This window comes from Zingiber officinale, chromosome 9B (genome assembly GCF_018446385.1).
Source record: "Zingiber officinale cultivar Zhangliang chromosome 9B, Zo_v1.1, whole genome shotgun sequence".
Lineage (NCBI taxonomy): Eukaryota > Viridiplantae > Streptophyta > Magnoliopsida > Zingiberales > Zingiberaceae > Zingiber > Zingiber officinale.
Window position 1 is genome coordinate 34,660,759 of NC_056003.1, and position 144,179 is coordinate 34,804,937.

The window sequence follows — 144,179 nt, forward strand, 5'->3', positions numbered from 1 at the left end:
TCTATTTGTACTCAATTATTCATGGTTCAATTCATGAAAATTTTTCTTTCAAATAGAATACACAACCAATGGATGATGAAAATTTCAGTAGGATCAGATAAAATTGGATGATACCTACCCTATTAATTTTTTTTTTATATAAAGTGAAATACTTAAAGCATTTATTTTAAAAATAAACAATTAACATTATTTCATTGAATTCCAAGCAAATAAACGAAGAGGAGAAATACAATAAAAAAAAATCATAATTCATTTAATTAAAAAGTCTATTTAAGTTTTAAAATCCCCAATTCACTAACTAGATTAAAAAAATAAAAATAAAAATAAAATGAATAAAATAAATAAATAAATAAATAAGAAGAAAATATATAATGATCATCCTGCAATATGAGCATGGCCGTCGACGCCGTCCTGCTCCCTCTTGAGGTTGGCCGGCGGGAGGAAGCAGTCGTTGGAGAGGCCGGAGAGATTGAAGTCGATCTCCTCGATGGTCCACGACTCCTCCATCTTTCTCTTGTGGTTGACGGAGCCCTCGCCGTAGCGGAAGAGCGTGACGGCGGTTTGGCCGCCGTGGGAGATGTTGACGCCGTTGACGTAGCGGTAGTCCTCGATCACCGACTCCATGCTGGTCTCCCAGAAGATGCTCTCGCCGCGACGTCCGGCCTTCATGCGGAGCAGGTGGGTGTCCTCCAGCTGCATCAGCAGGCCCGTGCGCTGGCTGAAGTACCCCCAAATCTTATGGTGGATGATGTCGAAGGTGGCGGAGCTCCGGGCCTTCAGGTTTGCCGCGTTTGTCTCCAACTTCAGGATGAAGCACTCCTCGCCGTTGATGATCTTCTCGCCGATGCACACCGCGTCGGAGAAGAGGTTCGCCGTCGCGCGAGGATCCAATCCCTGCTTTGCTCTCCAATTTTTAACATCGTAAAATCTCATTTTGCATTTCTCCCCTACTATTTATAACATTTCACATTTTACCACCATTTATAGTTTATAAATTTTTGCCTATTTTTTTATTTTAGTACGTCTGGTTTAAAATCAAAAGAAGTAAAACTATTGGAGGAGTAAAATGATATATTTCGGCGATCGGACCTGGAATGTTCGACGAAGGGGACGCGGCGGGCCGCGGAAGGGGCGCGACTGCTCGGAGGCGGACTGGCGCCAGGCGATCTGGCCATCGCTGCCAGCGCTCATCTTGGATCCGGCCATGATGAGCTCGAAGTACCACACCTCGGGGCTCTTCTGCCACAGCACGTAGCCGCCGATCTCGCCGTTGCCCTTCGCCGCCACGCTCTGGTCACCGATGTGGAACTCCGACGCCGTCATCCGAACCTTACCCACCGCGTACATGCTGTTCACGGACGTCAGCGCCGCCTGTCCTCCCGTCGCCGCGATGTACTGCGTGATGATGTACTTCGCCGTCGACGCTTGCTTTCACCCAATCAAATTTAACCCCCCAAATCACAGAAATCATAAGATGAATTAGTTGATAACCTGAAAAGATGGAGTTTTGCTTACGATGGAGGTGTCGCGGATGGAGCGGCTGAAGGCGCGATCGACAGGGACGGGGCAGGGGATAAGGGGGGAGCCGACGACGTTGAGGAGCAGCTGAAGGGCGACGTTGGCCCCGCCGGCGAAGAGGTGAGGAACGGCGGAGGCAGCGGCAGCAGCATCGGCGGCGGCGGAGACCTTGTCGAAGGCCTGGGCCTTGAGCCAGGTACTCATGTTCTGCCACCGAGATCCGCCGGTGCCTTGCACGTTCCCGAACATCTCCTCCGGGATGGGGACCTCCAGGACCGTGTCCAGGCCATCCTCCCGGTCGAAATTAGGGCACAACTTTCTCATCAGGTACGATTCCAAAACGATCGATCAAAAGAAAGCGATTTGCTGATCAGGGGAACTGGAGAGAAGCGGACGAAACCATCACTTGCTCAATCGAAGCTCTTCTTCTTCGTGCTTCCTCTTTTGGCAATGAGAGGGAGAGAAGAGTAAGAAGGGAAATGGACGTGGAAGGGTCGACCATGGTTTTAGAGGTCTCCTCCTACTTTTACGGCAGGACGAACGAGGGCATAAATTTAAGAGAATTTTTCATTCTGCTCCTAAAAGTTTGCTTTACTTATTCTGTCTAAAAAATTTAATTAATTATTATTTTTATCATTTCATAACTAATTCGGCAAGTAAAAATTTTACTGGATTATTTAAATTGAACCAAACAATCAATGGTTATGTTTCATTCCCTATAATCTTGATTCTGTGATTACTTGATAATCACATAACTAAGATTATATGTCATAACTTGAACCAAACGTGTCCTTATAATCGTTGGTCATCCCACTTAATTGCACAAGAGCATGAAATTGTTAGGAACGACCTAGAAAGAAAAATTTCTATTGTCATCCAAATTAATCGATCAGATAGGATGGAATTAGACCCGACCTCAGGTGGAGTCCAAATCAGATCCGGCTCATACCCGAAACTGGGTCAATGGGCCGGATGTCCATTGACCCAGTTTCAATTTAAAAATTTGACTCGGCCTCACAAAGTACCATGCAGGTTTCGATTTAGCCTCTCTAAAAATCACCCACAACAACCGTTGGCTTATAGTCATCCCAATTAATTGCACAAGAGCATATAACTACTAGGAAAGATTGAGAAAGGAAAATTTCTCTTATCATCCAAAATAGTCGATCAAATCGGATGGAATTAGGCCCGATCCCAGGTCGTGCCCGCCTCAGACCAAAACCGGCTCAAGGGTCGGGTACCCGTTGACCCAGTTCCAGTTAAAAAACTTGAACCGGTTCGACGGGGTGTTAGGTCGGTTCCGGTTCAGCCCCTCTAAAAATCACCCATTGGCGGTTCATTTTTATTTTGTTTTGGACCATTAGAACCACCGACGGTTCACAACCGTCGACAGTTCTAACTGTTAGAATGAAACAATTTTTTTTCAACGGTTGAGATATGATCTTGTTCGAAAATTGAGAAGTTGGCTAGTTGGGCACTCCGCTCTAACGTTGACCAGATGGAGACTGCTCGTTGTCCTGCGTGTCACAAAAAATGTTAGTGCCGGGTTAGGGAAGAGGTCTTTGGTATTAATCCTCCGACGCTCAAGTCAGTAATCGAATTTTGAAAATGAATAGTGAAGAAATAGTAGTAATGTGCATGCAGAAAAATATAGCATCACATAGCTCCGCCTGTGGGTGAAGACACCCTTTTATAATGCCACTGTTGTGTCTATGCATTAGGGATGCAATCGAGCTGAGCTGAGCCGAGCCGAACTCTTGAATGTTTGAGCTTGGCTCGTTTATAATCGAGCCGAGCTCGAGCTTTATTTAACGAATATATTCATGGCTCACGAGCTTATTCGAACTTTTATCGAGTCTAAACGAGCTTAATAAATATAAATCATAAATTTAAATATTCATTAAAAACTAAATTATATATTTAGAGAAAATTATAATATTATTATTAAAATTTATAATTTTATTCTAATAAATAAATTTAATATATTTGTCTATATTTTTCATAAATAGAGTATAAAATTTATAAATTCAATATCGAAATTATTATTATTTTTATTTAAAAGTTAATGAGTTTAACAAACGTGTTCACGAGTTAACGAGCCGAATATTGCGAAACTTGAGCTTGATTTGTTTATCTTAATGAGCCTCATTAAACGAGCTCAAACGAGCTTTTATCGAATCGAGCTTCGAATAGCTCGCGAGCGGCTTGGTTCATTTACATCCCTACTATGCATGAATTATGAAGCATTTCCAAAAAAGGGTAGACTATAAAGTGACCATGACACCTTTCCTAAATTGAGCCTTCAAATCCTTGTGATTGGATAGGTTGGAAGCTTCTAAAGTGCGATTTGCCTACAAGATATCCCCTGTCTTCTATGGCACAAAAGACCAAAAAATTGTAATAGTTTGTTGGGCTATGGGGTCCACCATAGACTACTTTGACCAACTGATTGAAATATTGATATAGTTCGACTGGTTGTAACTTCTGAGGAATCACTACAAGAAAATTGGTATTTAGCGATGAAATATTTCGTCGCTAACATATTAATGTTCGTCACTAACCAATATTTACGACGATAACTTTTCATCACTAGAATCGTCGTTATAAGCTTGTCGTAAATAATTATTAGCGATGATTTTTTTTATGTTTCGTCGCTAATAAATTAACGACATGATTAAATCCTCGCTAAAGAATTTTAATCGACGTTAATCTTTTAGCGACGAATGAAAATTACTCGTCGCTAAGAAATTTATTTGCGACGAATCCAAATATTTCATCGGCAACAAGTTAGCTACGATTTCCCTTATTTCGTCGCTAATGCCATCGTAATGCGTCGCAAACACATTTCATTTCACCACAAATGCCTACGATAAGTATTGATATGTTTAAGTTATTAGCAACGAATTTGAACCTTTTCGTCGCTAACAAGTTAGCAACGATTTTTTAAATTTCGTCGCTAACAAACTGACTCGTCGCTAAACCCGTTTCATTTCACCGCAAACGTTTACGATAAGGTTCGATATGTTCGAGTTGTTAGCGACGATTTTGGATATTTCGTCGCTAACCTTTGTTTTTTTAAAAAAAAATGTTTTAAAAAAATTTATACACATTTACAAATTCATACAATCATCACAACTCTAACAACAATATTCACAATAATCATAACTCTAACAACAATATTCACAAACTTATACAAATACTAACTCTAACAACAAATTCACAAATAAACTCACAAACAACTCATACTTCATCAAAGTATAAGTTCACAAATCTAGTAACATTCACAAACAAGAGATGCAAGTACTCAACATCAATGTCTAACATCAAGTAACACAACAAATAAAGTACACAAGTAACAATCCAAATAAAGACAAACAAGTAACTAGTTCAAAACATCAAGTTCACATCCAGAAATCCACAACATCATAGTCTACAAGAAATAAACTTCGCAACATCATGTTCATATCCAAAAATCCACAACATCAAAGTCTAAGAATGAGGAGGAGGAGGTGGAACCGAAGATGAATCATGGATCAAGGAATCTAATGCTGCAGGTGCCAATCGGTTAAGAATTTGTTCAAACATATCTTGTCTTGATTTCATTGATGCTAATTCATCTTGGGTGTTTGCTAATTGAACTTTGATGTTTGCTAACTCTTCTTGAGTGGATTAAGTTTTTCACGTAATGCGGTATTAGTTGATCTGATTGAGGAGGTGACATTTGAAGAAGTGGACCTAACTGGCTTTGGCCCACTTCCAAGTCCTCTAATGTATCCCGGACAAGTACCGAGGACCTAATACAAGTCTCAACATATTTAAAAATAGCACATGACTGTTTAATAATTAGTAATTGTGAAAATCCTAGAAGAGAGTAACAAATAGATTCAACATGTCATATCTGATGTTTCCTCAGAATCTTAACAGAAAAGTAATTCAACATTGAGTGATGCCCACAGGTGAAAACCTTTACCTCTTCAATGCATAACAACATTCTGAATTAACCCACTCAAATATTGAGGCATTAACATCTAAAGATATGACTAAAAAGAAAGATCATATAATATATTTTGGATGTAAGGAAAAGAGACATTATAAAAGTCAGTGTACATTTGCAAAGAAAGAAAAGATAACACACAAGATGAAAAGAAGGCAAGACACAGAACTAATACATTATTAAGCACCCTTGAAAAAAATCAAAGAGAAAAGCACAAACATTGATGTCTCAAACTGTATCTGCAGTTTTAGTATGTGAATAAATTTTATGTGAATAAAAATTTTAGTATGGCAGGAAAGTTTAAGAATGAGTATCGCGGACCTGATCACAAATTGTATCTGCAATTTCGACTACATTGATTGCCTCTTTTGGATTTTGTGTTTGAATACACTCATCACGTAGTCTCACCATATCATCCTAAAAAAAAAATAAACATGTTAAAAATATCATAAAAACATAATTATACACAATTAAGAACATATTCACTAAATAAGGGCATAACATACATATGCAGTTTTGGCCATCTCATCAATTCACCCTTTTAACGAGCTATAATGAGTTTCATTAAAAACAATAATCCGATCTTTTCTTTGTAACTGATCGGTCTAGAAAAAAAATAATTTGTTAATTTTTAATCAACATACAATATATGAAAACTATAAAAGTAGCATTTACACCATCGTAACTATATTGAATGAATGATTTAGAACCTCCACGATGGTTATATGGGAGTTTCCCTTGATTTTCAGCATTTATGGTAGATCGTTTCTACAACACAAAATTTTGTATAAATAAAATAATAGTTATAGAACAAATAATTAAATTTTTATATAGTTACCTAAAATGTCTCAAATTCAAACAAAGCACACATATAGTCCCAATCATCTTGAGTCTCACAAAACTCGATCAGAATATATTGTCGGTGCTCAGCAGGAGGAAGGTGTGATAACTTCTTATAATGGTTATGCATTTTGGTTCTATTATCTCTATACCGTGAACTCATTAATCGGTCAGTCTCTTTTATGACTGACGATGCACCCTCCTGAAAATTGATATCAAAAGCAGCCTGAAAAAAAATAAATTTATTTCGCATATGGTTAGTAATAAAGAAGTGGTTATAAATATGTTGAATTACTTGTACTTACTGATAATCGATCATATATCATCCTTTTGTTATCAGCAGGAACATGCTTCCAGCTCTTAACTTGTAAGGGAGCAAACTTCTTTACCAAGAGACCTAACTCGGTCATAAATGAAGCTGCGTTTGGACCAATTGGATGTCCATCGCTCTAACGAAAAGTAATAGATAATCTACCCTGGGCAGAGATCTGGCGTCGCAGCCGATCAGAATGTGTACCACGTGTCTCCCTACGTAGCGGTGGGCCTGTAGATGCAAAAGTGTTAACAATTAACAAATTAAATACCAAAATAAAAATTTTGTAATTTAAATATAAAGCAACTAACCACTAGAAGAACTATCATCAGACGGTGTCTGCATAATTGATAGATGCTCAATCCTCTTGGGCAGCATGACTGTCACATAATCATCATGTATAAATCAACAAACAAATATCCATCAACGTATATATGTATCTACAAATAATGAAACTTTATCTTATATAAATGAATTAAAAATGAAGAAAAACATACATACCATGTAAATAAAAATTAATCACTATCATCATCTGAAAGAGATATTTGATCATATGCTTCACTATCATTTCAGTATCTTCATCTTCAGCATTAAGAAAACTTTGAGCATCCCTAGTCGGCTCAACTTGTACATTTGACATATTTATATGTTGATCCTCAACATCTAATCTACAAAGTTGGGTTATTTCTAAGTCGTCACCAACTACTAAAGTTGCTTCATTAAAAGAAATATCTTAGTTAGTCTCAATATTGAAATTATTTCCGAATTCAATTTCTTTAGATGCTTCATCAATTTCAATTACTTCGTATATTTTTCGATGTTGAACCTTTTATACTACCTTCCAATGACCTCCATGCTTTATATCATTTAAATAGTAAACTTGATTTGTTTGATTGGCCAAAATGAATGGGTCATCAGTGTACCATGTTTTAGAAGTGTCAATAATACATAAGAGACCAAACTCTTCAACCATTGATTTTTTTTTTGGATTACATTGTAACCATTCACACCAAAATAATTGTACTTTATACTTGAAAGAGTAAAATAGTTGAACGACATCCTTCAACACTCCAAAAAAAATCCAAATTGGCACCATCATCAGATGATGGTACGCTAACCCCACCATTCTGAGTAGTTCTACGAGAATCACGGGACCTTGTATGATATCGAATACCATTTACAATGCAGGCGTCATAGAGTTGAACTTCAACATCAAGTCCAATTGCTAAATAATACAACTTGTTTGTGATTTCTGAATTTGTTAAATTCTTTAGCTTTATCATTCTTTCCCTAAACCATTGTGGAAAATGTTGGGGCAATTTTCCTAGGTCAAGGTTGACCAGTTTGACTAAGCTTGAGTTGAGTCAAGCTTGAGTCAGGATTTGAGTTTTGATATTTGACAATGTAAGGAAATTGCTGGAGCAATCGTTCGGTTATGGAGATGGTCAAAGGGTTGACCAGGTTGATCATGGATATGGTCAAAGGGTTGACCAGGTTGATGAGAATACAAGTCAAGTAGGTCAAGGGTGACAGGAGACTTGACTGGGAAAGTACTAACTGCATGATAGACATTTGGAAAGTCCTAGTGAGGAGCTATCCAGGAAGTTGAAAAGTCCAAGTGTGATCTTGGCAAAGGAGAAAGTCCTGGTGAGGAGCCAAGCAATTGGAAAGTCCAAGTGTGATCTTGGCAAAGGAGAAAGTCCTGGTGAGGAGCCAAGCAATTGGAAAGTCCAAGTGTGATCTTGACAAAGGGTGTAAGTCCAAGCATGTGATCTTGGTAAGGTAAGTCCTAGTGTGACTTGGCAAGGAGAACTCGACAACTAGGATGAGGCCGAAGGAAGCTCCTGAAGGCAAGGCGTGAAGGATGGGAGATATTCGAGGGACGCAAGGCTGATGGAGGGAGGCTAGAAGGCTAGTTCGAGGTTAGTCGGGTGTGGCCAAATGCTAGGCATGGAGACCCAACAGGTTACGGTTGACCAAGAGTTGGGTTGGAAATTTTGGACTTGAGTTTGAGTCAAGTCCAGGCTGGTCAATCGATCGGGCGATCGATTGAACCAGGATCCAATCGATCAGTTGATCGATTGGGGTGTGTTGCGATTATGGGAAGGCCCAATCGATCGGTCGATCGATTGGGATGTGGAATCACGAGCACAGATGCTTTCCCAATCGATCGGGCGATCGATTGGGAGCTACCGATCGATCGGTCGATCGATTGGGCAGCAGAAGCTCTCGCGCAATCGCGAGAGCACAGAAAGGCTCTGAATCGATCGGCCGATCGATTCAGACAGTCCCAATCGATCGGTCGATCGATTGGGAAGTGACCGTTGCACAGGAAACGAATAATGGACGGCTGGGATGGGGCGGTGCTGATGTGGCAATCGATTGGGAATGAATTGGATCGATTGGGAGCACTGTTTAAAGCTTGGGCGGAGCGTTTTCTCCGCAGAACTTTACGTTCTTCTCCTGTGATTTCTCTCTGACTTTCACAGCGATTTCTCCAGAGATTCTTTCCAGTTCTTGAAGGCTCTTGGGAGTGTTCTCTCAAGGTTTAAGAGGAAACAACAAGCAACAAGTAAGCAAGAAGAAGTAGTGTTTTCATTTATATCTTGTACTCTCTTCTTGTATTTTTGGTTGTGTTGTTGTGTGAGTTTGTACGAGGCTTCTCCTCCTCCGGCTGCGACCGAGAAGGAGTGTTTCATAGTAGAGGAGTGAGTCGGTGTGTGGATCCTTGTATTAGTCACTTCTTCTTGAAGTGGATACCAAGTAAATCTACTTGTTAGCATTGTGTGAGTCTTGTATTTCATTTTCGCTGCATATCATCATCAAGACGAAGCAAACCGACGAACGCGCGATGAAACACTATTCACCCCCCTCTAGCAGGCATATTGGTCCCAACAGAAAATCTATCTCATGATATTGGAGAAGTTGATTTGAATGAACTTTATGTGACAGAAGTTGTAGATGTTCACTGCATAAATAAATATTTAATTTATAATTTTATAATGAAATATAAATAATAAAATTACATAATGTAAAAACTTACTTTCTATATTCGGCAACTTCTTTACAATTATTGAGAATATACCAATGTGCTTTCTTATACAAAGCCAAAGGTAATTTTAGATTATGTTGGTTGCCAAACACTCTTACTTGTTGTGAGAAAACACTTAAATTGCATGCTACTGGTTGAACATTTTTGTTTCGTTCTGGCCTACTAAATCTTGTCTCAATTTGACTCATATACAAGGAACTGAAAGTCAATGCCACATTTATAATATACCCCTCTGCAATAGATCCTTCAAGTCTTGCTTTATTCTAAACATATTTTTTTAATCTTCCTAAATATCGTTCAAAGGGATACATCCATCGTGACGAAACGTGTCCAGCTAACATGGCTTCACGGGGTAAATGAACTGCCAAATGAACCATAATATCAAAAAATGCTGGAGGAAATATTCTTTCCATCTTACACAATATGAAGACTATTTCCTCCTCCATTTTATATAAATCTGCTATGTGTAAAGATCTTGCAGTTATCTTTTTGAAAAAAATCACATAACTCAATTAGTGTGCCACATATATCTTTTGGGAAGAATTTATGTACATCAGCTAAAAGTATTCTTTGAACAAGACATGACAATCATGTGATTTTAGTCCATGTAACTTTCCATCATCTACGTTCACATTTCTAGATATATTAGCAGCATATCGATCAAAAAACTTCACGGATTTTAAAAATTGACAAAATGCACGTCTTTCGTCCAATGTCATCAACATGTAACTTGCATATGGTTTACTGAATTTGTTTCCAACTCTCTTTAAATGCAATTCGCTTCTAATCCCCATATCTTGCAAGTCTAACCTTGCTTTAAATGTATCCTTTGACTTTCCATCTATATTAAATAATGTGTCAAACAAAGCATCACAAATATTTTTTTCAATGTGCATCACATCTAAATTGTGTCTCAACTTTAAATCTGGCCAATACTTTAACTCAAAAAATATAGACTTCTTTACTCAATTTGTATCATCCAAATATCGCTGACATTTTTTACTTAATGCAGGATGCTTACTAAATGTCACATGGGGTAATGTATCTAATTGTGTGAAAATCTCATAACCACTAAATCTTCGTGGTGGTCCTTCTTGTTCAACATTTCCATTGAAATTCTTATTTTTATGCCATGGGTGTTGCACATTCAAAAATCGACGGTGGCATGTATATCATATTTTTACTCTGTAATCTTTGAGATTTAGTTTCAACTGCACATACTGGACATGCTTTATAACCCTTTGTGCTCCATCCAGATATTGTTATATATGCTGGAAAGTCATGAATAGACCACATCACAGCAACATGCAATCGAAATACTTGTTCAGTCGATGTATCATATGCTTCCACCCCATCATCCCATATCTCCTTTAGTTCGTTGATCAAAGGTCGTAAGTATACATCTATCTCTTTCCCAGGTTATTTAGGCTCAGGAATTAAAAGAGACATAATCAAATATGATGGCTTCATTATTTTCCATGGTGGCAAATTATAATTCACAAGTATAACAGGTCATATACTATAAGCATTTGACATATTTCCAAATGGATTAAAATCGTCTGTAGCCAACCCTAAGCGAATATTTCGTGGATCACTAGCAAATATTTCATGTGATGTGTCAAATTCTTTCCATGATTCACTATCTCTGGATGCCTTAATACACTATCTGTTTCAATCCGTTTTTCTTTATGTCATCTCATATCTTTTGTTGTATGTTTCATAATAAACAACCGCTTAAGTTTGGGCTTCAAAGGAAAATATCAAAGAATTTTTTGAGCATTCTTTTTATTATTCATCCCATCATACTTGTATCTAGGCTCCTTGTACACCGGACATGTATTCTTATTCTCATGCTCACCCCAATATAATATACAATCATTCTTATATGCATGTATCTTCTCATATGTCAATCCTAACTCTTTTAACATTTTCTTTGCTTCATAATGAGAGTTTGGAATCACATTCGGTTTGGGAAATGCCTCTTGCAATAACTGAAGTAACATATCAAAAGATTTATTGCTCCAGCCATTTAACACCTTCACATGCATTAACTTAACCAAAAAACTGAATACAGAAAAATTAGTACAAGTGTGATACAACTCTTTTTGTGGTTCTTCAAACATTGAGCTATAACTTCCTCTAATATCTTCTACATTCATGTTTTCATTAATATCATCTAATTGAGGCCCAATGGTATTGATATTTTCTGCATTTCTTAAATCAGTAAACATGTCTTGAAAATCATCTTCTTCAAAATCACAATCAAGTCCCTCTTCATTAACAATATTTATAACATATGATGTAGAAGCTTCACCATGAAAATTCCAGACTTTGTATAATTTGTCAAATCCCCTATCTATAAAGATGTCCTCGAACATAATCCAACTCATATTTAAAGAAATTACCACACCTTCGACATGGACAACGAATATTAGATAAATTTAAATTTATCATATAATTCTCTGCCACCTTTAAAAACTGATTTAACCCATTTATATATTCAGGGCTAATCCGATTCTCAAGCATTATCCAACTTTTATCCATATTTATAAAACCTGATTAAACATATAAAAAAATCATATTATTTAATAAATAAGTTTGATGATAAGATTCAATGAAATTAATAAGCAACTTATATTAAATAACTTAAATTAATTAATGACATCAAAATAACTAAAAAATTATCAACTACATAGCTTCCAAAAGAAGTTCAAGAGTAATTTGGTTAAACATGATCCATCGAGGCAAAATAAGTACATATCTTTTGTTCTTCAAAATAAATACATATCTCAACTCGAAACATGAATTTGTGATAGATACTTTAGAGATTGAGACTCAGTTTACTTTAGTGGAGAGTTTTGAGGGAGAGTATGAGAGATCATGTTGAAGTTATCATTAACAACACAAACAATAAAAATGAAACAATAAGTACGAAGAGAATTACTGATCCTTGCACATTGCAGCATGCACCTATAGCTAAAATGAAATTTTATAAAATGCTTGATATGTACTCTTATAGCATGTTGAAGTTATTTTGATGCTTGATATGTACTCTTATAGAATTTACTATAAGTACTTAAGAGATATTCATTATCTTTGATTCAAAATTTAAGAGCAAGATAATTTCGGTAAAATGAATAACAAGATCATATAAATGCAATCAAATGGAGAGAAAAAATTGATATTTTGGCAGTACCTTAATTTTCTCAGAGCGAGAAAGAAGCAGAGGAGGAAAACCTGAGCTGGGTCAAAACAGAAGTCACCGGAGCTGGAGCAGGAAAGAAGGAGGATTCATCAAACAAAGAAGATTCACGGCGGCGTCGGAGGAGAAGAAGAGATCGCTCACCCGAACCCTAAAACCTTATCGTGGCAGCATCGGAGGAGAAGAAGAGAGCGCACACGGAGAAGAAGCAGCGAGCGGACGGAGAAGAAGAGAGCGCGGAGGAGAAGAGAGCACGCGGAGTAGAAGAAGAGGATCGCGACGCGGAGGAGAAGAAGAGATCGTGGCGAATTTGGGGAAATGCCGATTCGGGGGGAAATAAGGGCAGGATTAGCGACGAAACTATATGATTTGCCGCTAATTCTTAATATTAGCGGCGAAAATAGAAAATCCGCCATTAATATATTAACAACGAATATTCCGATTTGAGATTTTGCCGCTAATAATACAAATTAGTGACGAATTATAGAATTTCGTCGCTAATATAAAGGTTTAGCGATGAAATTTCTGATTCGTCGGTAATCCTTATTTATTAACGAATCCACATAATTACATATTAACGACGCTTAACATAATTCGTTGCTAATACTAAAATTTTAGCGGCGAGAATGCTAAATTCGTCGCAAATATAATGACCTTACAAAAAAATTAATTTTTTAATATTATTATTTGCGACAAAATTGTGTTCCGCCGCTAATAGTCTATTTTTGCTACAAATGACTATTTCATCACTAATATTTCGTCGCTATTTTATTGTTTTCTTGTAGTGAATACCCGATCAATGTTTGAGTGCGGCTCGCGACTCGGCTTTCACTCGGCTTCTTTACTTGAACTATTCATAACCAGATGTCTAATATGTTCGATCGGGCCATACGTCTGATCGGCTGGGGCACTTGGTCAGGATAATTGATAGTTGACTTCATACTCCATCGTACTTCATTGTTGATTGCGATATCAAATTTGGAGTTCAACCCGACCGGAGGGCCCACTCGGGTGAGCCTTTGGTTTAACACTCACGGTTCGTTCGACCTGGAGGTCCGTCTAGACCTTCTCTTGTTCTAAATGATGTTGACCACCTCTTGATTTTGACTTTGATTTCCACGCCAGCCGACCTCCTAGATTTTAACCCCCTCAAAGGGGCCCACCTTAAACACCGTATCACAAGCCTCCCCTTCAAGTCTAGTCAAAGGAGGCTGTCAGTCCGATTAACTATACCCTGATATTTGTTTGAGCCTCTTATCCTCTGATCGAGCATTTTTGTGTTGTACCCCCGATCGCTAGAACAAATATTATACTTAACCATTCTTACCTATGATATCCCTGATGTCCGATCGGTTAATCCAGCATCATCAAGCGACTTAGTCTGATGAAATACCTCCAGTTGGACATTCGCTGATAAAATTTACTTGGATTAAGTTGGCATCATCTTGACTCCTTGGAAATCGAGCAAATCACCAACCATTAATAAAGCATGTCAAGGACAACTTTTCATCATAAGCTTGCTTATTGCCTCTCATCCCTCATTAATGCATCTTGTAGTACACTAACACGTGTCGCACGCTTGCATAGAAGAATATTCGATGTGACAAATAATTGTTGTGATTTGATGTGATTGTTGGTGCAGGAAGCACCAGACGATTAAACTTAAGTTTTGATTATGGAAAAATGTTCAAAGTTAAGATGTATTGTTATCTAACAAGTCTGAATAAGCTTGTAGGAAAGTTCTAAGTGTTCTTAAACAAAAGTCCTAGTGGATTCTAGGCAGGTGGAAACCCCTAGGGGGAGGTAACCTTAGGTCTGAGGGGTGGTAATCCTAGGTGATAGAAAGTCCTAACTGCGGTTAGGCAAGGCGAAGTCTTGGAGGGTAGAGCACTTTGGGCGAAATCCTAGAGTCCGGAACTCTAGGTGAAAATCTTGGTGGTCGCGAACCAAGTGAAAGTATGGATGAGTCGTGGAGCGGACGTCTAGCATGAAGACCTGAAGTCTCGGGCACTAAGCAAAAGTTCAGTCGGTCTGGAGGACCAGTCTGACAATAGGTAACTTCTCCTGAGAGGAGTAGGTGAGGGCACGTTCTCCTTGAGGAAACAATAGGCATTGGTTCGACCTAGAGTTTCAGCAAAACTCAAAGTGTCAGACAATCCGAAGGCTATCAAAAGTCATGTATTGCTTTAATTTATTATTATTTGTTATTTGTCTAACTCTGTTTTGTAGGAAACTAACACTTTTTGCAAGGTTAGATTCGGCCTTGATCGGTCTACTGAACGTCTGGATCGGTCTACCGAACACTCAAATAGAAGGATCAGATTTCCAACGAACTAATTGGATTTGATCATATTTATAGCTCGATGTTGACTTGACTGTCAGAGTCACGCTAGAGCCGCTAACGTTACATGCAGGGTTGTAGGTTTTATCGGGAGGCAGCCGAACGAGCAATAAGGAAGGAAGAAAGGGGAGGTGAGGTCCAGGTGCAAAAAAGAGGACCATCAACAATGTCAGAGCCACATTCAAACCTACCTTGACGGTAGCCCGAGGGCCCGATGGAGTTTAGAAAAAGATAAGATCAAATTTACCATGGAAAAAGAAAAAAAAATGAAAATGCAGTCCAAGGGTGACGGTGTCAATGTCGACGTTGATAGTCCACTGTGAGGGATCAGCCCGGATAGATTACTCGGACTAGCTCCGCCATTGACCATCAAACCAAAGGAAACTTAGTTTGCTACATGCAGAATGAACTTGGCCTTCAACTGTGAGTTCACTGGACTTACGGGAGTTCCAACCTATTGGATGATAGGGTGATATGTTGGCTTGATTCCATGTATCAGTCTTTAGCTCAACTTTTTGGACTCGATTCTACCTAGAGCTAGAATCTAGCAATCAAACCTAATGCCTAAACATTTTACTGGAGCTTCGTTGCTCAATTTTTTCAATGATCATTTGACAAATTTTTATTTTTTTTAAAATCTAAGTATCCAACTTTTATAATCAATCAATGGACTGGTCAGTAAATCCAGAAACACAAATGGCTATCTACCCGACCATCAAAGTCCTAGATTTTTATCTGAAGGAAAATATCCTACACTACATCGATCCTAATTGAGATTCAAACAGTGAATGCCTTACAATTGCTTCTGATCTTATGGTAGGAGAAGATACACTGAGAGAGAGTTTTCCTCTCAGAATCTGCTTCCCTATAGGTTATGTAAAAAAACATAATTGAACACAAGTTGCAACAGCGAATATTGAAGTGTCAGAATTGTGTTTTGTCCATGCCGTGCTTTTACACGGAATCGAGCTACGAGGGCCATAAAAACATGATCAGTTCCACAATGAGAATATATTTATGGACAACAAATCTTATCCAAATCTTGTTCTTCCCCCCACACATTTCATCATCTCACCTTTCCATCCTTTCTTGCTTGCATATTGGAGTTCAAACATGAGAGAGAGAGAGAGATTGGCAAATTAATGATAATTAATACATCATTAACTAGTTATAATCATGCAAAAATTACATATCATGAAAAAAGAAATTAAAAATCTATCCTCCACTATTATGGGGTCAACTTGTGAGTTGGATTTATTTAGCAGTGTGTGCGTAGATTCACATCTTAAAACAAACAAATTTTCTATTTCTCAACGATTCATAGCTAATAGAGTTAAATGTAGTCACTTCACTAAGTACTAATTAGTGATCAACTCAAAAATTGATAGAAAACACTTCAATAATATTGAGGGGTCTCAATTACGAGCTGAATCAATCTATACTTCATCATGCCATTTTTTAGCTAGATGTTTTTTTTTTACAAGTTGATAGTTTAGACTATCTTTTTTCTATTTATCCCTTCCTTGTTGGCTTACCATATTTGAACTAACACTTCTTGACGCTGTAAAGTAAGAAATTAATACAGTCATGTAGAAGAACAATAATATCTATCAACTTTTATCAAAAATCTATTTGTCCACCGCGCAACTCGTGAGTTGTTTCACGCATAAAGACATTTATTTTGATCGCGATTTGTAGCTAAAGGCGGGTCTATAGCTCATGTCCACAAAGGATGATGCTTATAAAAACATAACGAATTCAAAAGTGCTTCAAGGCTTTGTACTTTCTTCAACATGCATGTTACACTTGTTAACAAAGTTATTATTTTTTACCACAATTAAAGCAGTTAATAGTAAAGTAATTCAATGTCGATCTCACTAAGGGGTAATAACCTAAATTACAGGGTGATAAATAGAAATTTCCCCCACGGCCCGGGGGAGCGAGGCGTAGGTAAACCCGAATGGCGTATGAATAAATAAATAATATTTGTTAAAAAAAAATAATATTAATTAATAAGAGTAAAGTAGAGAAAAATCCTCAATTACAACTTGAATTTTGCATGCAATCCCTACTCATAAAAAACTTTATTTCCACTCCCTGCATGCAAAGTTTTATTTGCTTCAACTCCTTCATGCAAATATTGTAACCTAATTGTCCCTTAAATTTTTTAGGTACAAAAAGTCCAAAAATGAGTATAATTTAAAGAAAATTTAGTATATTTTCTATCCAATTGAGTATCATTTAAAAAAAATCTAGTATATTCGAGTATATTTTTAATTAAAATTGTCCTTCATATATTTTAGGTATAAATAGTCTAAAAATGAGTATAATTCTTATTAAATTCAGCATTTTAAACTAGAATCGAGTATATTTTCTATTAAATTGAGTACGACTTTTTTCAAATTTAATATAATTCTTTATAAATTCAGTACCATTTGGAAAAAAATCTAGTATATTTTTTATCCAATTGAGTATCATTTAAAGAAAATCTAGTATATTTTACATCTAATTAAGTACTATTTAAAGAAAATCTAATATATTTTCCATCTAATTGAGGTGAAAAAAGTATCGTACTCAATTTAATAGAAAATATACTATATTCTAGTTTAATGTACTAAATTTAAGAGGATTTATATTCATTTTTAAATTTTTTATACTTAAAATATTATGGACAATTAGATAAGTATATTAAATTAGAGAGTGGAAAGAAAGATTTTCCTAATGGAGAATGCATGCAAAATTATGTTTAGAAATGAGGGAGGCAAATTTCCTGTTAATAAGAGACAGCGACAGCAGAAAGTGATTAGCGTGCCCATTTAAATAAATTTTGAAAACCTCGTCTTCGACCCGTACGATGTCTCCTCCCATTCCCCACCAATAACCGCTCGACAACGCGGTCGTCCTCGAATCCATTACCGCCCTGGTTTCTATAAAACCACCGATGCCGCTCCCTCTCCTCCACTCGACGCCGCCGCCGATCGCTTCGCTCTTCTTCTGGCTCCTGATCGACTTCCGCGGTGGCCGAGTAGAAGAAAGGAAGGAGAGGCGAGAGGAGGGGGACGGGATGGGGAGGGGAAGGGTGCAGCTGAAGCGGATCGAGAACAAGATCAGCCGGCAAGTGACCTTCTCCAAGCGACGCTCCGGGCTGCTCAAGAAGGCGCACGAGATCTCCGTCCTCTGCGACGCGGAGGTCGCGGTCATCGTCTTCTCCTCCAAAGGCAGGCTCTACGAGTACTCCACCAACTCCAGGTGCGTCGCGTCGTGTTCCTCCATTCGCTGCTTCGGTTTCTTTCGTTTTGACTTGTTATTTCACGCTCATTTGTGCTGTTTCATCTACGAAATAAAAATTGAGCTTTCCGGCTGGCTTTTTCCCGTCGCTTCTTTATGTTTGAAATACCAAAAGAGTTTTTTTTTTTTCCTGATCTGAGGGGCTGGATGCTTCTCCTATTCGGAGTTTTAACTTCTAGCCAAAAGGAGATGCATGATCAGGGATGTAGTTAAGAATGCATATTGATACCAGACAAGAAAAAGTTCTTTGTCATCGAGTTAAATCTAGGGTTTTAGTGGCTTTCATGAATTTCACTTTTTAGGTTAATTAATTTGCAGAAGTGAAAGTTAACCATTTCCAAGGTGCAAGCAACCACAAAATTTGAAATTGCTTCTCGCCGATCTTTCCCGTTCATTTTGACACTTCTTCTTCACGTTACGGCAAATCGTTCCATGTTTCTCCTTTTCCTGGATGATAATCTAATCATCTTAATTTGTTTTCTCTCTTTATTCATCCTGCATTAGATGAGCTGGGTTCAACAAACTTTAGTACCTGAAGTTTATAATCCATTCGACTTCAAGATTGCGTTTCTCGCTGAAATGATCAGCGAAGCTTTCAAATAATATCATTATCTCATTTGCTAAATACTCTCAATTTTATAATCTAAATGTTTTCCTCTGAATTAAGTACTTTAATTATTTATTATTATTATCAATAAGCAATCTTTAATTCTCAAAAGGCAGGCATCGTCTTTACTCAATATCGTACTATAAAAGTCCCAACGGGCCTAGTGTCTTTCTCATTTGTCTTTTGTCATAGAAAAATTAATTTAGAATCTGTATTTAATCCTTAATTTGTTCTCTACTTACATAATTCTCTGATTTAGTATCTGCAACCTCGTTGACCTTAGTCTGAGATTTCTCTTGTTTATATAATCTTTTACAACGACTAATCAATATTAGTTCATAATTCAAGAGTTCTTAATAATTAATATTAGATTCATTTTATGGTTGTTCTTAGGACAATTCAGGTTTGTTGGCTTTGTTATCTGTTTTTAGCTTAGGTTGGTAAGCTTGATCATAAATTTAACTTTTAAAATGGGCAACTTGAAATAATTGTCAGACACAAAAACATGATAACAATGATTCTGATGAATTGTAGCTTTTGTTAACATTTGTAGCCTACTTGGAATATTTATATTTATTAATAATATATATAGGTAGAGAAGATTACTAGAAAATAAATTAGAATTACCATGCTTAATTATAACCTCCAATCTAGTATTCCATGAGAAAACCAAAATATAGAGTTGATTATCACTTCATCAAAGAGATATATATCCAATGAAATTGTCATTTAAAACAAATATGCTACATAGTTAGAGCCTAACATAACAAGATAAGCATAAAGCATATTACAAGAATTGGACAACAGTATAATGATGCACCACCAGAGTGAATAATCTCTCACAGACAGTAAATCTCATGATTCCAAAATTAAAATATTTCTATATAAAAGATGATTAAACAAGAAAGGAACTCAAAGATTAAAATATTATTACTAAGCAAAAGATGATTCAATTGATGTCCTTTTTAAAGGTCTAACTATGACTCAAATCTTCTAATTTTACATATAATTAATTAATTCCTAAACAACTTTACTTACTAAAACAAAATATAAATTTCTCTAGTAGGGTGAACTAAATAATGTTTGAGCGACAACAAAGCCATAACGCTAAAAAGAAAGCAACATGAGTGGTCTTTTCACTAAAAAAGTTCATGTAACATTTAGAAAAGGGAAAATTTTCAATGCAATATTTGCAAGCAATTTAATTATTAGACAAATAATTCAGATATAATAACAATTATCTTCTTAAAAATGGTTTTAGGTGTTCTGTGCATGTGACATCTGTAGAAACAAAACAATGGTCTACTTCTGAAGTCAGGGTGAATATAGTTATGAGGCCTAAGAAAATATATCATTATTATTGAAGCTAAGTAGCCTATATGTAGTTCACAATTTACTGTGGGATAATTAGTACGTCGATCGTGGACATTTAGAAAGTAGTCCTTTGCAGGGATGAATATCTCAAGCTTTAAATTCCAAATTTTAATTACCATTAGATTAATCAAAGTTATGAAAGGTACTTGGTTATAACATATTATTTCATCCCAAATTCAAAGCTTTACAGCTATTGAATACAAGAGGCACGGTAGTTAGTAGCTGTTAACATAGGAACTATACAGTATAATTTCCCGTAACAAGTGCACAGAGAATTAAAGCACCAATGTACACATTCCCTTGATGGGAAAAGTTACTTCACCACTACGTTTTTTATTTCTCTAGAATGATAAGTATTTGGTAAGATAATAGGTAAACTTGAGAGAGGAACGTGGATATATTAATATTCTTGTCTTATGCATACTCGATGTTTAGCGTACGGTCCATAAAAATCAACACTCTATGTTTATATTTCACAAGACATCTTGCCACAAAGGTCGATGAGTTTGAGTTAGCGATGATCTTGTTCGAATTATAAATAGATTGACCTGTAAAACTTTGCTTGAAGCAGGAAACAAAGCAAGAAAGTCAATAGGAAAAACTGAATATATAGGAACATATTAATCATGATATATAATGCGCATTGTAAAGTTGTTCATCAACTAAATACAACAGCATCTTATACCACTTGAACAATGATGCAACTCGCTCTAATCCACTAGTGATGTCAGTACATACATATAACAAAATGCAACTGTGTACCAGTGGATCACCAACTCATGCTTCGATGATAGTCTATGTTAGCTAATCAATCAATCGGTCGGTTTCAGTGTGACTATTTTGAGTTCCGTTGCTAAATTTAGCGACAAAAATTAAAGTGTTATCGCTAAAGTTAGCAGAGGAAATAAAAATCCGTCGCTGATTGAGAGACAGAAATTAATTCACATCACTAAATTAACTACATAAATAAATTTCTATCACTAATTTAGAGACAAATACATTTTTGTTATTAAATTTAACAACGGAACTCAAAATGCCGTCGCTAAATTAGCGACGAATTTTCATCGTTAATTTTAACAAAATTTTTAGCATAAATCACCTTCAAATTAATTCAAATAATGTAATATATTAATCACAACATTCAATATTATTTATCACAAGCACATTTATTCAACATTCAACGAAGCAAACTAACATCCAACATCTACAACATTCAGTATCCACAATATTCAACTTGCATTCAACAAAAAAATAACATTCAAATACACTTATCCATGCAACAAGTTTAATAGGATGAATATAACAAAAACAAGCACATGCATTATTCAAATTCAGTTAAACAAAAACAATGCGATAGGTTTAACACTAACCTACATATTAGTTGGATAACATGGATCACACAAGGCCAAAATTACTTATCAAAAAAATATACAAACTAAATACAAGTTTAACATGTTTTTAAAAAATATATCTTAATGCGAGTTTGTATATCTACTAATGGTGTGATAGAATCCAGGTTTTCAAGTGTTGGCATTTCTATATAATTCCTAAAAAGATGTAATATAATTAGAAAGATGTATATGGTATCAAAATTAACATAACCATTTTACATGTTTTATGAGTGACAAATAAAAAAACTAAGTTGAAAGTCAACCCACCGTACCTCAGAAGAAATGTTGTTATTATAAGCTACTTATCAATAACGTTCGGGTCTTAAGTCTCCTGTGAGTCAAAATCATGAAACGTTGGAAAAACAGTAGAACTCATTAATGGAAAGCGAGATACAAATTCTTACATTTGTCACTCTACTATTATATTGACCCCGATCTTTAATTGATTGCTCACTAATTCAAGACTTCTCTAATGTTGTGACATGATTCCTCAATTCTTGATTTTCTAGTATTAACATTTGCACTTGAGTAGTTGAAGAACTAGGACGACCCCTGAGCCTAAGGGTGTGTTTGGTTCAAGTTATCGTGTATAACCTTAGTTATGTGATTACCAGATAATTACATAACCAAGGTTATGAGGAATAAAACATAACCAAATGTTATTTGATTCAACGTAGGTAATGCAATAAAAACTTGTTTATTTTAAGGTCTTAATGAATAGCCTAGTTTAATCGATGATATAGCGGAAAGTAATGTTCTCTTCTTCTGTTTCACAAGCTTAGTTCCGAGGAGGATATTAAGTTTGTGTTCCATGATATGTTGTGATACTCCCTTTACCTCTCAAGTCTACCAAGCAAAAATGTATCGATTTTGAGTAAGATAGCTTTTCAACTCTTGCTTCACTCCCTTCGGAAGGTCAACCGCCACACGAGTGGTCTTCTTCGATTGACCTGGGGCAATTGGCACCTCTTGCTACTTGGTCATTGCTTGTGCTAAAGGAGCCTCTTGTAAAATCTGCACTTTGGAACCTTTTACCGCCCTAACTTTTTCCACTCCCAAGCATACCATCTCCGCATAACATCTTCTTGTCGTTGACTAGTCCCCTTATACTTCCCCAACCTACTCCCCTATTGGAAACTTGATATTTTGATGGTATGGAGAGATGACCGCTTTAAAGGCACTTATCGTCACATTGTACACGAGATTGCCTCCATTATAGTGAACATAGTCATCCAAGTCTTCCTTAATGGCTCTTCACGCAAGGAGAGAGGCAAGCTTATCTACCCCATTGGCTTAACTTTATACCCTGCGAAATCATACAGAGATGTCGATATGGGATGCAACTCACCTGCATGAGATCAACGACATCCTTAAAGAGGATATATATGGAACTTCCTAAATCCATGAATACCTGAGCTACATCATAGTTGGTTATGACAGTTCAAACCACTAGTGCATCATCAAGGCATTGTGACCCCTTCTAGACTAGCTAGTCCAAAATTAATGGTAAGCTCTTTTGCTCGAGCTCGCCCAAAAACTATCTCATAACTATCTAGCCTTCTGGCATGAGCTTTCCAAGCCCGATTGGAGTCCCCATCTATCATTCCTCTCGAGATCATATTTATAGCCCTTTGGTGGGGAGGATCGATCCATCCAGATTGTTTGTAAGTTCTCAATCTTCCCTGCTCGGGCTCTCCTATCCTATGACCAAACCTATCCACATCACCATCTCGAGTTAGTATCTTGCCTTCATGATCCAAGGGACATGGCCTCTTGCTTTGAGGTTGGCTTACTAACTCTAGGAGGGGTCCTGCAAGTATTGTCGAAGGATTCAGTGGATCTTCTTAGTCAGTCATGACACATCTCTATACAATAGTCATACGCTTGGTGCAAGGTACAAAAAGGTCATAATGCCACTCTACGAACATTCCTTGCAGCCTATATTACTCATTGACTTTCCTCTAGCATCTAGATAATCTTTTTCCTAGCCCTAAGCAAGGTATAGTTGGAAAGTGATTTAGTTAGTCTCTGATGAGATGGTGGGGTGAGCACTTTCTTTTCTCTAGATGGTGTAGTGACATTAGCTCTTCTCGCTCTTTACGCTTCTTCCAAGTAGATGTACTTCTCGGCTCGCCTAAGCATATCATCATAATCAAGAGGAGACTTCTTTACTAGGGACATGAAGAATTCCCCCTCTACTAACCCCTGAGAAAAGACACTAATGAGGATCTGCAAGTTGGCTATAAGAGCATCCAAAGTCACCTGATGGATGTGCACTTTGTATATACTTTCATAAAGTTTCCTTATCATGTTGCCTTTATAAGAAAGACTAAGCAATATCATGTGATACCATTTACTGTTAGTGAAATGATGTAAAAATGTCATGTTGAATTCCTCAAAAGGGTAGATAAAGTTGGGCTTTAACCAATTGAACCATCATTGTGCTGATCTAGTGAAGGTGGCGAAGACCTAATATTTCATTCTTTTAGAATATTGGTGCAATAGGACAGTATTCTCAAATTAGCATAGGTGGTCCTTCAGGTCGGAAGCCTTGTTGTATTCGCCAATTTGTAGAGGTTGAAGTGACTCGATAGTTCCTTTGTTATGATGTCTTTAGTAAAAGGAGTATCCCGATGGACTGTTTTTTCCTTTTTATATATGAGCACTCTGCTTGTTTTCTCCTAGAAATCTCCCGAAATAGTTCCCAAACTATTGATTCCCTAGACTGCTCCTCTTAATGAACCGAAGTTCCTAACGATTCTCCTAAGAATGAAGGAACCATGAAAAAATTGTCATTGGAGGATCTCTTTTACAATGATTGACACTAGCCGATTCAGGCAATCTATTATGAAGGGGCGGCCGATTCTGATAATGAAATGGGACCTCTTCTTTCGACAACAGATCCTCTTCCTTTATGACTTCTTCAGCTATCTCCCATCTTGGCATCTTAGCTTAGACTTCCCACAGATTGTGTCGAAATGATCCGGCTAGGATTGGGATAGGTTGATGATGGGCATAGAGTTTGGATAGGTCAATGACACTTGTAGAACAACGAGTTGTTAGCGAGAAAGAGGTAACCATCGGATTGTTGTTGTCCTGCACTCAAAAAAAGATAGTTAGAAGAGGGCCAAGGTGGACCTCGATAAATTCCCTCCAATGTTCAAGTCAAACTTCATAAAAGAGAGTAACTAATAGGCGAGAGAGCGGAGAATAATCTACCTCTCGATGTTGACATCATTACCTTATATAGGAGGGAGAACAGTAACAAATTATCCCACTTTTTTTTCAAAGGACGATTCACCTCTTTCATTTGTACCGAAGGGCTCGTCCCTTTGTAATTGATGCAATTGTTTCATAATAGATGCAACTGTCACCTAACCATATAGTTTAAGGCCTTTGTAAAGACCCTTAGGCTCTCAGTGTTCAGGCATGCTCAAGAGTACAATTCACTCGAGTGTTCAAAAACACACCCCATTCGGGCTCTCAAAAATATAACCCACTTGTGCACTCGAAAATGCAACCCACTCTGGCACTTGGGAACACAACCCACTCGAGCACTCAGGAAAGCACCCTACTAGGGCGCTCAAGAACATGACTCACTCGGCCACTCGAGCGCACGACCACTCGGATGCTTAGGCATGTGACCACTCAGACACTCGACAACTAGGGCATTTCGACATCTAAGTCTTAGGTGCTCAAGTGCTCAGGTGTTCGGGTGCTAGGCCTTTTGTGCTCAGGCAATCGACCGCAACCCCTTCGACAATTCAGCAGATTGGCTAAGCATGCTGACGTGACTAGCTCGGGATTGAGTTATGCAGGTGCATCGTACTGACTTGGTATGGATTGGCACCGATGGTATCAGAGAGCTTTAAGTATCTAGGAGTTTTTGTAGAAGGATGGAGGAGTTGATAGAGATGTATTATATAGGATATAAGCAAGATGGCCAAAATGGAGGAGAGTTGCGTGTAGTTTGTTATCGTAAGGTACCTTTAAAGTTTAAATAGAAGTTTTACAAAATTGTGACTAGACTTACTACGTTATATGAATGTTAGACTATGAAGCGAGTACATGAGTAAAAAATGAGAGTAGTATGTTAAGATGGATGCACGAATATAAGAGGATGGGCAAGATAAAAACGAGAACATTGCAGAAAAAATCAAGGTTGTACCTAAAAAAATAAGAGACATATTTAAGATTGTATGAACATGTGCTAGGCATCCAATAAATTTCCTAGTTATACGATGTGAAATCTTGACAAATATACACATTAATAGAGGAAGAGGGAGACTAAAAAAGACTTGATTCACAATGATAAAGAAGGATAAAATTTATTTAAATATAGATGAGGATATAGTAGGAAATCGAGCACAATGACGTATGAGAGTCTATATAGCCTACTCCACTTAGTGACATAAAGACTTGTTATTGTTGTTGTATAATTTTATTATTTTATGAGGAAGAATGCACATCTCCCGTTATTTATTTCTATATTTTACTGGTGATTAATTGATATGATAATTTGAAAATCTTATTTTGAATAAGTTCTAGAAATTTGAAACACACTCCTATAATTTTGACAACCTAATTACATAAGTGCTAATTCTGTTATGGTTTGCTAATTTTTTTTTTCCTTTTTCTTATCTTGTGCAGTATGGAAAAGATTCTTGAACGTTATGAACAATACTGCTATGCAGAAAAGGCACTCACATCATCCGAACTTGAATGCCAGGTCAGTAAGAACACTTGTTTTCCATTCATCATATAGAATTTGGTACACTTGCAACTGTTCTTATATACATATATGATCCTGTCCGAGCGCTGAGTCGACGGACACTGGGGGCGTGGCGCTCTCCGCTGTCTCCGACTGGTGATATGGATCTCCGACAAACCTGCAAAGAAGCCGAGCCGGGAAGGAGTTCCCGGCGACGATCCTCCGACGCTCAAGTCAGGCCACGAAGAAGAAAAGAGGCAGAGTAACTGTGGCTATAGTGATGAGAATTCTACATACCTCCGTCGAAGCTTGGGGTCCTTATATAGGACCCCGAGGAGATGCGGGCACGCTTCTCGATACGTGCACGCTTCCCCAAACATACCTCCAAATGAGTGTGTCAGAAAAGCATGCCTGACGTCATTCCACAACCGTCCGAGCATATCCCTAACGTGACGGTGGAAACTTCCACCGTACGATACTCTGTCCGGTCCAACCGCCGACCATGCTGTTTGTCGGCGGCAGGCGTCTCGAGGATGATGTTACCAGTTGTCCCTTTCGTCCTTTTGCGTCTCTTGTCTGTTCCAGGGTCAAGCGGTCTTGCTGCTCGGCGCTCCTAGCACTCGGGCCCTTGTATGCATCGGACCGAGCGGGAAGATCCTCGGTCCTATGTTCGGATGGGATCGCACCTCAGTGATCTGTGCTTCGACCGAGCGGCCTGTCCACTCAGCCCATAAGCTCCTTTACCTTGAGCGTCGGATGCTCGACCGCAGGTCAAGCTATATTCCACTCGGCTAGGAGGGTATCCGGCCGGCCGGTCAGATGTCCTGTCTGCTCGAGGACCTTGGGGCCGTCCTTATTGACCCTTGACCTCCACGCGTCGTTGACCGCCACCGATGTGGGTCCCCCGTCCTTACCACCGGATCACATGTCTTCCCCTCAAGTCTAGTCGAAGGAGGCGCTAAGTCCGACTGACTGGACTGGTGGCATCCACTCTATCGCCTTCTAAAATGCCCTTTCGCTCGGCCAGTACGATGTCAAGTAGGGTCGTTCGACCGAGTCGACCTGCAACCTATCACCGCCGACGTCATCAGGATCCCCTTGGAATGCGTGCAAATCCCCGTTATTATGGTTGAGCACGCGGGCTCTGCGCCATAATGGGTATCATTAAATGTGTTCCTATGACCTAACAACACGTGGCGCCGCTATCGTCATCGTACGGCGACGGCGTCGCGTCCGATGGGACCTTTGGCGGTTTAAAATGAGCGGCCAGATACGGGCCTCAGTCCTTGTGACCTACATCCGACGGTTCGGGACGATCGGGCCCAACCCTATAAAGCCTTTGCCACCCTCCTTCGCCGCACCTTTGCAGTCGTGCGCTCAGAAGCCTCCGCTCGCGCTCAGTGCACCGGCGAACTTGCTCCCTGGTATTCCGGCGACTCCTCGTCCTCCTCTTTCGACCGTCCTCTTTTCTGTAAGGATCCTTTGCCTCTTGCTCCTTGGTTCTCGTGTTTTCTTTGCATTCTTCGTCATGTTCTTTGCTTCTTGGTCACTGTTCCGTTCATCTTCTCCATTGAGCCCCTTGCTTTTTTCTCCTGACTTCGCACTTTCCACTGTTCCGACAATGGCTAGTTCTTCCCAGCCCTCAGACCTTGCCCCCGGCCCGTGGTATACTACCATGGAGTCACGGTTCGATCAGCGTGACGCGGAGGGCCTAGTAAATGCTTTTGATCTTCCCTCTGACTTCGAACTTATTCTGCCCTCGCCTTCCGCCCGGTCGCACAAACCGCCGTCCGACACTATTTGTTTTTTTCGCGACCAGTTTGTGGCCAGTCTGCGCTTTCCTCTTCATCCCTTTATCATTGAAGTCTGTAATTTCTTCGACATTCCGCTCGGCCAGCTGGTACCATATTCCTTCCGCCTTTTGTGTGGGGTTGTTGTGTTATTCAAAATCCATAATATTCCCCTCCGTCCGGAGGTTTTCTACTACTTCTATTACCCTAAGCAATCTGAGCTGGGCACTTATCTGTTCCAATCTCGGAAGGAACAGATGCCCACCTCCAATAAACACTGGAAGGAATACTTTTTCTTCCTTCGTCTTCCCGGACGGCTCCACTTCTTGAGTAAGTGGCAGGTCGGACCACCGACCTCCCCCGAGCTGAAGAGATACAAGACCCGGCCAGACTATCTCCAGGCTGCAAATATGCTGGCCGACCTCAAGCTCGATATCAATAAGCTCCTACCAAAAGGGGTGATGTATATGTTCGGCCTGAGTCCGAGCCGAACCAAGCTTCCGAACACTTTCGGTAAGAAGTTCATCTTTGTCTGTAATTTGCGTCTAACTGATTTTCTTCTCTTTCTTTCACAGCTAACATTGTGATGGAGTCCGTCCTGTTTGACATCTTGAAGAAGAAGGCGGCAGCAATTGAGGCAGCAGCAGCCAAGGAAATGGAGCAACTGAATATTGCTCCGATCGGCTCACGAAGGTGAGAGCGAAGCGGACGCTGGGGAGTCGACCGCTCCGACCGCCCCCACGGAGGCGACGGGCGAGGCAACCACCAGCAGGGGTTCGATTGCCGGCGATTCTGAACCGGAAGATGATATACCCCTCAACCGGAAGAGACGCAGGATGGAGGTGCCCCTGCGCTCGGCCACTTTTGCGATACAGGCATCCGAGCGGGCGGGCGTTCCTTCCCCGAGAGAGCAGCTGCCGTCTGTGGAGGCCCTCTCTTCCGACCGGACCCTCTCCCAGCTGCAATTGCCAGCAGATCCCATCGCGGCTCAGCTGGTCAGCTCCTTGCCTCATGCGTCTCGGAGGCCTCGCCACTCGGCCATACTTTCCGCGCCATTTGCTCCAGCATCTGATCCCTCCGCGTCCGATCACACGACGCCGGGCAGGCACCGTACTATTAAGGCCACCCTGCATCTTCCCACCGAGGATTACTCGGCGGAGTCAGATCGGCCCACGGCCCCTGAGCACATGATCGCCATCCGGGGGCCGCTTGCCGAGGTATGGGAGGATGCCCGAGCTCGCGTTGCCATAATGCCTACCAGTCTGCTGGCTAACAGTCACATGCGACATGCCACCGGTGTAAGTTTTCTGTCCACCCAAACTTCTGTGCATCGCTTCCCCGTTCGGCACTAACAAGCTTCTTTTTCGTTAGCGTTGGGTGGAAGACGTAGCGGTGACCGCTCGTCTGGCGATGCTGGAAGAAGAGCTGAAGCATCTCAAGACTTCTGGTGGGTCGTCCTCTTCTCAGGGCCCTTCATATGCCGAGTTGCAGAAGGAGCTGGCCAAGACCAAGGAACTGCTAGAGGCCGAGCGGAAGAAGACGGCTGACCAGGCGTACATGCTGGGCCAACTCGAAAAGCAGGTCAAAACTTATGACCGCAAGATAGAACTCGCGACCACTCGGAAGAATAACGCTATCGCCGATCTGGAAGCGAAGAATGTGGAGGCCCGTGCCCTGGAACAGCGGGTAAAAGAGTTGGTGGATCTGCTGGACGACGAGCAGAAGGGTCGTTCGACCGAGGTGGTGTCTCTTAAGGACGAGCTGAAGGCCCTGCAAGAGGCTCTCGATGCTTCCTGCGCTGCCCTTAAAGAGTACCAAGAGGCTGAGCCGAGCCGCTTTGCTTTAATGAGGCAGTCCTACATCTGCTTGGTCGACTTCGTTCAGAAGGTGTGCGATCGGCTCGTCCTTGCATTCGAGTTGGCCATCACTGCCACTGCGGACCACCTGAAAGCCCAAGGTCACTTGGAGGAATCTTTTGTCATTCCCGTTCGGGAGCATGCAGCTCTTCTCACCACCATACCGAAGAGTGTTTTTGATTATCTCGAATGAAGTGTCTCTTGCGTCTTTGTATTTATGTCGTTCGGTCGGCCAACTTTTGTTTTAAATGCAATTTCTGTTCTGTTAGCTTGCTTCCCTTGGTCGGCATTAACTGTTATGTGGCCTGAGTGGGTGGTATGTCATCACGCGACTACTTTTTCTTTATCCTTGGGATTTTGGATCGTTGCTCGCCCATGTGAAGATGCAGTGCCTTAGTGTTGTTGCATGACGATCTTCGGGTCAGGGGATTTATAGTCGCCGGTCTGACTCTAGAGTTTAATGTCGTCGCTCGACGGTCTTCCGAGCGGGGTATTTATAGTCGCCACTTCGACCCTAGAGTTTAACGTCGCCGCTCGACGGTCTTCCGAGCGGGGTATTTATGGTCGCTGCTTCGACCCTAGAGTTTAACGTCGCCGCTCAACGGTCTTCCGAGCGGGGTATTTATGGTCGCCGCTTCGGCCCTAGAGTTTAACGTCGCCGCTCGACGGTCTTCCGAGCGGGGTATTTATGGTCGCCGCTTCGCCGTTTCGACCCTAGAGTTTAACGTCGCCGCTCGACGGTCTTCATGGAGTTTTTCCGTTCGGCACCAAATGCTCATATTCTTTGTCTTTTTTAATCTCTACTCCTGCAACCAAAGGATACAAATGAACGAAGCATACATGAAGTAGATTACAATGGCACACCTTTTACCCAGCATGGTACGGCTGGAGGTGGTTTGCGCTCCATGGTCATTCTAGCAGCCGTCCACCCTCATCTTTCAGGTAGTAGGCACCCGATCGGAGCTTCTCGACGACTCTGAAGGGCCCCGCCCCGCGAGCTTCCATCTTGCTCACATCGCCGACCGACTTCACCTTCTTCCACACTAGGTCGCCGACATGGAATGCTCTGGGAATTACACGCCTGTTGTAATTCTGCTTCATTCTTTGCCTGTACGCCATCAGCCGGACGGTTGCTTTAGCTCGTGCTTCGTCAACTAGGTCCAACTCCAGCTGCCTCCGCTTGGCACTGTCCCCATCGTAGCTCTGGATCCGATCGGACTCTACTCCGACCTCGACTGGGACGACCGCCTCGCCCCCGTATACCAAGTGGAACGGTGTTACCCCCGTTCCCTCCTTTGGGGTTGTGCGAATGGCCCATAGCACGCCCGGCAGCTCGTCCACCCAGTTTCCTCCCATGTGATCGAGCCAAACCTGAAGCATTCGCAGGATCTCCCGGTTGGCTACTTCGGCTTGACCATTACTCTGAGGATACGCCATGGAAGTGAAGTGTTGTTCGATGCCGTACCCCTTGCACCATTCTCCGAGCTGTCGGCCGACGAACTGCCGCCCGTTATCCAAAATGAGCCGACGAGGAATGTCAAACCGACAAATTATATGCTGCCAGATGAACTTCTTGATCATCTGCTCAGTTATTTTGGCCAGTGGTTCGGTTTCGACCCACTTGAAGAAATAGTCGACCGCCACTAGTAAAAACCTCCGTTGCCCGGTCGCCATAGGGAAAGGTCATACTATATCCATACCCCACTGGTTAAACGGGCAGGACACAGCAGACGCCTTCATCCCCTCCGTTGGCCTATGGGAGAAGCTGTAGAACTTCTGACAGGAAAGGCAGGTGGCGACGGTCCGAGCGACATCTTCCTGTAGAGTTGGCCAGAAGTATCCGGCCAATAGGATCTTCCTAGCCAACGATCGCACTCCCGGATGACCTCCGTAAGATCCTTGATGTACTTTCTGGAGAATATATTCTGCGTCTTCCGAGCTGACACACTTCAGCAGCGGACGGGAGAACGCCTTTTTGTAAAGCTGGTCCCCAATGAGTGTGAACCGGCCAGCTCTCCTCCTCAGTAGCTGGGCTTCCTCTCGATTGGGCAGCGTGGCTTCCGAGCGCAAAAATTCAATTATGGTTGTTCTCCAATCGCTTGGGAATGTGAGGTCTTCCATCCAGTCGATGTGCGCCACCAAGGACATCTGCTCAATTGGTTGTTAGATGACGATCGGCGTTATTGAGCTAGCGAGCTTGGCTAGTTCGTTCGCTGATTGGTTCTCGGCTCGGGGGATCTTCTGTATGACAACCTCGATGAAGTTAGTCCTAAGCTTTTCAAAGGCCTCCGCGTAGAGCCGGAGCCTTGCGTTGTTTATCTCGAAGGACCCCGAGAGTTGCTGAGCGGCCAATTGGGAGTCAGAGTACAGTATCACCCGGCAGGCTCCCACGTGCTGCGCGGCCTGTAGGACGGCTATGAGGGCCTCATATTCCGCCTCATTATTTGTTGCCCGGTAATCCAGACAGACAGATAGATGCATCCGCTCTTCTTGAGGAGAAAGCAGCAAGATACCGATTCCGCTACCGAGCCGAGTGGATGACCCGTCCACAAACACTTTCCACAAAGCTTCGGGCTCAGGATTATGTACTTCAGTTACAAAATCTGCCAATGACTGCGCCTTAATCGCCGAATGGGCTTGATACTGGATGTCGAATTCACTGAGCTCCGTCATCCATTTGATGAGCCGCCCGGACGCCTCTGGATTTAGGAGCACTCTTCCCAGCGGATTATTCGTCATAACGATGATCGTATGCGCCAAGAAATAAGGACGAAGTCTCCGAGCGGCGAGGACTAAAGCGAACGCAAGCTTCTCTAGACCAGTGTAGCGAAACTCGGCATCTTTTAAAATGTGGCTCAAGAAATACACGGGCTGCTCCTCTTCACTTCCTCTCACCAACGCCGAGCCGACAGCATGCTCGGTGGAGGACAGGTATATGCGAAGCGGCTCACCTGCGAAGCGGCTCGCCTGCTTTCAGCTTAGCCAGCACAGGTAAAGAATTCAGGTACCTCTTCAGCTCTTCGAACGCCTGATCGCACTCCTCGTCCCATTGGAACTTAGTAGCTCTTCGCAGGATCTTGAAGAAAGGGAGGCTCCGATTGACCGTTCTAGAGATGAATCGCGATAGTGCCGTTATCCGACCGGTAAGACGTTGAAGTTCCCTCAGATTTCTGGGGGGCGACATATCTTGCAGTGCTTTCACCTTGCTAGGGTTTGCCTCGATATCCCGCTCGGTGACAATGTATCCCAGGAAACGCCCGCCTTTTGCTTCGAACAAACACTTTTGTGGGTTCAGCTTAACTCCGTACTTCCTTAGTGTCTGGAAGGTTTCCTCTATATCTTTGCAAAGATTTGCCGCTCTGAGTGATTTGATGAGTATATCGTCTACGTAGACTTCCAAGTTGCGCCCAATTTGCCCCCGGAATACTTTGTTCATCAGCCGCTGGTACGTTGCGCCAGCATTCTTTAGCCCGAACGGCATCACGTTGTAACAGTAAGTGTCGTCCGTGGTGACGAAACTGACTTTCTTTTGGTCTTCTCTGGCGAGCGGCACCTGGTGGTAGCCCTGATAAGCATCCAACATGCATATCAGCTCGCACCCGGTGGTAGTGTCTACTAGTTGGTCGATCCGAGGCAAAGGGTAGAAATCCTTCGGGCATGCCTTGTTCAGGTCCCGGAAGTCGATGCAGATCCTCCATTTGTTGCCCGGCTTGGAGACTAGTATCACATTTGCAAGCCAGCTCGGGAACTGCACCTCCCGTATCTGGCCGGCCTCCAGGAGCTTCTCTACTTCCGCTCGAATGATGACATTCTGTTCAGCACTGAAGTCCCTCTTCCTTTGCTTCACCGGCCGGGTGTCCGGTCGGACATGAAGCTCGTGCTGCGCTATGTTCGGCAAGACTCCTGGCAGCTCGTGAGTCGACCAAGCAAAGACGTCGCAGTTTTGTTGGAGACATTTGATCAGCTCCTCCTTCTGGCTTGCCTCCAGGTCGGACGCTATAAAAGTCGTGGCCTCGGTCAGGCAGGGTGGATTTGTACTTCCTCTTTTTCCTCGTAAATTAACGTAGGGGGGTTTTTCAGTTATAGCCTTTACCTCAACACATGGCGTTTTCCGAGCGGCATTTGTTTCGACTCGAACCATCTCCACATAACATCGTGGTCTCCGCGGACTTCTCCAACCCGATCTTCTATTGGGAATTTAATCTTTTGGCAAAATGTTGAGACGACCGCCCGGAACTCATTGAAAGCTGGTCGTCCCAATATCACGTTGTAGGCGGAAGGGGCATCGACCACGATGAAAGTAGTTGTCTGAGTCCTCCGCAGTGGCTCCTCTCCCAGCGAGATAGCTAATCTGGTCTGTCCGATCGGAAGAACTTCATTGCCAGTGAACCTGTACAGTGGAGTCGTCATTAGCAGTAGCTCGGCTCGATCAACTTGAAGTTGGTTGAACGCCTTCTTGAAAATTATGTTGACAGAGCTGCCTGTATCAATGAATATACGGCGAATAGTGTAGTTAGCTATTACCGCTCGGATAATGAGGGCGTCATCGTGGGGGACTTCGACTCCCTCAAGGTCCCGGGGCCCGAAGCTGATCTCGGGTCCGTTCGCCCGCTCCTGACTGCAGCCAACCGCATGGATCCTGAGCTGCCTCGCATGCGCCTTCCTTGCCCTGTTGGAGTCATCTCCGGTTGGTCCACCAGCGATGATATTGATTTCTCCTCGGGACGTGTTGCTTCTATTCTCCTCCTCCCGAGCGGATGGCTTGGGACGCTCGTGCGATGCCCGAGGTTGAGTCCTGGGTTGCTGATGACGTTGCCACTCGGGGGATTCTCTTTCTACACGCCGACTAGGGCTCTGGTGTTGGTGTCGCCGGTCCGGCGAAGGTGATCGACGACGATAGTTCCTCGGCGTAGGATGAGCGATTGGGGGGAGGTTCCGACAATCGCGTGTGTTGTGGGTTGCTGACTGATGGAATGAACAAAACATGGGAGTCCATACCTTCCCTATTGGCTTAGGTCGATCGGCCGCTACTTGTTGAACGGCGTGCGACCTTGCTTGCTGATGAGGCCGGGCTGCTTCCTCCCGAGGTCCTCTAGGTGGATGGTAGCTAGTGGGATACTTCCGCTCGGCTGAGGCTGGTGGCTCAGATGGTGCTTCCTTCCTTCTGGCCGCCTGGGCTTCCTCTACGTTGATATATTCATTGGCCTTGTGCAGCATATGGTCGTAGTCGCGAGACGGCTTTCTGATAAGCGAGCGGAAGAAATCACCGTCCACAAGCCCTTGTGTGAACGCATATATTCATCATAGTTTCTGAAGTGACCGTTGGAATGTCCATGGCCACCTGGTTGAAGCGCTCGATGTAGGCTCGGAGTGACTCCTTCGAGCCTTGTTTGATGGCGAACAGACTGACGCTGGTCTTCTGGTAGCGCCTGCTGCTCGCGAAATGATGGAGGAAAGCCGTGCGGAACTCTTTGAAGCTCGTGATCGATCCATCCGGCAGCCTCCGGAACTATCGTTGCGCCTATCCAGAAAGGGTGGTGAGGAACACCCGGCACTTCACACCATCCGTATATTGATGCAAAGTGGCTGTGTTGTCGAACTTACCCAGATGGTCATCCGAGTCGGTGGTCCCATTGTATTCCCCAATCGCCGGGGGCGTGTAGTGCCTCGGTAGTGGGTCTCTCAGGATGGCGTCGGAGAATTGTCGGTTGATCCGCTCAGGTGACATGTCCGCTCGGGGCGCCTTGCACTTTCTATTGTCTCGAACGGGGGTTTCGTCTGATGAAGATCCTCGGTCGAGGTTGGCCTGAGCGACTTCTGACGGTGTTTGGAATAAAGCCCGATGGAATGGTATCGGGGCGAGCGGGGCTTCCACCTGAGTGCCGGTCGGACCTTTGTTCTGGCCCCATATTGAGAGCTGCTCCGGCCGGTCTTCTGGTGTCGCTCGATCGCCCGATGCCGACGTTGCCTGTTCTGCTATCCGATCGGCTTGTGCCTTCTGCTGTTGCTCGACAATCTTTGCCGCTCGCACTTGGACGAGCGCGTCTAGTTCTTCGTGAGAGAGCGTCACCATGAGTTGGCGTCCAACTTCTTCCATCGTTTATACTCGGATTCAGGTATCTTCCCACAGACGACGCCAATTTGATCCTGTCCGAGCGCTGAGTCGACGGACATTGGGGGCGTGGCGCTCTCCGCTGTCTCCGAATGGTGATGTGGATTTCCGGCAAACCTGCAAAGAAGCCAAGCCGGGAAGGAGTTCCCGGCGACAACCCTCCGACGCTCAAGTCAGGCCACGAAGAAGAAAGGAGGCAGAGTAACTGTGGCTACAATGATGAGAATTCTGCATACCTCCGTCGAAACTTGGGGTCCTTATATAGGACCTCGAGGAGATGCGGGCACGCTTCTTGATACGTGCACGCTTCCCCAAACATACCTCCGAATGAGTGTGTCAGAAAAGCATGTCTGACGTCATTCCGCAATCGTCCGAGCATATCCCTGACGTGACGGTGGAAACTTCCATCGTACGATACTCTGTCCGGTCCGCCCGCCGACCATGATGTTTGTCGGCAGCAGGCGTCTCGAGGATGATGTTACCAGCTGTCCCTTTCGTCCTTTTGCGTCTCTTGTATATTTCCAGGGCCAGGCGGTCCTGTTGCTCGGCGCTCCTAGCACTCGGGCCCTTGTATGCATCGGACCGAGCGGGAAGATCCTCGGTCCTATGTTCGGATGGAATCGCACCTCAGTGATCTGTGCTTCGACCGAGCGGCTTGTCCGCTCGGCCCATAAGCTCTTTTACCTTGAGCGTCGGAAGCTCGACCGCAGGTCAAGCTATATTCCGCTTGGCTTGGAGGGTATCCGGCCGGCAGGTCAGTTGTCCTGTCTACTCGAGGACCTTGGGGCCGCCCTTATTGATCTTTGATCTCCACGCGTCGTTGACCGCCATCGACGTGGGTCCCCCGTCCTTACCACCGGATCAATATACATGAATTTACTGTCTTTCTTTAATCTTGAATTTAGGACCCCAATTATATCTTACTAGATTAAATTCATGCTACGCAATTTCACAGAATACTGATCTTTTGTCATTCTCCAAATTCACACATTAAGAAACAATTTTAAGCTTATATTTTAGATCATAAATTGGCTTCAGTATCTGAATCAGTGATGTTCCTCTGTCTATGCATGTTAAAGTTTAGTTGAGTGAAAACACTTGATACTTCGTTGAAGCCTTTTTCACTCCTATTAAGTTAAAGAGGTTCATGCTCTTTGGCTGGTCTCACCTCATCATTGCTTCTTACTAGAGATCGAAAACTCCAATCAGTCAAACACCCTTACCTCACAAGTAACTAGGAAAAAAGTAGTTGCTTAGATTTTTCTCCTAAAAAGCTAAGGACAAAAAGACCTTGGGGAATCCTCTCACCAGAGGAAAAAAATCACTTGGGAGACAAAACAAAGATATGAATTGATTATTTGTTGAAGTCGTCTCAGAACAATGACAATCTCTTTAATAATAATAGATCAGAAACCTTAAAACTCTTGTAATGAACTTACACAGTTGCATGCCTAACTACTTCACACAAGTTTCTTTATTGTTAAAAAAAACATAAAGGAAAGTTTTTCCTCAAATATAACCCTTAAACCTAAAGTGATCTGAGCCTTTTCTTCATAAAATCCTAATTTTCCCAAACATATTATCATTGATGAGGACAGGCCATGGTTACATGAAGTCTTCCAAATCACAAATATATTTTCTGGAAATGGAAAAAAGTCTCTTCTATTTGATGTGATTTTTATTTCCTTTCAAATCATAATTTGATTATTGGAGTTGAACCATGCAAGCAAAATAACCTTATGTTATTGATAAAAATACTACCTATCATTACTTTTCTATTATGATTTTATCTCTCACCTAGTAGGATAAGACTTGGTTGTTATTGTTTGTTGTTGCTATGATCATGCCTGTTTGAAGTTCTCAATGGTGTTAGTTTACATGAAATTCTTATATTTGTTCTTCTATGTGAAATATTCAGCATTGAAGTCTGAATCATTCATACTAATGTTCTCATGAGGACCATACAGGGAAACTGGCATCAAGAATATGGCAAACTTAAGGCCAAGATTGAGGTTTTAAGTAAAAGCCAAAGGTAGATCCGTTATAGTTACATCTAGATTTTTCATCAGAACATATGATCGGAGCTAAGGTTTTTCCATAATTTGGCATACCTAGTGATACCCTGCTAACAATAATTGCTTCAGGCATCTAATGGGGGAGCAACTCGATTCCTTGAGCCATAAAGAACTCCAACAGCTAGAAAATCAGCTAGACAATTCTTTGAAACATATCCGGTCAAGAAAGGTTAACCACACGACCTTTTCCCGTGCTAAAACAAAGGTTGTTTAAGCAAGACATTCTGAAGTTGTATCGACCATGATTTTCTTTATATGGTGCAGAACCAAGTGGTGTTTGACTCTATCACTGAGCTTCAGAGGAAGGTAAAAATTCTTTTATCAATATATATATATAGAAAACTGTCATGATCCTTCAAGAGCCTAAAATGATTAAATTTAGGTAAATAATAATACTACATGCATGTGCATAACCATCTCTTTTTTATTTACAGGAGAAGGCACTACAGGAGCAAAACAAGAGTTTGGAGAAGCAAGTGAGTTTGTGACCCTTTTTGCCCAAGTGAATGCAATTCTTCTACTCCGTAAACAACATTAATAGATTATGAACACCATGGAGATTAAATCTTATTTAATTTAAACAAGATCCTAGAGAAGCAGAAGGCCAAGGCTCTCACCCAGCAGGCACACTGGGAACAAGCCCAAACAAGTTCCTCCTCTCCACCCTTTTTGTTGGCTGATGCTAACCATACCTTGAATATTGGGTATGCATCTTCAACTATATGAACTTTACATTGTTATTATTTACAATACTCATGGAATTAAAATAGGAAGATATACTGTGTCAGACCATGATCATTTTCATAATTTTGTTTGATGAGGCAGGTGCTACCAAGGAAGGGCAACCATAGGAGGGGAGGAAGAAGCTGTAGAGGTCCAGGCTCAGATCTATGGCAGCATATTGCCTCCCTGGATGCTCAACCATTTGAATGGCTAGCTCCAAATCATCCTTGAGGAAATACTGTGATATATATTATGACGATGGTAACGGGGCAACGGCAACGGCTACGGCAACAACGACGAAAGAGCAACTTCCATCCATGTTCTCTTCATGCAAGTCTAGATCCTATAAGTAAATTTTGGATTAGTTGTTGCTGTTGTACCAGTGTATCTGTAATGAATAATGTTGCAATCATATAATCAGATATGCAATCTCAAATCCTTTTCTTGACTTCCATGGATATGAGCCATGTGCTAGTAGTTTGAATTGTGTATAAGTAGGGTGGCAAGGAATTCTTCGGTTCCCTAACTCTAGATTGTATTTGTTTAAAATAAAATTGTAGTCTCTATCAAATTATATTTCAGTGAATGCGTTTCACTAAATAAAATTATTTTGTATTTTCCCATATTTCTCTTGTTAGAATATTATAATCTAAGCTTCCACATGCACAAGCATCCCTCCTAGTATCTTTGGGTTGGAGTAAATCAAATGACTAAGCTAAGAAGTTTTGAACTTTTATTCCATATCGATTGAAATTAACAGTTGTGTGTTTTTACTTGAATTGTATCATATACGATTTTCAAGGGGAAATTTTTAGTTTTAGGTTACATACTTTGTCATTCCATCGGAAATCAATTTTATGACATAGATACTTATGACCTCCCCTACTACACGGTGCAATAATTCCTTAATGTCCCCTCGGATGGATCTAGTGACTAGCGCATGAGGTGTTGTCACCATGAAGTATGAGGTTCGAATCGTATTCGCCCTTTGCCACCAATAATGATTCCTTAACTATTATAACTTTTATTATAACGATATTTTCTATAGATCAAATTACTTAGTGAATTACTCTGTTACATATGCTTGGGGTAAAAGGTTTTTTTTCTAATAATCCAGGTTTTAATAGTTGGAATTGATTAATTTTGGAAGTGACTGATTCATTGTCACGGAAGTTTTTCATTAGTTATCTGAATAAATCCGATAAATGATTGCATTGAAAACCATGGACAGTCGACCTCCACAATCAACTCATCATTATAGGTCATCATATTCTACTTAGGTACTAGAACCGTGGACCACAAACACGATCGCTCCACTAGGTGAAGGCCACCTGGCCTCACTTGGGTATCATACTTCATGTCACTTTCCATCATATTTCTTTCAAAATAGAGTACGTGCATGTTTCTATCGAGAATTATAGTACTCTTGAGTATCTACCAAGCATCTGACCACTGTACCATGGACCTTTGGGTTAAAAGTTTTGTATAAATGTATCGCGTGTTATTATACCAAATTCCACACTCATCCAAATGCTTCAATATCTACAATTAAATTACCATTATCTAAGAAAACCATAAATAAATCCGAATTAGGAAAAAAAAATGCGAGAAAACAGAACATGGGCAAGTAGCGGTGACAGCACTCCTCATTTTAAGTCAAGAATAAGAGAAGAACTTTTTGGATGATGACAAATCCTCAAATTGACTTTTAAGCATTTATTCCTCTATTATTTTATTTTAAAATAAATTCTTTTGATTGACAAGTAATGATTGATACATAGAGAGCCCTTTAATTAAGAAGGACAAGTAGGCAAAACATAGCTAACGAAAATTTTGAATAATTAGCTGATTTAACTAAATGAATAGTCATCTACTAATTTCGATAAGTTCAATCAAGTGTCTAGCTAAGTCTTCATTTGTCAACAAGAACATGACTATTTTGTTTGCCGACAATATAATGTGCTAGTTATTTGGAGCATTGTGTTAATTCTCTTAATAAAAAGTGTCATTTATTCGTCTTCAAATATGCACGACAACAAGTGATGATTCATCCACCATGAATTTATTTTGTTTTTTTTTGTCCCGATAATGCACTACAATTTTTATATTTTTATTATTGATCGATGTTCATATTCCAATTCGTGGGGTCTGATACTGCAAGCTGTACCCACAAAATTAAGGCTAAAATTAAATTAAACCTTTAGACGTGCAGTTATAAAACGCTAAATATATACATCTAACCACAATTTCATGGCATGCACGTTCACCCCCCAACCCCACTTTTAATTGCACCAACATTAAAAATAATAATAATAAATAAATAAATAATAAAAAATGCCCTTCTTGTTAGAGTTATTTCTATTTATAACTTCTATTCGTGTGTAAATTATACTGAATGTTGTTGCGCCATGACTCACGAAGTAGACCAACGAAAGATCAAAGTTATAAAAAGAGAATGTTAACGTGGATATACACAATACGAGGATGAATATGGTAATAAGAATTAATAATATTAAAAAGAAAAATATAATTAAAAAATATATATATATAAAATCATTTAAAAAGATACAAATATATATTTAGACGATTAATAAATATTTTAATTAGACGATATACAATTATAATAAATATGTATATTAATCAAGAAATAGAGATCAAATAAGACTTGATTACTAATAACATAGGATAAAATGTATTTAAATAGATATAGTGACAAAAGGTGATTCGTTCGTCCCAGCGTCTCCGTCAATTCATCCCGAAATCAACACAGAGCTGAATAGCACATGAGAGAGAGTAGGCATTTGGTTACTAGCCAGGATTTGACTCCCAAATATCATGATGGTAATATTATCATGTGCTAGTCAACTATCCGTCTCGAAAGGATTTATTTAAATATAGATGATAATATAATAGAAAATTGAATATATTAGTGTAGAAAAATTTATATAATCAATCCTTAATTACTCAGTGAGATAAAGATTTTTATTGTATTGTTGTTGTTGTTGTGGTAAATTATAACTTTTCATTTTTAAAAAATAGCTTAAGGTTTTATTGATATCCAAATTCTTAAGATATTTTTATTTTTTTATTTGAAATTTCATCTCATCAAATAGTTTGTTGATAATTTAGAAAGGAAACATTTGTATATTTTAATTTTTAAAGAGATGTTTTGGTAATAAAATTAAAAAGTTGGTGGTGATGTTGAAAATTTATTAAACATTAGATTATTTTAACAAATTATATTTGCTAAAATTATGAGTCTAAGTTAACTTAAAGAATCTCTTCCATTAGGTTTGATAAAGAAAATAGGGCACAAATAAAAAAAAATGCCCTTTTTTAAAAATTAAATCATCAAAAAGACGTCTCACTTTGATATTTTATCAAAAGGACAATCTACTCTCTTGTAAAATAACACTTATTCTCATTATTATCCTACCTATATCTCCCGCCTAAATCCTAAATTGGTCGGGTGTATTGTAGCAGCTACGAAACTGTAGCTGCTACCACTATATAGTTTCGTACTTGTTATTATAATATGAAAAAAAAATAAGATTAAAATTATTCGAAACCTCCGAAAAAAATTTAAATGATATTTTTTGGATATGAAACTGTGTCGTTACGAGTTCCACCCTTAATTGTTGTAGATTTCTGAACAAATTTCAATTTGATATATTATGTGTCATGTAGTTCAACCCGAGTTAAAAATTATATATGGTCTTTCAAAATTCAAGATTTAGCATTCATATTGTAATAGCTATGAAATCGTAGTTGCTATTCATATTGTAATAGATATGAAATCGTAATTGCTACAACTATGTAGCGGTCTAGTTGTAGTAGTTAAAAAACTACAGTTGTAGCAACTATGAAACCGTAGTTGCTACAATGTGAATGTTAAATTCTAAATTTTAAAATGTCATAACTTTTGGCTTGGATCGAATCTTAGAACACGCAATATATCAAATCGAATCTCGTTCAAATATCTACAACTAGTTACGAGATGAAACTCATAACGACCTAATTTTAAGCTAAAAAAATCATTTAAATTCTTTTTAGAAACTCCAAATAATGTCTTAAAAATAATTTCATGTTATAGCAACTACGAAACTAGTATTACTATGTGATATCTTAGTTGTAGTAGTTATTATTTAGTAACTACTATAAAATGATCCCGATTCAAGATTTAGATGGAAATATAAGTGGAAGATGCATGTATTAGAAGCTAGCATAGAATAAAAAAATATTTATGTCATTTTATAGGGATAAAATGATATTCCGATAAAAAATAAAGTGAAATATCATCTTGATGTTTCCAAAAAAAAAGGGCGCATGAAATGATATTCATGAGAAATAAATTAAAAAGGTGCTTTTTTATTTGAAGAGATAATTCAGAAAAAAAAACTTAGAGTGGAGAATATTTTTTTGATACTACTTTATCACAAGGTGTCCTTTTAATTTGTAATTTTCTATATTTAAAATGCTAATGGTATGATATTTTAAATTGTACGGTTAGAAAAAATAAAACAAAATTTTGTGTGTATAAATTTGTCTTGTATGAAGGAATCAAATCGCTCTGTTCTACTTCAATTATTCTGTTAGAGATGGGAATTGACGGCAAGAGGCTCTCGTGTTTCGGGGTGAAGAAGAGGAAGAAGGCGGCGGCGCCGAGCATTCGACTTGGTTCGCCGCGGCCCAGCTGGGCGGCGACGCCGAAGCCTCAGCCGGCGCCCGTGGCCGAGGGCGGGAAGGGTCGGGGTGGGAGGAGGATTGTGGTGGCGGTGGACGTGGAGGCGGAGGCGAAGGGCGCTATGCAGTGGGCGCTGTCTCATTCGCTCCACGACGACGACACCCTCGTCCTCGTCGCCGTCGTCAAGCCGCCGTCGAGAAGCAGTAACGTCGACTCCTCTGTTTTTTTTTTTTTATTTTCTCATTTTTATTACAGAAAATTTAGGTTAATACTGATTAAGTTTATTCCATTTTAATCATATTTGTCATATTCAAATTCGTTCTAAATTACTTAAATGATATTCTAAAATACTAAATAAATTATGCATCAAAGAAAAAAAAAATAGTAAAAAAGGGACATCAATAAGTGATCATGTTCTAAGACATTTCATATAATGCTTAAAATTAAAAACCAACATTGCCAATTAAAAAAATATATATCTTACAAGTTTTGTAATGAAAAAAAAAATATCACAAAATTAAGATTATTATGGTTTCAATGTAAACAAGAAATACATTGATATCAAAAAAAAAAAAACTAATAACTAATCCATTCAATTAAAAAAAAAAGTGTTTTTTTTTGCTTTAGAACTACTTTATCTTCTGACCGTCTGATTTAAATAAAAAGACATCTTTGCATTTAATCATATTAAAAGTTATTTAAATAGTTAATTTTTATAATTTGTTATAAAACATTCAGAATTTAAAAAAATTGCAATAAATCTTCCTCTGAAGGTGATCAGTCTGACCATCACAAGGAGAGGAACTCAAGGTACCAGCTTCTCTATGCCTTGCAAAGCATATGCCATTCGAGAAGACCAGAGGTACAGAATTCTTTGTTTGTCGATGCATCGATATCATTCTAGTAAATGGCTTCTGCTTGCTTGTGCATCAATAGATTCAAGTGGAGGTGTTGGTAGTGGAAGGGCGGGAGGCCGGACCGGCGATTGTGGAGGCGGCGAGGAGGCAAACGGCTTCCCTTCTGGTGTTGGGGCAGAGGCAGAGGCAGAGGTGGAGGTCCATGGCATGGAGGTTGTTGGCAGTGTGGTGGAGTGATGGCGGTGGTAGTAGTAGGGTTAGGTCATCAGGTGGAGATGTGGTGGATTACTGCATCCAAAATGCCTCCTGCATGACACTGGCAGTGAGGAAGAAGGGCAAAAGAGGGGGCTACTTGATCACCACCAAGCACCACAAGAACTTTTGGCTCTTGGCTTAGAACAAAATAGAACATATATATGAGTAAATTTAAGTCCACTATTTTACTACTTCTTCTTCATCCTCTTCCTCTTCAGTCTTCATCTTAATTAAGAACTTTTCGGTATGCCATCTTGTTGTATATTGGTCTACATTGTCTACGATAGAAATATATATTGTTGGTGTACCGGATTGGAGATGAGCTCAACCTCTCCGTAATGAATCGATGATGGATGATCAGTTCGATGGGGATTAACAATATTATAATTGTCATTTAATGATTGCTATAATAATCTTATGATGATTTTAACTTGGTGAAATGATTTTGATCAAATTTAAATAATTTTAATTAAATTAACATAAAAATATTTTATATTTAATTGAACTAATTTATTTTAATACATTGTAGTAGTTATAAAAGTTGAATTAAAAATATTTTTAATATGAAAAATATGATAGAATATTTTTTTTTAAAAAAAAAGTTTTTTTTTTGTTTGACTATTCTAATAATCAAGCGCATTCTTTTAATTTTTGCCATTGTACCATAGTTCCATCTCATTTTTGAACTAAATGGATGATAATTTACAACATCAAAGATGTTTATGATCAAAGTGGAAGCGATGAACCTATTTTTCTTTAAAACATAATAATATATTTAATTTTAGAAGTGATTTTTTTAATAAAAAAAGGTGGGGCCTAGGGTAGACAATGGCGCGGGGATAAGCCAGGGTATCGCAGGAAGGGAACGCACGAATAAAACGACGTAAAAGTACACGTAAGTCACATCATAAATATAATTAACGTTTGCAACATTACTTGATGGTTGGATCGTACCTTATTATTCTATTGACCCAATCGTAGCCCTCCATGTAAGCGGAACTACTCCTCACTAACCAGTTCCTGCGCAGCACCGCAACCTCCGGGATCGGCCTTTGCCCCCTTTGCGGCTCGCGTCGCCCTCAGGAGTTCTCCCGCCGCTGCTCCCCACCCTCGTCGTCCGCGTCTCCGTACCCGATCTGAGCGCCGCCGCGTCCGGAGACGTAGTCGATGAGGTCCTCCCCCGAGGGGCCCTGATCCGGCGGGGGTGGCGGAGAAATGCGGAGGATGACGGCGACGGCGACGAGGAGGAAGCCGGTGGAGAGGAGGAGCGGCCAGAAGAAGGCTGCGACGGCGGAGAAGCTCGGGCCGACGCTAAGGAGGCCGATTCCAGCGGCTACGAGGGCGGCGACGACTCCGAGGCCGAGCCGGTTCCGCAGCGCGGCCTCCGCGAGCTGGACGTGGATCGCCATCAAAATGGAAGGAAGGAAGGAGAGTGGAACGGAGGAGGAGAAGAAGGATTAGGAAGATTATATCGCGTTGCACGGATTCTCTTCTTCTCCCCAAAGTCTTGTTTACTTTGGTGTCGGGAAAAGGGAGGAGGGCGTGTAGTACAGGTTATAAGATTTTTGCAAATTCGCCCTTTCTTTTTTCGCATTTGATTTATGGGAATACGACCGTTAATGGCACGTGATTAGTAATCGTTAAAAATATAACAAAAGATGCCCTCGTTATTATTTTGATGTACCACCATTCTGAGAAAAATTAATGTTCTGTTTACTCTAGTTGTCGAAAACAAATTCTAAGGAAAGAGAAAGAGAAAGAGAAAGAGAATAAAAAGCAGGGAAAAAGAAAATGAAACAAACAAAAGGCGGGGAAGAATAAATAGGATAGAAGCTCGCTAAAGCAAGTGAGGCGGTGAAATAAAGAGAAAATATATGCAAACGGTATATTCAGCAATAATAAGGAAAAGAATTGAATAGAGAAACTTTGGAGCATTTGTTAATCTTAAATGTGTCCATATCAATAGAATGGATGATTCATTATTTTAATGTAGTTTCTTTGCATAGAAGGAGATTATGAAAACACTTACTTGAAATCGAAATTTTACTTTTTAAGAGGAAGGACAGTTCATTTTGATAAATTTGTATGGATAGGAAAATATCTAAAAAACCATTTTGGATATCCGTCTATTATTTTATAAAAGTAAACAAACAAAAAGATAAATAGTTCATCCTTTTACATTAAATAATTGAATATATATATATATATCACATTAAAAACTTTTTTTTATTTTTTATTTTCATCCATTCAAGTAAACCGAGAGTAAAATTTTACTGTTTCACTGGCCACACTAGAAAAATAATACTCTTGAGTCTTGATCCACGCTTTTCTTTTATAAGCCATCGGGGTAATTCAGAAATTACAGATAAATCTTAACAGACAAAACAAGATTACAAGGAATTCAAACTCCTTGCAGCAACTTTAATCAAAACAAGTTCAAATAAGGTAGAGTTGATTTGGTCAAAATAACTCCAAAATAATACAATTTTAATCCTCCAGAATTGAAGTTTTGAGTAGAAAATGTTAAATACTATTGTTGTAATAATTTTTTTTCCCGAAATAAAACCCCTTTTGATAATATAGATGAAGGAACCCTTTTAATTTTCTATCATTTGTATTGAGAGAAAATTTTACCATAACCTTCACGAGTTTCAATATTTTTCGATTGTACCCCTAAAAATTTAAATAAATTATACTTTAGCCCATCAAGTAACACTGCAACAAGACCAGAAAGAATGTTTAGCATTACTGCACATTGATAGTATACTTCATTTAACTAGTAGCAAAACCAAAACTTAAAGACTGAGATTACGATGACTGTTGAACTAGTTCATCTTCGTTTCGGTCTCAAGTGATTGTGCCGATGAATAGAAATACAGGAGTTAGATCATTGTCATGTTTTTTGGGCTTATTTTTACAGACTATTTGATGATAAATAGATCTGGGCAGCAGAAAAAGGAAACAATTACTGAACAATGGTAGACTCTTCCTGCTGGCCTAACTTTTTCTTCACCAAATCATAGACCCTGTCCACTTTCACTGGATCAACTTTGAACAAACAATGGGCATCTGATTTGTTGATAATGTTACCTTTGTATATCTCCTGTACCAGTGTCTCTTGCATTTTGAGGTAGTGACTGGGCAGCAATCGGTTTTGACAGCACAGTTCTTGCTCCTGCAGATATCAAATGACAAAATAATAATTATAATTATAATGAAAAAATAATACAAAGAATAATTATCAAACCATATTTGTCATCACCCAATCAGATTTAAGTTCAAGAAGTTTGAGTTTTCAAAAAGGTTTCAGGACCTTAAAACAAAAGGGAACAGAAATTGCAGCAGTTTCTTTCAAAATATCTAATTCACAAGTAAAATGGCATGGCTTAAAAACTAATATTGACAAACTAAAGAAATAAAGGATGGTGCACAAATAATAAATCAGTAGTTCTTACAATATCACTAAGCAATTCTGCCCCAGGAAATCCGGTTATATCCCATTCGTCAAATGGTCTCGCAGCAAGTTGTCCTGCATTAGCTGAAGGTGAGCCTTTGCCGCTGGAATCTAACCCAATGCCACCTTTTATTTTGTGGTCATCATTTGTGTTTCTTGGACTTCCATCATTTTCCCCCTTTTCACGGTTTAACGGACGGCTTGCTTTTTGCATAAGTTTTCCCCCGGGAAGAACCTGGGAGCTTTCCTTGGAGTTTTGTGCATTAGCCTCTAGCTCTCTCTTCCTCTTCTGTTCAGTGTATGCTTTCGCTTCTGCCAGTGTGCGGCACCCAGCAGATCGACACTCCTGGCAAACGGACATGAAATCACAAATGTGCCCAAGTAAAATTATTTCTCAGTAGGATCTTAACTTCTTTTTTTCTCTCTTTTGAAAGTTATCAGTTGGTTAAGGACTCTTTCAGGGTAGCCAGGATGACATCAGAGAACCTTTTCAAGCATTTTACATATCTTAATATATAACAATCATACAACTCAAGGGTGCAATTTGCCAGCGCTTAATGATATTAATCCGAATCTCCTTTTTCCTAAACCAAATCTCCTTTGTCTTGTTGATTAAAATATAAAAGTAAATTGACAACCCTGCTTAACTATAGAAAAAGATTGTACCTGAAGCTCTTGAATTCTTCTTGGAAAATATAGAAGTAAATCAACAACTCTACTTATGGAAAAAGTTTGCACCTGAAGCTCTTGAATTCTTCTTTGAATTTTGCGCTCCTCAATGACACTCTTGACCAAATCCTCATGCTCTTCTTGAGAAAGAAAGCGCACAAAGACCTTGAAACGGTTATAAATGTTTCTGTCCTCATTAGAAATCTCCTTTTCTAATGGATTAGGATAAAGTAAATTCCTTTCTAGAATAAACTCCTTTCTCCGCTTCCTCTCATCAAGCCTATCAAAAAGTTAATAATACACCGGTCATAATTTTAGCAAGTCTGCAGCAATAAATATGCTATCCCACAAGTACTACAAAATATGCAACCCAAAGGCCATTTGAGCAACAATTTGAAAAGGGAAACGGCTTTATGTTCGCATGGTAAACAACATGCATTAAAGTAAAATTGTACTGGGGAGACAAGTTGGGTACATAGCCTGAGATGGTAATTAAGTTTATGCTAAATTAACTCAAAAGACCATGCAGTTGAGACCGTATTTCTTATGATGGAAAGAAGAGGAAGGTGAAATGGCTTGAGGAAAACATGAGGCAGCCCTCCGCTTCCTACTAGAGAGAGTGGAAAGGACAAAAGTGAGAGAAATCTCTCACAATTTTCCTTCAGTTGCTTCCGCCCAAACCATGATGAAAGTCAGGCTTCAAAGGGCGTGTGCAGGGACGAACTTTTTTGTGTTCTTTTACCCTATACTCCTTTTCTCTTGTTCAGTTCTCTCCCCTTCGATTGGCCTCCCTTGTAGGAACCAAAATGATAATAAGTGATGGATGCAATCTTTTGCAACTAACCTTGACAAATAAATTCGTAGCATTCGCAGCTTTAGTTCCCGCTCTGTTTCTGAGTCATTTTCCTTAAACTCCATATCAGCTAATGCCTGCTCTGCATCATTATCATATTCAGGATCAAATTCTTGCCTCTTCTGATTATAACCACTCTCAATAAACATAGGATCTTCCTCTCCTGAATACTTGGGCTTTTTCACACCAATTGTCCTATCTGCATAAGAACCTGGCAATCAAAAATGTCAAACAGGTTCATCACATATTAAAGTAGAAAAGCAAGAAACATAGCATTCCGAATTAACATCAACTTTGCATTTAACAAGAAAATAAGAAATAATAGTCACTGAGGCATGTATCTACAAAGCAGCAAGCAGAGTGGCGTAGCAATGAGTGTGATGGAAATAGACCATTTTAAAGATAAATTGGTCAAATAAAATAAATCCTGTTCAGGATCTAAATTTCTAATTTTTATTTTATTTTTACTTGGGTCAAAATATAATTTTATCTTAACCCTACTATTATTTTTCCTAGCACCTACAATCTATTTTGCTTGTCTTATGAGAAACCAAGTTATTATAAAACCCATAGAAGAGATCTACATTTCATTGTTCATTTGTTTAATCGATAATATAAAGTTTCAATTTTCATATATTTCCTGTTCTCACTCTCACAAGATCATCAACTGAGTCAAAGGCATCCAGATCCATTGTAGCATTGCACCAGTGTCTAGTATCCACAACTTGTTATGGTACTATGGTAGGAGAAAATGGCATCTCAAGGCATTGAAGTGAATGGATCAGAAGTAGAAAGAAAACCTAACAGAATTTTTTTTTCAAATATTTTAATGCTTAACCAGATAATAACAAAAAACAGAACTTCAGAAGAAATTTAGCACATGTATGCTCATCCTGATGTCAACCTTCTACTTTAGGTCCATCAGCATTATCCTTAATCTGTCCTGTGTTTAAAGCCATCTTACTTGCACCTGCAGAAAGACACAGAAATCAATCAATCATACAAGGAATAGCTCTAACCTTAGATGTGAAACATTTTAGTGCTTAGGCCCGTCTAGGTCCTAGAGGTGTCAAAAATGAACCCAACCCGCCAACCCAAGTCAATCAAAAAAATATCGGGTTAGGGTTCGGGGTTTTTAGGTTGTGTTAGGATCAGGTTGAATTCGGATTGCCCGGTTTGACTTGAATTTAGGATTTAGGAGTTTTTTGGGGTTAAATTAAATTTTATTTTGAAAATTAAGATGCTTTATATACAAGGTTAGTATGATAATGATGAAGTATTGAGATAAAAGTGAAGAATATTGAAAAAATAATAATAAAAAAAAAAGCCTATTCTTAATCGAGTTGGTCGGGTTACTTGGGTTCGGGTTTAGGGTTGTGTTTGGGCTCGGGTCAGGTTCGGATTGGGATTTTTTTTTATAATATCCTTGCTTCGACCCGCCCCAAAACCACCCGACCCATCTGAATTGACACCCCTAGGCCCATCTATGTTTGTCTCCAGAGCAACAAAGAACCAAGAAAACATCTAGTCATGAGGAAGAAACAAAAAAAAGAGAGAGAGAACTACCTGGAGCTAAGTTTGATGGTGACCGATTAACTGAACCATCACTTGAATCTTCAACCCTGTCATGGACACACACAGAGAAACAAAGGTTTCAGAAAAGATTCTAGAAGGAAAAGGAAAATTTTTGGTCAAACTGCATACTTGACCCTTGCAGGTGAAAATGGTGACTCATCCTTTGGTATGACATCACCAAGCAATGAAGTGCCTACAATAAGGAAGCATTAGCATCTAGATAATCAATATTGTTCCTATTGGGCAAACACACTAAGTATAAATTCATTGAATATAACAGTCAGTTTTATGCCTGTTTAACTTAAATAAACCTAATCCAAACCCATTAACCAAGACTACCCCTACCCTATTCCTTGTTTGATCACAAACAAGCAGGAAACCCACTGCATCCCCTTCAGTTCATGAACCACTCACAATCCCTTACTATGACCTTCTCACTCCGCCCTCTCCTCTTTATCAACCTTCTCAAGCATCTCCCCACTCCTTCTAAATGTAGCAGTGAATGCTACTTCTTACAGCCATGCTGGTAAGCAGCAGACCGTCTGTGTAATCCAAGTAACCAGAGATGGTTGTTCCTTCTGGTTTGCTCCTTGCACATGACAATGCCAATGGTTTTGCTTCATCAGTGAGCGAGTGAGCTAATCCTCCTCCTTCCACATGAAACCCTCCTTTTGCTGTGAGAAGCAAAATCATCGCCAGCCAAATCACCAACATACGGCAGTGAAAGTTATAAGTGGTGACCGGTGGATCTTAGAGCATTTTAACCTTTCTTCCTTTGTCTTGAATTTGGGCTAAAATTTATTTCCCCTCTTATTTGTGCAGTGATCAATACCCTCAAGAAAAATCCTTTCTAGCACTGACCTTCGTTCTTTTAAAGTAAGATACTCCCCTTGCTTGATGGTCTAACTGTTGAGTTAGGGGATCAACCGAGGCAATGACCTTTAAAGCATACTATTGGAAGAGAAGACAATGATGAAGAGTTCTCATACCTTAGTCATATGATTATTGCCCAAATCATTGTAGATGTTAGGTATGAGATATGTTTGATGGAGGTACTAAAGGTGAAGATGTGCAAGTGTCTTGCACCTGTTGAGACTAAGAGAGAGGTAACAGGTAAGAAAGCTACCGGACACTTAATTGAAATTATTGTTGTCAAGATCGGTATTGATACAGATCGTTCAAATTAGATTGGTATCAACAAAGCCAATCATCTTTACTGAGAAATTGGTTATCACACAGATTGTTTGAAGTTTAAATAAAGTCAAGATTCAAAGAAATTACCAAAATATGAGTTAAGTGACACACTTCATTGCTTACTCTATCGCCACAAATGACACACTTCATTGCTTACTCTATCGCCACAAGTTCAGTGACAAACAAAGCCAGAAGAAAGATCCGTAACTACAACTGCTGAAGAACTAGAGCAGATTTTGAAGTTAGATTTCTCTTGTCATGGTGACAGTGTTTTGAAATTCCAAGATCCAAAGATTGTGTGTCCCTAAGTCACATATATTAATGATGAACTTTTGAGGGAGGTGTACTATTTACACTTTGCAATATACTCATGCAATTGTACTGGTGTCATTGCGTGAAGAGAAATATCATAAATTGTGGCTCAGTGTTTGATGTGCTAGTAGATAAAGGCAGAAGGTCAGCAAATTGCAGGGTTGCTTCAGAATATTCAAATCCCTAATTGATGGAAGTAAATCACTATGGGTTGGTTGTGAAAGGAGCACATCTCAATTTAGATTGTAGTCAACCACTTAACCAAGTCAACCCATATCTTGCACATCCATAAATATGATCGACTAGCCAAGTTTAATTGTAGAGATCATCAAACATCATGAGATTCCTCTTAAGCATCATCTTGAACCATGACCCTCGTTTCACTTTGAGACTTTGCATTGTCTTCTCCTAGAGCTTGCAAAAGGCTTTGGGTACCGATCTTAGATATTACACTATCTTCCACTCACAGACAGATGATCAGTTAGCGAGCATTATTTAGATTCTTGATGGTTTTCTGTAAGTGCACGGGACATAAGTGGTAGTTGAGAGGAGCATCTACACCTAATGGAATTCACATAAAACAACAGTTGCAGCCACCAAGGGGGCCACTATTTGAGGCACTTTAAGAGATAACTTAGCAATCTATTGTGCCTTAGGATAACACTGATGAGCAGCAAACAATGGGCCCCTGGTAAATTTAGAAAGATACAGAGTAGCACAAAGGGTGAGATAGAGACAATTCACCACCAAAAGAGTCGACAGAAGAGTTATGTGAAGTAGAGTGTTAAAGTGTTACAAATTCGGATTAAGACCATGCCTTCTTCCACATGCCCCCTCCCAAGGGGTGACTAGATTCGGTTTCAAGAGAATGTTGGCCCCCAAATCTATTTTTCCATTTTAAATCCTTGAGCGAATTGGTTTAGTAGTCTATAGGTTTGCTTTACAACTTTGAATATTGTGCACAACTTGTCTTATGTGTCCATGAAAATACTTGTCAATCTCAACTCACATTTTATATAGAGACTAGCAGCACCACTTAATGCTGATGCAACTTATATTGAACCACCAGTTAGCATTCTACACCATAAGGAGAATTGCTAGTGGAACCAAGAATCGAGAATATGTAAATTGGGAAGGTCTAGTAGTAACACTCCAACACCATTCAAATCAGAAGGCTACTTGAACTTGAGAGCGACAATCACATGCATGTTGGATATCCTTATCGTTTTACTTTCGGTAACTAATTGTAGGAATTGAATTTCAACTCAATTGGGATCCCTGTGACACAAATTCATCCTCTATCCTATTCATCATTCAATCACAAGTAAGGGGGAGATGGAGTCCACTGTTGACTTTTATCCTTCATCCTCTTCTTTTTATCCACCTCAAGCCTTTTTCCCTTCTTACAAATCAAGTGGTTTAATTGCTACCTCTTCCAGCGACACTAACATCCAGTGGCCCGCTATGTGATCCAGGCAGCTGGAGAGGGTCATGTTCCTTCCAATTTATGTAAACCCTCTCCCCTCACATGTGAGCAACGCCAACAATGAGAAAGTGGTCTGATCCCAAGCAAAATCAGTGATCATATACCCACACCTCCCACACAAATTCCTCCTCTCTCTGGAGATCATGTGTTCCATTATAAGATAATGTGGATCTGCGATCATTAAGTCTATTGGCTTTAGTGCTAGAGTTCCATCTTTATGCCGAGTAGCCCCCTTGGGTTGGTGCGGAAGCCTTGATCGCCTACTTATACTGAGCATGAGGTGTTTGCATGCCCATACACCTGTTAGAAATTTTTGCTTGGATAAACTATAAATACAATATTTATCTTTCCTACTATTTTCTTGTCTATTATTTTTGGTTTCCTTCTTTTTTACTGACAATCTAAATTTTGTTTTAACCTCACATTAACCTAAGGCGAGAAGTTGGCATTGAGATAGATTTGTCAGGCGTACTACTACATTATTGCTTTGAGACATCACTGCTACTTGACTTGAAACATCTTTGCATCTTTTCGAGTTCTACCAGAACAATTACTACCTTAGTCATTGTGTATTTTCCCTATTTGGACATGTTTCTGATGCTTTAAGGCTATTTTATAAATTTTCATGTTTTCTTTAGTAATAAATCATTTTTGTATTGTTAATGTTTTATTTGCATTATTGCTATTGTTATCCTGAGATGCTTAGTGCAAATGTTGACACACACTTTTGTGGCACAATTCTTTAACTGCCATTAGAGTGGTTGTACAGCCCTCCGAGAAATTGCTCATACCCATGGTTGGAGGGTCAATCATTGTATATGTTAACAACTACCACTGTTTGTGATTCACTCTATAAGTTACTGAGGTTCACTCTATATCATGTTTGTTATTATGTAAAGTAGGCAGAAAATAATAGAAAGATCTACTTAGAAATCTTCTGAGATAAGATTTACTTCCGGTTGGATGGAACAATTTGATTACAAGAAGGAAATAATTTCAGTATATTAAACATACTAAGATTCTCATTTTCTTTACTTCGACATACGGGTGTTCTAGATTTTTTTATTTATTATTTGATAATTAAACAACTACAATCATAAAATGCTAATGCACGAGAATTCCATGGGTACTAGTCACAACACAATTACAATGTTGCATAAATTAAAAATGGATCTTCCAGAACTAGAAAAACAATTACCATAAATGAATATGAGAGATTGCAAGGGGAAGTTATATCAGTGGTAAGAGAAAGAAACATTTAACTGGATAAGTGACAACTCTATGAAAAGGATTTTACTAGAATTGTAACAACATGATTGTATAAACCCAATAACTAGTTTAACATAACTGATTCATGCAGAGAAACCATAACTAACCTTTCTTTCCCTCAACTTGTACTTTAGCCATAGCAAGGAGTTCCTTTCGATTCTTACCATTAACTCGAGACATATCCTGTAGTGGGTTCCAGCAACCAAGAAAGGATAGGCTTGACATTGTAAAATGAGTACCACAAAAGATTAAATAATGAAAAGAGCAAACTAGTTAGGGGAAGATATAGTACTGGAAGAGGATAACAAGGTGAGTTCAAGTATGATGTGGTATAATGATCAATGCACTGTGCTTTGCTCTTTGTACCCACATGCTCAGCAACTTCAGCCCAGTTCCCCAGCCCATACATCTCAATCCCCTAAAGGTAACCGAAAAAGCTACTTCTCAAGTTTTACACAAGGCCCAAGAGATTGAACTACAAAATATTTCAGATAGAGAAGGATGGAAATACCTCTAGAAGCAATATTTCCTCGTCTGCATTCCAATCTGGACAAATAAGAGGGAAAGACAAATTGTCCTGTAGGAAAATCAGTATTATTAGCCATGGAAAGTAACCAAAAAGCAAAAATTCCATCTTAGTAGAGAGACAAGAAATAGAAGTAAAGGACTAAGAAAATTAGTAGACGCATTTGCTTAAACAGTTAAATAATCATTTGCATCAAGAAAACTCAGCTAGATGGAATCTTCCCTAAGAACACTACATTTCCAGTTTCTACCATTTTGCCTCTTTGGTGCATAACTTACAACTCAATCAAATCATTCACTGCTCCTCTCCTCTTTCTTTTCTATTCAAAATAAATGGTTTGCTACAATAGAATCTGGTAGATCTATATATTAGTCCATTATTCCAGTTTCACATAGAGAAAGGTCTGTGTAGTATTTCTTATACCGTTTTCACATAATTACTGGACTTTTATTGTGTTATTTAATGATTAAGTAATTGCTGTCAGTTGTAGAGCCAATGATATGGGATTTACATGTAATAGAATGCCAGACCAAAAAAAGAAAAAAATTGTAGTATTAATTGTAGGTCCAATACAATTGAAATTTTGGTCAAGATAAGGATGCTAATATTGGATCGTTATAAAACAAAAGTGTAGCTAAGGTTGGGGCAAAAAAAATTGCATAATTAGAATTAACAACGGCGATGAATAACAGCTTTATCTGCACCAGAGAAGTTCATAAGAATCTGAAATTGTGTTATGCATAAAGGTAGCTATAGCATCTAATAAAAGAGAAATAACAGTTAGTTCTGAACCAAAAATTATCACATCAAAAAAATAGAAATGGATGAAACTCAATATAATCTGACTAAAACATCCAGATGTTGGCTTGTCATGATTTAACAAATTGAAAAATAATAAATATCTTAATGTCATATTGCCACAAAAGAACAAAACAACACAGTGTGATCCTATCTGTACAAGAATTTTACAATGTGAACACAAATCTGATGATAACTTTGTATGAATGAAGAATATAATTCTACCCCTGTAGGGATGCTTAATATACTTAATATGCTTGTTTCCATAGACTAGTAGTTCCACTGTCATAATAACCCATGTTTTAGCACAAACAGAGGAGATCAAGAAAAGAAGCTCTTGAAAATTATTTTAAAAAGGTAAATAATGACAAAATTCAATTCTAAGACCTTATGCAACAATATCAAGGTCCTTACTAAGTGAGCTAGCAAACGACTAGAAAACATTACCCATCATATGTACAAATGAACAATGACTTGTTAAACAAGCACCAATCATGTAAAATTGATCCACAATAAATAAACATTGAAGGTTTCAAGTTCAAATCGCAACAAAGGTGAATAAGAGACAAATGTCAAGATGATAGATCAAGCAACGGTATCAATTGCATAGAGTTCACTTTCAACGCTTTTAGGTAAGCTAACCAAGCTTCAAATTCTCGAGCCGTGCTATAGTTTCAGTATTTGACTATAATGATATTGTTTTAATATCATGTTGACCTTCTGATGCATGGTGTCACTGGAAAATTAAAAGTGGAAGAAGAAAGAAGATGAAGAAGAAAAATAAGGTAAAAGAATCATATACTTAAGTTTGTATTTTGTTTTCCATCTAAAATGGCAAGGTCTTGACATTATCTTGTATGGGCACAAGCTACAAAATAATGGTAACATTATATAATACATATTGACATGTGTTGTAACATGTCAAGGGGTGTATTGTTGATATGACTCGACATAATGCACAGGAGACATTGCTTGTGTTTTATCAGCACGATACGAGATTTCAAACCATCATGCTACTAATTGTAAGTTTATTCAAGATGCTACTAAAATTGTGAATAAAGGGGAAAAAATCATACAACTTCTTTAAGCTAATAATCAACCAAATTCAACAAAAAAACAATTAAAAAGCAAGAAGCTTTATTCATCCCCTCAAATTATTCTTCAAAGTATAACTTCACTTCTAAAAGGCAGTATGAGAAGCTACAACAACTTCAACTTCACTCCACAACCACTCTTGTTAGGCAATTGCATTCCCCTTTTAGGATTTTCTTTTTTCTCAAGCAAATCAGCATGGCAAAAGTAACTGTATTAGCTAACTTTCAAGTGTTCCGCACATTTAATATGCCTAAGTACAATAGTCAAAATATACTGTGGTTATTACTATTACATACTTCACTTGAAGTATCCATGGGAATCAAATAAAACTTATGAAAGTGCTCATTCCATAATGTCAACCAAGAGATTCATTCAGCATGTTTTACAATGAAAGCATAAAGGTTGAAGAGAGTAGAATCTCAAAACCAATGATGACATAGAAGAAATCTTCATGTGAAGATACAAGCCAATGTGAACTAGATGCCTAAAAATGACTAAGAAAACCAAGTCATATCACATTGATATATAGAATGACGATAAGGAAAAATTAATGATAACTTAGAAGTCACATAATATGAAGTTGCCTTCATTTGATGACAATGTTTCTTTTCCATGAAAAAAGTATTTGATGAAGATATTTTAGATTACTCGTTTCAATTTAATTCTTAATGAAATGATAATGTAAGATATGAATTTTTATATACGAACAACTACTTCATGTATACAATTATTCATTAAATGGAATATCATAATATCATACATATTTTTTGATATCAAAATGTTATGAAGTAAGATTCTTTTTTAACATAGTTTTAAATATTTAATTTGCATCTTACAATTCATGATTTAAAAATTTACCAAAAAAGTTGACAATACAAACCTCAATTTGATAACCTTAAATATATCACGAAAAGGCCCAAGTTTAAGAATGAGAATTTTATCACAATATTGTGCAGTAATTTAAAAACATATATGTGAATGATAAGATTAAGATTGGAGAAATTGTGCTAACCATAACTCGATATGGATGGTTGCTTTTGTGTGGAGTGACTTCAGCACCAACAGAGAAGCACTCCACACATAAATCAAAGTCAGGACATTTTGTACATTTGATGCGAATCTTCCCAGAAATGTCTTTGTTGCAATAGTTGCAGTGAAACAAAACTTTTTTCCCTTCACTAGATCCTGGGCCTGCATCAGTAATCAGTCAGAAAGCTATCATGAGTTTTTTTTTTTTAAGTTTGAGATTTCAACAATCAAAAAGGAATGAGAATCATAGCGTTATCACTGATAATTCTAACAATGTAATGCAAAAAGTATTCTAATTGGTAAGAAATTAAAATATATAACACACCATGGACCACTTTGAGTCAAGTGTAACAGTAAAAGATTAGCAAACTATCATTTAGGGATGCAAACACAAGCACAAGAAAACTATCGAAAGCAACTTCAGTGTAGTTTAATATTAACTTATTTGATTGCAGCGGCATGCTCTTAAGAACTTACTCCAAACTTCACTATAACATAATCCTACAGCCTCAAAAACAAGAAATGTTGGTCTTACAGAAAAAAGGAAGTAAATCCCCTCTAAAAGAAAGAAAACGTTACTTTTGTAGCAACACATGGTGTAATCCCACCAAATATAGCCTTCAGTTAAAGAGAAATCATAGGGTCCATTAAACCAAAGTTTATAGTATCATTATGAGCCAAGTTTAGGTTCACAGCCAGAAGGATATGATTTTGATATCGGAACATTCTGCCATTCAACATGCATAGCACATGTCAAAATCCTATATGATATGTATAAATTTCAAACAATTTATATACTTAAATTAATTACAATAGTTCATTAATGGAACTGCACTGTGGGTTGATGGAAAATAAGTATTGTCTTGATTGTTTGCATCATCATCTCTAACCTTTATATCCATTATTCTAGACAACTGCTTATATCCACTGAATCATGGGACACCTCACAAGAAACAACTATTCAAGAGAAAGAGGGATGGTATCTTTTCATGTCCATCTTATCCTATCCAAAGGATTAGTGGAAGCATAATGTTTCCATGCCCTTTTTTCTAATTGGGGTTGCAACTGAATTCAAATTGGAATTGCAAATTATGGGACTTAGCTGCCAATTTTGTGACTTAATTAAGCTACTAGTGTCTTGAAACCAGATCATGGTCAATCCTATCATGGATTAGAATCACTATCACTATTTGGCTATTCGCTGGTACTGGTCCTCCCATACACTAGTCACGGCCAATAGCTATCCATGATTTACCTCTCTTCACATAACCTAGGGACGGATTGTGAGGGGTGTCTGGGGTGAGAGTTATCACTTTCTGCCACCATGGATTAGAATCACTATGGTTCACCTATCTGTCTCTTCGATGGAAATGGTACTCACATGCTAGTAGTCCATGCTTATATTTTCCTCATTATATGCAAAGGAAAATCAAATAAATAAACATTTACATCCTCATGAAGGGCTCAAAACTGTAGACTTGTGTAATCAACATGCACAATCTTCTCCAGAAGGGTCAAAGGACTCTTCCATCTTGCCCCAAAAAGAGTGATACGATACAAGAATCCTCATTGAACTTAAATGCACAGTACATGACAATCAATACTAGTGAAGATTTCAACATGATCTCGTAGAGCATCATTGGAAATGATGGAAGATACTACTCTCCAGCATCCTTGTAGCTTGTACATAAAAGTAAAGCTATTTGTTGAAAATGAAGGTTTATCCAGAAACATATTGTTTTACAATCAATGTTCACAATCCATCATTCAAAATTACTCAATATTTTTCAAAATTGCTAGTTATCCAACTCCACTATATTTGACAGATAATGTTAAATTACTATCAAAGGTTGAAGATTGTGTTTGACGTTGACCAATTAAAAGTTGAATAATAGTATCCAATGTGTTTGTTGTAATTATTATAAGACCACTAGTGATATAGTCTTCCATAAAATTGAATGGAAGCATAAGATCCATTAGTTGACCCCAAATAGGTGGGACCAACAAGTCTTGTTGTTTGTGGTTTGATAGATAACGTGCTATTTTTTAGCACATTTCTTTCATGAGACAGCAGATTTCATAACCCTTTTCTAGGAAGAAATGATTCTCATCATTGGTACAGCTGACCAAATAGGAACAGAAAAATGATTACAAGAAACTTCTGCTATTCCAAATTCTAGAAAGAAAAGAAGACATGAACAACAACAAACCTGTCGTTGCAGTTTCCAAAGCTTCTCCACTTGAAGCAACTCTCCTTCTCTTTGATCTGAAAGAAAAGAGATATCAGAAGTAAACAATAAAAAAGATATTGATCACAGAAGAAATAACACAGTTTATCCACATAACCCATATAAACATTTCACAAACCTAAGCCACCATTGCAAAGCTTTATCATTTAACACACTGCTACATAGGAAGAGTATATATTACTGATTCATAAACATATTCAAGAAACCAACAAAAGCAACTACAAGGCATATCTCTACTATCTAAATGTTTTTGATTGTTAACATACTTGGATAGTTTAAAAATGGCATAAAATAAAAATTCTTTAACCTTAAAAATCTGACTAGCAAAATAACCTAACAACTAAAGAGTAACAATGAGTTAAATGAATGTGGATATAGTCATTGCTAGTTTCATAAATGTATATGGTTGTTGATGTACAATTTCTCTGCATATGCCATATATAACCAGAGCACGTGGCTTATACAGGGTATGGTCCATCAAATAGGCCCATGTGGAAGCATTTGTAGTCATCCAAACTCCCTAGATTTCAACCATTCTTATTTGCATACCTTGAAAAACATTCTTGCTCACCCTGTCATAAAAATCTGGGATAAACTTCTATTATTGCTACTTATAGTGTACATAGATTTGAGAAAAGATATTTTTGCTGATTAAAGTTGTCTCTTTATAGTATGATGGTTGATTGGCTGACACCAATTTCAGAACTAACACAGCTTATTCTTGTTGTGTTTCAATCTTGCCATGTTATTTTCAGCTGTATTGATTTATTATTGATTTTAAATCTGATTATAAAAGCTTCAATAACAGGCCAGTTAAACTCGTATTCAAGGTTTAAAATCTCCACCCATGTTGAGGTTTCAATGACCGGAATGATACGATATCAATAATTCTATTTATATATAGTAATTATTAAATAAATATGTTTATTGTGTATAATTTAAAAATAAGTTGTATATTGATTTTATATAAGCTATTTGAACAACTTAATATGGTTAGAAAAAATAATTAAATATAGTTTTATTTAAAGATGTATTAATAACTCAAATTAAAATTCATACATCATAATTATATAAATTAATTGTTTATTCATTTCATTAATTATTAGTTTAAATAATATATATTTTAAATAGTAAAAAATATCAAAATATCAATTAAATAATAAAAATAAATAAATAATAATAATAATAAATTATCAGAATATAAATATGATTTATTAGAATTTTTAAATAAAATTTAAATCAGTAAAAAAGAATTTTTATAATATCAATTAATATTTTAAAATTTTAAATATATTTTTTATATATTTTATAGGGATAATTTAATTAGACTTTATGAAAGCCTTTTTGGCGTCGCGCGACGACGGAGGCGTTGTGCGACGCTTCCGGCAACGAGGCGTCCCGCGATTCTTTCAACGGCCCCGAAAGAGTCCCGCGACACTAGGGGTGTCAATTCGGGTGGGTCGGGTCGGGTTGAGTTTTTTTTTTTTTTAACCCAACCCGAACCCGACCCGAACCTGAGTTCAACCCAAAACACCTAAACCCGAACCCCAACCCGACCAACCCGATCAACCCGAACCCAACCCATATAACCCGAAAATCCGATTCAAAACGACTTTTTTTGGGCTATTTCCCTATAATTCTTCACTTTTATCTCAATACTCCATCATTATCATACAAACATAATATTAATATACATAAAAATATCTAAATTTTTAAAATAAAATTTGATTTAACCCCAAAAAAACCCACAAAATCCTATATTTAAGTCAACCCGGGTCAACCCGAACCCGACCCAACCCAAAAATTTTTAACTCTCCAACCCTCCAACCCGAACCCGACTCGAACCCGAAAATGCCCAACCCGAACCTGATTTTTTTCGAGTCGACTAGGGTTGGGTCGTCGGGTCGGGTTCATTTTTGACACCCCTACGCGACACTTCCAGTCGCGCCAGAAGCATCGCGGGACGCTTCTGGAAGTGCCGAAAGTGTCGCGGGACACTTCCGGCGGCGTCCCACAATCGTCGACCGCGCGCAAATGATGCACACAAAATTTATTCACATGTGGTGCCGGTTTCGCTTCCACACCAGAACGGTAAATTCCGGAGGTTTCAGGTGGCACGGCTCGACACTTCAAACACTGCTCATATTACATTTACTGGTCTGATGGTTAAGCATCAATAGGCAATGAAATGAATCACACTCAACCAAACATAGGCAAAAAGAGACTCTATAGCCGCATTCACAGGAACAATGTAATTGATTTAATGAAGATATTACAAGGGTCCTTCTCTTCCTGATTTAATCATTCACCTGTTCCATTCTATTAGACTTCCCTAAACATCTTATTCTCCAATGGTGATAGAATAATGGGCAAAAGAAGTATCTTTTTATTTAAAAAAAATATTATAGTTTCCACATCTTAAACGCTGAATATCAGCTGACTTAGATAGAAAAAAAATACTCCTTGAATTGCACTAATGGTATGCCTAGATAATTCTTTATGTAATTGTGCACCAAATCAATTTCATAGTGCTCTCTGAAACCTCTATTACAAACTAAAAAACCATATTTTCCAGTTATCAACTAATTCATTGTGTCCTTCACAGCATTGTGGTACCTATTTGTTGAAAAAAGGAAAAAAAAACAAATTTACATAAAAAGCATAAGTCTATTTTTATAAACAATATTGAATTTTTCAAACTTATCTTTTCCAGTAAAAAAGACGAGTGAGTTGTGGTTTCTTTTTCCTATTCGGAAGGAATATACGTAACAACATATCTTTTCAGTTCATCTTTCCTCCACGTTTAAGTTCATAAACAGTGCATAAAATGAGCTCAATTATCTTAGAAACATTGCGAACTATGTGAGTATAAACAATATTTAGTGCATAGATTCCTTATTTAAAAAAAAAATTAATACACACATAAATACAAAATATTGTGCAAATGAACAACGGCAGGGAAACTCCATAAACCGACCATGATTTCTCTATAGAAAACTTTTATAAAGGGAAAAAAAATCCAAATCTACCTCGGATTCGTGTCATCGTCTCCGGAGTTGTGCACCGCGCGGGAGCGACCCATCGAGGATACGGGGAACGAAGCAAAAGCCCTAACAGCCCACGAAAAGGGATTCCGCGTCACGGAGGACGGAGAAGGACAAGGAAGCAAGAAAGGGATCGAGAGGAGCTATTCTTCTTCCATTAGGAGCTCGGAAGGCAACTGGATCGGGGCGGCGATTTCACAGAGGCGTCGTGATCGGCGGAGGAGGCGGGACGACCGATCGAGCTTTTGTCTCGCCAGGACCTGTGACCGACACAACAATCCAATGGACGACAGGCCGTAGCTTTCTTGTAACGAACGGTTCAGATCATCTGACAATGGAAAAATGGTTAAATCTCACTGGAGCCCCTCCTATTATTACTTTCTACATCTTCAAATCAATTTTCTTAAAATTGGCGGTATTATTTTGTATAAAGCAGTTTTAAGACGGAGAAGTATTATAAAAATATATTTTTTAATGAAAAATCTAACCTTTATTAAATTCTATATTATATAGATGTCAATATTCCAGCAAAAAAAAATAACCCTGTCTGAAAGGCGCTTCCAAGACTGTTTTGAAAGAAAGATAAACTGGAAGTCATGATTTGTTAGATGCTAATATTGATATTTAAAGAATTAAATTTTAAATATCAAGACAAAACTGTTATAATAATTAATCACTGATATAATTAGGATTTTAAAATGGACATTCTATTCATGGAAGCCATGATCCAAAGCAATATTAATTTAAAATAATAAATATAATTAGGATGTCTTGTCCATGGTGGCAACTGGCAATACATCATGTGATTAAATCAATGCAAAATGTCCAAAAATGTCTCCTTCATCACAACTCACAGGAACATTGGAGAATGTTCCAACAGTGTAATGCCAACCACAAATGAATCTACACCTACTTACTATAGTGCTTTTTATATTTACTAAATACAATTTTTATTCTTTAAATTTATTATTTTACATAATTAAATTTATTTTAATATTCAGTTAAGTAAAATTTTCATTACATTGTGGTAAATCATAACTCTTTGATATATTGTTGAAAAGTTTACCAAGATAAAGAAGATTGACTAGAAAATTATATGGGCCAACATTGCATGAGATTTTAGATTAATGATATGGGCTAATATGTTGGTAAAAGTGAGTGCATTCACTCCTAGTATCTCTGTCAATTTACTCCTGTCAATTTGTTCTAAGACCAATATGAAAAAGATAAATCACAAACGACTATTAATCTTTAATATATATATATATAATAAGATATATACATTTATTTTTTAAATTTTTTTTAGCTATATGTTATACCAGTAAGATTTTACTTTTTTTTTTTAGAATTTAGGGATTACGTTACAATATTAAATATTAATTCTGTCCAAACGCTAAATCAACTGACGCTGGGGACGTGGCGCTCCCTGCTAGCTCCTCGTATGCTCCGATGATCCTACAACAAAACCGAGCCGGGTGGGGTTTCCCGGCGACGGCCCTCCGACGATCAAGTCAGGCAAAGGGGAAACAAGGAGGTGGCTCCGAAGATCTAAGATTGCATACCTCCGGCGAAATCTGATAGCTCTTATATAGAGCTATGGTGAACTTGGCGCACACACATCGAGGCGTACACGTGTCCTGCACCATACTTCAGTATGGGCTTGTCAGAAGAGCATGTCTGACGCCATACTGCTACAGTCCAAATATCTCCTTGATGGGATAGAAGAACCTTCCATCGTACGATTCTACGTATGGTCTGGTCATCGAGCATGCCTGTTGTCAGCGACAGAGGTTACTAGGATGACGTCCCTACTGTCCTGTCTTTTTTTATTTCATCTTCTCGATCCAAGCATCCAGTTGCTCAGCGGCTCCTTACCTTCGACCCGTCGTAGATGTTGGTCCGCCCGAGGGAGATTCATAGTCCCCTGCTCGGACGAACACTTTGGTCTGGTTGCCTGACGCCTTGGCTGAGCGGACAGGCCGCTCGGCCTTGTACCCTTGCCTTGGGCCACGGCCGACCGGACCACCTACTCAGCCATATAGCCTTTTTACCTAGGCGTCTGAAACCCGGGCTCATGGCCGGCTTATAGTTCCTTCGGCTGGAGGGCATGGCCAGGCGATCGGCATAGGGTGCCCGCTCGGCGAGACGACGGGGTTGACCCCTCTTTATTGCTGACCCCTACGTGTAGTTAACCCTTTGCCCATGAGGACCCCCGGCCTTATCGCCGGATAAAATATAAAATAAATTTAAATAAATTTTTTTTAATTTACACTGGTATGGGGTATAAAAGTCCTTAGGCTAATATAAAAGTTTTAATTTGTTCTAAAATCTTTCACCAAAATATTTTTCAAAAATAATTGTGGAAAATATTTTTAGGGAACCTTTTAGAAAAACATATTAAAGGTTTAAATAACCATAAAATATATTATTTTTTATTGCTTTTCTATAACCCTCACTTTTGCCTAACTTTATTAATAGTAAAATATATATACTTTTTAAAAATCACATTAATAATTGTAAATGCCCATAACGTACCTCACTCTTGTTTTTCATGATTCAATTATTTTTTTTCTTATTTATCCTATCCGAAAATTGGGAGGATAATTAACTGGGAATTCGATTATTTTTTTTTCGTATTGATTTTATCTAAAAATCGAAAAAATGGTTAACTGAAGATGTGGCTGTTATATTGACTAGATATAGACCTCGCTCCGCTGTGCAACACAAGAAACGTCAGTGCCGAATCAGGGAAGGGGTCCCGACGTTAGTCCTCCGATGCTCAAGTCAGTCACCGAAAAGAGAAAAGAAAATGGAGTAGCAATGAGCACAGTCGTGAATAGTGAATAACTCGTACCTCCATTGGTGCATGAACCCCCTTTTATATAGCGCCCCAACGGGCAACGTGCTCGCTCCTCGAGGCATAGGCACGTTCTCCAATTTAGCCTATGAAATGACCTGTCAAGAAATTGCTTCTGATATCATACCTTAACAAGACATGCATATCCCTGACAAGATAGTAGAAACTTCGGTCGTACAATCCGCCTGTTGGTCATGTCTTGTGTTAGCGGCACTATCTCCCAGAATGATATTAAGAGATACATCAATGATCCCTCTACTCGACTGAGCGGGATAGTCGCTCGGCTAGGAACTCCTCCGCTCGGTCGGACTCGGCTGCTCTTCCCTGCGGTGACTCAACTCGGTAGCTTTTTTCCGCCCGACCGGACTAAAGCTCCGGTTGTCCCAACATTTCTCTGCTCCATGATAAGCACCTGATGATCTTGGATGTACGGACATTCTGCTTGGACCAGCCCTTTGCCGGTCGGGTGGTTCATTCCTGATCGACCAAAGCAGGAGAGCTCCGCTCGACCCCCCTTTGGTGAGCTCGTTGGTTCTCTGGTGTTGACCTCCTTGACTTTGATCTCCACGTTGGCTGCTATCTCCGTCCTTTGACCCGCACTTAGTGGACCCTCATTTATCACACATCACAAGCCTTCCCCTCAAGTCTAGTCAAAGGAGACTGTTGTTGAACCTCGTGCTTATTTTGATGTGATCAACCAAGTTATGTTGGATCTTGTTTTGTTTTAATCCCTGTGTCTAAGTGTGCAAGAGTTTATGAGCACAGGAAGTCTAGCGGAAGATGCAGCTAGCGAGAAGGATGGCACGGGAAGGGAGCCAACGGGCTCGATGCATCCGAGAGACGAAAGGGCTGCGGAAGAGTACACTGGTGGACGAGAAGAATGTATGCAGCGTTCGAGGGACAAGAAGTCGGAGCGGAAGCCTACTCGAGGAGAAGGCCGGAAATTGGATTCGGGTGAATCCTATTTCGGTGGCCGAAATCACCCAAGAGATCGCAGCAGTAAAGGAGCGAAATGGAGCTGCAAGTGCTGCTAGAGGCACCTTCAAAGGCTGTTGAAGGCACTTTGCGCCTTCCATGACTGGAAGGCGCCTTCGATGAACAGTGAGAAGGCACCTTACAAGGCTATGGAAGGTGCCTTCAGCCAGTCAAACTAGCCGTTTGCAAGTGGGTAAAGCTTTATCCACTTGCCATGCTGGAGGCACCTTCCAAGCCCTTTGGAGGTGTCTTCAAGCTTCAGATAAGATTTTTCATGGGCTATAAAAAAACCCCTAGACCTAGGAAATCAACAACAACTTGAGAACAACTATTGTAATCATTTCCTAGTCTTTTCAAAGAGTATAAGATGCTTTTCCGCCTACAGAGAAAAAGATTTTTCTAGTAGAGCTTCACAATCATCTTGGATTAACAACCACCTAGGTTGTAACCAAGTCAAATCTGTTTGCCTCTTCTTTTTATTAGTTGTTCATTTTTGAGATTATATTTATTATGATAGTGCTACTAATCTTAGTTCGAAAAACAGAGAAAGGTTTTTTATTTTCTTTATAGACGTTGCGTCCTCTTACCGACCCCGTTGCATCAACAAATGTAAATCCGAGTGACTGGACGAGCAGTGATTCAGGAGACCTTAAGCCGCTTGGACACTCTTTATGCTATGGTTGCTGGTCGGCTCATATCTTCTAATCGTTTTTCGGCCTTAGTTTATTAGCTTGAACCCAAGTGTCACTCGCCTATAATGAGCGTCAAAATTTTATTGTTGACTCAGAGATCTCATTTGCCGATCGGCCATTTCTTTCTCTACGAAATCGATCTGGACGGTTGGCAACAACATTTAGCAAATTTTTCCATTTCTCTGCGCTTTCTCGGATGAGCGTCCTTTCATAGTGGCTGATGTCATCTAAATTGCTATAAGATTGTGCAAACCTTTGATCCTTATAGCCGAGCACGTGACCATGCCTTTTAATTAAGCCCCATTAATGCGTTCCTGTAGCCGACTATCACGTCTCCTCCTCATTACCGTCACACGCTTGACGTGACAAGTGGAAATTCGTTGATAATGTGACAGACGCCTTTTCAAATTCTATGGTCAGATCTTATCCTGGTTTTACACAACCCTTGATCGGACGGCTCGGAGCAATCTACCGCAAGGATTATAAAACCTCATTTGCTCATCGTCTCCTTCACATTGCCTTGTCCTTTCATTTTCGTTTTCGAGCATGCTCTGTGACGCTTCTCCTCCTCATCTTCGTCGGCGGTCTTTCTCAATAAGGTTCTTCTTTCTTTCCTTCGTTGAATCCATGCGTCGCTTCTTCTCAATTTCTTTATTTTCGATGGCTAATTCTCTGTAACCTCTTGTGTCCATAATCGAGCTCTAGTACACTTCCACCGAGTCCAAATTTAATGGGGACGAGATAGACCAAATGAAATCTACCTACCACTTCCCCTCTGACTATCAGAGAGTCATTCCCTCTACCTATGACCGGCCCCATGAGCCTTCAGCTAGCTTCATGTCCTTCTTTAAGGACTAGTTTTATGCTGGTCTTCGATTTCCAGTTCATCTTTTCTTTTTTGCCGTCTGTAAATATTTCCACATCTCCCTACAATAATAGTATTGAACTTGTTTAGGTTGTTGTGCGGGGTTGTCATGTTATTTTATCTGCACGACATCCCTTTAGTGTCTTGGGTCTTCCATTACTATTATTATCCTAAATTGTCCAAGTCAGAGACCTTTTTGTTCCAAGTCCGAGTTGGCTGTCTTTTTTGAGAAAATGTCTTCCTCTAATAAGCACTAGAGAGACACACTATTTTTTCGTTTGCTTTCCCACTCGTCCAGACTTTCCGACCGGCTGGCAAATGGAAGTGATGCAACCTCCGTTGCTTAGGAGATACCGAAGCTGATCGGAATATCTCCAAGCAACCTCCAGTTTAGCTGGTCAGAAGTATCACATCCACCGGATGCTGTTGAAGGGCGTCTTATACGTGTTCATACTAAGCTTGATCCACATGTGGTTGTTGTCCAGCCTAGGTATGCTCTTTCTTCTCCTCATCTTTGAATTTAACTGACTTTTCTTCCTTTTTGCAGCCCAAATCATGTTGAGGGTGCGTCTGAGCAGCAGGAGCAGGCTTGCGGACATCAAAATCAATGTTGTGGGTGTGGCCTAGCTGGCGAGTAGTGGCCTACAATCGGTCACCCACTCCGATGATCCGCTGTACGAGGCTAGAGGGGCACACACGCCAGCCAACAAGGGTGGAGCGAATCATACGGTGACTAGTGATGTTGCGGTTGCTACAACAAACCTGCCCCCTGAATGACCATCTATGTTGCCGATTGCGGTGCCCTCAGAGTCGGCCACATCAGGCAAGCCTCTAATACGACGCAAAAGGCATCGCGGGGAAGCTTCTTCCCAATCGGCCACTTCGGCCTTGCTGACCCCTGCACGTACCAGTTCGCGCCTCTCCTTCGAGCGGGGTGAAATTTCATCACCCGCCTTTCCTAAACTGGCAGGCATCTCGATCCCTACATCTGTGTCATCCGACCGTATACCATTTCTGTCTGCGTTGCCGTCAGGGACCTTATGCACACCACATGTCGCGTATATTGTTAGTATTAGCCCTAGTACCAATTATGAGATAATTGTAAATGGCTCATTTTGTATCATATATCATTATTAATAAAAGATAAAATTGGTTATTATATTTATTTCAGTTCAGTGTCAATTGAATAAGTATAATAATGTCCTTGGGTAGTAGGTTCTTATCTACAGTATATCAATTGGTTGAATTTATAGTGAGATATTATAGAGAACACTACTCTTAACTATTCTTAGTCGAGCATTAATATACAAGGAATTGATAGTGGGTATGCAATGAATTATGCGGAGAGATGTGAGTGATGTAGATGAGATCTATCTCTTCCATATGATGGAAGCAATATCTGTGGACCCCTTGATTAGTAGGACACAAAGAAAGCATGATCATGCTCAAATGAGTCAATATGAGATATTGAGCTTATTTGATTTAGTGTGTCTACTTAGAGATCAAGAAACACAAAGGTTGATAAGAGAATGACACGGTCTATGCCTCATTGATCAATCTAGATATCAAAGATAGAGGGACCAAGTCATACAAGATAATAGCCACGGACAGGTTAGGTCGGATCTTGACATTCTCGTCACTTGGGTAGCAATGATATCTTGCTAGATGTCACTCATTGCTTATGTATCTAAATGTTGATTTAGGTACATTGTCAACGTTACAAGAACTTATTGGGTCACACACAAAGAACAAGTAGATTTAGAGATGGGTTCATATGATGAATCATTGGATTAAGTCTTATCCGAATTGGACTTATTGAGTTAGACTCAATTGAATCTAATTGTTGGATTAAGTCCAATTCAAACTAAACTCAAGAAGTCAATTCAAATTAATGAAATGTTATTCATTGAATTTGAATTGTATGAGATTAATTGAGTAAGACTCGATTGAATTAGACTTGAGTTAGACTCAAATGAATTAGACTTGAGTTAGACTCAAGTGAGGATTAATGAGACATTCATTGAATTTCGAAATTCAATGATACATTTGATTCAATTTTTGAAATTGAAATGAGGAGTTATTTGAAATGAGGAGTTACAAGTGTGTGGTCCTTAATGGAGTGTAAATGCTCATTAAGGCTATTAATGTTAATTAAGTGTCTTCATTGGATGAAAATACTTAAGTGTTTTTCTCTTCATTTTGGCTTAATGCTCTTCATTCTCCTTGCTCTTCTCCTCTCTTCGCCGAAAATCCATTCTCAAGGTTGCTAGCACAACCTATCTCCATTTGTGAGTTTGTGAGACAAATGAACGCTTGTTCGTGTGGATACCGTAGAGGCGCGAACGTGAGATCGTGCTGTGATCCGAGCTGTCGGGAGTCCGTGAGCACGCTACAAAGGTATAATCTCTCATGTTCCTATGTAAACTTAGTATATTTTTCTTCTCCCTTCGCATGAATCTTCTAGAGGAAATAGGTTTTTCCGCTGCGCGTTTGTGTGTTTAGCAATCTATTTCCTTACATATATGTCACCACACTCCTCGCTGGCAGCACATGTATCTATCATTCGGTCGTCTCTTATGCCCAAGTCCATGGGTAAAGAGACTTCTGAGCCCTCTGGTCCGAGCGGCCAGAGGCATATAATAGTCATCATCAACTTGCCCACTATTGAATGGCGTCAACCGGACGACGCCAAGGCCCTTTCCCTCGAGCATAAAATTCAAATCCAAGGGCCGCTAGTATAGGTCTGGGCCGATGCTAAGGCCTGCGCGGTGGTTCATCCCCCCGGGGGAGCTCGCGGACAGTCACACCTAAATGTCCACTGGGGTATGTATATTGCTTCTTGATTTACTTTCTTATACCCTGCTCGGTACTTATGATCTTATTGCCACCGCAGTACTAGGTTGAGAGCCTGGTCGTATGCCAAAGGCTAATATTTTTGGAGCACAAAGTCTAGCAACTTTGCGCTCCGAGTGACATCCCAGAGGCTTAGCTAAAGGCCAATCTGTAGAAAAACTCTAATCTGCTACAGGCAAGGAGGAGCAGGAGTGTCGAGCAGGTCTCACAGTTGGAGCAGCTTAACAAGCAGGCCAGCTCCTTTGAGTCGAAGATCAATTCCGCCAACACTAGGAAACTCTGAGCCATTGAGGACCTGGATATTAAGAACAAAGAAGCTCGGGTCTTGGCTCAGAATCTGAAGGAGGTCGAGACCGCTTTGATCATCGAGCGGGAGAGCCAATTGACTGAACAAGCCATAGTGAAGGTCCAGCTCACTGCTAAGGATGTCGAGCTAGCCTCATTAAGGACCAGTTGGAGGTATCTCGATCGGCTTTCAAGATATATCAAGAGGGGGAGGCCGGCAGTTCAAGGTTTTCAAGCATGATTATCTCTGCTTGGACTCCTTCAATGATTAGCTCACAGACCGAGCGCTCCGCCTCTTCAACTTCGACATTGATGAGACCCTCGATCGGCTGAAAGACAATTGCTATCTCCCTACCACAGTGACTAACAAGATCATCAATTGGGAGAAGCTGACTGAGTCGCTGCTAGATAACGTGCTAGATTATCTCGAATAACCTCCCCTCTTTGCTTCGCAAGCCTCCTTTTGTACTCCCACTAGTATTGGTGTAATTTCCCTATGTCAAGGTTGACCAGGTTGACTAAGTCTGAATTACCTCAAGCTTGAGTCGTAATGTGCAAGTTTCGATATTTGACAATATATAAAGATTGTTTTGATAATGTATGGAGATTGCAGAGCAATTGTCTGTTTGGAGAGATTGGTCAAGGTTAACCAGTTTAATTTGAAGAAGAGTTAAGTAGGTCAAGGTTGACCAAATACTTGACTAAGAAGTTTAACGGGAAGGTTGATAGAAGATGAAAATCCAAGTAAGTCAGTATTGATCGGACACTTGGTGAGAAAATCCTGGTGAGTGAATCCAAGCAGAAGGGAAATCATGGTGAGTGAAGCCAAATAAAAGACCTAGTGAATGAAGCTAGGCAGAAGAAAAATCTTGGTGAGTGAAGCTAGGTGAAAGACCTAGTGAGTGAAGCTAGACAGAAGGGGAATCTTGTGAGTGGAGTCAGGTGAAAGCCCTAGTGAGTAAAGCTAGGCAGATGGAAATCCTGGTGAATGAAGTCAGGTGAAAGACTAGTGAGTGAAGCTAGACAGATGGAAATCTTGGTGAGTGAAGCTAGGTTAAAGTCATAGTGAGTGAAGCTAGGCATTGAGGAAGTCTTGGTGAGTGAAGCCAGGCGTGTGGAAATCCAAGAAGGTTTAGGGTAACCGAAATCCTGATGTTTGGAAGTCCAAGTGGGTCATGGATGGCCAGACACTTGGCACGATGAGAAAAGTCCAAGTGATCAAAGAATTGACTAGACATTTGGCACAAGGAGAAAAGTCCAAGTGGGTTAAAGGATTTGACCGAAGACTTGGTGATGAAGTTCCAACAAGTCAAGGTTTACCAGATGCTAGGCACAGGTGAGTCCCAACAGTTCACGGTTGACCAGATGTTGGGTATGAGAACCCTATACTTGAGTTAGTCAAGTTAGGGTTGGTCAATCGATCAGTCGATCGATTGGAGGTCATTCGCACAGGAGAGCAATGTGCTCCCCAATCGATCAGTTGATCGATTGGGCCGCTCCAATCGATCGGTCGATCGATTGGGGTTTGATTTCTCACAGTGACGTGAGAAAAAGTCAGAATCGATTGGTCAATCTATTCCGGGGCTTTCTGTGAAATCATAGAAAGCCTCTGGATCGATCAGCTAATCGATCCAGCTACACCCAATCGATTGGTCAATCGATTGGGATATGACTATTGCGCGGGATGCATGTTTTAGACGCTTGGGATTGCTGGGATCTGACGTATCAATCGATTAGGAGGAGGCCCAATCGATTAGGAGCCCTAAATTGTACAGATATAAAGGTGATAGTGAGGTTCAAATGACACATCTCTTGACTCTATCTTCTATGCTACTATTCACCTGACTTAGAGCCTTATAAGACAAGTGTTGCTACACTTTCCAACTGGTCCAGAGACATCTACAAGTTACAAGAGATCAAGCAAGAAGGTTTTCATTTGTTTTGTCATGTATTTACTTCTTGTTTTGAGTTATATGCTTGTGAAAGACTTGTACAAGGTTTCTCCACCTCTAATTGTTCTGAGAAGTAGTTTATGTTCAGAGTGGAGAGTTTGCACCATGTGAATCCTTTGATTAGTCAACTCTTCTTGAGGTGGATACTAAGTAAATCCTTGTGTTAGCATTGAGAGATTGCTTTGAGTCTATTCCGCTATAAATCATCATCATCGAAGCGCGAGAAATTATTTACCCCCTCTAGCTCCAAAGTGACCCAACAACGAGATGTTATGTATAAAATTTTCTAAGTATTAATGAATAAACGCCCGTCCGACGCTTCTTCTCTCTATCAGATTTTGCAAGTGTTAATGAATGCATTGTCGTTCGGCTCAAGTGGAGTTGTGTACCACTTAGCGTTTTGCAAAAATTTTCTAAGTATAATTCCCCACCATCCCAATCGTCGATGTAACTGGTCGCTGAGATGTCCGAGTAATCACTTTAGCGTTGCAGAACGACCATAATTTAGCGAAAGATTGCTGCTTCTAGCCACAACTCAATTTCTTATCATCTTTATTCTAGACTTTCATAGCCGTCAATCTGCTTTATTTGTCGTCGGCTCGGGTTTATAGTCGTCGCTCAGCTGTTGTTAGCATAGACTCAGGTTTATAGCCGCTGCTCGGTTGTTAATTCATTGATAAGGGTTTATAGTCGCCGCTCGACTATTGCCGTCGAGTAAAGTTTATAGTTATCGTCGGCTGTTGACATAGGCTAGGATTTATAGTCGTCGCTCTACTGTTGATTTTGTCGATAGAGGTTTATAGTCGTCGTTCAATTGTTGACGTAGACTAGGGTTTATAGTCGTCGCTCGACTGCTGACGTAGACAATGATTTATAGTCGTCACTCAACTATTGATTTTGTCGACAGGGGTTTATAGTCATCACTCGACTATTGACGTACACCATAATTTATAGTCACCGTTCGACTGCTGACGTAGACAAGGGTTTATAGTCGTCGTTCGACTGTTGATTTCATCGACAAGGGTTTATAGTCACTGCTCGACTGTTGACATAGACCAAAGTTTATAGCCGTCGCTTGACTGTTGACGTAGACTAGGGTTTATAGTCGTCGCTCAACTGTTGAAGGCGTAGATAGGGGATGACTAGCTTGGGATATGATTGCTGTGTTGATTGGATGTAGACCTCGCTCTGCTCTGCAACACAAAAAATGTCAGTGTCGAGCCAGGGAAGGGATCATCGGTGTTGACCCTCCAACGCTCAAGTCAGTCACCGAAAAGATAGAATAAAATGGAGCAACGGTGAGCACAGGTGCACATAGTGAGTAACCCGTATCTCTATCGGTGCATGAATCCCCCTTTTATATAGCGCCCCAGCGGACGACGCACACACTCCTCGACGCGTGGGCATGTTCTCCAATTTATCCTATGAAAGAACCTGTTAGGAAAGTGCCTCTGACACCATACCTTAATACAGCATGCATATCCCTGATAAGATAGTAGAAACTTCCATTGTATCATCCACCTGTTGGTCATGCCTTGTGTCAGCGGTACTATCTCCGAGAAGGATATTGAGAGATATCTTTAATGATCCCTCTTCTTGGCCGAGCGGAATAGCCGCTCGGCTGGTAACTCCTCCGCTCGGTCGAACTCGGTTGCTCTTCCCTGCGGCGACTCGAGTCGGTAGCTTGTTTCCGTCTGACTGGACTAACGCTCCGATTGTCCCAACATGCCTCTGCTCTGTGATGAGCGCCTGATGATCTTGGTTGTATGGGCGTTCTGCGTGGACCGGCTCTTTGCCAATCGGGCGATTCATGCCCGATCACCTACTAAAGGAGAGCTCCACTTGACCTCTCTTTGGTGAGCTCATTGATTATCTAACGTTGACCGCCTTGACTTTAACCTCCACATTGACTACTATCTTTGTCCTTTGACCCATATTTAGTGGGGCTCTTTTATTACCGCATCACTTATTTTAGATATATTAAAGGTATTTTAGGAAAAAGAGGATTTCACCGACTCATTAAATGAAAATAATAGTAATAATAATTAATTTTACCAATTAAATGCATTATTTGGTTTAATGTTATTTACTATTAAGGATCATTTTTAAGTATCTTTTTACGCACAAAAATTGATATTTGAACTATAATTCGTAGTGGGCTAAATTCCTCAAATTTTCATTTTTCTCTTATTTTGATGTTTTTTAACTAGAAATGAATAACTTCTTTCAATTGAAGTAAATAGAAGCTTTTAATATTAAATTGGCGTTCAAAGATTTTTTGAATAATATTTTATAAATGTGAATTTAAAATTTTATTTTCTGTTAGGATATTCTATTTTTAAAAATATTAAAAGGTACTCAATTTTTTTTTATCCTGAAGATATATTTTTAGTGTTCTCATATTAATTTTCGTCAAAGTTGCTAACACACGAAATAAAATTACTTTAATTCAGGCCAAAGTTATCACACATAGAATACACTCTTATATTAACATATTTATTATTAATTTAATTAAAATTAATTAAAACTTATTCTAGATTACTTAAATTATATGTGACAAAAAGTGACTAGCCCTCCTCAAATATTTTTTATCATTGGCCTCGTAATAAAATAAAAAGAATAAATATAATGACAAAATGACTTTTTTTAGATAGTCCCTAATAGTAATCTATTAGGGACTATTCTCTCGAAATTCAATCACTATTCTCTCGAAATTCAATCACTATTCTCGTGTAATAATAATGTATCACTTAAATACTAATCTGAGAACCCATTGCTTAAACCATACCTATTATAATAGGGATGATCCAATTTTTCTTGGAGCACTAGTTTTTTCCCATAATAAAAAAGATAAAGAATTAATATTATATATATATATATATATATATATATATATATATATATATATATATATATATATATATAAAATGTATGACCAAAAAGAAATGTTCCTTATTATTATTATTTTTTTCATATCGAAACATATCCCATTATATTTTACATCCTACAAGTATTTTTATTTTTATTGTTATTGTTACGGTGCATGTGTTAGTTATTTAAGTAAAGATCATACCCTTATAGTTATTTGTAAAAGATAATAATTCTGTCTCAAAGCGATAAAGATAATTAGCTGAGGATGTGATTATCTGATTAAATATATGAAGATTGTACTATGCTTTGTAAAACTAAGAATGTCAGTATCGGATTAGAAAAGGGGTCCCCAATGTTATTCCTCCAAGACTTAAGTCAATCACTGATAATAATGAAGAACAAAGAGAACTATAGCAGCAACAATAGCGTAATCACAAATAATGCATATCTCCTTCGGTGCATACATCCCCTTTATATAGTGGTCCTGTAGCGTACGTACATACTTCTCAAAGAACATGTATATTTCCTTATTTTTTCCTATGAAAAGATAAGTCAGAAAAGTGTCTCTGGCATCGTTCCTTAACAGAGTGTGTAAACTTCTAATGTGATAATGCGAAGCTTCTGTCGTATGCTTTGCCTATTGACTATACTCTGTTGTTAGCGGCATAAACTTCCAAAAATATACGATGAGCTGTAAGGGGGTCCCACTGTTGGCCGAGCAGGAGATGCTCGGCCGGGACTCCCCGCTCGCTCGCTTGGAGTAGTTCTCCTCTTGGGTGTATGACTCAGCAGATCATCACCATCCGACCTGATAAGCAATCCAGTCGGACTAGCCTTTATAGTCACTTGGTTTAGTAGATTGCCCTCCGTCTGACCAAACAAGTGATCCAGTCAGACTAGTCTTTATAAGGTCGTCGTAGCTGTGAACATCTGGTTTCCTTTCTCTAATAACCGAAGTATCAAGACACTGCATTCGCCTAGTCGGACAAGCGGTTTGACCGGACAAACCACTGGGTGACTATTTGATTATGGGACCTTCTTTCGCAGAGTGGATAGCCATATCTACTCGGCGTTATGAGACCTTCTTTCGCAGAGTGAATAGCCATATCATATCGATCGATCTTCTCATCTTTGACCCATCTTTAGTGAGTCTTTCTTTATCATTGTATCAGATAAATTAGAAAATCAATAAAATCATCGCATGAGAAGATAATTCTCCTTTACCAAAAATGAACCCTGACTTTATTCTATAAATCTACATGCATATGTTAGTTAGCTACTATAAGCAAAATTATTCTAATTTAATCAAAACCATTATATATATGAAATAATATTATATCAAAATATTATTTATCAATTTCATTAAAATTCTCAAACTTAGTTAAAATAGTTTGAAGTGTTTCAATACAATAATGTTAAGCATTTTTTATAATTAAGTTTGAGTATTTTTTACTAAGTTAATAAAAATATTTTAATATAATAATACTCCATACTTAATAATTAAGTTATTTTATTTTAATATAACATAATCACTTTAACATCAATATAGAATAAAGTATTTTTCACGATGAAACATATAACAAAATATTATTAATAAGCTATGTTTATTTGATATTTACTCATGAAATAAAATATTAGTTGTTATTTTATATTTTAGGGAAAAATAAAAAAGACATCATTTTTATTTATTATAAAAAAATTTCATCTCTCTAGCTAATCATTTTTTATTTTAAAAAATACTTTTATTTTTTATATCGATATAGTAATTATGGGATCATAATTACTATAACTATAAAGTAACTATGAACCAATAACTATTAACAACATAATTATTATAATTACTATCCGGTAATTACTATAATTGTATAACAATTGCGACAATAGACTAAAATGTACTTTTAAAATTTTAAAATTATCAAAAGATGCACCTAAGTTTTAAAATTTTCAAAATGCTTATTTATTTTCCATTTTACCTCATCGGTCACCAAATTTCACTTTTTCCAAAGCATCCGAAATGCTAATTTTTTGAAATCCAGAACCATTGTGGGTGATACTGATTTTCAAAATGCAGCTTCACAATAGTGTTTGATTTTAGAATTTATGTAACATAATGATATTGATTTTTGAAATATAGTATTATAATGGTGCTAATTTTTGAAATGCAATATCATAATGGTGTTAGTTTTTATAATGCAACATCAACATCATAGTGATTGACATGAAAGTAAAATGAGGAACAAGAGTACCATTTGATTTGAGAAATCTAAAAGTTAGATATAGAAATCCGATAACTTTGAGTGCGCCCTTCAATCTCTTGCCACACTCAACTTTAATCCCGTAGTTTTTTTTTTACCAAATACTACTATACATTCATCAAGACGAAGACTTTAAATCGTTTGCTCCAACTAAGATAAATCCCTTCTAGCCATTCAAAATTAAAATTAGAATTAGGCACTCTCCATGATAATAAGTGTGTTGCTTTGTTCGCTGTTCTTCTCATATGTAATAGAAGAGCAAACTCATAACTACTCAGAAGCGATTGAATTTTCATTGTCAACACACCATCTGAATCCAATTCCTGTTGGTGCAGCGGGGTCGATAATAAGAGGGATAAATTATCAGTAATAAGAAAATACCTTCCTCATGTTTTCAATTTCTTAAAATAGTAACAATAAAATAATAACAAATAAAATAAAAGAAACAAAAAATAAGAGACTCAGTAATTTGACTTAGTTACAACCTAAATAGTTGTTAATCCAAGGCGGTTGAACAACGCACTAAGAATCTCCTTCTCTGAAGACGGAGAAGCCTTTTACACACTTAGAGAGTTTAAGAGTTGCTAGGAAATTGAATACTCACTTGAATGATTATTTCCTAACTCCAGTGGTCTTTATATAGTTCATGAAAATCCTATCTCGAGTTTTGAGGGCGCCTCCAAAGGGGTTAAGGGCGCCTCCAAGGGGATAAGCGGATAAAGCTTTCTCTGCATGCCAACGGTCAAAAAGACTGGGTTGAGGGCGCCCTCAACGTCATGAGAACACCCTCAATGCTGCAAGGTATAAATAGCTCCAGCTTCTCTTTTTCTCCTTTTCAACTTTCGAAGTCCTGATTGCTTGGGTGATTGCGACCAACCGAAATAGGAACCATCCGAACCCAATTTTCGGACTTCTCCTCGAGCAGGTTTTTGCCCTGGTTTTTTGTCCCTCGAATATCGCGCAAGTTCTTCTCGTCCATTGGTGTACTCTTCCGCAGCTCTCTAGTTCTTCGGACGCACTGATCCCGTCGGCTTCCTTCCTGTACTATCCTTCTCGCTAGCTGCATCTTCCGCTCGACTTCCTGCGCTCCTAAGCTCCTGCACACTTAGACACAGGGATCAAAACCTAACAGGACCTAACCTAACTTGGTTGATCATATCAAAACAATCACGGGGACCAACAATTTCCTCTCCGGGTAATTTACCGCTTGAACCGCTTGAAGAGAGTTCGTAGCACACATAGATAAATTCCATATCAAATTGGCATCAACTCAGCCCCCTTCACCGACCCCGGATACTGAATAACCTGAGCCTTAGCGCCCAAAATTCAGCCGTGCACATCTCTAACGATCACTCCAAGACTAAATATGTCCCTCTCCTCGTCATATCCTGCATCCATATCCAACCTCACCTGGTCAGCATTTGGCGTCCTCCAAATCTGGTCAGACAATACCGAAGGCCCTGCAAGAACAATTTCTTTCGTTGAAGTTGCCTTGCGAAAAATTTCCAACGTCGATATAGCCAAATCCATCCCGACCTCTCTTGAGCTGCCCTCCGACCCATGTATCCGCTTACATATATTAACCCACACTGCCCAACTCAGCATTGCAAACTCCTCAAAGGCCTCCTTTGACACTATTTTAGCTAGAAAAATCTACAGTTCAAGAAAGGGGTCATTTGAACATTTCTGAGAAATCTCCAGAAATAAGTATTTTTCCATACATGATGAACCACTTGATAGAAAAGTATATTGATTCCGTCCGGAAGCTGAGTCAGACAGATCGCTGGGTGAGGTAGCTGAAATGTTGACCGAGTCGCGACGTCCCGGAGAGAGGTATGATGAGATGGCTCCTACGTTGACCGAGTCGTCCAAAGTCCTCTGGTCAACGCTACCTGCAGCTAGCGACCGGGTCCCCTTGGTCCCTGATACCTTGAGGCTCGAGATGGATCCAACGAACATATGAGTAACCGGCTAATAATATAATAATGAAATAAATAAAGGGTGAGTACGGAAAACGTACCCTGGCCCAGGGGGGCACCCTCGGATGGGACGTGACTCGAGTTGTCGCGACCCAGAAGAACAGACGACGCTCGATCAGGATGAAGAGCTATATCTAATGATGCAGAGTCGAACACAGCATGGAACCGGAAGACAAGCTGTAAGTCGGGATAAACACCAGCACGCAGACCGGGGGTACTAGCGGCACGCAAGTCGGAACACGAAATTAGCATATAGGTCGGGGAACGAGACCGACACGCAGGCCGGGACACTAAATCAGCATACAGGTCGAGAAATGAGACTGACACGTAGGTCGGGATACAATATCGACACAATGACCAAAGCATAAAAATATCACATGCATCGAGTCGGAACATAATAACAGTGAGGGCTCGGAGGGCTCGGATTGAGAGCGGGGTCGACGTCGGACCTAAAGACAAGGGCCCTAGATGATGGAATCCGGCGCAGCTGCCGGCAGCGGTAATGACGTTGTGAGGTCCGTCGAGACAGCAGGTCGGCCAACAACGTCATAGCAAGTGCCATGTCGCGCGACAACACTACCTTCTGTGCTGGAGCGAGTCTTGGGTGGCCGGAGGCTGGTCGGCGATGGCAACAGCGCTGGAGGCAGTAGCACCTCGTGCGAAGGAGAAGGAGAGAGGTGGCGCCGATGTTGTCAGCACAGAGAGGGAGAGAGGACTGCCGGTGAACAGGCTCCTCGCTGGGCTGTCCGCGAGAGGAAGTGAAGGTGCTGGCGTGGCCATCGGGAGAAGAGAGAAGAAGAAGTTGCGTCGTCGTCTAGTGAGTCCGTGCAGTGACAGTGGAGTGAGGAGGAGAGGGAAAAGGAGCAGGTCCGACCCTCCATTGGCGGCTCGGGGGCGACGAAGGAGGCGACGCGATGGTGTCGGGGAGGCCGGCGACGACAAAGGCGTGGAGAAGAAGAAAGGGTCAGAGGCGACAGATGGCCAACGACAACAGTGAGGCATCGTTAGATGTGTTGGAGGTATCTCCGACAGATGAGGTTGTTGCCGGTGCTGTGAGGAGAAGGAAGAAGGAGCAGTAGCTGGTCCGGCGGCGACGTCGCGAGGAGGAAGAAGAAGAAAGGTGGGCCGGTCTCTCCGGCGAGGAGTTGAGCACGAGGGGGAGAAAGGGAGGAGAAGAGGTGGAGGCCACCGGCCGGCGAGGAGCATGAGAGTGGAGAAAGTTCCTGGCGGCTACAGCGAGAGGAGAAGAAGAAGAGAGAAGAGGGGCAGATCGTGTGGCGACAACGACGAGGAGGAGAGGGAGATGAACGAAAGCAGAGGCCGACGGCCAACGGCCGGCAGGGAGCGTGAAAGAGAAGGAAATCTTCTCCCTGGCGGCGGAAAACCCAAAACCACGAAAAACCCCTCCCCCTCTTGCATGCGGCATGAATAGTGCGCTAATAGGGCCGCTACAGTGGAATGACCTGTTGGAGTGTATACTGAAAGCCTAAGCTTTGTAAACATTCATTATGAATAAAGAATCACATTTGGTCTAATTATCTACATTTGTTTGTAGTTGTTCATTTAATTTATATTGTAGATAACATAGTATGTGGTGTCACATACAGAAGATGATGTTATCAGTACCTTATAAATTATAAACAGTAGCTCACGACCAGAATGGAAAGGAACAAACCATTAGAAGGTCGTAGTGTAATTAGGTATTAGCTTATCTTGACCATATAATTACACTAGTACACTCAGAGTGTATTGAGTAGGACCATTTGAGGTCGTTCCTTTTATACTGACTTTATAAAGGAACAAAGACCTCAGTTATTATGGAAGTGCTTTAATCCTAATATAATAACAAGCACATATGTTTGATATTTATTTCTTTAATTTATCAATGGGTGAGATTTAGTTCGATGAATCAATAAACCCGATAAATTGGGAAATGGTATCACATAGTGTGTGTTGTTGATTATAGAAGGAAACTGTGTCCTAGTGATACTAGGTTGATAATGTCCTCAAGAGGAGCTCATAAAGATTGTCATGTTAAACCCTGCAGGTGGACTTAGTCCGACATGATAATAAGGTTGAGTGGTACTACTTGGACTTAGATATTAATTAAATGAGTTGTCAGTAACTCACTTAATTAGTGGACATTCGATATCTTAAACACAGGGAGACTAACACACCATAATAAGAAGGAGCCCAAAATGTAATTTGGGATTGGTGCGGTAGTTCAATGATAGTTCTCTAGTGGAATGAATTATCATTGATAAGGTTAAGTTGTGTTCGGGGCGAACACGGATGCTTAATTTTATCGGAGACCAAAACCTCCTCTCATCCCTATCGTAGCCTCTTATTTATGTAGTTCTATACCCACCTATACCCACCTTCTATACCCACTCAATGGGGCTAGCTTGGGAACAAGCTAGGCCCGGCCTAGGTATAAAATTGGGTGGCCGGCCCTAGCTAGAATTACCAAATGAAATTAAAAGGATTTTAATTTTAGTTTTATTATGTGGAAGAAATAATTTATTAAAGAGAATTAAAATTAAAATATCTCTTCAGAAAAGATCTACAAAAGATTAAGAAAGAGATTAGATCTCTTCCTAATTTGAGATCGGTAAGATATTTTATTTTCTTTAAAATTATCCACATGATTGATAAAATTAAAATTATAGAAATTTCCTTTATTAACCATGAAGAGATTTTAAAGAGAAATTTTATTTTTTAAAATTTCTGGAAACAAATTAGGAAGTTTTAATTGTTGATTGAAACTTGTCCTATTTGCCTTCCAATGATGTGGCCGGCCATCACAAATTAATTAGGGAAATTTTATTTTATTTCTCTCAATTAAATCATGTCAAGGAAATTAAGGAAAATTTATTTCCTAATTTACCTAGGCCAAGGAATATAAAAGAAGGGGTGAGGGTGCCTTCTCAAGACAACATCTATTATTCCTCTCCCTCTCTTGTTCCTTGTGGTGGCCGGTCCATCCTCTCCCTCTCTTCCTCTTGTGGTGGCCGAACCTCTCTCCCCTCCTTGGAGCTCTTGTGGTGGCCGGATACTACTTGGAGAAGAAGAAGAAGAAGGAGAGAAAGCTAGCATCTCTTGGAGCTTGGTTAGTATTTTGGTTTTTCTCCTTGGTGAAGCTTTTCTTTTGTGGCCGAACCTTGCTTGGAGAAGAAGAAGGTGGGGTGTTTCATTGGAAGATCGTTGCCCACACAACGTCCGAGGTTAGAAGAGGAATATGGTAGAAGATCAAGAGGTTTTTCTACAAGGTATAACTAGTAATTTCAATTTCCGCATCATGCTAGTTATTTATGGAAATAATACCAAATACAAGAGGCTTACGTTCTAGTATTTCGAATATGTTTTTTCGAAGTTGTGTTCTTTTGTTTCTTTCTTTTCCTTGTGATTTGATTGTTCTCTTTGGTTAACCTAAAGTTATTTTAGGAAATTAAATATTAGCTTTCTATTAAAGGTTTTGTCTAGTCGGTGGTGGTTGCTCCCATATCCAAGAAGGCCATGTGCCTCGCCACGTCAGTACTGGGAACCTTTTATGGAAATTAATATTTAATGGAATTAATAACTTAAGGAGACTTGGGTCGAACGTGTTAAGTTCCGCAGGAGATCCAAGTCAAAACCTAAAAGAACAAATAGATTAAGTTTTGGATCAAACGTGTTAAGTTCCGCAGGAGATCCAAAATTTAATTTAAAAGAACACATGGTAGCTAGGAAAAGGTTCAGATCTTTGTACAAAATTTTTGTACAGTGGAACCTATAGGCTTTCCGAGTAGCAACCAACATGACCAACATGCCCCTCTCCTTTCTATTATTTGCTCCCCTACCCTTACAGCATATCCACATCACAAGCCTCCTCCTTAAGTCTAGTCGAAGGAGGCGCAAGTCCGATTGACTAGACCAAGCCCAAATCAGATCGCTGGGCTCGTCTTATCCCGTCGAATGAGTAGCTGTGACGATGCCACACAAGTGCCTCAAATAGTATCGAGCGAGCGATGAGAAATAGTGCGGAAGGCATGCCGAGCAAGCGATCGATCAGAGGCTGAGGGAGACCGAGTGATATCGAGAAGATGCTTGAGCGATACTGAGCAGATTGATCTTGTGATTATGCAAATGACAAGTAAAAAACAAGCGCCGACCGGGAGACGAATGCGAGGCAAAGCGATAATTGAAACACGGGCAGCGGGTGCGAGACGCGAATGACGAGTGCAAGGTGGAACGGCAAGTGAGTCACGAGCTATGAATGTCTACCAGGCCATGAGTGTTGAATAGAACGGCCAACAACCTAGAATTCGATCGATCATCTGAATGATACTCAGGTGATAGGGCGACTACCGAGTGGGTCGGAAGACGATGGGCGCGCGACGTCAAGCGTGTGACCGCAAAAATATCGTCTGAGTGACAATAAATCGCAACCAGTCAATAGAGTCTGATGGACGAGCAAGGCCGTGAGTGCAGCCAAGAAAATACCAACCCCGTGACAGTGAAATCGTGACCAGGTAATAGAGAGGCTTATGGACGAGCCAAGCCGTGGGCTCGACCGAGAGAATACCGACCGAGCGGCGATAAATTGCGACCGGGCAAATAGAGAGAGTGATGGATGAGCCAAGCCGTGAGCACGCCTGAAAAAATGCATATCGAGCGACGATAAATCACGACCGGGCGAATGGAGAGAAGGATGAACTAGCAAAGCCATGCGCGCGACCGAGAAAATGCAGACCGAGCGACCGTAAATCATAACCGGGTCATAAAGAGAAGTATGGTCGCACAAAGTCGTGAGCGCGACCGAGCGAGCACTGCCCGAACGACTGTAAATCGTGACCGAGCAATAAAGAGAATGATGGACGCACAAAGTCATGAGCACGACCGAGCGAGTACTGACCGAACGACCGTAAATCATGACCGAGCAATAAAGAGAATGATGGACGCACAAAGTCGTGAGCATGACCGAGCGAGCGCTAACCGAACGACCGTAAATCATGACCGAGTAATAAAGAGAATGATGGACGTGCAAAGTCGTGAGTGTGACCGAGCGAGTGCCGACCGAGCGATCGTAAATCATGGACGCGCAAAGTCGTGAGTGAGACCGAGCAGGCGTTGACCGAATGATTGTGAATCATGATCGGGCAATAAAGAGAGTGATGGACGCGCAAAGTCGTGAGCGCGATCGAGCGAGCACTGACCGAACGATCATAAATCATGACCGGGCAATAAAGAGAATGATGGACGCGAAAAGTCGTGAGCGCGACCGAGCAAGGGTCGACCGAGCGACAGCGGTGAGTGAAACGCGAACGATGAGTGCCGAGCAGAGTGACGAGTGAGGCAAGTATGATGAGCGCCGGGCAGAGCGGCGAGCGTATCGAGTATGATGAGTGCCGAGCAGAGCGGCGAGCGGGTCGAGTATGATGAGTGCGGGGCAGAGCGGCAAGCGGGTCGAGTATGATGAGCGTCGGACAGAGCGACAAGTGAACGGTGAGTATGATGAGTGCCGAGCAGAGCGGCGAGCGAGGCAAGTATGATGAGTGTCGGGCAGAGCGGTAAGTGAGCGGTGAGTATGATGAGCGCCGGGCAGAGCGGCGAGCGATGCGAGTATGATGAGCGCTGGGCAGAGCGGCGAGCGGATCGAGTATGATGAGTGCCGAGCAGAGTGGCGAGCGGGTCAAGTATGATGAGTGCCGGGCAGAGCGGCAGGCGGGTCGAGTATGATAAGTGCCAGGCAGAGCGGCAGGCGAGTCGAGTATGATGAGTGCCGGGCAGAGCGACACATGAGCGGTGAGTGCCATCCGAGCAACAGTGGTGAGCAAAATGCGAAGGATGAGTATCAAGTGTGATGGGTACCGGGCAGAGCGGCAAGTGAAGCAAGTGTGATGAGTGTCAGGTAGGGCTGTAAGTGAGCGGTGAGCACCGACCGAGAGGTCGTTGGGCGTGAGAGCATGCTCACTTATAACTCGCACTGGGGCGAGAGTCTGGGACAGCCGACCGGGAAGGTCGTTAGGCGTGAGAGCCTTGCTCACTTATAACTCGCACTGGGGCGAGAGTCTGGGACCCGACCTGGAAGGTCGTTAGGCGTGAGAGCCGTGCTCACTTATAACTCGCACTAGAGCGAGAGTCTGGGACAGCCGACCGGGAAGGTCGTTGGGCGTGAGAGCTGTGCTCACTTATAACTCGCACTGGGGCGAGAGTCTGGGACCTGACCTGGAAGGTCGTTGGGTGTGAGAGTCGTGCTCACTTATAACTCACACTGGGGTGAGAGTCTGGGACAACCAACCGGGAAGGTCGTTGGGCGTAAGAGTCGTGCTCACTTATAACTCGCACTGGGGCGAGAGTCTGGGACAGGCGACCGGGAAGGTCGTTGGGCGTGAGAGCCTTGCTCACTTATAACTCGCACTAGGGCGAGAGCCTGGGACCCGACCTAGAAGGGCGTTGGGCGTGAGAGCCGTGCTCACTTATAACTCGCACCGGGGCGAGAGTTTGGAGGCGTGAGAGCAGAGTTCACTTATAACTCGCACTGAGGCGAGAGTCTGGGACAGCCGACCGGGAAGGTCGTTGGGGGGTTGAGCGTGAGAGCAGTGCTCACTTATAACTCGCACTGGGGCGAGAGTCTGGGACCCAACCAGTAAGGTCGTTGGGCGTGAGAGCCTTGCTCACTTATAACTCGCACTGGGGTGAGAGTCTGGAATCCCGACTGGGAGGTGTTCTGGAGGCCTGACTAAGAAATGCTCTGGAGACCTGACCATGAAATGTTCTGGAGGCCTGACCAATAATTGATCTGGAGGTCTGACCCAGAATTGATCTGGAGGTCTGACTGAGAGACAATCTTAAGGTCTGACAAAAACGCAATCTGAAGGCCTGACCCGGAATTGATCTGGAGATCTGACCAGGACTGGATATGGAGACCTGATCGGGAAACAATCTTAAGGCCGGACAAAAAAGTAATCTGAAGGCCTGACCCTGAATTGATCTGGAGATCTGACCAGGACTGGATATGGAGACCTAATCGGGAAACAATCTTAAGGCCTGACAAAAAAGCAATTTGAAGGCCTGACCCTGAATTGATCTGGAAGACCGACCGGGAATTGGTCTAGAGGCCCGACCGAGAATTAGCCTGGAGGCCCGACCGAGAGATCGTTAGCGATACTCTGATCCGAGACCGGTGGTGATACTCTGGTTCGAGACCAGTGGTGATCTCTCGACCCCGAACGGGGGAGGATAAGCCTTGAAGCCCCTAGAAGCGAAGCCTATAGCAACATGAGGGAATAAAGCCTTTGTCATACCTGATCGCGTATCATACCTGATCGCGGAGTGGTGTCGGCCGACTGAGGATCTATCTCGGTCCCTCAACTCCCAAATACCCGTGGAGCGAGGGGAGAAGATAAAGAGCGTGAAGCCGATATAAGGGAGCAGAGCCCATATCTATAGAAGGAAGTAGAGCACCGTGGGTGAAGGGAGCAACACTTGTAGATGTAAGAGGCTGCACAACAAGTGAAGGATGCAAAGCACATAATAATAATAGAGTGAAGCGCTTATAGCAGCAAGAGAATGTTGAGCCTCATGGTGAAGGGTACAAAGCCTGTAGCAATAAGAGGATGCAGAACCTCATAGCGAAGGGTGCAGAACCTATAACACACCTGATCGGGGAGCTGGAACCCTGGTCCCTGATCGGAGAGTAAGACCTCTAGCCTGTAATCAAAGAGCGAGGCCCCTAGATCCTGATCGGGAAGTGGTACTGCGAGTCAATGATCGGGGAGCTGTGCCCCTAGTGTATGAGCAGGGAGTTGTGTCCCAAGTGTATGTGTGGGGAGCTGGGCCCCTAGTGTCCGATCAAAAATCGAAGGCCCTAGTCTTTGATCAAGGAACTAGAATTTTACTCTCTTATCAGAGATCTATATCAGTTCCTATAATCGTAAAAAGGGAGCAGAGCTTGTAGCATACCTGATCGGGAAGCCATACCAATCGGCTAAGGGTTTGTCTCGGTCCCTTAACTCCCGAATACCCGTGGAGTCAGGAAAAAACATAATGAAAAAACTAACCTGTCAACCAACTGAAGCTCCACTCGATCCCTCGACTCCCGAATACCGGTGGAGTGAGGATAGAAGATAATATATGCGTCGAGATCCTCCGGGATTGTGATAATAGCATAGAATCTTCCGACGTCGTCCATCTTCATGTTCTAGAACAGGTGCATGTGTTCCCACAGACGGCGCCAAATTGATCCCATCCGGAAGTTGAGTCAGACAGACCGCCGGGTGAGGTGGTTGAAATGTCGACCGAGTCGCGACGTCCCGGAGGGGGGGGTATGATGAGATGACTCCTACGTTGACCGAATCGTCCAAAGTCCTATGGTCAACGCTACCTGCAACAAGCAACCGGGTCCCCCCGGTCCCTGGTACCTCGAGGCTCGAGGCGGATCCAACGAACATATAAGTAACCAGCTAATAATATAATAATGAAATAAATAAAAGGTGAGTACAGAAAACGTACCCTGGCCCAGGGGGCGCCCTCGGATGGGACGGGGCTCGAGTTGTCGAGACCCAGAAGAACAGACGACGCCCGATCAAGTTGAAGAGCTGGATCTGATGATGCAGAGTCGAACGCGGCATGGAACCGAAAGACAAACTGCAAGTCGGGATAAAACACCGACACGCAGACCGGGGGTACTAGCGGCACGCAGGCTGGGACAGGAAATCAGCATATAGGTCGGGAAACGAGACCGACACGCAGGCCGGGACACTAAATCAGCATACAGGTCGGGAAATGAGACCGACACGCAGGCCGGGATACAATATCGGCACAATGACCAAAGCATAAAAACATCACATGCATCGAGTCGGAACATAATAACAGTGAGGGCTCGGAGGGCTCAGATCGAGAGCGGGATCGACGTCGGACCTAAAGACAAGGGCCCTAGATGATGGAATCCAGCGCAGCTGTCGGCAGCGGTAATGACGTTGTGAGGTCCGTCGAGACAGCAGGTCGGCCAACAACGTCGTAGCAAGTGCCATGCCGCGCAACAACACTGCCTTCTGTGCTGGAGCGAGTCTTGGGTGGCCGGAGGCTGGTCGGCGATGGCAACAGGGCTGGAGGCAGCAACACCTCGTGCGAAGGAGAAGGAGAGAGGTGGCGCCGATGTTGTCGGCACAGAGAGGGAGAGAGGACTGCCGGTGAACAGGCTCCTCGTTGGGGCTGTCCGCGAGAGGAAGTGAAGGTGCTGGCGTGACCGTCGGGAGAAGAGAGAAGAAGAAGCTGCGGCGTCGTCTAGTGAGTCCGTGCAGTGACAATGGAGTGAGGAGGAGAGGGAAAAGGAACAGGTCCGACCCTCCATTGGCGGCTCGGGGGCGACGAAGGAGGCGACGTGATGGTGTCGGGGAGGCCGGCGACGACAAAGGCGTGGAGAAGAAGAAAGGGTCGGAGGCGACAGATGGCCAACGACAACAGTGAGGCGTCGTTAGATGTGTTGGCGGTATCTCCGACGGATGAGGTTGCTGCCGGTGCTATGAGGAGAAGGAAGAAGGGGCAGTAGCTGGTCCCGCGACGACGTCGCGAGGAGGAAGAAGAAGAAAGGTGGGCCGGTCTCTCCGACGAGGAGTTGAGCACGAGGGGGAGAAAGGGAGGAGAAGAGGTGGAGGCCACCGGCCGACGTCGGCGCCGCGCGAGGAGCATGAGAGTGGAGAAAGTTCCTGGCGGCTGCAGCGAGAGGAGGAGAAGAAGAGAGAAGAGGGGCAGATCGTGTGGCGACGGTGATGTGGAGGAGAGGGAGATGAACGGAAGCAGAGGCCGACGACCAACGGCCGGTGGGGAGCGTGAAAGAGAAGGAAATCTTCTCCATGGCGGCGGAAAACCCAAAACCACGAAAAATCCCTCCCCCTCTTGCATCCGGTATGAACAGTACCTAATAGGGCCGCTACAGTGGAATGGCCAACATGCCCTCTCCTTTCTATTAGTTGCTCCCCTACCCTTACAGCATATCCACATCATATATAGTGACTTGTGATCCTACTATGAAACTTGCATAACAGACATAAACCCTCCATCAGAACATGTTTTGCTTTGAGATTAACCAAAGTAGGAATAATGTCTCTAGAAGCCTGCCACATAAAAATCAGAACCTTAGGGGGCATATGAAGCCTTCATATGAATTTCTACCATGTTTGACTCGTGTGTGCAGATTGATATGGAGGTGGTGTTAAGGAATCCCTCTCTAAAAGATATCTCGCTTTAATTGTATATTGGCCTCTGGAGCTACCCTTCCACAATCTTATATCCTCACAACCCTTGCTGTGCAACGAGATTTCAAGAATTGAGTTGGCTTCCTAGAGAGCAAAATTTGTTTGGATTGCATCCTCATCCTATGTACCGCCCTCAAATTTCCTCAAATTTCTCTGTCCCTATATCCTCTGTTGATCAGATGGATCAGATTACATCTCAAGATATCATGACATCCTTAAGATATGTACAGTATCCTCGTGATGTGTAAAATATCCTTGGGATGTAATCTGATCCGTCCGATCGGCAAGAGGACACGAGGACAGAGAAATTTGGAGACAGAAAATCCGAACTCCATTCCCCACACGTCAACACAAAACCTTTCTGAATAAGCACCCGAGCCCAAAGTAAGGATCTCCGAACATACGAGGGATGTGATCCAATATTTGTTACCATAACATCTGAATGTTTAAAGTACCACCCCTTTAAAACCCGAGCCACCAATGACTATGGAGATTGTATTATCCTCCAAATTTGTTTGACAACAATGTCTGAGGGAAAAGGCTGGCAGACCCAAATATATGTCATGTCTCCTAAATACTTCCATCGAGAGTGCTTCTTTTACAGCAGTTATAGCATCCTATGAGAAACTAGGGTTAAAAGTAATTGCCAACTTTTCAAATTGATCAATTGCTCATTCATAGATGCCACAATAAACATTCCTGACGTTGTTATGGATAATATGATTATTGGCTTTGAATGTATGTACTAGATAAAGAACTATTGCAAGGCTAAGATATGGTATACTACATTGAAGTTTGACATGGGTAAGGTTTATGGTCGGATCGGGTGGAGCTTCCTGTAAACATTGAGCTTAAAATGAAATTTGTCGAGCTTGGGTCAACTATGATTCCGTAGTTAATATAATATAATGCGTTCATATTATAATAATAAATAATTTTTAAGAATAAAAAATAGTTAAAATACTATGAGTATTATTTTAATGATAAATAAAAAAACAAGCAGCGTCTCGGTCTCCCTTTTAATTTCTGCCTTTTTATTTTATTTGAGTAAAAAGATGAAAGATAAAAGATGAAAGGAGAAGACGTGAAGCGTAAATAGTTACGGAAATCGCATGAGTTTACTTGATAGACGCGAGGAAGAAGAAGAAGAAAAAGGAAGAGAAAAGGAAAAGCGAGAGAGAGACAGAGCAGAGAGCAGAGAGCTGGAGAGGAACCCTTCTCGTTCGACCTTCTCTTCCTCTTCTTCTAAATCTAACGTCGTCCAGACCGATCTCCGCATCGCTTCCGCATCTGATACCCTCCGTCTCGGATTGGTAAGCCGCTTCCTCTCTCATTCTGGCTGCAACTCCCCCGATTCATTGATTCTAATGCAAGGGGATTTCCCGCGATCCGATTGCTATCGGTTTCGTATTATTTCGCGCCTTTTCGTCGTGGCTTTCTTGCCGGATCTGTAGTGGACGGCAGGGCAATGGTTCCTCGCCGATCGATTGACGTGGTCATGACTTGTTGACCAAGTTTTAGTTTTGTTTCTTGATTGGTAGCTCGAGATTGGATCTGATCCTCATTGATGTTTTCCGGTTTGAATTCCTGATTAAATTCCGGATTTTGATTCGAGGGTGATGTCGATGATGACGACGACGGTCCGAGTGGTGCTTAATTTGCAGGAAAGCGGATGGGCATGGATCAGGGGAAGCTCTTCATCGGCGGAATCTCGTGGGACACCAATGAGGATGGTCTCCGGGAGCACTTCGGCCAGTTCGGGGAGGTGGTGGAGGCCGTCATCATGAAGGATCGGAACACGGGCCGTGCCCGCGGCTTCGGTTTCGTCGTGTTCACTGACCCTGCCGTTGCCGAAAGAGTCGTGATGGAAAAACACACAATTGATGGTCGAGTGGTAAGAAGATTCTTTTCCACTGATTTAATGCGATTTTACATTATTGTCATAGTCCCTTCAGCTCAAGCGGCGGTTCTTGGTTAATCCCTTAGGTGGATGTCAAGAAAGCTGTTCCTAGGGACGACCAACAAGTTCTTAATAGAAGCAGCAACAGCATCCATGGTTCTCTTAGCCCTGGTCGCACAAAGAAGATATTTGTGGGGGGCTTGCCATCTACCATAACAGAAAATGACTTTAAGAAGTATTTTGATCAATTTGGGACGATCACAGATGTTGTGGTGATGTACGATCACAATACACAGCGGCCTAGGGGATTTGGCTTCATCACCTATGATACTGAGGAAGCTGTGGATAAGGTATTGTTCAACACTTTCCATGATCTGAATGGTAAGAAGGTAGAGGTCAAGAGGGCTGTGCCTAAAGAGCTTTCGCCCGGACCCAGCACACGATTGCAGACTGTTGGATTTAACTACGGTGTGAATCGAGGAAATAATTTTCTTAGTGGGCATGCACAGGGGTATAATCCAAGCTCAATAAGTGACTATGGTATGAGGATGGATAGCAGATTGGGAGCACTATCCACTGGGAGGAATGGGCTCCCTTCACTTGGTCCTGGTTTTGGAATGGGACTCGATTACAATCGAACTTTGAACTCAGGAATTGTAGGGAATACAGATGTAGGTAACATTCTTAATTATGGACGGGTGGCTTTGAACTCCTTTTACGGTGGTGGGAATTCAAGTAGGTATGACAGTCCCATTCCATATAGTGGTTTGAACCGAAATACTAGCACATTTCGTAGTTCAATGGCTCAAACTTTATTGGGAAACACAGGCCTCAACTATTCTGTAAATTCTTCAACTGCAAGTGCCTCCATGACCTCTGGGAGTGGGGGCCTTGGTAGCTTTAGCAACAGTAGCTTGAACTGGGGTGGTTCTGTTCCTAACTCATTGCAATTTGGGGGGAGCCGCTCAGGCTATGGCAGTAGCAATGTGAGTTATATTGGTACTGATAATATTGCATTGGGTGGCAACAGTTTTGAAAGAAGAGTCTCTCCTCCGGTGGCCAACACTAATCTTACCTCTTTGAACTCTGGATATGAAGTAAGCTTTGAAGATTTATATGGTGGAAATTTGGTTTATGGGGACCCTACTTGGCGACCTTCATTGTCAGATGTCGATGATACTGGTTCATTCAGTTATAGGCTTGGCAATTCGGATGCTGATTCAGGCAAAGAATTTGTAGATTATATAGGTGGTTATGATGTTAACAATAGACAAACAGATTGAGGTATCTCACCCTTCTAACTTTTGGGTAATTAAATTTGCTTTCCTTGTTATGTAAGAGAAGCATCACCAACATCATGTGGCATTATCCTAACGATTTAGGTCGGCTACTTAATCTTATTCTTCCATTGAGTTATATGCAAGCAATATTACTAGTAAATTTTAGGTTAATTAAATCAATTTTATCTCTCTCTATCATGTACACCTTCCACTTTAATAGATTCTAACTCTTTTGACTATAGAATCTATTGTTATGTGAAAGAAGTATATGATTTCTTTTTAGATCTAGTAAATAGCTGGTACTAGATACATGCTGGTATACTTCTTATTTGAAACATATTCATTAAGTATATATATTGCTGTCTTTGTTTTAGCTTTAGATTTTATACTAAAGATTTTTATCATCTCAACCTATGCCATTGGTGATATCTAAGTATCTTTTAATTGTTTTGGCAAGTGATTATGTAAGCCAAGTTTCAGAATGCTTCCATGCTCTTGAAAAATAAATCTTCCTAGCATGAAATTAGAGAATTAATGTATAGGAGTTGGGAAAAAAGCTTCACAATATTTGTTTACCTCAAGAGACAAGATGAAATGCTTTTTGCATTTTCTTTTTTTTTTTCTGCATAAAATAGTTTGGAATTTTTTAAAAATGTTAAATAATATAAGTGGATAAGTTAGAGGGATAAGATTCTTATAGTTTACCCCACATAGGTGAAATGAATTGCTTGCTGCATGCTTTAAAAGTTTGCCAGCTTCAACACAGATGGAAGTTTATTGAATAGAAACACTAATACACTCTTCTATATGAAACCACATATTATCTATTAAGGTTTCGGAGTGGCCTTCTCAAGAAGGACAGGAAGATGATAATTCAGTTGGATAATGTATGTTACCAACAATGTGTGAGCTACTGAGATAAACTAACTATCAATACAATAAGGGCATTTGATTGCCTCAGTTTTATGGTCAACTTACCTACTTCTAGTGTCGACGTTCCATTAAGAATCCATGATGTAACTTTGTAATTTTCTCATTTTACATTGAGAATGACATTTTTTACATGAGAGAATTGACCTTGTTGATGGTGGAAAGACCAAGTTCTCAACTGATTCCATTTCACAAAATCAAATATTTTCAAGAAGCCATAACTTTCATCTCAACCTAAGTTTTAAGGTATTCTTACATGTTGCATTGAATGAGAACAATGGTTCTTATAGAACCCATTCAAATCAAGGCAATTTTAAAACCAAATTAAATATTGCTTTCAAGACATCTAATATAAGAATTGATTTCTCCACATACCAATAGGATACATGACTAACGCAAATATAGGATATGAATACATTTCAGATTCTTCAACTTTGTTATGGTTGGCACTTCTCTTTGCCTCCCCGCTTTTTATAGTGTCCTTATTGTCAACAAACAAAATCAAATGACAAGCTATGAGTAGAGAATCTTCTTATCTTAGTTGATTCTGGAGTACCGACCAAGATAAGCCTATTCTTGATCAAAGTTACCATGATAACACAGTGAAATTTACTGCTGCCATCAAAGTATTGATATTGTCAGTGACTGGAATGGTACTTTTTGGCAATGTCAACTGATACTAATCAACACTTGAAAACATGCTTTAGCCTTCAATTAATGAATTGATGCTATTAACTAAATTTTATTTAGGAGAAATCCAAACTTCATCAAAGTGATCTTATCTATGTTCGTGCTTTTAAGAAATGGCAATCTATTGAAGTTTTGCTTTTCTGTTGGAGCACTAGTTGAAAATTTACATGTCTGAATTAGCTTTTGCCACTTCAAAGTCCTAAATATATTCTTTTTTCATGGAATCATTTTACCTTGGTTTATGTAATTCAATCAATTCATACCTTTGAAAAATGAAAATTAAATGATGATGAGGAAGAGGATGGCATTGATTGGCACACCATTAATTCAGGGCCAATAGAAAACACTACATTCAATAAATTAGGGAAGCTAACTTTATGAAGTTGAAATAGGTCTTCTGGTAAAAGATACTATCATATCAATCACTAAATTCCCTAAGTTGCCTTTGTCAATGGATGAATTTTCTAACTTATTGATAGGTTAGAAAAGGAAAAGGTACAATTTACTGCATCCTCCTGTGGATCACTAAAATTCTAAATCGGTTAGTAATACACCTTGATGTAGATTTGATCAAAGAGGTATAGTATTCATGTTATACTCCATTGCAATCATTTAGCAAATTACTATGCTGTTCTTGTACAATGGAAAGAAAACAATCAGTCAGACAGTGCAAGTGGATTTATTACTGTGTGTGTTCTGGAAGGCAAAAGTGTATGATGAAGTATTAATCAAATCGATCTTTGCTCTCTATTACAATCCACATGTTATTCTTCCATCATACATTTGTCTATTCTGGTGATGCTTTCTATAGATGAAGAGATCAACAATGGCCTTATGTCCAAATTATAGTAGGTAATGACCATGAACATTCTTGAATTGATCGCTCATTTTTGTTCTTTCCTCAAATTGTAATGCGTTTTCTGTCTGGACCTACTGAACTAAGGGTATAACTTACAAAATGAGATACAGGAATGTGTTATACAATACAGGTGACAGATTAGGTGTAAGACTATTTCTAATGTATTTTAATTTTAAACACTTCGTTGAAATAAGAATAAAGAAAAGGAAAACCTTTACTGTTCTTTTATAAAAAATAAACATTAATTTTACCAACTTTAGCGATTCTATGCAACTGACAATTAAAGTGCATCTGCATTGCTATCAGTAACTAAAGAGGTTTATCTTGTCTGGTGTTGCTTCTCTATCAAATAGTTTCTCTATGCGCTGCTTCCCATGTATCCTCATACACTAATATATCTATCTTTTGGCAGAGAGATGAATGCTTGCCAGCTTATTTTCCCTGGTAGATATGTTCGTATCAAGACTGCAACAGAGTTGCAATGTAGATGTACAAATATTTTCCTTTCCATTCTGCTTGAGTTCCAACATATGGTGTTTGGTCTGCAAAGCAATTTCCTGGATATGACTGCACAATGGTTGCTGTGTCATGCAGGGATTGCTACTTTGAGGGATTTTTCTCTCTCTCTCTCTCTATTTTCTAGTTCTGATCTCATCATAAGTCAACAGTTGAGTGAAGCTGGTGCAGATAGTGAGTTATATATATATATTACATATTGGTACATTATATGGATCAGTTAGTCATACAAAACTAACAAAGGGGTCCAAATAATTTAGAATTACATTTAAAGATTTTGCTTGTTGATTTTGGTTTTGATTTCAATTTTACAATAATTAGTTGTTGTTTTTTCCAGTTTGATTGGGGGTGTAAATGTGGTTGCGGGATATCTTCAGAAGAGTTGAGATACATGCTGGCGTTGGTCCTGATGGAGTTTTAGAAGTATTTCTGAGAAATGAAAGATAGGAAGGTGCAATGATGTGATATTGTTGCCTTTTGATTTTTATGTCATGCTTTTTTTTTTCCTTTTTTAATTCTTCATTATATTGGACTTTATAGGTATAATTGTTTACAAGCATGAACTTAATGTTTGTCTCCAAACATAAGATTGTTGAGCATTTTGATTTCATATAGTGAATGTTTTGTGCCTAGGATCTTCCATTGAATTCGTTGAAAGTTATGTTCTTTATTAATTGGCACTGTTTTATTCAAGTTTTTTTTTTTTTTTTTTAATTTTACTTTTGTTCTAACATGAAAAAGGCTTGCCAATTCAAGGTTGAAATGGTGAAATGTTGTTCATGCAGTTTCAATTTGATCAATAAATTTATAGTTACCGATAAAAATAAAAACAAAAACAAAAACTCCCCGATAATTTTTGCTACTAATATAAAGCAAAATGTTACCAAATTTAAGAGTTCAACAAACCCACTTCAAAATCATAATCATAATTTTGTATGAAAAGGTTTCAGTTCTTCCATCTGATTTAAATAACATCGTTTTAGTTTTTGCATGGAGTTTTAAGTGTTGAAGTAAAAGATGATATCACTCATCCTAAACGATTTAATATTACTACACAGGTGAATAAAATGTATCAATACAACAAACTAGAATAACTTCAATATTTTCAAGCATAAATGGATATTTCTTGGAGTCAAGTCACAAGTGAACCACAAGCCGATTGATGGTGAGCAAATACAAGTACTCTCCGAGTGTATCATTGTGGACGCCACGTTGAAATCTCAAGCCATGAGCAAAGATTCGATTAGTGGGAGCGACTAGATTAGCCAACGATCATCTTGTTCATTGCTTTTGATTAAATGAGTGCACGATGTTTGCATAGAGGAAAGGAATTCTATTAGCCTACGAGGATTAACCAATCTATCTATGTGTTTTTTTTCCAGATCTTATGACTCGATTAATCTTGAGGGAAACTATCTAGTCTTATTTTTTATTCATCGATCCAAGAATTAAAGATGGATTGGACTGATCTTGAGTTGACCTAGTTCGCCATAGAAGAGATTTGTACGATCATGTTATCATCTTGTATTTTCTTATATTTTTCTGAATTTTAAAGTTTTATTGAATGATTTTTTTCCCATTATTTATGAAATTATTAAATAAATTTATCGATAGTGATACCTAATTTGTACAGGTTGAAAATTTAAGGGTCATGACAGAAGGCTTAATTGTTGACGCAATGTTAGAGAGCGCGCCGTTGATCGTGAAGTAGAAGTAGTCAGCTCACGAGTACTCGTGTAAGACCTCAATCCACAGTTGCTCGCCTTCATATTGACATAACTTGTAAGAGTATGTTGGTATGGAGGACACATCGATCCGGTAATGATAGTCAAGATCGAGTGTGGCCGCGTCGACGATTATGCCTTCGGAGGTGAGCGTTTGGCCACGAAGATAGTAACTGTGGCCGCAAGTGGTTGCTTTCACGTGAGATAAGAGGAAGGCATCATTGAAGAGAATAAAAGAATAAAGTTAATAGCTTTTTCTTAAAAAAAATCTTTAATTCATTTTAAAACGATTAAATCAATTTAATCTAATTAAATTCGATTCAGTACCAAGTCTAATTTAAACCAACATACTCTTTATCTCTAGGTATACCCATTGTATTTTGTTCCATCATAATTTGATTTTAATTCGACATTTTCATTTCATGTTTGATTTGTACCTAATAAAATTTATATAAATGATTATAAAAAACGCTATAGCTCAGGGTATCCCATGCATGCACGATGCATCCGCCCTTGTCATCTACCAAATAAATTTAGGAAGTGAGGTGATTCCTAACATGACATCCTAATTTTATTACTAGTTTAATCATAAATAGCTATTAATTTTAAGTAGATGAATAGCATACTGGATATGCAACTTTAGAGTTTCAGTTAATATTAAGGTACGTTTGGTTGAGGATTATCCTTGATAATTTTAATTATTCATTTAAAGTTACGAACGAAAATACTACTTGATTTAGATAATTGATGATTCCCGAGTAATATTCTATGTTCGACATGTTAGCAAAAGAGGCATGTAACTCGGAATAAAAAAACTAGGAAAATTGAGATTTTTCTTAATTCCGGGGTTAACAAATTTTTTTTTTATCCAAAATACCCTCGAATAAAAGGAAAATGTGATAAAAAAGAAAAAAATAAAAAACTTTTTAAAAATAAAAAAAATCATTTTTTTTAAAAAAATTAAAAATAGAAAAAATGTAAAAAAAATAAAAATAGGGGAAAAATAAAAAATAGAAAAAACATAAAAAAATTTAAAAATAATAAAAAAAGCATAAAAATAATAAAAAACGTAAAAAATATATAAAAAATAGAAAAAATTTAAAAAACATAAAAAAATAGAAAAATAAAAAAATAATAAAAAAAGAAAACATAAAAAAAATGGGAAAAAAACTTCAAAATTTTTTTAAAAAATTAAAAAACGAAAAGAAATAAAAAAATAAAATAAAAAACACATAAAAATAAAGAAAAATGTGAAAAAGAAAAAAAAATAAAAAAACGTAGAGTTTAAAAGATATATATGGTTGGTTTTGTAATTAAGGGTAATATAGTAAAATATTAAATTAGGTTATTCATTAAAACCTTCAAACAAATAAGTTTTTATTGCATTATTTAGGTTGAACCAAACAACATTTGGTTATGTTTTATTCCACATAACCTTGGTTATATGATTATCAAATAATCACATAACTAAGGTTATACATGATAATTTGAACCAAACGTACTCTTATGATTCAGTCACGCTTAACGATTGTTCGGATTAGTTGACTCGATTTGGTTAACTCCATGCTCGATCAATGGATTAGGTAGACTCCATTCGAACCATTGGAGTAAGTTCGTTCGATCAACTTTACGAGCTCGAATCATCTAATCGAGTTCGATGGCTTGATCAATTCATCGACTGACTGAATGCAAACGAGCATGGATAATATGATTAGACTAATTGGACTTGATTGGCCAAGTTGAGTCAATCTATTGAAAAACCAGAAATTTGAATTTTAAATATTCCTTAAGATGATGAAAAAAAATGCCACATGAAATTCAGAATTTATCTAAAAAAAAAATGATATGACTATTATTATTATCCACTATACATAGCGAGTGAGCTAATTTATTGAAATACGACAGAAATATCATTTGAGATTGATGTTTTGAGATTCAGAGTAGCAACGCATGTAGCAACTTTCGAGATTAAGACAATTGAAATCGACACAAGTGGTGTAGTGATCAAGCCAGAAAGATAGAATATCCTCTTGCTCCTCGTAAGGAAATTTCTCGATCATTCTCTCCAGTAATCTGACCGTATCTGGTTTCTTTCCAAGTTGGCAAAGTAATGGCAGCCATGCCTGAGCATTGCTAGTCGGGAGCTTGTTGAATTTCCCTCCAACTCCAATTCCTCCGAGTCGACGATGAGTGTGAACATAAATTCTTGAACCACAATAGGAAAAAAGAAAATATAATATTTACGAGTGCTGTTAATATTAAAAATATCAGTATTAAAAAGAAGATGAAGAATTGCTACCGCAAACACGGACGATTACGTTTTGAAGACGCGGCTTGACGGAGATTGCGAGCACAGGGAGCCTTAACATCGACCCCCACATCGTCACCGCCGTCGAGGCGGCGCTGCTCTCCGCCATCTTTTGCCCAAGCCACATCGTCTCCGCCGAGGCACCGCGCTGCTCATCTCTCGCCTGCGAGGCCCAACTCGGCCGCAGCCCCGATGCCAGACGCACCTCCGCCTCGATGGAGGCCTCGAGGAGTGCGATCGTCCTCGCGAAAGCGACGGCCAGAGCTGCGCGGTTGAGATCCAGGAGTTCTTCCACGCCGCTGCCGAGGTTTCTGTAAAGGATCCGATCGGCGAGAGAGCGTACGAGGTCGTACTTGCGGGAGTCGACGGGGGCGCTGGACACAGCGGAGAGGACGCGCGAGAGAGCACGGCCGGCGCGGTTGGAATCAGGTGAGAGAGGCAGCGGCTCGATGGAAGCGGAATCAGCGGGGGAAGGCAGCGGCTCGGTGGAGGCGGAATCAGGAGAGGAAGGCATCGGCTCGAGTGGAGGCTGCGACTCTGTGGGGGCGGAATTAGCGGGGGTAAGCATCGGCTTGGTGGAGGCGGAAGCAACGGGGGAAGGAAGCGGCTCAGGTGAAGGAAGCGGCTCGGTGGAGGCAGAATTAACGGGAAAAGGCAGCGGCTTGGTGGAGGCGGAACCAACGGGGGCAGACAGCGGCTCGGTGGAGGCGGAATTAACGGGAAAAGGCGGTGGCTCGGTGGAGGCGGATTCAGCTGGGGAAGACAGCGGTAAGGAAGATCGGGAAGGGGGGAACGAGGCGAGGCAACAGAGGAGAAGCCATACGGAAGACATTGTTGGAAAAACTTGAATGGAAATGCGCGTGTGGGTTGTAGTCCCACAACGATTGAAAGTAAGACTTTCCGACTGATTCGGAACAAAGGAAGTTGAAAATCCAGGGTCGGGAGGACATCAACCCATTGCTCGTAAAAATCAGTCAGGACACGATATGTCTGCGAAAGACAACTTATTGGCCAGTATGCAAGCCAAAGGCAAGGTCGCCAACTTGCTTGCACGCCACGTGACAGGCCACGTGGCAAGTGTGCAAGAGCTTGCAAACCACTTGGCAAGCATGCAAGCCACAACGTGGCTTGCTTGAAGCCAACAGCAAGCCACGTTGTGGCTTGCTGGCAAGCATGCAAGCCACAACGTGGTTTGCTGTGCTTGCAAGACTTGCAAGTAGACCTGACCACGGTTCGGAACCGACGGTTCGACGGTTCGGAACCGCCGGTTCGACGGTTCCAGGCAGGTCGACCCTTAACCTTAACCGCCCAAGACGGTTACGGTTCACGGTTCGGTTCACGGTTCGTCACGGTTCAAGATTAATATGTTAAAAAAAATAAAAAATAAAAAATTAAACATTAAACATTAAAAATTAGAAATTAAAATTTATTAAAAAAAGGGCTTGCACTTATTTAAGTTGTCTACGTATCCCTTTAGGGGAATCAAAGCCCACGTAGTTCTTTTACATTTTTATCCTTTAACATTTTCATTCATTTCCATTTCCTGTTCCTGTCGTATTTGTTTATTCAGTATCAAAATCTTCAACTTCGTCATCTGAAAGTTGCATTCCTTGGATTCTTTTCTCCGCTCTGGTCCAATCGTCCAGTAATGCTTGGGCTTCCAATGAGTCGGGAGACAAAGTTGATCGTCGTTCATCTAATATGTTGCCGCTGGCACTGAACGTCTGCTCCACAGCAACAGTTGACACTGGACAAGCTAAAATTTCTTTTGCGATCACGGAGAGAACGGGAAAGCTTTGAGCCTTCTGTGACCACCACTTTAAGATATCGAAGTTTTCGCTATCTGCTTCATTAAAATCAAAAGAAGTCGTAAAATAATTCTCAAGTTCCTGTGTGGAACTTGAGGATCCTCGTGGACGTTTTGTCCGTTCTTTTAATAAGAGTTGTGCTTTTGTAAGTTTTAAATTACTACTAGTAGTTTGTTGAATTTCAGAAATATTAATTTGTGTTCCATATTTTGCATAATATTGATTATAAATATCATATAAATAAATTCTAACATTATATATAATATTAGCTGGATCAGGGGAAGAAGAATCTTTAATTGGAATTAAAGCATCATAATATAAAGTTAACATTTCTTATAAAACTTCTAATTTAAATCTAGGATCTAAAGCAAATGCAATTAAATAAATTTCAGGAATTAAATAAAAATATTTTTCCCATTTAGTTTTCATAGCTAAGATGCAAGGAGATAAAGATTCATTATTAATATATTCATTTAAAACTAATATTATATTAGAAAAAAATTTTAAAACTAACTGAGCAGTGGGATAATAAACACCGGAAAGTAATTCGGTTGCATCATTAAATACTTTTAAAATTTCACAAATACTACTACAAATATTCCATTGTTGTGAAAATAAATATATATTAGTATTAGTGTTTTGTGCAAAAAATGAACATAATAATTCTTTATATTGAAATGAATCTTGTAATAATTGGTATGTTGAATTCCAACGTGTTGGTACATCACGTGGAAATTTTTTTAGGTCTCATTCCATTAATTTTACAAAACCTACCCCATTATTTCATTATAGATGGATGAGACCATAAATAAGAAATTACAATTCTAATTGGTTTAATATAACTTTCTAAAATTTTTAAACCATCTTGAACACATAAATTTAAAACATAGCATACACAACGAATATGAAAAAATAAACCTCCAATAATAGGTTGACAAAAAAAATTTAGATCATCTATACAAGCGGTATTAGAACTAGCATTATCTAATGATATTGAAAATATTTTATGAGTTAAACCATATTCTTCTAAAATTAAACATAATAATTGTGCGATATTATGAGCATTATGTGATTCATCAAAAACTCTATAAGCTAATAATCTTTTTTGGAGGTTCCAAGAGTTATCGATCCAATGACAAGTCACACCCATATACGAATATGTTTGCCAATGATCACTCCAAATATCGGAACATAAAGAAACTTTATTATCTAATTTACTAAATTCACCAATTAAATTCTTTTTTCCTTGTTTTACTAATTTTTTAATTGTACGAGTAAGTGTAGTCCTAGGAACACGTTTAGCACATGGATTAAGAGATTCTTTACAAAAATCTTCAAATGTGCATTTAGATCCAAAACTAAAAGAAAGATATTCTACGGAAACAAATTTAGCTAATGATTCTCTTAATTTATTATCCGAATATAAAAATAAACCGGAATCGGTACTACCGCTAGTTGAAGAAAATCTTGATAATTGTGTTTGAGAACGGTCGAGTCCATATTCCGTCGGGTGTTTCGTTTCTACATGTCGTTTCAACGACCCATAGCCGCCGCCGGCTTGGAATTTGTAGGAAGTATTGCAGTGTTTACATTTTGCACGCATTTCTCCCGACGGAAGAGTGACATTCTCAAAATGTTTAGTAAAAATAGAAGACTTTAGAGGAGGAAGTTCCCGAACCTTAGAAGTAATTGCATCGATACTTCCTTGTGTGTCGGGTGTCGGATTCGGAAGATGCTCGATCTCATCATCGGTGGATTGAATGTTGGGGTCCTCCTCCCGCGGATTCATTATTTGCTTTCCCTTCCGAGCTCGAGATGATGCACCTCCGCGGCCTCCTTCCATTGTAATTGAAAATTGAAAACGAAACGTGTAGAGATTAGAGAATACGAAAATGAGATTAAGAGTAGAGAAGATGTGTGTGAAAAATGATGAAATAAGCTCTCTATTTATAGAGTTTTGATAGTAACGGACACTAAATCATAGCCATTGATCAAAAAACGGTCAAATGATCCTAACCGTTGAAAAAATACCTAAAACCTCCCAACGGCTATGAACCGCCGGTTAACCGGCGGTTCAAGCCGTTAAAAAATTCAACCCGCTGGTTAACCGGCGGTTCGCCGGTTTTTACACCCAATGAACCGGAACCGGTCCGGTAACTTGCCGGGCCGGTTCCGGTTCGACCCGGCGAACCGGGTCAACGGGCAACCGGCCCGTTGACCCGGTTACGGGCCCGGGCCGGGTCCGGGCCAGACCCCGCCCAGGGTCGGGTCTACTTGCAAGCCTTGCACCAGGCAAGGTCTATAAAGAGACCTTAAGTGGAATCAAGAGAGAAGAGCAGAAGTGAAGAGAGCATAGCAGAATAAACAGCTCAGTGAGCTTTGTGAGAGAAGTTCAAGTGAATTTTCTGTGCTCTTCCCTTCCTCTTTGAATCCCTATGTTTCCTTCCCTTCTGTTGTGCACTTATTTTGCTCAACAGAAATAGTGATAGTTTTCGGATCTAGTTCAGATCGTCACGACAACCAGTGCTCGGTTGTGCTCGTGATCCTGCCGTTTTATCCTGGGAAACAGACGTCCACCTAATCCTCTGAGCACCACGGAGGGGCCGAATCTGTTTTAAGGAGACAACGCTCTGCTGGACTCGACATCTACTCTGAGTTCGTGCTGCAGCTCTCGACATCCTGTTAGCAACTCTCAGCAGCAACGTGGCGCCGCTCGACAACTCACGGTGTCCGCAACTCATCTACTCGGCACGTGGCTCGGCTCGCTAGAGTCGACAGGTTGAGATTATCTGCTCAAACCTACTTGATTGTAAGTCTTTGAACATCTGATACGCACTCAGAAGCGTGAAACAGAGCTTCTGAGACAATCACATAGATTGTAACGGGTTTACACCCAACAAAACTTAAAACAGATTCGGTCTGTTACCATGGCGGCAGAAAATGTTAAGATGCAACAGGCTCAACATGTGCCGGCCTCCTCCGCCCCGATTGGGAATGTGCCAATCAATCACGGGGAAAAGCTAGAAAAATTCACAGGAGTGAATTTCAAGCGGTGGCAGCAGAAGATGTTCTTCTACTTAACCACGCTAGGTCTGACACGTATCTTGACCGAGGAAATTCCCAAGGTTGTTAAGGGTGTAGATGAGGTGAACACCCTCCTTCTGCTCGACAAATGGAACGAGTCTGAGTTCCTCTGTCGAAACTACATCCTTAACAATCTTGCCGACTCACTCTATCTTGTGTATTGTGAGATAAAAACGGCAAAGGAACTGTGGGAATCTCTGGACAAGAAATATAAATCGGAGGATGCTGGGGCCAAAAAGTTTATTGTTGGTCGTTTTCTGGACTATAAGATGAGTGACTCGAAGTCTGTAATCAGTCAAGTCCAGGAGCTTCAAGTACTCTTACAAGAAATTCACTCAGAAGGTATGACTCTGAGCGAAACCTTCCAAGTGACAGCTATCATCGAAAAGCTACCAACTGGCTGGAAGGACTTTAAGAATTATCTGAAGCACAAGCGGAAGGAAATGAATCTGGAGGAACTTGTTGTTCACCTTCGTATAGAAGAAGACAACAAGAATTCGGAGAGAAAACTGTTATCTCAGGTTACTGTAAAAGCCAATGTTATTGAGCACGGACAAAGCTCAAAACGGAAGCATCCAAAATCTTCCATGACGCAACCCAAAGGACAAAACATGAAAAAGAAGTTCTTAGGGAAATGTTACAATTGTGATCGTATGGGTCACAAGGCTTCAGACTGTAAAAGGTAAAAGAAGAAAAAGCCTGAGACCAACCTGGTAGGAGAACAGGATATGGATCTTTGCGCCGTGATCTCTGAAGTGAACCTAATAGGTTCCAATCCTCGACAATGGTGGATTGATACTGGAGCCACCAGACATGTGTTCTGCAACAAAGAGCTGCTCCACAACTTCGAAGAAGTCACTGGAGATAAACTGTTCATGGGGAACTCAGCAACCTCGGACGTCATAGGCCAAGGAAAAGTGGTGCTGAAAATGACCTCGGGCAAGGATCTCACTCTAAACAATGTGCTGTATGTTCCAGAGATTTGAAAGAATCTAGTATCCGACTCACTGTTGAGCAAGCATGACTTTCGCATTGTTTTTGAGTCGGACAGAGTTGTATTGTCCAAAAATGGAGTGTTTATAGGAAGAGGCTATGTATCTGATGGGCTGTTTAAGCTCAATGTAATGGCCATTAGGCCCAAGATAAATAAAAGTGAAAGCTCTTCCACTTATATGCTTGAGTCTTCGTGTTTGTGGCATGGTAGACTAGGACATGTTAACTACGATGTATTGCGTAGATTAATAAACATGCAAAGCATACATACATTCCACCTTGACCCAAAACACAAGTGTGAGATTTGTGTTGAAGCGAAAATGACAAGGTCATCCTTTCAACAGATTGAAAGAAATAACGAACCACTTGACCTAATCCACACTAATGTGTGCGACCTAAAAGGTACGCCAACACGTGGTGGTAATAAATATTTCATCACTTTTGTAGATGATAACACAAAATATTGTTATGTGTATCTGCCCAAAAGTAAGGATGAAGCTATAGAGAAATTCGCTCTCTATAAAAATGAGGTTGAAAACCAGCGTAATAGAAAGATTAGGTGGTCCGAAGTGACCGAGGCGGTGAATACGTATCGCCATTCGCTGAGTTGTGTGCTGAACATGGGATCAGACACGAAACAACAGCTCCATATACTCCTAAGCAAAATGGAGTTGCTGAGCGAAAGAATCGAACGCTTAAGGAGATGATGAATGCTCTTCTATTAAGCTCTGGATTGCCAGAGTCCATGTGGGGGGAAGCTGTGTTAACAGCTAATTACCTTTTAAATAAGGTGCCCCGGAAGAAAATAGATAAGAGCCCTTATGAGTTGTGGAATGGAAGACAACCGTCCTACAAATATTTACGAATGTGGGGGTGTCCTGCCAAAGTGTTGGTACCTGATCCGAAACGGATTAAGATAGGACCAAAGACTGTTGATTGCATATTTATTGGATATGCACAAAACAGCGCTGCGTATAGATTTTGTGTGTATGAATCGCACATACCGGAGATACACAAGAACTCGATAATCAAATCGAGAAATGCCTCGTTCTTCGAGCATGTGTTTCCATATAAGACCCGGAAGGATGCTAGCTCCTTAAAACGGGCAACCGAAACACCAGGCGAGGAAGAAGATAATGATGACGAGGAACCCGTAGAGGTTGAGCCTAGACGGAGTAAAAGAGTTCGGGTAGAAAAATCCTATGGCTCGGATTTTATCACATTCATGTTGGAAAGTGAGCCCCGAAGTTACTCAGAAGCTGTAGGCTCTTTTGATGGACCTCACTGGAAAGAGGCAATTGCATCTGAGATAGAATCTATCTTGCAAAATCACACTTGGGAACTTGTGGATCTTCCTCCGGGAAGTAAACCACTAGGGTGTAAGTGGATCTTCAAGAAGAAAATGAAATCAGATGGTACAATCGATAAATACAAGGCCAGATTGGTCATCAAAGGATACCGACAACGAGAAGGCCTTGATTACTTCGATACATACTCTCCGGTATCTAGAATAACTTCCATTAGAGTATTATTGGCTATCGCTGCTCTATGGACTCTCGAAATACATCAAATGGATGTAAAGACAACCTTTCTAAACGGGGATTTAGAAGAGGAAATCTATATGGACCAACCTGAGGGATTTTCTGTGTCAGGACAGGAAAACAAGGTATGTAGATTGGTGAAGTCATTATATGGCTTGAAACAAGCACCAAAGCAGTGGCATGAAAAATTTGATAATGTCATGAAGGAATGTGGATTCAAGATCAATGAATGTGATAAATGTGTCTACATGAGAGCCACAGAGAATGACTATGTCATCTTGTGCCTCTATGTAGATGACATACTTATCATTGGGAGTAATGATAAGATAATCAAATCCACTAAAGACATGTTGAACTCAAGATTTGACATGAAAGACATGGGCCTAGCTGATGTGATTCTTGGAATCAAAATTCTTAGAACGACAGAAGGACTTGTTCTTAATCAGTCCCATTACGTGGACAAGATTCTTGAGAAATTTACTAAGGGTGATACTGTGTTGGCACGGACGCCGATAGATACGAGTCAACATCTATCGAAAAATCGAGGTGAAAGTATCTCGCAGATAGAATACTCTTGAGTGATTGGAAGTCTGATGTACTTGATGAGTTGTACACGACCAGACTTAGCCTACGCAGTAAGCAGACTGAGCAGATACACGAGTAATCCTAGCATTGAGCACTGGAAAGGGATAACAAGAGTACTGATGTACTTAAGGTACACTCGTGAATATGGACTGCACTATACAAGATATCCTGCTGTGATCAAAGGATACAATGATGCAAGTTGGATATCTGATATACAAGACTCTAAGTCTACGAGTGGATATGTCTTCACTCTAGCTGGTGCAGCCATTTCCTGGAAATCTTCTAAGCAAACCGTAATAACTAGATCCACGATGGAATCTGAGTTTGTAGCTCTTGACAAATGTGGTGAAGAGGCTGAATGACTACGACAATTCTTAAAAGATATTCCACATTGGCTAAAACCTGTGCCGGCGATTTGCATACATTGCGATAGTCAATCAACAATTGGTCGGGCACAGAGCCATCTGTATAATGGTAAGTCTAGACATATACGTCATAGACATAATACCATTAGACAACTACTCTCAACTGGAGTTATCACTGTTGACTATGTGAAGTCAAAAGATAACCTAGCGGATCCGCTAACCAAGGGGTTAAATCGAGAGTTAGTTGCAAGCTCATCACAGGGAATGGGCTTGATGCCGTTGTCAGCGATTAGTGTAGAGGACACCCAACCTATGTTGACTGGAGATCCCAAGAACTAGGTTCAAAGGGACAACTAATCTGCACTGACTAGACACACTGTAGGGGAAGTCCCATGAAACAGTGACTAGACCAGGATAAGCCGATGGGCTTTTAATGATAAAAAAAAAGAGTAGATGGTAACTCTTGAGAGATCACCTATGTGAGAAAGAAGTGGGGCCGCTTCGAAGAGAATTGACGACACAATTCTTAAAGCTTCTCACAGAACCAGGCGTGTTCATGGCCAAGAACGAACACACTCATAAGACCTGAGCTATATCAGGGAGAGTCGTGGGTACACCTCTGTCCATGCTTACACCAACGGCCGAACAGTTCAAAGACCTCACGTCTACTAATCAGCCAGTGAGCAAACAGAGGTTACAAGGGAAGGTTCAAAGGGTAACACCTACCTATCCTATACTCGGCTCAACTGTCGAAGACTATCACACATCCTTATTTCCATTCATGTGGGGGATTGTTGGAAAAACTTGAATGGAAATACGACGTGTGGGTTGTAGTCCCACAACGATTGAAAGCAAGGCTTTCCGACTGATTCGGAACAAAGGAGGTTGAAAATCCAGGGCCCGGAGGACATCAACCCATTGCTCGTAAAAATCAGTTAGGACACGGTATGTCTGCGAAAGACAACTTATTGGCCAGTATGCAAGCCAAAGCCAAGGTCGCCAACTTGCTTGCACGCCACGTGGCAGGCCACGTGGCAAGTGTGCAAGAGCTTGCAAACCACTTGGCAAGCATGCAAGCCATAACTTGGCTTGCTTGAAGCCAACAGCAAGCCACGTTGTGGCTTGCTGGCACGTTGAAGCCAACAGCAAGCCACGTTGTGGCTTGCTGGAAAGCATGCAAGCCACAACGCGGCTTGCTGTGCTTGCAAGACTTGCAAGCCTTGCACCAGGCAAGGTCTATAAAGAGACCTTAAGTGGAATCAAGAGAGAAGAGCAGAAGTGAAGAGAGCATAGCAGAATAAACAGCTCAGTGAGCTTTGTGAGAGAAGTTCAAGTGAATTTTGTGTGCTCTTCCCTTCCTCTTTGAATCCCCATGTTTCCTTCCCTTCTGTTGTGCACTTATTTTGCTCAACAGAAATTGTGATAGTTTTCGGATCTAGTTCAGATCGTCACGACAACCAGTGCTTTGTTGTGCTCGTGATCCTGCCGTTTTATCCTGGGAAACAGACGTCCACCTAATCCTCTGAGCACCACGGAGGGGCCGAATCTGTTTTAAGGAGACAGCGCTCTGCTGGACTCGGCATCCACTCTGAGTTCGTGTTGCATCTCTCGACATCCTGTCAGCAACTCTCAGCAGCAATGTGGCGCCGCTCGACAACTCACGGTGTCCGCAACTCATCTACTCGGCACGTGGCTCGGCTCGCTAGAGTCGACAGTTTGAGATTATCTGCTCAAACCTACTTGATTGTAAGTCTTTGTACATCTGATACACACTCAGAAGCGTGAAACAGAGCTTCTGAGACAATCACACAGATTGTAACGGGTTTACACCCAACAGACATTAGCTCGGATGAAGGCAGCGGCTCGGTGGAGGCGGAACGAACGGGAAAAGACAGCGGCTCGATGGAGGCGGAATTAACGAGAAAATGCAACGGCTTGGTGGAGGTGGAACCAACATGGGAAGGCAGTAGCTCGGTGGAGGTGGAATTAACCAGAAAAGGCAACGGCTTGGTGGAGGCGGAATCAGCAGGGGAAGACAGCGGTAAGGCAGATAGGGCGAACAAGGCGAGGCAACAGAGGAGAAGCCAGACGAAGAAGAGAAAGATGGGGAGGGAATGGAAGAAGACCCAATTGCGGAAGACGAAGAAGTTGAGGGCGACGATGACGATGCCGATGCCGGCGACGCCAAACTTGATCATCTTCTTCGTTGAGAAGATTTTAGGAACCGGATCGGAAAGAGAACCCTAAAACTATCATCAAATAAATCATTTATGTTTAAAAAATATTAGAAGAAAACTTTGCCTTAATTCTTTTCCTCCAAATTTATTTTTTAACGATTCCATACTATTCGTAAATTTCACTTAAATTAAGAGAATTTTGTTATCTTACCGATCTTACGAGTCTTCCTTGTACCGTGTGCAGAATGTCCGGAGTGAATACACGGGACACCTCCACTTAAATTAAGATAGTTTTATCTTTCCTCCTGTTTTTTTTTGTTTGGTTTTGCTGTTTATCCTTAAAAGATTCTTAAACCATTTTTTTACTATGTTATTAATTTTAAACAGTATAATATTATTAATTTTCAAAATCAACACAATAAACAAAAAAAAAATTTAACCATTTTTTTGATTTTTGAAAATCACAACACAAAAAATCTTTCAAACCAATTTTTTTTTTAACTGTGTTGTTAATTTTTGACTTTCAACAACATAATATTATTGGTTTTAGAAAGTAGTTGATTTTAAAAAACTAACAACAACTATGGATTTAAACTTTGAGATGTCATAATTTTTTATTCGGATTGAACTATATAATTCATAATATATCAACTTGAAACTCGTTCAAAGATCTTCAATTTGATATATTATCTATCCCATAGTTCAATCTAACTCAAAAATTATCATCTCTTAAAGTTGAATTTGTAATTGTAGCAGTTACAATTTCGTAGCTACTATAATTTGTATGCTCAGTAAATTTTAAGAGGTCATAACTTTTGACACAGATTTAATCATGAGACGTATAATATATCAAATCGAAGATCTTCGAATAAATTTCAATTTGAAATATTGTGTGGCCCATAATTTAATCTTAGTCAAAAATTATGGTCTATTAAATTTTCAATTACCAATAATGTTGTTACTAATTTTTTAAAATCAACAACACAAAATCATAACTATTACAAGTATAAATTATAAATTTGAGAGGCAATAGCTCTTAATTTGGGTTGAATTACATGACACGTAATATCTCAAATCGAAGTTTGTTCAGTGATCTTCGATTTGATATATTATGCATCCTATGATTAAATCTAAATCAAAAGTTATCACCTCTTAAATTTAAACTTATAGTTGTAGTAGTTACGATTTCATAGCTGTTATAACGTGTATGCTGAGTAAATTTTGAGAGATTATAACTTTTGACTCAGATTTAACTATGAGACACATAATATATCAAATCGAAGATCTCTAAACAAACTTTGATTTGATATATTATGCGTCCCGTAGTTCAATTCCAGTCAAAATCTATGATTTCTCAAAAATTAAGTCTACAACCACGTTATTGCTGGTATGATCATAGCTGCTACAACTATAAGTTATAATTTTGAGAGGTCATAACTTTTAATTTAGGTTAAACATAATATATCAAATCGAAACTCGTTCAAAGATATTTGATTTAATATATTGGGTGTCCCATATTTCAATCTGAAGCAAAAGTTATCACCTTTTAAAGTGGAACTTGTAGTTGTAGCAGCTACGATTTTATAGTTGCTACAACGTGTTGCTGATTTTAAGAAACTATCAAACATGTTGTTGCTAACTTAAACTTGGAAAGACCATTACTTTTGATTGATATTGAACCATGGGACACATAATGTATCAAATCGAAGTTCATTTAGAGATCCTCGATTTGATAAATTGTGTGTCCCATGATTAAATATGAGTCAAAAGTTGTCTTTTTAAAATTTACTCAGCATACACGTAGTAGCTATAAAACTGTAACTACTACAACTACAAGTTCAATTTTGGTAGGTGATAACTTTTGATTCAAATTAAAGAATGGAATGCATAATATATCAAATCAAAGACCTTTGAACACACTTTGATTTGATATATTATGCGTCCAATAATTCAACCTGAATTAAAAGTTATGATCTCTTAAATTTTAAGTCAGCAATCATGTTGTTGCTGGTTTTCAAAAATCAATAACACCTTCAAAAATCAGCAATAACGTGTTGCTAATTTCAGAAATCATGTGGCAAAAGGCGATTCACTCGCCCTAGTGCCCCTGCCAACCCATTCCTAGACCAACACGGAGGAGGTAAATCACGAGTGACTAATAGTCATTAATGTAAGTGGCCAAGGCATGGGGGAGGGCATGCTCGAACGTGCCGAGTTTCGACCCTAAGACCTCATGTGACAACACCCCATGCCTTAACCACCGCCCCGCCCCAAGGGGACTCTGATTTAAAAAATCAGGAACGTTAAGTTGTTGAAAAATTAACAATACTATGTGTAGGATCGAAATCGCTAGGGGGGGTGAATAGCGCTCGTGACTTTCACGTCATTTTAAAACAATCGATCGGAGTAAACGTTATACAACGGAAATAAAAGAAACAATTGCAAACTTGAACACCAAGATTTACTTGGTTCGAAGCCTGTGACGACTCCTACTCTAAGGCCTACACTTGTTGAGTGTTTACTTTGGGTAATTCACTATCAATCCGAAAATATTACAAAAGGAGTATTACAATTTAAATACAATAAATTAAAAGTATACCAACAACTCAAGAATGGAGAAAGTCAAGCTTGTGGTTGTTGGAGTAGCGTTACAGCTTTGCCAGATTGTTTCATTAGCAATACGCAGTAGAAGAATCATGAATTTCAGTTGTCTTCAAGCATCTGGTCGAGACATGCATATATAGCCTGTTGAGGGTGCCTCCAACCCCGTCGAAGTCGTAGCGTCGATAAACTCTGCTCCCCTCACTGCTTATCCGCCTGAGGGTACTTCCAAGCTCATGGAGGGCGCCCTCCACCCAGTGTCCAGGATGCCTCCAGCTCCATGGAGGGTGCCTTCTGCCTTGTTGCGCCGAGGTCTTTGACTAGTGCACCCGAGACGCTTCCAAGCTCCATGGAGGGTGCCTCGGGTACTGTTTATCTGAGGCTTTACATATTTTTCACTCCCTGCAAGATGTGTTAGTCCAAAATATAAAATATATCCTACAAAATAGAGTTAAGCACAATAAAATCAGATTAAGATAAATATTTGACAGTCACCAGACTATTCGATTCTGACTTTGGATTTCCATCCGAAAACCCTAGGTCGAACCGATGCCTATTGTTCCTTCATCGGGGAATGCGTCCTCACCTACTTCACTCAGGAGAGTTTACCTATTGCCAGTCCGCTCCTCTAGACCGACTGGACTTTTGCTCAACACCCCGAGGCTTCTAGTCTTCATATTGGACGTCCGCTCCACGACCTGAGTTGAAGTTCCAATTTGAATAGGTTCGGTCAAGGAGCTTGGGCTAGTCACTTCCTTAAGGGTTGTTGCCTCCTTTAGGAGTGACTTGACTTGGATATTTGACTTAACTAATTTGTGCATTAAATAGTTAATTAAATTATATAGTTTATCTACTTGAGAAGATCTTACAGCGGTGTTTGGCCCTTCAGAAACAGATATGGATCCATGGCTTGTTTCAAACTCGATTTCTGATTCGCTCTCGGTTTCTGATTCGTCGACTTGTTTCCGGGTCGTAAGTGCAAGGAAGCTCGTCTGTTCAAGCTTTTCGTCGGAATATTCTAATGACTTGGACCACGTTGCCTTGAAGGACTTCCTTCTTTGTTGCTTCTGGTTCAGACACTTCGGTTTGTAGTGTCCCTTCTAGTTGCAGCCGTAGCAGGTAACTTCAGACTTGACCTTCATATTCTATTGAGTCACCTTCTTCTTGTAAAATACCGAAAAAGGGCGAATAATCATAAGAAAATTTTCCATAATTTTTAAAAAAAATTTAGAAATTTTTCGGAGCTCGTATGATGAGTTTAAGAGGATCAAATATTGGATCCCGGGAAAGCCTATTTAGGCTACCCCATTTAAATGAGGAAAAGTTTGATTTTTCTTTTCCTTTTTATTTTCTTTTTCTTTTCTCCCCCGCCGAACCCGTGCTCGTGCCCTAACCTTCTCGCGCCGAAGACCCTTCTTCTCCCGTGGCGTCGTTTCTTCTTCCCTAACTGCTTCTTTTCCCAACCGGCGCCGCACGCAATAGTTTCTACTTCCTCACGATTAAAGTTGTGGCCGAGGATTTTGCATCTTCTTCTTCTTCTTTCCCCTCTTCCTCCGTCGATTCTTCCTCCTCATCCATTCCGAGCCGCTCGTCACCGACGTCTTCTCCTCGCCGGCACTCGAGCACCGCCCAACATCTACTGGCACCGCTTTTTCCTCTCTTGTTCCCTAGTAGTGTGGTCTTGCTGCGTCACATCGATCGTCACGCCGATCAAGCCGACAACCCCCTGCCCTAGTGTCGGCTACCATTTTCCTTTTTGCCCTAGCCTGAAGCCGAGCACCCCAGGTTCATTGGAGCAGTGCCCTAGCTTCGGCCAAGTTCTTGTCGTCCCGATCCGAGGCGCGATGCTCGTTGCCCGGGTTTCGAGCCTTGCCTCCTCTTCAAAGCAGTGGTGATCCAACAACGTGGCGGTAAGATCCTTATTACAGCAGATTGATGATCTTAGAGTGGGGAGGAATCCAGTAGGGAGGTTTGTTCTATGATGTTCCTTAGTCCCATCAACTATCCTTTCCTGGCAGCAACAATCCGTGGCTGAGGATCAACAGAAGGGGGCTGAGGATCATGTCAGTAGGTTATGTTTGGAATTAGGTTGTTTTGTTGATCAATGATCTTCCTTCTTGATTTGTTTAGTGTAAGTGGTTTCCCAGCAGCAAATAACCTCTAACTGTACACATTCCAACGGCTGCCCAACCTGTCTGGCTGTGATTCAATCGGAGAGGTTTGGTGTTGAGGTAAGGAATAGAGGAATTGTTTCTTTTGTAGTAGTGTACACAGGATTTGAACTAGGAAAGGTTAAGAATAAATTGTACTAATTAAGTTTAGGTTGATAATGCCAGTTGCAAATCCTAATTGGGAGATGGAATAGTTAGAATTTGTTTAATTCAAGGATTTTAAATATAAAGGAAGGATAAGATTATTAAATAAGTTTGGAGATTTTTATTTAGCTATATAGCTAAATACATTATGTTTGATATCACAGGACTTTGATTCGAGACGGTGTCTCGATGAGGGATCTATTTCCGATACAATCCTTTTATTGGAGGCGGGTACCTTGACTTATCTATTTTGATATGTCATGTTGATATGCTTAGTAGTATTTAACAAGTAGTAATATTTATGTTTATTTTTACATTGGTATGTCATTATCTATTACCTGGGCATGCTATATTTATTTTCTGCTATTGCATTCATGTTCCTTTGATTATATGACCTTAAGGTAATGACATACCATGCCATATTATGTTCAGGACATTGATTTATTTTACCATACCTGACCTGCGTACCTAGATCATATTATTTGATCCATATGTCTTTTGGTACACATTCTGGTAGAGATGGATAGGATCAGGATATTTCCATACTTAGTGTCATGCATCATCTCGCATGATTGCATGCTATGCGATTGTTGGCTCCATTATTGTTAAACACATCGCCAGTTACATGGATCTACACACACAACCACTCATGGTTAGTGGTTTTTATCAGGTAGGGTGTGTTGCAGCAGGTTGCTCTGTCAAGGGCTCCGCTGGTCCACTCATGGGTAGTGTGACACACCGAGATAGCAGGACAGCGATCCCTCCTCTGGACTGGCTCAGGGAGATGAGAGCATTGAGCTCCCCCACTTATGATTTGGGGTAAGGAGGATAGGTGTACTCCGATAGTATCCCGTCCACTCAGTCACTCAGGAGCAGTGATGACAGAGTGCATGGTTATCACAGCCCTACCCACTCGATCTCACCATCGTGTGTGAGACGGCTGACTGGCGTTAGGGGTGACCAGGATATGTTGCATTATATGCACTAACTGCAATTATTGCTTGTGTTTGCTGCACTTTATATGCTGCATATTTGGTGGATGCATATGTTTGACATGCATACAGGATTTATGATACTCTCGGTCTAACGACTGTATTATCCCTATACCTAGGTCCTGGTTAGTACAGATACTCCTGCTCCTTACAGTTTTGCATTTTTCATATAATGTATATATATATATCCAGGAGACTGTACGCATATTTATTATTAGTTGTTATTTCTTACTATGCATGTCAATAGTTACCCGCTGAGAAGTTGACTTACCCCGTTGATATTACTATTTCAAGTTGAGGCTATTCGAAGATCTCCAGTTGCTAGTCCCCTTGCAGATTGCAAGGATGTTTATTTGGTCTTTTGGTTTTTCTTATTATACTATCTAGACTATATTTTAGACTTGTATCTTTTCGACACTTGGATCTTGTATGATCCTTTATTTGTCGATGAGGTTTTATTTGGATATGTTCTGCTACATGTCTGTCTGGACGGCAGAAGAGGTGAGTTGATTTTATTTGCATCATTGTGATTTGAGTTTTATGAGTGTAGTTGAGTATGAATAAGATTTGAGTTTTATGAGTGTAGTGGAGTACGATATTTGGGATGATTTTCCTTATCGTTGTTTTAGTGGATTATGATACTAAACTGCATGGTATGTTATTATACATATGTTCCGGCCGTGTTGGCCGGGGTATCTGGATTGATGTAGTCAAGTTTCATATTGTCACCTGTACATAAGAGATGTTGTCGAAATTGTTGGGACCGATTATGTAGCTAGAGGGGGGGGGGTGAATAGCTCAGTGCGGTCGTCGTGCTCTTCGTTGCTTGTTTATTCAAAGATATGCAGCGGAAAATACAAAGAAAACAAACACAACGCTAACACTAAGGATTTACTTGGTATCCACCTCAAGAAGAGGTGATTAGTCCAAGGATCCATACACTCACGCACCCTCCACTAATAAAACACTCATTTTCGGTAACTACTGAAGGCGGAGAATCCCTACAACTTCACACTACAAGAAGAAAGAAAAGGGTACAAAATACAAGCAAAAGCTTACAAGTTTGCACAAGGAAACCCTAACCCTAACTTTCTTCTTCAGCTGTAGATCCGCCTCTTGACTTGGAAAAACCTCCAAGAACCTTCAAGAATTAGCGATCTGAACTTTGTGGAGAAGCTGTGGAGTTGCTGTGAAGATCTGAAATGAAATCTGGAAGTTCTGCCGAAGGAATCGAACGCCTGCAGCTAAATATGATGCCAACGGTCGGATCCCGATCGATTGGATTGCTCCCAATAGATCGGGGAGGCTTTGGATCGATCGGTCGATCGATCTAGAGCGCCTCTGTGCTCTCGGGAAAATGTCTGGATCGATCAGCCGATCGATCCAGACCCATCGCGTGAAATCACAGCTTCCCAATCGATCGCCTGATCGATTGGGGGCTCTGGATCGATCGGCTGATCGATCCAGAGCTATTCTATTCGCGCGATGCTTCTCCCCAATTGATCCACTGATCAATTGGGAGAAGGCTTGTCGCGAGGACTCACCCAATCGATCGGCCGATCGATAGGGCATGTGCCAATCGATCGGCTGATCGATCTGGCTCCTTGTTTTTGCCCAAAAACATGTCCAAAGTCCCCTAAACCAACATCCGGTCATCCATGACCTGTTAGTTCATCGTGCCTAGCATCCGATCACCCTTGACCTGCTAGGACTCGCTCACCAAGTGTCCGGTCAATCCCTTTGACCCACTTGGACTTTTCTCCTCGTGCCAAGTATCCGGTCAATCCCTTTGACCTACTTGGACTTTCCAACACCAGATGCCCGATCAACCTTGATCCATCTGAATTTCCTCATGCCAAGTATCCGGTCAATCCCTTTGACCTACTTGGACTTTCCAACACCAGATGTCCGATCAGCCTTGATCCATCTAGATTTCCTCGTGCCTGGCTTCACTCACTAGGACTTCCTTCTGCCTAGCTTCATTCACTAGGTCTTTCACCTGGCTTCACTCACCAGGATTTCCTTCTGCCTAGCTTCACTCACTAGGTCTTTCCATCTGCCTGACTTCACTCACCAGGACTTTCACCTAGCTTTACTCATTAGGATTTCCCATTGCCTAACTTCCCAGTTAGGACTTTCCATCTGCCTGGCTTCACTCACCAGGACTTTCACCTAGCTTCACTCACTAGGATTTCCTTCTGCCTAACTTCCCAGTTAGGACTTTCACCTAGCTTCACTCACCAGGATTTTCCCATCAAGTATCCAGTCAACCTTGACCTACTTGACTCTCCTTCACACATGAATAATTACACCTGCAATCTTCATGTATTGAATTGTCAAATATCGAAACCACAACATCAAGACTCGAGCTTGACTCAATTCAAGCTCAGTCAACACGGTCAACCTTGACCTGGGGAATATTGCACCAACAATCTCTCCCTTTTTGATGTTTGACAATACCTTCTTTAAGTTAGGCTAATCCCATAGCCTCAACCTCCTTCATGCCACTAGGTAATGAAGACGTAAGTTAAACCCTACATTCTCCCCCCTAAGAGGGCGAACTCCCTCTTAGATAATGAAGGCCTAACTTAAACCCTTCATTCTCCCCCTATTGGCACACATCAAATTCATTCCCCATCTTTGGGCACTCATCAAAAGCAAACTCTCCTCCTGAAGAGTTACCCTTCGTTGTTTACAACTTCACTCGTTGCTCATAATAATGAAAGTCTCATACCCTTCATTATTCTTAACGCTCATCCTTGAGCATATACCACTTGGTATAGTCACTTGTTGTATTCACACACGATTCCACTTGTTGTGTGAATACCACTTGTTGTGTCAGTGCCACTTGTTGTGATCACACACGATTCAAATGAAGGTCCCATACCCTTCATTATCATCACATGCTCATCCATGAGCATGCACCACTTAAACAATGAAGATATCCACTCTCCATTGTAGTCAAATGCTCAACCTTGAGCATTTTCGCGAAAGAAGGTTAACCACCTTCCAAGGTGTATGAAAAGTATTTTTCATGTCCTTAAAGAGTAACTCCCCCTAAAGACATGCACGTAACTTCTGTCATTGCACCAACAATGACTTGGAATCCCTAAACTTTTAGGAAACCCAAATTTAGAAGTTTTAAGGTTTATAAATTCAATATTGAAACCAAACCTCATCCTAAACTTCTAATTAATCTTCCTTAACCAATCCATTCTTGTTTTCAACATGAAAACTCCCCCTAAATGTAAACAAATGTGTTTTGAGGGGTAAGGAATGGTTACCTAGACTAAAGATGGTCCAAAATGCTGAAATCAGGCTTTATCAGCCAAAATCAGCATTCCAAATCGATTGGAGTTGGGTCCCAATCGATTGAACCTGCTTGAATCGATCCACTGATTGATTCAGGGGGCTGGATTAATCGATGGATCGATCCAGAAAGCTTCTGTTCGCGAGAAGCTTGCTCTCAATAGATCGCCCGATCGATTGAGACCCTTCAATCGATCGGGTGATCGATTGAAGCTCTGAAAAAGCTGAAATTCCATTTCAGTCAATTTCAGAAACTCCTAGAAAAATCTACAAAATTCCAAAAATCATAAAAATCATTGTAGACATTATTTAGGGCATATAGTGTCATGGAAAAATAGTTTTCTAAGAAAATACTTCATATTTTCAAAGATTGACACAAACTTGAAAACTTGTAAAAATTTTAGTGTTTTCTTCTAGTTTGTGTCTAACTCTTCAATGATGATCACTATTAAAAGATAGTCTTCATCAAGGTTTTCCAAAAGCATTTTAAAATATTTTTCAAAACCAATATCCAACCATGTTCCTTGGGCTCAATGCACATGACTTGTACATTAGCTTTCCCAATGATTGGAAAACACATAACTATGTGTTTTGATGAACTTAAAACTCACAAGAATGCACTAAATCAACATCTTGAGTTTTGTTCATCATCCTAACATCTCACTTGTATTTAATGTGTATGAAACCACATACAAGTCACCTTATAGTTCTTAGTGAGATGTAAACTTTGGTTTTTGCCCTAATCTAGGGATCATGCATATCTATCTAGGCATTTTGAGTTGTAAACATCCACCAAGGATGTTACTTGTTAATAAATGTCATTAGTCCTTAATTTACAAGAAAATAAAATAATGCATGATGATGTTATGACATACATCAAAAAGAAATAGTTTTCAAAAGAAAATTTCTATAACTACATGATGTATGTATGACATGATATGGTATTTTTGTGTTTTTAATACTAAAATATGAATGCAAAAATAGATAAATAAATATGATGTCATGACATATAATGGGCAAACAAAGCATGACAAGTTTTAGCATAAATAAAATACCTAAATTACCTATCTAAGTATCCTTAATCCTTAGCTAACTTAAAATTTAAGTCCTAGATTGCCCTTAAGTCCCTAATAAAATGGCAAACTCCCAACTTGACATTTCTTTTACTCTTAATTTGTTGTGCCAATTGAAATTAACTATATTCCTCAAATTTTTGGCACAATCTACTCTTCCAAGAGTAACGATTTGAGTTAAGGCATAGATTGCCTTTAATCCCTTAAGAAATTACCAAAATATCAATTTGGTAGTTCTTATTATTATCCCAATTGTGCCTATTTAATTTAGAAACACAATTCCTCAAGGTTTGGCACATTTTACTCTTACAAGAGTAACCATTTAAAAATAAGGCCTAAATTACCCTTAACTTTCTAAGAAAATGCCAAAATCCCAAATTGGCATTTTTTTTACTCATATTTCGTTGTGCCATTGAAAATACATCAAAACTTCTCAACTCATAGCACATATTTCTCCAATTAAGAGTAAATGATAATCCTTTTCATTTTCAAAGGTTAATAATAACCTTGAAAATGCTCCCCGAGTGTCAACTTCATCAAAGTTGAGTTAACTACCCTTCTAATTGGAGTTGACACTCTCTAACCCATCTAAGGGGTAGAGAAAATGCTCCTAGGAACCCAAAATCTATTGGTGCTCCTTGGATGCTCTAGGTACTCATTAGGGATAACTTCCCTAGATACCTTTCTAGTGACCTTGTTTGGCTTCTTAGAAGCCTTGGTCACATTTTCTAGGTCAACCCTAGGGATTTCTTCCATTGTGACCTTTTTAGTGACTTTGTTAGACTTCTTAGAAGTCTTAGTCACCTTAGTTGCAAAAATACTCATTGGGATAACTTCCCTTGTACTTTTGACTTGACCCTTAGACCTAGACTCAGTTCCATAGCTATATGGAACCCTATGGTAAGAAATTACATCCTTCTTAGCCTTAAGTTTGTATCCCAAATCTCTATGACCATTGGATGACTTTTGTTGTCCTAAACCTAGGTTTTGACTCTTGGACCCTTGTTGTCCTAAACCTAGGTTTTGCTCATTTTTTCCTTTTAAGATATTTTCCATCCTTTTTAGGGTCTTTTCCATTTTATCAAGCCTTGACCTCAAGCCTTGATTTTCTATCATTAAATCCTTAGTTTTTGATTTTTCATTAAATCCATGAGCATTTTTATTTCTAGACCTATAACAAAACCCCTTAGTTTTCTTGCCTAGATTTTCATTTACCTTCCTAATCCTAGGTGTGGTAGTTTTAGCATGAAGAGCTACATGTTTTTCTTTAATGCTATCATGCTTTCTATTTTTATGGTAAATAGCATTAAAATGATACAAACTTGAATTAGCATGCTTTTTACCATTATTTAAAGGAGTAGGCTTAATAAATGATACCTTTCGTTTTACCTTAGAGGCTCCCCCTTGAATTATGCTTCCTCCATGAGCCTTGACCGTTTTCTTCCCCTTGGGACATTGGCTCCTATAATGTCCCTTTTGGTTGCACAAGAGGCACATGATGTGCTCCTTGTTCCTCTTTGTTCCGGGAGCGGTCTCCTTGAGCTTCTCCTTGCCCTTTAATGCCACTTGACCCTTCTTCTTAGCCAATTTGGGGCACTTGCTTTTGTAGTGCCCATGTTCCCTACACTCAAAACATATAATATAATTTTTATTTTTAATTGAAATGTTTATACCTTTATGTGTAGGGATGACACTTTCTCCTTTTGATCCAGAGGTAGAAACTTCCTCTTGATCCGAAAATGATTTTCCTCCCATTGATTTGTCTTGACTTGTGGAGGTGGAAGCTTCTTCATCCTCTTCTTCTCATGACCCGGATGTGGAGACTTCTCCTTCTTCTTGATCCGGTGTCACCGAAGGTCGCTCCCTCTCAATCCTAGAGGTGGAGACTTCTTCATCTTCATCTTGTATATGGAACACGGAGTATGCCCTCTCCTTGCCCTCTTCATTGCATTCTTTGAAGATGAAGCTTCTTGGACTTCTTCTTCGGAAGATGAGCATCTCTCACCTTCAGAATTCTCCTTCTCTTGATCTTGCTCCAATAAGTCACCCTCTTTGGATTTTTCTTGGCTTGGTACAGTGGAGGGGATCTCATGAATTTTTGCCAATTTGCTCCATAGGTCTTTGGCATCTTCAAAATCTCCAATTTGCTCCAAGATGTTGCTTGGCAATAAATTGACCAAAAGCTTGGTCACCTTGTCATTGGCCTCACATCTTTGGGTTTGTTCTTGGCCCCACTTGCTCCTCTTGAGAACTTTGCCCTTTGAATTTCTTGGAGCCTTGAACCCTTCCATGAGAGCAAACCATTGCTCCATCTCCATCATCAAGAAATTCTCGATCTTTGATTTCCAAAGATCAAAGCTTGTTGAAGTAAATGATGGAGGCACCCTTGTATCGAATCCAAGCCCGTCTTGGAATTCCATCTTGAAGTTGAGCTTCTTGAATTCTTTGACTTTGATGAATTTGCTCCAACTTCTTCACCCTCTAGCTCTTTTCCCTTTCCGGCGATGATTCCGGTGAAGAGCAACCTTGCTCTGATACCACTTGTTGGGACCGATTATGTAGCTAGACGGGGGGGGGGGGGGGGTGAATAGCTCGGTGCGCTCGTCGTGCTCTTCGTTGCTTGTTTCTTCAAAGATATGTAACGGAAAATACAAAGAAAAAAACTGTAACGCCTGAAAATTCTCAAAATAATTATTAGAAATATCCTAGTATTTCTCTGGAATTTTAGGATATTTTTACAGAATTTTTAGAGTAACGGAAGTAGCAAAAATAAATAGAAAACGAAAATAGAAGTAGCAAAAATAAATAGAAAACGAAAATAGCTTACGCGGGAATTGAACCCGAGACCTATTGGGTCCTACGACTTATAGCGGACTCTAGCAACCAAGTGAACCCAGCAGAGCCGTGCTGAAAGGAAAGGGAATCAATTATATTTATGTTGGAGTCGAGCGAATTAATTCCTTAATATAAATAGGAATTAATAAGTGGGGAGATAGAATTTTTAAACGGCAACTTCTCCTCCTCACCCTAACCTCACGCCGCACCTCTCCCTTTTCTTCGTCCTTCGGCGCCAACCACAAGGAAGACCTAGGGTTCCATCCCTAGGGCCATAGGAGTAGTTTCCGGCAACGTCAAAGGCACGAGGATGCTCCTCTCCGCGAGAGGAACGCATAGACGCAAGGAGATCGTCGAAGAGATCTTCCCCACCGGAAATCTAGCGATTAGAATCATAAGAAACTTCGAGCAGGAGGTAAGAAACCCCTCACCTGCAGTATAAGTAGCTCTCGTGTGAATTTCATATATTAGTTTAGTAATATGTAGACTACCGACACAAAGGATGCGAATTAGCGCATACCAAGTGTTCGATTTAAATAGTTTAGCACAAAAAAATGTGACTTAGGCATTTTAGTGGCTTAGATAAATGCAATAGAAGCATTTCATAGCTTATTGAGTCTTGCTCCAGCTTTTACAGGACCAGATGTCCAATGGGTGGGCTCCCACAGTCGCCTCTAGGTTTAGATAACCTAGTTCTGGGTTTAGACAACCTAGTAAAAGCAAGACAAGAATTTATTAGCTTATGTTCAGTATTTTACTTTCTCAGTGGCACTGTACTGGATTAGATATCCATTGGGTTGGACTCCCATAGTCGTCCCTAGGTTCAGCTAACCTAGTAACCCTACTAAATTCGGGACTTGCAAACCCGGGTCTAGTTAGGAATGCGCGCACAGCAAAGTACAGTTGCCGGGCCCAAACAACAGCATGATTATGTATTTTCACTTACTATGTAAATAGTTTTCAGAACCTCACAAAATAGCTATGTGAAAGTAGGATAATTCTAGCAATATTTTAGCATCAGCTTAGTTCAGTCCATGCTCTGTTTAGTTTTCTTATGGAAGCATGTGATAGTCTTATGATCAGTTTTGATTTCCATATCTTATGAACCTGTATGCCATGTTTTAGTATTCATGTGTAATGATTTCAGTATGCCATGTTTCTCAAGTTCAGCATATGATTTTAATAGCATTCTTTCAAAAGCATATTGCATCGAATGCATGTTTTAGTGAGGTAGATGGTTTTTTACTAAGCTCTCAAGCTTACAGATACTATTTTCCTTATACTGCAGATAAAGGTAAAGGGAAGATGGACTAGCGGAGGCTGGAGGACAATGCTACGAAGATGTGTGTGGGCAGGAACTTGGAATAAAGATCTTAGGGAATTTCAGTAAGCTTGTTTTAAGCATTAGAACCTTTTAGCATTTTATTGTTTTGCACCTTAGTATGTTAATTGCTATGAATTAGTTAGTCATGCACCCTATCATGCTTAAAATACTATTTGTGTGATGTTAGAATGTTTTACATTTAGTTTAGAATTGATATGGGAAGTTTTGGCACGAACAAGTGCTGAAATCAGACTTCTGGTACGAAATCAGAAACCCCAATCGATCGGCTGATCGATTGGAGGCTTCTCAATCGATCAGCCGATCGATTGAGAAGTTCGTATCGCGAACAGTAGGCCTCTGGATCGATCAGCCGATCGATCCAGCAAATTCTGCCGTGAACAGAAGGCTCTGGGATCGATCACTGGATCGATTGGCCAGTCTGGATCGATCAGCCGATCGATCCAGAATATTGCCCGAGCACAGTAGCGTGCTGGATCGATCCAACCTAAGCCCCACATATAGTAGCCACCTAGATCGATCCACGGATCGATCCGGCCATTCCAATCGATCCGTGGGTCGATTGGGAGGCCTGATATCAGCAAGAAACTCTTAGTTAAGTTCCTTGACCATTGGGGAATGTAATATATGTCATGAACAGTTTAGATTACACCCCTTAGCACATGTAGAACCAAGAAATGATAATAGTTTAGCAAAATTTTAATTAGTACAGCTTCCGCACTTAGATTTAATAATGGTCATGGAATAGTTAGCACAGCATAATGTAACGATCGGCCTCACAGCTTAGTCGGTAGAAGGTGGGTCGTTACAGAGTGGTATCAGAGCAGTTTCCATATTTCCTACACACACATCAGCATTGAACCTGCAGCTTCCAAGTAAAAACACCTCTCACCTTATTTATGTTTCCTGTTTTCATGTTAGAAGTAAATGAAGCATGTTTATTTATGATAGTACCTAACATGATAACCATAGATATGCAGTTATGATTGTATTAGTTATGTATGTCCTCTATGTCTCTAGAATGGCACGGGGCCGCCCAGCTAGAAGGGCACCAGCTACTGAGCCCCAGCATGAGGCAGGCAGTTCAGTGCCTACCCCAGACCTTATAGCATTAGTGGCTCAGTTACAGCAGCAGCTAGCTGAACAGTAACAGGAGATAGCCACCTTAAAGGCTAATCAGCAGAATACTCCCACAGTCACCCCGGAACCAAACTTAGCAACGCCAGTAGTCTTAGAGGTTCCACCAGTCCAGCTTACAGCACCAGTAGCCCCAGCAGCTGAGGCAAAGAGAGAAGCCTATCTGATCCAGTGGCAGAGAGTCAAGCTCGAGAATTTTTCAGGCATTAGCGAACCATGGGATGCTCAAGCTTGGTTTAAAACACTGGAGAGCACGATGGAGCTTCTGGACTGGCCAGAGCATGAGAAGGTGAAGTGCGCCTCCTTCTGTCTGACGGGAGATGCATGCATGTGGTGGGAGAGAATTAGAGCGAAGCGCCCAGTAAATCAGATGACATGGGCTGACTTCGAGAAAGAATTCTTCGAGGAGTTCTTTCACATGCGGGTTACAAACTGCTACTACGACGAGTTCACTGAGTTTCGTCAGGGCAACCTATCAATTGAGGAAGCCGTGAAGAAATTCAATAGATTGGCTCGTCTATGCCCTGAACTAGTCAGCACAAAAAAATAATGAGTCCAGTTGATGCTCAAGATGCTGAGGCCGGAAATAGCAATGAACGTGGCTGGCGGCGTTCACAGGCCGCAAACCACCGAAGAACTAGTCAGCAGTGCTCTAACCACCGAGCACTACCAGAATAATATCAAACAGCAGAAGCAAGTTCTCTCAGAGCCCAAAGAGCAAGGAGGCTCAGGTACACAGAAACAACCGGGCCACAGCTCTAACTGGAAAGGGAACCCCAGCAACAAGCGCAAACCAGGGAGTTACCCAAAGGGAGAACCAGCCAGCAAATAGCCTAGTTATCCCAAATGTGCTACTTGTGGAAAATTTCACCCAGGAGTTTGTCGCAAGGGCACACGAGGATGCTTTGAATGTGGACAAGAAGGGCACATGACCAAGCAGTGTCCGAACAAGGCCAGCTTTCCTCCACCACAGCCGATCCAGTACGAAGCCAAGCCAGCACAATTGCATTAGATGCAGGCCGCTTTAGATGGTCCCCACATTAGCCAGGGCAGACTAGAAGCCCCTCCAGCTATGACCAATGCGAGGATCTATTCACTGACCAGAGAGGACGTAGCAAATGCCTCGACAATTGTTACAGGTCAGATTAGTATTTTACAGTAAAGTACAACTGTCTTATTCGATACTGGGGCAACCCATTCTTATATATCCAGGGCATTTGCAAAGAAATTAGCGATACATCCAGAGGTACTCAGTAGTCAGTTTCTGACGACGTTACCTTCAGGAGAAATTATGACATCCACGCACTGGCTCAGAGCAGTGCTAGTCATTATAGCAGACAGAGAACTCTTTTGTGATCTGATAGTGCTAAATATGACTGACTACGATGTCATCCTTGGAATGGACTTCTTGATCAGATACGGTGCCTCCATCGAGTGCCGTAAGCAGAAAGTTGTATTCCAACCTGAAGCAGAAGCACAGTTCGAGTTCGTCGGAGAACCAAAGAGAAAGCCCAAGAAATTTCTCTCAACTATGAAGGCACAGAGATTAATGGATTCAGGATGTACGGGATTTTTAGCACATGTAGTCAGTACCAGTCAGGACAGGGACCAACAGCTAGCAGAGGTTCGAGTCGTATGTGACTACCCAGCAGTCTTCCCTGAAGAGTTACCAGGCTTAGCACCAGACAGGGAGATTGAATTCGAGATAGAACTCATTCCCGGTACAAATCCTATCTCTAAAGCGCCTTACCACATGGCTCCAGCAGAACTGAAGGAACTTCATGAGCATACGCCCTAGTCACTCACCATGGAGAGCGCCTGTATTGTTTGTGAAGAAGAAGGACGGGAGCATGCGCCTGTGTATAGATTACCGGGCACTGAACCAAGTCACGATTAAGAACAGATATCCTCTTTCCAGAATAGATGACATGTTCGATCAGCTAAAGGGAGCAGCAGTGTTCTCTAAGATATACCTCAGATCAGGTTATCATCAGGTGAAAGTTAAAGAAGGGGATATACCCAAGACAGCATTCAGGACCAGATACGGACATTACGAGTTCGTAGTCATGCCCTTTGGTGTGACAAATGCCCCAGCTACTTTCATGGACCTCATGAACAGGGTATTTAGAGAATACTTAGATAAGTTCGTTATCGTATTCATCGATGACATTCTTATCTATTCAGGAACTCAGTGGAGAACACGAGCACACGAAAATAATCTGCAGATCCTTCATGAGAACCGGTTATGCCAAGTTCACAAAATGTGAATTTTGGTTAGATCAGGTGTCCTTCCCGGGTCACATCATCTCAAAGGATGGTATTATGGTAGACCCGGTAAGATAGAAGGCGTGAGTAGCAGAAAAGACCCAAGAACACTAGCGAGATCGAAGCTTTACGGGATTAGCGAGTTATTCTGAGAAAATTCGTAGAGGACTTCTCGATAGCCTCTCCGATGCTCTCACCAGGGAAAACAAGAAATATCGATGGACGGAGGATGCGAGAGCAATGAGTTAAAAGAAGATTGACCAGGTGCACCTATTCTAGCTCTACAGGAACACAGACGACCGATATTTATAGTAATGCCTCTAAGTTGGGACTAGGAGCAGTGCTGATGCAAGACGGCAAGGTAATCGCCTACGCCTCCAGATAACTCAAGGATTATGAGAAGAACTATCCTACCCATGACCTTGAGCTTGCAGCAGTGGTGTTCGCTTTCAAAATTTGGAGACATTACTTGTATGGAGCTCAGTGCAGAGTGTATACAGATCATCAGAGTTTGAAGTACTTCTTCACTCAGAAGGATCTGAACATGCGACAGCGCAGATGGCTAGAGCTGGTCAAGGACTACGATATAGACATCCTCTACCACCCAGGAAAGGCAAATAGGGTAGCAGATGCACTTAGCAGAAAGTCCAGTGCTGCCCTATTATCTTTAACAGCCATGTCACCGCCCCTACAGAAAGAGATCACAGACTTCGGTCTTGAACTCATAGTTGGACAGCTCTCTACTATGACGTTAGAGTCTACCTTGCTTGGTGATCTTCAGACAGCTCAGGAACAGGATCCTGAGATTCAGAAAATCAAGCAAGGATTAGCAGAATCAGACAGTGGAGAATTCAGAGTATCTGATAGTGGGGTATTGTACTTTGGTGACAGATTATGTGTTCTAGATTAGGAGGAACTACGCAGGAAGATTCTAGATGAGGCTCACAAGACTCCCTATGCGATGCATCCAGGCTCCACCAAAATGTACCAGGACTTGAAGAAGCGTTTTTGGTGGCCTTAGATGAAGAGAGACATCGCTTGATATGTCAGCATCTGCCTAACCTGTTAGAGGGTTAAGGCAGAACATCAGAGATCAGAAGGAGTCTTGCAGCCCATTCAGATACCCGAATGGAAGTGGGAAGACATTTCTATGGATTTCATAGTGGGATTACCCAGAACCACGAATGGTTTTGATACCATCTGGGTAATAGTCGATAGGTTGACTAAATCAGCCCACTTCTTAGCTATCAGGATATCCTACTCTATGGAACAGCTAGCACAGTTGTATCTCAAGGATATCGTTAGACTACATGGAGTCCCACGAACCATTATATCAGACAGAGACAGCAGATTCACATCACACTTCTGGGAGTGTGTACAGTCAGCGTTGGGCACGAAGTTAAAGTTTAGCACAGCTTTCCATTCTCAGACAGATGGTCAGACGGAGCGAGTAAATCAGGTGCTTGAAGATATGCTCCGAGCATGTGCCCTAGATTTCAAAGGAAGTTGGTGCAAATATATGAGTTTAGCATAATTTGCATATAACAACAGCTATCAGGCCATTATCGGTATGACACCCTACGAGGCTCTCTACGGGCGGAGGTGTAGATCTCCAATCTGCTGGTATGAGAGTGGTGAACAGAAAGAACTAGAGCTTCAGACAGATCTAGTAGCAGATACCACAACCGCTATACAGCAGATCCGCCAGAGGATAGAGACAGCTCAGAGTCGCCAGAAAAGCTATGCTGATACACGACGCAGACCTTTAGAGTTCTCAGTTGGGGATTCAGTGTTCCTCAGAGTAGCTCCCATGAAGGGAGTAATGCATTTTGGGAAAAAGGGCAAACTAAGTCCCAGATATGTGGGACCATACCTTATCAGCAGAAAAGTGGGCAAGGTAGCATATGAGCTAGAGCTACCCCAGGAAATGTCAGCTGTCCACAATGTATTTCATGTCTCTATGCTGAAGAAGCATATCCCAGATGCCACCCAGGTGATTGAGCCTCAGTCGGTACAAGTCCGCGAAGACATCAGCTATGACAGTCGGCCTATTCAGATAATAGACCGAGCAGTTAAGAAATTGCGGAACAAGGAAGTACCATTAGTTAAAGTAATTTGGCACAGTCACACAGCAGAAGAGGCAACTTGGGAGACAGAAGCCAGTATGAGACAGAAGTACCCAGAGTTATTCTAAGTTCGAGGATGAACTTTTTATAAGGTATGGGGGATTGTAACGCCCGAAAATTCTCAAAATAATTATTAGAAATATCCTAGTATTTCTCTGGAATTTTAGAGTAACGGAAGTAGCAAAAATAAATAGAAAACGAAAATAGCTTACGCGGGAATTGAACCCGAGACCTATTGGGTCCTACGACTTATAGCGGACTCTAGTAACCAAGTGAACCCAGCAGAGCCGTGCTGAAAGGAAAGAGAATCAATTATATTTATGTTGGAGTTGGGCGAATTAATTCCTTAATATAAATTGGAATTAATAAGTGGGGAGATAGAATTTTTAAACGGCAACTTCTCCTCCTCACCCTAACCTCACGCCGCACCTCTCCCTTTTCTTCTTCCTTCGGCGCCAACCACAAGGAAGACCTAGGGTTCCATCACTAGGGCCATAGGAGTAGTTTCCGGCAACGTCAAAGGCACGAGGACGCTCCTCTCCGCGAGTGGAACGCATAGACGCAAGGAGATCGTCGAAGGGATCTTCCCCACTGGAAATCTAGCGATTAGAATCGTAAGAAACTTCGAGCAGGAGGTAAGAAACCCCTCACCTGCAGTATAAGTAGCTCTCGTGTGAATTTCATGTATTAATTTAGTAATATGTAGACTACCGACACAAAGGATGCGAATTAGCGCATATCAAGTGTTCGATTTAAATAGTTTAGCACAGAATAATGTGACTTAGGCATTTTAGTGGCTTAGATAAATGCAATAGAAGCATTTCATAGCTTATTGAGTCTTGCTCCAGCTTTTACAGGGCCAGATGTCCAATGGGTGGGCTCCCACAGTCGCCTCTAGGTTTAGATAACCTAGTTCTGGGTTTAGACAACCTAGTAAAAGCAAGACAAGAATTTATTAGCTTATGTTCAGTATTTTACTTTCTCAGTGGCACTGTACTGGATTAGATATCCATTGGGTTGGACTCCTATAGTCGTCCCTAGGTTCAGCTAACCTAGTAATCCTACTAAATTCGGGACTTGCAAACCCGGGTCTAGTTAGGAATGCGCGCACAGCAAAGTACAGTTGCCGGGCCCAAACAGCAGCATGATTATGTATTTTCACTTACTATGTAAATAGTTTTCATAACCTCACAAAATAGCTATGTGAAAGTAGGATAATTCTAGCAATAGTTTAGCATCAGCTTAGTTCAGTCCATGCTCTGTTTAGTTTTCTTATGGAAGCATGTGATAGTCTTATGATCAGTTTTGATTTCCATATCTTATGAACCTGTATGCCATGTTTTAGTATTCATGTGTAATGATTTCAGTATGCCATGTTTCTCAAGTTCAGCATATGATTTTAATAGCATTCTTTCAAAAGCATATTGCATCGGATGCATGTTTTAGTGAGGTAGATGGTTTTTTACTAAGCTCTCAAGCTTACAGATACTATTTTCCTTATACTGCAGATAAAGGTAAAGGGAAGATGGACTAGCGGAGGCTGGAGGACAATGCTATGAAGATGTGTGTGGGCAGGAACTTGGAATAAAGATCTTAGGGAATTTCAGCAAGTTTGTTTTAAGCATTAGAACCTTTTAGCATTTTATTGTTTTGCACCTTAGTATGTTAATTGCTATGAATTAGTTAGTCATACACCCTATCATGCTTAAAATACTATTTGTGTGATGTTAGAATGTTTTACATTTAGTTTAGAATTGATATGGGAAGTTTTGGCACGAACAAGTGCTGAAATCAGACTTCTGGTACGAAATCAGAAACCCCAATCGATCGGCTGATCGATTGGAGGCTTCTCAATCGATCAGCCGATTGATTGAGAAGTTCGTATCGCGAACAGTAGGCCTCTGGATCGATCAGCTGATCGATCCAACAAATTCTGTCGCGAACAGAAGGCTCTGGGATCGATCACTGGATCGATTGGCCAGTTTGGATCGATCAGCCGATCGATCTAGAATATTGCCCGAGCATAGTAGCGTGCTGGATCGATCACTGGATCGATCCAACCTAAGCCCCACATACAGTAGCCACCTGGATCGATTCACGGATCGATCCGGCCATTCCAATCGATTCGTGGGTCAATTGGGAGGCCTGATTTCAGCAAGAAACTCTTAGTTATGTTCCTTGACCATTGGAGAATTTAATATATGTCATGAACAGTTTAGATTACACCCCTTAGCACATGTAGAACCAAGAAATGATAATAGTTTAGCAAAATTTTAATTAGTACAGCTTCCGCACTTAGATTTAATAATGGTCATGGAATAGTTAGCACAACATAATGTAACGATCGGCCTCACAGTCTAGTCAGTAGAAGGTGGGTCGTTACACAAACACAACGCTAATACTAAGGATTTACTTGGTATCCACCTCAAGAAGAGGTGACTAGTCCAAGGATCCACACACTCACGCACCCTCCACTAATAAAACACTCTTTTTCGGTAACTACCGAAGGTGGAGAAGCCCTACAAGTTCACACTATAAGAAGAAAAAAAAGGGTACAAAATACAAGCAAGAGCTTACAAGTTTGCATAAGGAAACCCTAACCCTAACTTTCTTATTCAGCTGTAGATCCGCCTCTTGACTTGGAAAAACCTCCAAGAACTTTCAAGAACTGACGATTTGAACTTTGTGGAGAAGCTGTGGAGTTGCTGTGAAGATCTGAAATGAAATCTGGAAGTTCTGCCGAAGGAATAGAATGCCTGCAGCTAAATATGATGCCAACAGTCAGATCCCGATCGATTGGATTGCTCCCAATCGATCGGGGAGGCTTTGGATCAATCGGTCGATTGATCCAGAGCACCTCTGTGCTCTCGGGAAAATGTCTAGATCGATCAGCCGATCGATCCAGACCCATCGCGTGAAATCACAACTTCCCAATTGATCACTTGATCGATTGGGGGCTCTGGATCGATCCAGAGCTATTCTGTTCGCGCGATGCTTCTCCCCAATCGATCCACTGATCGATTAGGAGAAGGCTTGTCGCGAGGACTCACCCAATCAATCGGTCGATAGATTGGGCATGTGCCAATCGATCGGCTGATCGATCCGGCTCCTTGTTTTTGCCCAAAAACAAGTCCAAAGCCCCCTAAACCAACATCCGATCATCCATAACCTGTTAGTTCATCGTGCCTAGCATCCGATCACCCTTGACCTGCTAGGACTCACTCACCAAGTGTCCGGTCAATCCCTTTGACCCACTTGGACTTTTCTCCTCGTGCCAAGTATCCGATCAATCCCTTTGACCTACTTGGACTTTCCAACACCAGATGCCCGATCAACCTTGATCCATCTAAATTTCCTCATGCCAAGTATCCGGTCAATCCCTTTGACCTACTTGGACTTTCCAACACCAGATGCCCGATCAGCCTTGATCCATCTGGATTTCCTCGTGCCTGACTTCACTCACCAGGACTTCCTTATGCCTAGCTTCACTCACTAGGTCTTTCACCTGACTTCACTCACCAGGATTTCCTTCTGCCTAGCTTCACTCACTAGGTCTTTCCATCTGCCTAGCTTTACTCACCAGGACTTTCACCTAGCTTCACTCACTAGGATTTCCCATTGCCTAACTTCCCAGTTAGGACTTTCCATCTGCCTGGCTTCACTCACCAGGACTTTCACCTAGCTTCACTCACTAGGATTTCCTTCTGCCTAACTTCCCAGTTAGTACTTTCACATGGCTTCACTCACCAGGATTTTCCCATCAAGTATCCAGTCAACCTTGACCTACTTGACTCTCCTTCACACATGAACAATTGCACCTGCAATCTTCATGTATTAAATTGTCAAACATCGAAACCACAACATCAAGACTCGAGCTTGACTCAATTCAAGCTCAGTCAACACGGTCAACCTTAACCTGGGGAATATTGCACCAACAGAAATTTCTTCTGACAGGGATATGACAAGTTTAAGGGGATCAAATATTGGGCCCCGGGAAAGCCTGTTTAGGCTACCCCATTTAAACGAGGAAAAGTTTGATTTTTCTTTTCCTTTTTATTTTTCTTTTCTTTTCTCCCCTGCTGAACCCGTGCTCATGCCCTAACCTTCTCACGTCGAAGACCCTTCTTCTCCCATGGCATCGTTTCTTCTTCCCTAACTGCTCCTTTTCCCAACCGGCGCCACACGCGACAGTTTCTACTTCCTTGCGATTAAAGCTGTGGTCGAGGATTTTGCATCTTCTTCTTCTTCTTTCCCCTCTTCCTCCGTCAATTCTACTTCCTCATCCATTCTGAGCCGCTCGTCGCCGACGTCTTCTCCTCGCCGGCACTCAAGCACCGCCCGACATCTACTGGCGCCACTTTTTCCTCTCCTGCGCCCTAGCAGTGTGGTCTCGCTGCAACACACCGGTCACCGCGCCGATCAAGCCGACAACCCCTGCCCTAGTGCCGGCTACCATTTTCCTTTTTGCCCTAGTCTGAAGCCGAGCACCCTAGGTTTATTGGAGTAATGCCCTAGCTTCGGCCAAGTTCTTATCGTCTCGATCTAAGGTGCGATGCTCGGTGCCCTGGTTCCGAGCCTTGCCTCCTCTTCAAAGCTGTAACGACCCGCCTTCTACTAACTAAGCTGTAAGGCCGATCGTCACATTATGCAGTGCTAACTATTCCAAGACCATCATCAAATCTAGGTGCGGAAGCTGTACTAATTAAAATTTTGCTAAACTGTCAACATTTCTTGGTTCTACATGTACTAAGGGGAGTAACTAAAGTGTACTTAACATATACTACATCCCCTATGGTCAAGGAATTGAAATAACGTTTTCCAGCTGTTATCAGACCTCCCAATCGATCCACAGATAGATTGAAATGGTTGAATCGATCCAGTGATCGACTCAGTCGGCTACTGTATGCGGGACTTGGGTTGGATCGATCCAGTGATCGATCCAGCACGCTACTGTGCTCGGGACAATATTCTGGATCGATCGGCTGATCGATCCAGACTGGTCAATCGATCCGGTGATCGATCCCAGAGCTCTCTGTTCGCGACAGAATTTGCTGGATCGATCGACTGATCGATCCAGAGGTCTACTGTTCGCGGTACGAATTTCTCAATCGATCGGCTGATCGATTGAGAAGCCTCCAATCGATCGGCCGATCGATTGGGGTTTCTGATTTCGTACCACCAGTCTGATTTCAGCACTGTTTCGTGCCAAACTCACACACACAAGTTCTAACATGTCCATAAACATCCCAATAACACTAACTGACATTCTAAGCAGGAATACTAACAATCTAACCAGGTCTTTCAGGATTCATAGCATTAAAATAACTGAAATAAGGAAAGTAACAACTTAATATAATGCTAAAGTTTCAGATTTATTTCTAGTTTCTCCAAGGTCTTTATTCCAAGTTCCATCCACACACATCTTCATTGCATTGCCCTCCAGCCTCCACTAGTCCATCTTTCCTTTACCTTTATCTGCAGTATAAGGAAAGAGTATCTGTAAGCTTTATGCTTAGTAAGAAACCATCTACCTCACAAAACATGCATACGATGCAATTTATGCTTTGAAAACATGCTATTGAAATATATGTATACTGAATATGATAAGCATGGCATGGCATACAACACATAGAAATCAAACTAATCATGGCAATAAAGCTAATCATAACTAGCACATTGTATCAATAGGGAAACTAATCTGATACAGAAAGCTGAGCTAAGCTAGTGCTAGACTAATGCTGAAGCTATACTGCATTCACATAACAATCTTGTGAGAGTTTGAAAACTATATATAATAATTGAAAATACATAATCATGCTGCGGTTTGGGCCCGGCAACTGTACTTGCTGTGCGCGCATCCCTAACTAAACCCGGGGTTGCAAATTCTGAATCTAGTAGGGTTTACTAGGTTAGCTGAACCTAGGGACGACTATGGGAGCCTAACCCAATGGATATCTAATCCAGTACAGTGCCACTGAGAAAATAAAATACTGAACATAAGCTAATAATTCTTGTCTTGCTTTTACTAGGTTGTCTAAACCTAGAACTAGGTTATCTAAACCTAGAGGCGACTGTGGGAGCCCACCCATTGGACGTCTAGTCCTGTAAAAGTTGAAGCAAGACTAAATAAGCTGTAAAAATGCTTCTATTGCATTTCTCTATTCTAATAAAATGCCTAAGTTGCATTTTAACTGGGCTAGCAATTTAATCGAACTCTTGGTATGCGCTGATTCGCATCCCTGGTGCCGAAAATCTACATACTACTAAACTGAAGCATAAAATTCATACGGAAGCTACTTATACTACAGGTGAGGGGTTTCTTACCTCCTGCTCAAAGTTTTTACGATTCCAATCGCTAGATTTCCAGAGAAGACGATCCTTTCGACGATCTTCTCGCGTCTATGCGTTCCTCTCGCGGAGGGGAGCGTCCTCGTATCCAAGATGTCGCTGGAAATTCCTCCTATGGCCCTAGGGACGGAATCCCTAGGTGTGCTTGTGGTTGGCGCCGAGAGAAGAAGAGGAGAAGGGGCGGCGTGGCTAGGGTGAGGATAAGGAAAAGTTACGTTAAAAAAATAACTCTTCGCTTATTAATTCCCTATTTATAATAAGTGGGTAATTTCGCTCAACTCTAATATAAATTTAATTGCCTCCCTTTTCTTTCAGCACGGCCCTGCTGGGTTCATTTGGTTACTAGAGTCCGCTATAAGTCGTAGCACCCAATTGGTCTCGGGTTCAATTCCCGCGTAGGCTATTTTCGTTTTCTATTTATTTTTGCTACTTCCGCTACTCTAAAAATTCTGTAAAAATATCCTAAAATTTTAGAAAAATACTAGGATATTTCTAATAATTATTTTGAGAATTTTCGGGCATTACAATCCCCCATACCTTATAAAAAGTTTATCCTCGAACTTAGAATAACTCTGGGTACTTCTGTCTCATACTTGCCTCTTCTGCTGTGTGACTTTGCCAAATTACTTTCACTAATGGTACTTCCTTGTTCCCCAATTTCTTAACTGCTCGGTCTATTATCTGTCATAGCTGAGGTCTTCGCGGACTTGTACCGACTGGGGCTCAATCACCTGGGTGGCATCTGGGATATGCTTCTTCAGCATAGAGACATGAAATACATTATGGATGGCAGACAACTCCTGTGGTAGCTCTAGCTCATATGCTACCTTGCCAACTCTCCTGCTGATAAGGTATGATCCCACATATCTGGGACTTAGTTTGCCCTTCTTCCCAAAACGCATTACTCCCTTCATGGGAGCTACTCTGAGGAACACTGAATCCCCAACTGAGAACTCTAAGGGTCTGCGCCGTGTATCAACATAGCTTTTCTGGTGACTCTGAGCTGTCTCTATCCTCTGGTGGATCTGCTGTATAGCTGCTGTGGTATCTGCTACTAGATCTGTCTGAAGCTCTAGTTCTTTCTGTTCACCACTCTCATACCAGCAGATTGGAGATCTACACCTCCGCCCATAGAGAGCCTCGTAAGGTGCCATGCCGATGGTGGCCTGATAGTTGTTGTTGTATGCAAATTCTGCTAAGCTCAGATATTTGCACCAACTTCCCCTGAAGTTTAGGGCACATGCTCGGAGCACATCTTCGAGTACCTGATTTACTCGCTCCGTCTGACCATCTGTCTGAGGATGGAAAGCTGTGCTGAACTTTAACTGGGTGCACACTCCCAGAAGTGTGATGTGAATCTGCTGTCTCTGTCTGATATAATGGTTCGTGGGACTCCATGTAGTCTAACGATCTCCTTGAGATACAACTGTGCTAACTGTTCCATGGAGTAGGATATCCTGATAGCTAAGAAGGGGCTGATTTAGTCAACCTGTCGACTATTACCCAGATGGTATCAAAACCATTCGTGGTTCTGGGTAATCCCACTATGAAATCCATAGAAATGTCTTCCCACTTCCACTCTGGAATCTGGATAGGCTGCAGACCTCCTCCTGGTCTCTGATGTTCTGCCTTGACCCTCTGGCAAGTCAGACAGGTACTAACGTATCTAGCGATGTCTCTTTTCATCCCGGGCCACCAAAAACGTTTCTTCAAGTCCTGGTACATCTTGGTGGAGCCAGGATGCATCGCATAAGGAGTCTTGTGAGCCTCATCTAGAATCTTCCTGCGTAGTTCCTCCTAATCTGGAACACATAATCTGTCACCAAAGTACAATACCCCACTATCAGATCTCTGAATTCTCCACTGTCTGATTATGCTAATCCTTGCTTGATCTTCTGAATTTCAGGATCCTGTTCCTGAGCTGTCTGAAGATCACCAAGCAAGGTAGACTCTAACGTCATAGTAGAGAGCTGTCCAACTATGAGTTCAAGACCGAAGTCTGTGATCTCTTTCTGTAGGGGCGGTGACATGGCTTCTAGAGATAATAGGGCAGCACTGGACTTTCTACTAAGTGCATCTGCTACCCTATTTGCCTTTCCTGGGTGGTAGAGGATGTCTATATCGTAGTCCTTGACCAGATCTAGCCATCTGCGCTGTCGCATATTCAAATCCTTCTGAGTGAAGAAGTACTTCAAACTCTGATGATCTGTATACACTCTGCACTGAGCTCCATACAAGTAATGTCTCCAAATTTTGAGAGCGAACACCACTGCTGCAAGCTCAAGGTCATGAGTAGGATAGTTCTTCTCATAATCCTTGAGTTGTCTGGAGGCATAGGCGATTACCTTGCCGTCTTGCATCAGCACTGCTCCTAGTCCCAACTTAGAGGCATCACTATAAATATCGAAGCTGTCTGTGTTCTCGGGTAGAGCTAGAATAGGTGCACTGGTCAATCTTCTTTTTAACTCGCTGAAGCTGTTCTCACAGTCCTCTGTCCACTGAAATTTCCTGTTCTTCCTGGTAAGAGCTGTCAGTGGGGAGGCTATTCTAGAGAAGTCCTCTACAAACTTTCTGTAATAACCTGCTAGTCCCAGAAAGCTTCTGATCTCGCTAGCGTTCTTGGGTCTTTTCCAGTTACTCACAGCTTCTATCTTACTGGGGTCTACCATAATATCATCCTTTGAGATGATGTGACCCAGGAAGGACACCTGATCTAACCAAAATTCACATTTTATGAACTTGGCGTACAACTGGTTCTGCTGAAGGGTCTGCAGTACTATTTTCAGGTGCTCTGCGTGTTCTTCCTGAGTTCCTGAATAGATAAGAATGTCATCGATGAATACGATAACGAACTTATCTAAGTATTCTCTAAATACCCTGTTCATGAGGTCCATGAAAGTAGCTGGGACATTTGTCACACCAAAGGGCATGACTACGAACTCGTAATGTCCGTATCTGGTCCTGAATGCTGTCTTGGGTATATCCCCTTCTTTAACTTTCACCTGATGATAACCTGATCTGAGGTCTATCTTAGAGAACACTGCTGGTCCCTTCAGCTGATCAAACAGGTCATCTATTCTGGGAAGAGGATACCTGTTCTTAATCGTGACTTGGTTTAGTGCCCGGTAATCTATACACAGGCGCATGCTCCAGTCCTTCTTCTTCACGAACAATACAGGCGCTCCCCATGGTGAGTGACTAGGGCGTATGAAACCCTTGTCAAGCAGCTCCTGTAGTTGCTCATGAAGTTCCTTCAGTTCTGCTGGAGCCATGCGGTAAGGCGCTTTGGAGATAGGATTTGTACCGGGAATGAGTTCTATCTCGAATTCAATCTCCCTGTCTGGTGCTAAGCCTGGTAACTCTTCAGGGAAGACTGCTGGGTAGTCACATACGACTTGTCCTGACTGGTACTGACTATATGTGCTAAAAATCCCGTACATCCTGAATCCATTAATCTCTGTGCCTTCATAGCTGAGAGAAATTTCTTGGGCTTTCTCTTTGGTTCTCCAACGAACTCGAACTGTGCTTCTGCTTCAGGTTGGAATACAACTTTCTGCTTACGGCATTCTATTGAGGCACCATATTTGATCAAGAAGTCCATCCCAAATATGACGTCGTAGTCAGTCATATTTAGCACTATCAGATCACAAAAGAGCTCTCTGTTTGCTATAATGACTGGCACTGCTCTGAGCCAGTGCGTGGATGCCATAATTTCTTCTGAAGGTAAGGTCGTCAGAAACTGACTACTGAGTACCTCTGGAGGTCTTGCTAACTTCTCAGCAAATGCCCTGGATATATAAGAATGGGTTGCCTCAGTATTGAATAAGACAGTTGTACTTTGCTGTAAAATACTAATCTGACCTGTAACAATTGTCGAGGCATTTGCTACGTCCTCTCTGGTCAGTGAATAGATCCTCGCATTGGTCGTAACTGGAGGGGCTTCTAATCTGCCCTGACTGATGTGTGGACCATCTAAAGCAGCTTGCATCTGATGCAACTGTGCTGGCTTGGCTTCGTACTGGATCGGCTGTGGTGGAGGGAAGCTGGCCTTATTCGGACACTGCTTGGCCATATGCCCTTCCTGTCCGCATTCGAAGCATCCTCATGTGCCCTTACGACAAACTCCAGGATGAAATTTCCCACAAGTAGCACACTTTGGGCAACTAGGCTGCTTGCTAGCTGGTCCTCCTTTTGGGTAGCTCCCTGGTTTGAGCTTGTTGCTGGAGTTCCCTTTCCAGTTAGAGCCGTGGGAGCTGTGGCCCTGGTGTTTCCGAGTGCCTGAGCCTCCTTGACCTTTAGATTCTGAGAGAACTTACTTCTGCTGCTTGATGCTATTCTGGTAATGCTCAGTGGTCAGGGCGCTGCTAACTAGTTCTTCAGTGGTTTGTGGCCTAAGAATGCCGCTAGCCACGTTCATTGCTATTTCCTGCCTCAGCATCTTGAGCATCAACCGAACTCGTTCTTTTTATGTACTGACTAGTTCAGGGCATAAACGAGCCAACTTGTTGAATTTCTTCACGGCTTCCTCAACCGATAGGTTGCCCTGACGAAACTCGGTGAACTCGTCGTAGTGGCGGTTTGTGACCCGCATGTGAAAGAATTCCTCAAAGAACTCCTTCTCGAAGTCTGCCCATGTCATCTGGTTTACTGGGCGCTTCGCTCTAATTCTCTTCCACCACATGCGTGCATCCCCTGTCAAGCAGAAAGAGACACACTTC

General features: G+C 40.6%; 7 protein-coding genes and 1 long non-coding RNA gene across 12 annotated transcripts; 3 read left to right on the forward strand and 5 right to left on the reverse strand.

Moving 5' to 3' along the window:
• Positions 1 to 290: 290 nt before the first annotated feature.
• On the reverse strand, positions 291 to 1,992 carry LOC122022427. Its single transcript, XM_042580417.1, has 3 exons — positions 1,516 to 1,992; positions 1,090 to 1,428; positions 291 to 894 (listed from the first exon to the last, which is right to left on the reverse strand). Exons 1-3 carry the CDS (start codon positions 1,840 to 1,842, stop codon positions 376 to 378), a joined length of 1,185 nt encoding a protein of 394 aa, XP_042436351.1. The 5' UTR covers positions 1,843 to 1,992; the 3' UTR covers positions 291 to 375.
• Positions 1,993 to 18,324: 16,332 nt separating this feature from the next.
• Positions 18,325 to 39,414, forward strand: LOC122024557 (truncated transcription factor CAULIFLOWER A-like). Its single transcript, XM_042583213.1, has 8 exons — positions 18,325 to 18,509; positions 26,571 to 26,649; positions 38,357 to 38,421; positions 38,534 to 38,633; positions 38,729 to 38,770; positions 38,899 to 38,940; positions 39,050 to 39,168; positions 39,290 to 39,414. Exons 1-8 carry the CDS (start codon positions 18,325 to 18,327, stop codon positions 39,399 to 39,401), a joined length of 744 nt encoding a protein of 247 aa, XP_042439147.1. The 3' UTR covers positions 39,402 to 39,414.
• A 4,263-nt stretch (positions 39,415 to 43,677) lies between these two features.
• Positions 43,678 to 45,359, forward strand: LOC122022420. Its single transcript, XM_042580410.1, has 3 exons — positions 43,678 to 44,074; positions 44,645 to 44,733; positions 44,808 to 45,359. Exons 1-3 carry the CDS (start codon positions 43,786 to 43,788, stop codon positions 45,123 to 45,125), a joined length of 696 nt encoding a protein of 231 aa, XP_042436344.1. The 5' UTR covers positions 43,678 to 43,785; the 3' UTR covers positions 45,126 to 45,359.
• LOC122022421 lies at positions 44,899 to 46,529 on the reverse strand. Of its 2 annotated transcripts, XR_006122970.1 has the most exons (2): positions 45,938 to 46,529; positions 44,899 to 45,034 (listed from the first exon to the last, which is right to left on the reverse strand). XR_006122970.1 is itself a non-coding variant. In XM_042580411.1 (1 exon), exon 1 carries the CDS (start codon positions 46,390 to 46,392, stop codon positions 46,063 to 46,065), a length of 330 nt encoding a protein of 109 aa, XP_042436345.1. In that variant the 5' UTR covers positions 46,393 to 46,529; the 3' UTR covers positions 45,858 to 46,062. The 2 variants fall into 2 exon arrangements, 1 of the variants encoding a protein (XP_042436345.1); XM_042580411.1 differs by lacking the exon at positions 44,899 to 45,034 and having other exon boundaries at positions 45,858 to 46,529.
• Positions 46,530 to 47,754: 1,225 nt separating this feature from the next.
• On the reverse strand, positions 47,755 to 64,824 carry LOC122023981 (transcriptional adapter ADA2-like). The gene is made up of 13 exons (XM_042582452.1): positions 64,522 to 64,824; positions 61,454 to 61,509; positions 59,227 to 59,405; positions 56,307 to 56,372; positions 56,088 to 56,213; positions 55,903 to 55,978; positions 51,664 to 51,727; positions 51,526 to 51,581; positions 50,864 to 50,929; positions 49,951 to 50,170; positions 49,176 to 49,386; positions 48,439 to 48,783; positions 47,755 to 48,158 (listed from the first exon to the last, which is right to left on the reverse strand). Exons 1-13 carry the CDS (start codon positions 64,572 to 64,574, stop codon positions 47,949 to 47,951), a joined length of 1,728 nt encoding a protein of 575 aa, XP_042438386.1. The 5' UTR covers positions 64,575 to 64,824; the 3' UTR covers positions 47,755 to 47,948.
• Positions 64,825 to 80,099: 15,275 nt separating this feature from the next.
• Positions 80,100 to 92,076, reverse strand: LOC122023982. The gene is made up of 2 exons (XR_006123271.1): positions 90,163 to 92,076; positions 80,100 to 80,464 (listed from the first exon to the last, which is right to left on the reverse strand). It is a non-coding gene; the product is annotated as an uncharacterized LOC122023982 (long non-coding RNA).
• Positions 92,077 to 93,434: 1,358 nt separating this feature from the next.
• Positions 93,435 to 99,173, forward strand: LOC122023983 (heterogeneous nuclear ribonucleoprotein 1-like). Of its 4 annotated transcripts, none has more exons than XR_006123272.1 (5): positions 93,435 to 93,671; positions 94,023 to 94,252; positions 94,345 to 95,542; positions 98,430 to 98,707; positions 98,871 to 99,173. XR_006123272.1 is itself a non-coding variant. In XM_042582455.1 (4 exons), the coding sequence occupies exons 2-3, from the start codon at positions 94,031 to 94,033 to the stop codon at positions 95,539 to 95,541; spliced, it is 1,419 nt and encodes a 472-aa protein (XP_042438389.1). In that variant the 5' UTR covers positions 93,435 to 93,671; positions 93,974 to 94,030; the 3' UTR covers position 95,542; positions 98,430 to 99,173. The 4 variants fall into 4 exon arrangements, 2 of the variants coding, with proteins under 2 accessions (XP_042438389.1, XP_042438388.1); XR_006123273.1 differs by having other exon boundaries at positions 98,430 to 98,684; XM_042582455.1 differs by having other exon boundaries at positions 93,974 to 94,252; positions 98,430 to 99,173.
• Positions 99,174 to 102,171: 2,998 nt separating this feature from the next.
• Positions 102,172 to 103,738, reverse strand: LOC122024805 (formin-like protein 14). The gene is made up of 2 exons (XM_042583514.1): positions 102,557 to 103,738; positions 102,172 to 102,462 (listed from the first exon to the last, which is right to left on the reverse strand). The coding sequence occupies exons 1-2, from the start codon at positions 103,395 to 103,397 to the stop codon at positions 102,314 to 102,316; spliced, it is 990 nt and encodes a 329-aa protein (XP_042439448.1). The 5' UTR covers positions 103,398 to 103,738; the 3' UTR covers positions 102,172 to 102,313.
• Between the last annotated feature and the right edge of the window lie 40,441 nt (positions 103,739 to 144,179).

Excerpts from the sequence above, each read along its gene's own strand:
- LOC122023983 (XM_042582455.1), top strand. The coding sequence starts at position 94,031 with ATGGGCATGGATCAGGGGAAGCTCTTCATCGGCGGAATCTCGTGGGAC. Across the intron at positions 94,253-94,344 it reads ACACAATTGATGGTCGAGTG|GTGGATGTCAAGAAAGCTGT; the intron begins GTAAGAAGATTC and ends TTAATCCCTTAG.
- LOC122023981 (XM_042582452.1), bottom strand. The coding sequence starts at position 64,574 with ATGGGTCGCTCCCGCGCGGTGCACAACTCCGGAGACGATGACACGAAT. Across the intron at positions 56,373-59,226 it reads ACCATCCATATCGAGTTATG|GACAATTTGTCTTTCCCTCT; the intron begins GTTAGCACAATT and ends ATTTTCCTACAG. Across the intron at positions 50,171-50,863 it reads TGATGGACCTAAAGTAGAAG|GTTCTTATGCAGATAGGACA; the intron begins GTTGACATCAGG and ends TTTGATTGCCAG.
- LOC122022421 (XM_042580411.1), bottom strand. The coding sequence starts at position 46,392 with ATGGCGATCCACGTCCAGCTCGCGGAGGCCGCGCTGCGGAACCGGCTC.
- LOC122022420 (XM_042580410.1), top strand. The coding sequence starts at position 43,786 with ATGGGAATTGACGGCAAGAGGCTCTCGTGTTTCGGGGTGAAGAAGAGG. Across the intron at positions 44,075-44,644 it reads CAAGCCGCCGTCGAGAAGCA|GTGATCAGTCTGACCATCAC; the intron begins GTAACGTCGACT and ends CTTCCTCTGAAG. Across the intron at positions 44,734-44,807 it reads GCCATTCGAGAAGACCAGAG|ATTCAAGTGGAGGTGTTGGT; the intron begins GTACAGAATTCT and ends GTGCATCAATAG.
- LOC122022427 (XM_042580417.1), bottom strand. The coding sequence starts at position 1,842 with ATGAGAAAGTTGTGCCCTAATTTCGACCGGGAGGATGGCCTGGACACG. Across the intron at positions 1,429-1,515 it reads CCATCCGCGACACCTCCATC|CAAGCGTCGACGGCGAAGTA; the intron begins GTAAGCAAAACT and ends ATTGGGTGAAAG. Across the intron at positions 895-1,089 it reads CCCTTCGTCGAACATTCCAG|GGATTGGATCCTCGCGCGAC; the intron begins GTCCGATCGCCG and ends AGAGCAAAGCAG.
- LOC122024557 (XM_042583213.1), top strand. The coding sequence starts at position 18,325 with ATGGGGAGGGGAAGGGTGCAGCTGAAGCGGATCGAGAACAAGATCAGC. Across the intron at positions 38,634-38,728 it reads AACATATCCGGTCAAGAAAG|AACCAAGTGGTGTTTGACTC; the intron begins GTTAACCACACG and ends TATATGGTGCAG. Across the intron at positions 38,941-39,049 it reads ACAAGAGTTTGGAGAAGCAA|ATCCTAGAGAAGCAGAAGGC; the intron begins GTGAGTTTGTGA and ends AATTTAAACAAG.
- LOC122024805 (XM_042583514.1), bottom strand. The coding sequence starts at position 103,397 with ATGTCTTCCGTATGGCTTCTCCTCTGTTGCCTCGCCTCGTTCCCCCCT. Across the intron at positions 102,463-102,556 it reads CGTAATCGTCCGTGTTTGCG|AATTTATGTTCACACTCATC; the intron begins GTAGCAATTCTT and ends TTGTGGTTCAAG.